Below are 144179 nucleotides of genomic sequence, written 5' to 3'. Positions count from 1 at the left end.
AAGATCTAACCCTTTTTTTTTCTGGTATCAAATCATGTATGTGTTTCTTTCTCCTTTATACCCTGCTGATCACTGTGGTATCTTCTATAAAGTTCTTGCCTCGTTATTGAAACGTAGGGAAAGTAGAGCTATTTCTGAGGCAATAATCCTTGCTTTTATGGTCTATTCTCCTTTACATTGATTGCTTGAATTGGAAATTCCATTGACATTTTGCAGGCAATGAAAAACAGAGGAAGAATGTGTTTCTTTTTGCTAGTGCATTCTTATTAAGCCAGACAGAGCCGCTTACAAATTTTGTGCAGTCACTGTCACCAAATTCAGGTAAATGAGGAAAAAGAGCAATTTCCATGAAGGATGGCACTGGAGCTTCCTTCAGCTGTTTTACAGGTATCCTTTGCTTGTTTAGATCAATTTGTCCTTAGTCTGTTTGAGCCTTCACTAAACTTGAATGGATTAAGCTCTCTGGGAAGGGAAAAATATCTTCATTCTCCTCTCTCAAACTAGACGCTAACCCAATATTCTAAAGTGCAGAGCAGTTTCCAAAGGGACAGGGATAACTAAAGAGAATCTACCCCTTCATGTACATTAGGATTTGTTACACTGTAATGGACATTTTGGGGGTCCTACTGGACCTGTGTGGCTTCTTCACATTAAGGTAGCCAAGTAAAGACTGCAAGATGATAGATATTGATACAGAGAAACAGAGCCAAACTTACGATTCAATTTTCAGACATATTTCCTCAACAAGGTTAAGATCTTTGTTGTGTGTGGAAGGCACCAAAAGATACGAAAGAATATTTATTCTGTTTCTTCTCGTAATTAATATATTTATTTTTTATGGGTAGCTTCAGGTAAGTGTAGCGACATGCAGAGAATCTTGTAGGTGAGTACCACTTTGACAACTTCTTTTTGTCAAACCTGAATTATTATTTTAGTTAGATTTAGGGGTTCCAGTTAGGGTTTCAATCCCTATACTTCTTGCATTGCGCAATCATATTTTAAATATACTGGGCAGCTTATAATTTAGTCTTTGATAACTGGGAAAGGGAAGATCTAAGTGAAAGCCAAGTGTTCAGGCTTATTACAGAGGAAGCAGGTGGTTTACGATGCTGTTATAGGACGGGAATGTGAGAAATTTTAGATCCCACATCCTCCGTGAACACTGAGCAATTTTGAGTAGATTGTTGTAACACTGAGAGATTTCCCATTAAAAACTCTTAGTTACTAGGGGACCTTTTTCCTCAAGACTGTATCCAGCTACCCAGAGCACACTCAGCCAAATTCAGACTTAGCATAAGAACATGCAACTTCTCAGAAGTATGAGGTCTAAATACAATAGGGAAGGCATCACAACATGGATGAAAGTGGCAGAGAAGTACAGTGTTATATTTTATAGATCCAGAGCACAAAATGAGTGAGATATAAATGTCTAAATAGACAGAAGACAAAACCAAGCAAAGTCAGTAAAAAGAAAATAAAGATCAAAAAACCAGGACCTGATTACTCTTTTATTAAGTCTGTGTCTATTCTTGGTGTTTCTCATTGCCAGCCACTTTGGAGACAAGCAGCACAAGAATGTCTCCTACCAAGGGTGACCCATAGTCCATATAGCCCTGTGTCTTGTATCTGATACCAGTCAGGAGCAGGTATTTGTGAAAAAAACATAAAAGCAGAGAAAGTACATGGTTACACTTCTTCCAGCATGTGGTGAGTTGACCCTGGCTGGATGTCAGGTGCCCACCAAAGCCGCTCTATCACTCCCCCTCCTCAGCTGGACAGGGGAGAGAAAATATAGCAACAGGCTTATGGGTCGAGATAAGGACAGAGAGATCACTCAGCAATTACCATAGGCAAAACAGACTCAACTTGGCGAAAAACTTAATTTATTACCAATCAGCTCAGACAGGAATAATGAGAATAAAACCAAATCTTAAAACACCTTCCCCCCACTCCTCCCTTCTTCCCGGGCTTAACCTTATTCCTAATTTCTCTACCCCCTCCCGCATGATGCAGGGGGACAGGGAGTGGGGGTTGGGGTCAGTTCATCACATGTTGTTTCTGCCACTCCTTCCTCCTCAGGGGGAGGACTCCTCACACACTTCCCCTGGGGTCCCTCTCAGAGGAGACAGTCCTCCATGACTTCTCCAGCATGAGTCCTTCCCGCAGGCTACAGTTCTTCACTAACTGCTCTAGCGTGGGTCTCCTCCATGGGGTGCAGTCCTTCAGGAACCGGCTGCTCCAGCATGGGTCCCCTGTGGAGTCACAAGTTCTGCCAGCAAACCTGCTCCAGCGTAGGCTCTTCTGTCTCCATGGCTGCACAGGTCCTGCCAGAAGCCTGTTTGAGTGCAGCTTTCCCACAGGGTCACATCCTCCTTTGGGCATCCACCTACTCCGGCATGGAGTGTAGGCAGATATCTGCTCTACCATTAACCTCCATGGGCTGTAGGGGGACAGCCTGCCTCACCATGGTCTTCACCACAGGTTGCAGGGCCATCCCTGCTCCAGTGCCTTGAGCATCTTCTCCCACTCCTTCTTCACCAACCTTGGTGTCTGCAGAGTTGTTTCTCTCACATGTTTTCACACCTCTCTCCTGCTGCAATTACTGCTGCACAATAACTTTTTCCCTTTTCTTAAACACATTGTCACAGAGGCACTACCACAATCGCTGATGGGCTTGCCCTTGGCCAGCAGCGGGTCTGTCTTGGAGCCAGCTGTCATTGGCTATATCGGATACAGGGGAAACTTCTAGCAGCTTCTCACAGCGGCCACCCCTGTAAAGCCCCCTCCACTACCAAAACTTTGCCATGCAAACCCACTACACAACACTTCTCCAACTTCTGGCGGTCTGTGGCTATTCACTTACAGGTCAAGCTTGCTGTTGTAGTCACATCTTTCTGGCAGTTATAGGTCATTCCTTCCATTAATTTGTCTGTTGTTTATTTGAGGATTTTTTCCAAGACCTGTTTATACAGCTGACACCCACAGTGTCCTTAGCAATGAGTTTTGACATTTTGGTTACAGCTTGTGGTCAAAAAGATAAACCTGTTTTGTTTTCTTCTCCTAGTTTTAAAACTACTGCCTCATAATACAGAAATTAAGAAGCATCAAAACAAACCGGCATAACGAATAACTTGTTCTCTAAACTCCTTTGCAATAACATTCCTTATTTTTGCATGATTCAGTCTTATCTTTCCTTGGTCATTGTTTTCCAAGTTTAGAAAGCCTTAATCTGTTATCATCTTTATTTGTGTGGATGCTGTATTGTTTCTTGGATCATTTGGTGTCTTTATCTGTTTCCTTCTGCTGATCTATCCTTTAAGAGGTGGGGTGCCTAGAAAGGCATGCAGTATTCAAGCTGTAGGAACACCATGGGTTTATAAAGTGGCATAATGATGTTTTTGCTGTTGTTTTTCATCCTTCTTTAATGATTCTTACCATTTTGTTTTCCTTGCTCACTGCCCCTGAGCCGTGAACTGATGTTTTCAAAAAACTCTCTATACTGACTCCAAGATCTTTCCTGAATGTTAAGAGATAGAGTACATTAATAAATCTATATATATTTAGGCAGTTTTTTCATCAAATGCTATGCTTTAAATTTCGTTTGATATTGATGGATTGTCTCGTCATTCAGTATTCTGCTACTTGTTGCCATCAGTTTTCATTTTTAGTGCCCCGAATAATTTTAAGTCATGAAGAAACTTTGTCAGCTCGCTGTTCATTCCTTTCCTGAGCTTTAAATACATTGAAGAGGATTCATATGGGTCCACTGTTTAGCTTCCTGTGTTATGAAAAATTACTATTTATTCTTATGCTTTACATTCTACCTTTTAATAAGTCATTTATCCTTGTAGTTCCATACAGTTTCATTTTTTTAAGAGCTTTTGGTGAGAAACCTTGTCAAAACCTTATTTGAAATCCAAGTATAGAACATCAATTGAAACAGCCTCATCCCCATTTATCATCTCTTTCAGAAAGCCTGAAAACCCTCATGAGATGTGACTTTGTGTCTTGGCTTTTCTGTGTTATATTTATTTGTCTGTATGCTGCCTACTTCTTTCTTTATTACAATTTTTATCAATTCACTTGGTATAAAAATGCACATTTACTAATCTGAACTTTCCCCAGTTTTCCATTAATCCCTTAAAGGAAAACTCAAAAATCCGTGTGTCTCTACTGAAGCCTGTTTAAGTCAGGAGTACTTCCATGTGCAATTTTAGGACTCTTACTGGATTATTACTACTTACTCTTTCCTGATCTTAAACCTTCCTTGCTAATATTTCAGTTTGAGGCAGTCTATCTGACTTTTCTCCTGTAAAGAAATTATGCGCCACCTCTCTTAATTATTTCCTGACAAATGCTGAAGAAATTTATTTCCGTTCTTGAATAAAGCTCAATCCTTTTGACCAATTGTTGCTTCTAGAAACTCTTCCTCAGACGCACTACTATTGATATACTCTTTTGAAGAAAAAACCCCAAACTTTGCTTTTTGTAAATTGATCCTTAAAATCTCTTCTGCTTGGCCATATTATGATTTTCAGATTTGACTTCCTAGCATGAGCATGCCCTTTCCCATTTGCTTCAGCTGAATATAGCTTCCAGTTCTTGATTCGTTACACTTGCTGGAAGCTTGAACATAGATTCCAATGTGATTTGTTATCCTCCTTCCTTTCCTTCACAAGAAAAAATGAAATGGTTAACAATATTGACATGTGAATTATCTCCGCAAGGTACTCGAATCAATCCTGTGCTGAGGGATTTCACCTCCTGCACCACACTCTGGCGATTTGAGGAAAAGTGAGAACAAATGAATACACAGCAGCGTGGGCTTCAGTAGGTTGTTAATGCATCGCTGGCTGAAGTCAGTGCTGCTGTATCTTCGGTGCTAGCCCTACTGGAGATGGGTAGCTTGAAGCACAGTAGCTTTGCTGCCTCCTTTCCTGCCTGTAGTTCAGGCATTACTTAAGCATTGCCTATAACAGAGGTTTTTCCCACCTCAGGTGTCTGAGATATGTCACCTTAGATGGACATTAATGTCAAACCCAAATGTAGTATTTGTAGTTCACTTTGTGTTCCTGTACATGGATTCTAGCAAATATCCGCGTATGTTCTGAAATCAGTATGCCATGAAAGCAACTCCGTGAAGGCACTTGTTATTAATGTGCCTCATTTGTTTTGTTGCTAATATGCCCAGTGCTGCTCCTGACATCAGTAAAACATCTTGCGATGAAAATGCCTCTTTAAAAGGAGATTCTGCATACTGGTTCACCATCTTAGAAACAATAAGAGGGAAAGCTGTAGGTACATGTTGTCTGACTGTACAGACAGCTTGTTCTTCAATTTTGAGAAGGAGAGCCTTTACGAATATCTTGGTCAGACTGTAGAAGGGTAATGACAATGACAGATGGTTTAAGGATGGAAAGGCAATGTTTCTAGAGCGGAAGGTTTTTTGACAGGAAGCAGATTTGAGTTTGGACCTATAGCCAGTTTATAGGAAAAAAAAAAAAAAAAGCCACAACAAAACAAAACAAACAACAAACAAAACCCCTCCTCCCCAAACCAGGTTTCATCAGGAAAACAGTTAAGGATAGACCAAATATTGAGCTTCTCTGAATGGGATGCTCTCTGTGCAGGTATTTAAGGATTGCTTTGGCTACTGTAAGAGCGAGCAACTTCTTTTTAAATCAGATATTCTGGTGAATGTCATGACATCTTTCTGATGAGATATTCTGCTGCCTGCCAAGTCTGTCCAAACCTGGACCTCACAGCATTTAAACTTCAGGTTTAAACTTCAGTTTCATATGCTAAATACAGGGACTATATCTACATAGCTAAATATGCCTCAGTTTTAGTATACACAGGAGTTGCTAAGTTTGTAAAGAAACATATAGGAAGTTATTTGTGCAAACTAAACTTTGTGAAAAAAGCCTTTCTGTGAAGACATCTAGTTTCAGACTCTTGAAAAAGGTATTTAGGCGACAATTTCGTAGAACTTGTAAGAATATAAGTTCTGACTGAATTAGAACTTTCTGCTAATGAAATCATACATAACTGCCATGATGATAATACATGTAGCATTTCAGTTTTTCAAGATCTTTTTCTATGAAAATACTCAACATTTAACGACCAAATTTGGAGTTTTCCAAAGCTTTTTAAGGGTTTAACTTGTACTTTCTGTCTGACACTAATATTGATTGCTTTTAAAATGTTAAACAATCCGTACAAAATTAAGTATGGTTTCTGTAGTCTTGGTTTTGCATTGGCATTCGTATCTTTCCATTTTATAGTAATGACATTTGTTAGACTAGGTATCAGCCTTTATTAGTTCTTTCTAGTCACTTCCTATTCCTTAGAAGCTACTGTATCCTACTTGGACCTTTAAAATTTGGTCCACCTATTCACAAAATGCATTTATTTCTTATAGTTTTAGGATTTGTAGGCTAAACATTGAGTATGGAATAAGGGAGGGGAGGTTATTTTTCTAATATTCTTTTCGAACATCTTTCTTTTAAACTCCATTTCTGCAGGTCTCTTACATATTTATATACAATAATCAAATGTGGTTTTGAAATGTAAAAGATTCTCACAAAACTTTGAAATTATTTCCTTTTACATGAAAGTATCCTGAACAGCCACCACTTGTGTTTTACTCAGCCAAGATCTTTCTCAGGTCTGAAAGGGAGAACTTTGATACTTTTCTTTCGGTACATCTGAAGTACCTCTCTGCCCGTGCACTAGTAGATCAGTAGAAGAATATCAATGTTGAGATCTGTGATGCAAATGTCAGAGAAAAATTTGCACTAAAAGCTAGTACAAAAGCTACTGCGTCTGTAGAAAGTTTCCATCAATTTGTTTCTAGTACTGTACCCTTTTCCATAAAGTTAACAGTCATTTTTATGAATCTGGAGTTTTCCACAATTAATTTCATCATAACACAAATAAGTGTAGTACTCACTCCCACTCAGAGAGAAAAAATCAGACAGGTCATGCTTACGCTTCCTCAATTGGGATTACAGAGCAGGTTGGTTACTTTTTTCTAAAGTAAGTCAAAATTTCTGTTTAACACAGAATTCAAGGGTTGCTCAAGCATTCACATACAACAGAACTAGCATTGTATATTTCAGAAAGCTGTAAATCCTAGTCCTGGACTAAGAAACAGCCCATGGGAATGTAGCTTTGGCTGGCAATGACTCTTGGGGCTGACAGTTCCTATTCTAGAGAAGGAGTAAGCAACTTCCAGCGTTTCTCCTCTGGTTGTAGACTGTGAGGTTAGTTAGTATGCTGCAGCTGTGCAGATTTTCATTTCTGATAAAACTTAGCCTGAGAGGTATTTGTTGATGATTGTCAACAATCAAATGAATTATAGATGTTGTTGGTAAACAAAATGCTGCCTTGACAAATGATGAGTTTGCTGTACTATGACATGACTGCTATGTCATTCAAAGCACTGATTAAACCCATTAAAGTAAAATAATCACCATCCATTACCTTTAATGTCGTGAACTGACAACCTAGTTAAGGCAGCTGATGGTGTCAGCAAAATGATTTGTTGGTGCTCATGTCCAATGACAATAAATCACTTCGATAAATCAATGAACAGTAGCAATAAAACAATATATTTTCATTTTTCTTGACATTCAATTACAGAGTGTGTATATGGACTTATTCTTAAACACTCAGTGATATGGCAGGATTCAGCATCCACCAGCAACTAATACATATAGTTGTTGAGATCTTGTTTTGTCCAATCATGTTTTTCCCTTAGTTTTGTTTTCTACTGCATCTGCTGTTGTGATACATCACTTGTCTTACAGAGACAGATTCATTCTCAGTATAGAAGGGAGAAAATTTATATTCTTTTTCACTACATCTGAAGTTTCTTCTTCTAAATAAGTTTCTATAGGTGTTGCATTTTTTTCAACACTTCCAGGATAATGGTAGCATTTGTGGGTTTTCTTGCTAGTAACATCTCTAGGCTAATAAAGTCTATATTTTGCCTTGCAGGATGAACAAAAAGTGAACTTAAGCATTTGATCAGCCAGAACTGAGTTCAGGCTTCTGTGCTGCTCCTGAATGAGCAGTCAATGACACTGCTAAAACTCAGACGGCAACCATCATGTTCTCTCTGTTCTGCTGTCATCAAGGCTGTGCTGAACTCCAGTCCTGGCAGGCAAAGAAAGAGTTTTGGGAGCATTGGATTTTATTTTAGAAGTATACATCTTTATCTATTTCTCTCTCTTGTCATAGATATATTTGTGTGTGTGAGTTGTTATCAAATTTGGGGCATGCATCAAAGTACCAGTCCCTGGAAGTCAATTATACAGTCCTTGAAAATCATGAAAAGAAAGACATCTCCCAAAGACTTGACATTATCATGTATTTTTATTAGGTAACACTGTTAATCTAAAGATTGACAAGGCCAGGACTCTTTCTTTTTTTTTTTTTTTTTCTTTTTGCATAAAGAAAAAGTTTAGAATACTAAAACATTTTTCTCTGGATTCCTTCCTCTGCACCATCCATGCACACGCACTGCACCAGACTCTTAAAATACCCTGAGATGTTCACAGGTCATAATTTTTTTAACATAATTCAGGTAGCATAATTCCTAGGTGGGTAATAAGAAGACAGAGATGCAAAACCAGATGGCTGTGGATCCTCTGTACTGAGCCCTTATATCATTCATATGCCCCGAGTCTCTATTTCGTTGATCTTGATTTGTTTATATCACACTTGTGTTGTAGAAAGTTTGCTACCAGCAGGAACAAGTCTTTTCCACATGTGTGCAAAGAGAAGAAGAAGGATCTGTGGTGAAGAGGTCGAAAGCAAGCAGGTGGCACATCACATCTGCATTGACCTGTGCTTGGAAGTACAGCTTAAGTTATTTCAACATACAGGGCCTTGCCTCTAATGGCTATATTAAGCAAAATACTAAGTTCTAAAGATATATGTCAACTGTCACATTGCTAATCTTTCTTTGACTCATGTAAGTTTAAGAATCATGGCCAGCGTGCTTTTCTGCACCACTAACCTGGCGAGGTCACCCAGCTGGGTACATGGGGTTGCACAGGTTCCCCATGTCAGCTCCTGTGCAGTACACCAAGCCTCCTCTGAAAATAAGATTCAGTTCTGATTAGCTTCTGGACCTATCTCAGTCTAAGGTAGCAATGTAATGTGGGATCCATTTCCTTGAGTACTTGCCTACTGAAGATAGAAAGATTGTCATGGAGACAAAACTTTTTGGATGTGGCTATATTGCAATGCATATGAAAGATTTTCTCATTTCTTTCTAAAACTGGATCTGTCAGTACAGAATGATTGGTCTCACTGGACATATGGGCAGTTAGAACTAGAAAAGCTGAATGTCACTAAAGGATGGTAAAATGAAGCATTTCACTGTAACTGTTTTTATTTCATATTTAGATTAGAATACAGAAAATGCAAGTGGTCAATATGAGTTACATAGTAGACACCAGAACGTGTCAAGAAATGCTCCATTTTTGATGGAGACTCTGCACTGACTTTGCAGGAGACAAAAGTTATTGATACTTATTCCAAAAGTAATATCTGCAGCAAACCCTTCTGAAATGATGACTTTCAGAACATTGTGGGGTATTTGCTGTGTAAGGGTTATTAAGAGATTATTTGAGATAACCATCTTTCCATGGTTCTGGAAAACCTCTGCAATAGCTCAAAAAACAGGCAGTAAAGCAGACTACTGTCCTGTATTGAATCATCTCCCTGGGAGAGCTTTACAAGCAGTTAAAGTTTGTAAAATGTAGAATTCACAGAGCTTTTGTGAAAAAGTTGAGTGTTCTCAGAGTTTGTATTAAATGCGAGAGACTATTTGTGTTATCATCAGTGAGAAACAGTTTCTTTCTTATAACAGTGGTTCTTTTAGCTGATTATAAACCACCCACTCTGCACATATCTGTATGTTCAACCTCATGGCCTTTTCCAGGAACTTCTTGGCACACTGGTGCCTTTCCTTGCAAAGCAGAGCATGTGCCTTTTGTCACCAGATGTGCTCTCACATAGAAATTTGCATCTTTGGGCCCTTTTTTGACTGGTTCATACTTCATCTTAGTTTATCAAGTCAGCTTCAAAATGGTCAGAATGGGACTGGAAGCACGACCTGGAGACTGAGCTTTCTTCCTTTCTGGCAGTGGGACACTTGAGCATCATGGATCAGTAGGTGCTCTCTCCCTGTGTCATGCTGCTGTCGCTTCTACTCTTGAAAGGAGAGGAGGGGAATAGGCTCTCCACCAGCCCTCTCTTCTGTTGCCTAAAGCTTGGATCAAAACCTGCGGGGAGAGCAGGCTCAGGTGTTCCCTTATCCTAGCTTCACCTGAAACATGATGCGAATGACCTCTGGCAAGTTAGTTCTTTTTTCAAGTCAGGGCTAAAATCAAACAATTCTTCACCTTTACTGTACCTTTGGAAAGCATTCATCACTGTGTACTGCATGTCTCTGAGAACATCTACTTAAAGGATTGCTTGAATGAGGTAAAGAGGCAATTCATTAGGAAATTTGCTTTCCTACTCTCCGTTTTAAAATTTCTAGAGATCACACTCCAATATTCCTGTTATCATTGCCTTAAGGCAGTGTGTTGTGTCTTACTCGGCACAACATACTTATTTAAAATGTGTAATTTTTTCCATACGTATTAACATTTTAAATAGTTTTAAAGTTGTCTATCAAAATTACTTGCATTCAGTATATACATGAGGACACCCTATTACATGGTAGTCTGTTGTCCTCTGTGACTCAGGAAAGGATGAATATATTAGTCTTTTTTAAAAAGTCATCTATAAAATCTGTGCAATGAAATAGTTAGGTATATAAGCTTCACCCCAATCAATATTTATTGGTAAAACTGGCTCTGCATCTTATCTTTGCCATCTCTATAAACATTTCTATAGCAACCTTTACAACTGTGTCTGTTTCTTTTCAAAGCTCCTGTAGAATATTTGAAGGTGTCCTAATTTGTTAATAGCACAAATATTGGCAATTGACCACAAAGTTTGCTTCCCAAAGCCCTTCTGGACTTGCTCAGGGCTGCAGGAAATGAAAAATGAAAGACTGAGACCACACAGTTCCTGTCATCCAGCTTGAAAGCTATAGCAAACCCTGGTGATTCCTGCAATGCATCATTCAGTATTGCTGCATGAGGCTCAGAGAAGACCGGCAGATTTGGCTCATTATGGCAAGCACAATTTGAAGACATATTCTAAAATGGGGAGGGGGGCGGCAGAGAAAAAAATGCAAGCACCATCATCAGACAAACAGAGGCTTAAAAGAAAAAAAAAAAAAAAAAGCAGTGGACGGCACCTGAAGTTTTGCTAGAATTAATTAGGTTTTTGGTCACATTTTATCTCCTCACAGGCTACTGCCACCCTCAGATCAGCAGCGCGTGGAGTGACTTGTGACACAGCTGGCAGTCAGCAGCGCCTCGGGGCTCTGGCCAGCAGGGATGCTGGTTACTGAAGCATTCTCTGCTCCTTAGAGAAAGTGCACCTCGACAGACTAGGACAAAGATCAGTATAAGGGTGGTGAGGGGAGAGGAAGGTGGGAGAGAAGTACAAGCACATCCAATTTCTGTAAGTCTCTCAAGTGCTTTTCCTTTGTCTTTGACACCTGCCCTAAAGTAAATGCAGCACACTGCTAAATAACATCTTGTCACAAATACCAAAGCAATGATTACATTCTGACTAGGTTGTTAAAGTAATTTTATTTCACACTTGTCTATTAAGGTACAGTAAGTAACTAGACGACAAAGATGATCTTCCAGGAAGAGAATGAGAGGTTCTTTCAATTGTCCTGTTTTTTAAATATCTTGCCATTGACGCCACCAGAGTGCTGTACTGCAGTCATATAATAAAACAGAACAAAGACCAAAATCAAAACCAAAAAAATTCCCCAAAATAACAAAAAATAAAGGCTTTCCCTTTGTTAGGAGTACATTCTGTGTCACTGCTCACCAACAGTTTATCAAACAGATCTTCCATTTTTTCAGCTCAGGATATGGTGTTCAAAACTTGGTTATTTTTTTTTGAGGGGGGGGGTGTAGGGTGTGGGGTAGAAGGACATATTAATACGAAGTTATTAAAAGCATACTTCCTGTGACTTACTGGGAAAAAAATAAGTAAAACTTACATTTCACCATAAAGTTTGCTGTTTTGATTAAAAGGTAAACGTTTTTGATTTTATTTCCTTATAAGGCTCCTCCACTTGCCAATAATCTCAATTTATACCTTCATCATACTTTCATTTCTCCCATAAGAAGAAAGCATTCAAGACTGGGAAACTGGTATATATTGAGAATATATTTGTATTTGAGTTTTGAATTTGTAAATTGCAAAGATTTACCAAAATATCAGCAAGATGCAGAGCAAATTAATTATCAAGTGAAAATACAGAGATAACCAAAGTTATATACACATATATATACATCCTATCTTGCAGAATGTCCTCCAGTATAGCTTTTATATTAGAGCTGTATTGAAATATCTCTGTTACTGGAGCTAAAGAGCACATTTACCTTTCTCACGGCTGTAGCCAAACGGTCACCCATAGACTCTGCGAAGTCTATCACATTCTCATTATTTGCACTAGTCCTGGCAGGTAGACGCCATTTACTGTAAAGGCAGAAGGAGGAAGGAGAAAGAGGATAGTTCCAGAGTATATGGCTCTCTGAAAAACTTCCTTCAGCAAATCTAGCCTTGTCTGTGTAAGATGCTCCTGACATCCTAGCTGTGGTGCTAGGGCAATGCAGCTTAGACATTTCAAAATTGCATTTCTTGCACCACTTGATCTTTGTTGTTGGGAATTTAAATTCATCAGAAAGTTAATAAACCAATGCTGCTGTGGCGTGGACACACGTCCCACCGAGTCATCCGTGCATCTGGTCAGTCACTTTTAGTAGGGGCACACTTCTGTGACATCTTCAGTGAGCGAGGTTCATTTATCAGAGCCTGGAGCCTGTCTTCACTCTGGCTCAGTCCTCAGGAAAATGATTTCTGTGATAGAGCCTGATGAACAGCTGTTACCAGTGTGGGTGTGCCACAAGGCACTGCTTACAACCTGTGGTTACAGAAAGCATTTTGCTGACGTTAAACAAATTGCCGAAAGAAACCAACAACTGTCTCGTTCTCCCCAGGAAAGGATATGATTTCTCTTGTCTGAAAAAAGTTGTGATTGGTAGAATGTTCTGTCAATATAAAGAACTGCATCAGTGTATTCTCTATCTTTGCATTAACCAGAAAAAAAAAGTATGTGTTTTTTTTTTCTGACCTTTGATTTTTCACTGTTTTTTTTTCCTAAATAATCAGCATGAGTTACAGTATTTGTGTTATTATCTCATTCCTTGCAGAGTCTTGTCCAGTTGAAACATTTACAAAATTTATAAAGCACAGGGGCTCTCGTGCCAAATGCTTATTTATAGAGGAAGCCACATTATCTGTCTCAATTCACACCAGGTTATGTTTTCTTTTCCCTGGTGGCTATTTTGTCATACCACTCCAAGAGCAGGGAGTAGCAAACAGTCAAAGCAAAAGGCTTACATATCAAGCCCAAATCCTCTTCTAATTTCTTCCAAGGTGCTTGGCAAGTGTTTGCAATCATGCTCAAGGACAATCAGACTTGATTAGGAAAACTAGTTGTGTCCAGACTCTGACATGCCGTGGTTGAGGGCTGGGGAATGCAATACAGATGTGGCCCAGATTTCCAGCAGGCTTTTCTGATGACCAAAACCTTTAGAACTTTTTTTTTAATTATCAGGAATTGCATTAGCACAAAGGAAAGTTGATTGTAACCCCTCCATCCAACCCTGTTCCTATTTCTGTAATAAGAGAAATTTTCAGAAAACAAATGTATTCATGGCATGAAAGAAGCATAATGGTTGAGGAAAGTCAGAGAGTCTGATTTTTTTTGTTGTTTTAATGGATAACATGGATTATTCTGTACCTGTTTTACTCTGATGGTTATCAAAACATATTGAGCTCCAAGGAACAGCATGACAGTAAATGGATTTGTCAATGACATCCTTAGTACTCTTGACTCAGGAGAAGTCCTTAGGTCTCCATGCAGAACACCACAGATAATAGAATATGATTTTGTTTCCACATATATTTGTTTCAAATATATTTGAATTCTGCATTGTGCTAAAGCTCAGTTATTGGGGGTTGCTATGCTCAGCTAGGAAGGACAGCTCTTGGAAACTGAATTTTAAATACGTTTCTGTTGTAACCACTAGAAACAACTTACTGCATCGTAATGAGAACTGGAACATTACACCATGAGGAGGCATTCAAAGTTGGTGCAGAGTGAAGCAGATTTCTGCAAGACCCTTGACTTCATAATTTCTCTGAAATCTCTCCTGTCACACAAGAGAGATACATGATACCCATCCAGCATTGTTTCATTGTGATGATGTAACAACTAAGTACAGGAGCCTGCAACTTGGTAAACTTGTTAAAACAAATCTGTGGTGTGCAAACATAAAATGTGATGTAAATCAAAAGTAAAAAGGATTTTAATTCAAACAATATTCACAAAGAAAACTCATGAGTATTCTGACTGAAGGTGCTTGTTTGGCTATCTTGAAAGGTATCTCTTAAGTTCATGAACTGTCCCGGTAGCGACACCAGAATGGGCTGAATCCTGCTTCAGAAATTGCAAAGATGCTGTAGCAAACTGGTATCATTATTCATGCTTGTACTTAGTAGATTATAGCTACACATACACTGTCTTTATCATTATGTTTAAGTTTTGCAGCCTCTTTAACCTAAGTAAATCAGTGAAATACTTTCACCATCCTCCTTCTATGCCTCCGTACTAGGTCCCACGTGCATTTGTGATTTAATTAATGGTTCCCTTAATTAATCATTCTGTGAAAAGCCTGAAGTTTATTTGTTTCTAATGTATGCAGTCCCTGTGGTTATTAATCAATGAAGAAATAAAAAAATAAATAAATAAAATGAAAAAGATAAAATGATTCTGCAATTATAATGTAGCAGTGAGGCAGTCAAAAAAAACCCCAATGAATGCTAGAAGGCACTTTATTATGAATTGGCAATAAATAAAACAGTAAAACTTTTAAATCTCTGGAATCCTTCTAAGATTACATCCTCTTACATTATAAAAGGGATTTAGTACCAGTGAAAAACACACTGCAAAATGATGCTGCCTTCATGCAAGATGGATGTGCGGTATCAGCAGTGAGCACTCCCACACTATTTAGGTGTCAAATGGTCTGTAGGCTTGTAAAACTAAACGGGTTGTTTGTGAAGAAAATCTGTTTGTAAGGGTGCCACAACTGTAGTAAGTCAGCCCAGGAATGGCTCTGATGCCTTTCCTGATGCCTCCAGGAATCTCTTCTGCAGCAAATGGTTGTAACACTCTCCTTACTGTGCTATACCTTTTTTTCCTCATAGAAATCTTTGCAAGTTTTTGGGGAGTTGTTCCCTGTCTTTTCCCAATTGCTGACATGAAGATTACTCATTCCTAGGCTGTGCTATGGACACAGATGTTCTCAGCACACCAGTGCATCCCACTGTCTCTTGAGCCTGCGATGACAGTAGGTACTTCTATACAGTAAATGGGTAGAGACACTGCCTAGTCCTTTGGCAGTGTCTCGTTGGTCCTCTGGATTGTTCACATCCATTTGTAGTAATTCCTGTAGTCAAGCTAAAGTTCTTCCATGTTTTCTTGCCACTGGTGACATTCATTTAAATATTTTGACTAAGGGAGACTAGAGTCCCAAAGCCTCCACTGCTGCGCAGAATCTATAGCTGCCTCATATACACCAGTCCCATTGTAATTTACCTTTTGCATTTTTTCAAGCACCACTTTAGACCAGACCCTACCTCTGCGCACAGTGTCTCCCAGTCATTGACAGCTCTGTAGCAAACGGTATGCTTTATACAGTATTCTGTAATCTGATGTAAACTCTAAACAAGATCATATTTTATTTTGTGCAGCTTTTAGCCACAGCCTGCTCCTGCCAGCTGGCCTCAGAAGACTTATTTTCCATCACCTGCAGTTGGTCACACTTGCCCAGTCTAAGATTGCTGCTTATCATTGTTCTTTTAATGATATTGCATCTGGCACCACAATCCAGCTGGAATCAAAACAGTCATTCATTTAATAGTATAGCTGCAAATATGGCAGCTGAATGATAGGTGACTGACTTTGGCTGTGCATACGCTTTGAGAGTCCTTGCTTTTACTGAAATTGCACTGCAGACATTGTCCTCTGAACTAAAGCCCTCTACATCCCTGGTCTGTGTGTGCACTGCTCACTCCTTTCTTCCTGAAATAGCTGCAGCATTGGGGATTACAGATGGCTCTATTTCACATTCTCCTTGCGCCTCTCCCTCTCTCGTTCTTCATGGTTGTGTTTAGCTTAAACCTATTTCTTTGCACGGGCTTTGTGGTTTTTGTTTTTGTTTTTCCCAAACTGTGGTTTTGCTGTCTTCTCTAATCACTTGGGTTTCCCAAGTGGGCTGGCAGTAATTGAAGGAAGGTGCCTCTCTGGAGGGAGAGCATTGCTCTCAGCAAAGTCTTCTGTAGCTGGTACCCTAGGTTGGTAGGGAATCATATCCAAAACTGCATGTAAATGAGAAAGTTTTTACTTCTGAAGTTTAAAAATCTTGCTACTTATTTTCATGTAAGTACATGGTAAGTCTCTTCTGCTTGTTTGGGATGACAATGCTTATTCAATGCTTCTATCGGCCATCTGGTGTTTCAGTTACTGTTCTCGGCAATAGCGTCTATCTTACTTCTCCTTTTTTTCTTAACAATGTGATGGTTTACTGCCACACCCCTCCCTTTCAGTCCTTTATATTTTAGCAGCCATCACTAGTTCTGTATACAGACCTTGTTTTCCTCGAACTTATGTTTGTGTCAGATTCTTTGTTAGAAATTCACCATGGCCAATGGTCTGAGTCATTATGTGCTAATCACCTTCTCTGCCTTGCTGTGTATTTCACTAGACTGCCTCCACTACATTTCACATAGCACATGTTGCCTCATAAAGCAAGAGGGTTTCATGCTGGTAAATCCAAGTTGCTCTTTATTTAGCGATTCATTTCAGAGGTGCTGCATATGCAGCAGAGACTTCACCCACAACATACAGGTTGATGTCATGGTTCTTCCCTCAAATTCTTCCTCCTTTTTTTCATTTTATGCAATTCAGGTGTTAACAGGGAGAATACCTCTAGGGCAGAGACAGTAGTTTAACCTTTGTTTTCTCTGAGTATTTAGTACTTTTGCAAACAGTATGCTTACTCTTGCTAGGAAAGGCTGTTCACTATGCACCTGGACAACAGCCTGAGCCTATGCCAGACAGGCAGCCATCCTGATGAATATCACATCAGTGCAAGTGTGCCTCTAGAGTTGTATGACTGTTATGTACTGGTTTTCTGTTCTGGGAAAATTTTCCTTCTCTTTTCCCACCTACTGAAAAAATCCACCTTTTTAACAGGAATAGGATTTTAAAATCTATTTGGTGGGAGGGAGTCTGGATGCTGGACTGGGATATAGGAAGCCTGGGTTCAGTCCCTAGAGCTGCTGAAGAACTTCAGTGACCTAGTCCAAGACATGTATACCCACTGCTTACTAGTTCTCCTCTGTAAGGTTGTTCCTAGTCATCACTGTCTGCTTTACCTTTTGTAAGTGGTTTGGATTAAGCGGTGGCATTCTTTGGGTACTAGAGAAGTGAAGTCTCAATACTGGCCCCTTCAGCTTTGTACAAACTGTGCCCAGACTGAAAAAAAAAAAAAAAAAATCAGCCCAGACTGAGGAGGGAACAAGTTTTTCAGGTGGGGTGGGAGCCTGACAGAGCTCAGGGGACTGAGCCAGCGCCACGGAGAAATTTTCTGTGTGCACACGTTGTGCAAAAAATGATGACTGCTCGTTTGACCTTGTTTCCTTTGTGCACGTCAGTACTGCCCTCCTCAGCCTCAAAAGTGAATGTTGAAAATCTAAAACAGTATTTTTAAAATGTACTTTAGATATAGCAGAGAATTTAACAAAGCTTGTGAGATCCACAAGCCCAAAAATGTTTGAAGAAATTTGACATATTGAAATTTTAAGCCACAAGTTTTAAGGAAGCATTTAATACAAAACTATAATATTTGTTACGTATGCAATGCAATGTTCACTGATCTCAGGGCCACAGTAAATGAATGCTATACAAATAAAAACATTTTTTTTTAGTGATACTGCAAATGAGAAGTACTTTTCACCCCATTTTAAGGCACGGAAGTTAAGATGCACATGAGTATAGAGATTATGCATAAGGTCTGTGATAAGTTTTATTATTCTGTGTCTTACTCAGAAATGTAAGCCAAACAGGAGGGAAAGGGAGGAACGAAAACACAATATGGTGGCTCGAGCAGTGTTAATAAAACCATATATCTAAGAATTTAAATCTTTTTTTTAAACTAAATGTTGAATTTGGTTATACTGACCATGCATTTCTTTTTTTAATTGCAGTTGTAGAGTTTATGTATATCTTGAAATGAGAAGTTTAAAAAAGGGTCAAAAAAATGGCAGAGTTCATGTCGACTTTTTTTAATATATGTATATACATTTTGTGTTCAGCTACATTGTCTATGTTTAGTTATTTGCAACTTTTCTTTGATCACCTGGAGAAGCCTCCAGTCTTATTCAACCCTTTACTATTTTTTTTTCATTTTGACTATTAAAAAAAAAAAAATGATACTGCTGTCACAGAAATAGATGCAATATAGCAACCTATAAAAATATAAGTTGTGCCAAAGTAGTGAAAACTGTCAGACCTGGGAAAAAACAGGGAGGTGGGTGTAGCCATATGTAGAGAGCTGCTTCGGTTTCATCACTTTCAACAATTCAGTTCATTATTCCTTATTGTGGATAATCAATGGGCAGAAAAAAATTAAATATGCAGTTTTATTTAACAGAAATGTTTTGAAGACATATGGAATTCTTTGTGAATAATTCATGCTCTTTAAGATCAGAAGTGTTGAAACAAAAAAAAAAAAGGTGGGGAATTCTGCTGGGATGTGCCAGTTTAGAAACAAAGAAGCACTCTTGCTACATGTAAATGCAGCTGAAATAGGATGGCTGTAACATCAGGGGAAAAAAATCTTTGCTAAAAAGTGTGTAGCAATATAGATGATCTCTTCTTCAGAAAGTAAATTATTCATTTTGTCCTTGATCAATTCCAGCTAACATGTATTTGTGGCTCACAACTGTTTCTCTAAAACATAAAAGTGACTCGCGGGGGAAAAGAAAAGTCACTCTTGGGGAAAAGAGCATCGAGAAAACCCTGCCACATTGTAGCCTTCTCCATCTTATGCCCCTACCAGGCATCTCTGATTAAATAACCCTTTCAATTACTTTGGCACTGACAAGTTATTTAAATTTTCCTTGCCTCTCTCAGTACGTTGCTCTACTTATTTTTCTTCCAGATTAGACACAAAATTGAAACGGAAAAAAAAAAAAAAAAAAAGAAATACTAGATGTGCTTTTGATTTGGGGCAGTTGAACAGCAGCGGGTATAATGTGGACTGTAGGGTGAAGGCTGGGAGGGGCGGGTGACAGCTGTCACCTCATGCAAACTTTGCCATGCTTGCTTCTGTGAGCCTGCACCAACAGAGTAATGTAGGTATTAATTTACATTTCTTTGCTACATCTGCAGAAAGAATCCCTCGTCTTGCAGTCCAAACTGAAGTCAGTAGGAATCTGCTGGTGTTTAAAAATCACTTCCCCTTGTTTGAAGAACTGTGACTTTGTGGCATACGCAAATTGTCCCCTGGCTGCTTACTGCAGGGTATGCTGAGCAGCTTGTCACTACTGAGGAGCCCCCATCAATGGACAGCCTTACAGCTTTTGTCGCATTCTAGCAATGCTTTCTGTCCTCCTCATAACAGGGAATGCACGAATCAAAGCATTCTTCAGAATTGATATTTCTGTCTGGTTTTCATGGTTCTTTGGTGACTTCTGGATCAACTTCAGATCCCTTTCATCTAACGTTTTTAACTTCTCTGAAAACTGGATGCAAACTCTTGATGTTCAGCATCCAAAAGCTGAAATACTTCTGTGAATGTTCCTATATGCAAAGGGAGCCCAACTTCCCATATGTGCACTGCCTATTAGTATATCTCCTCTTGTTCTCTGGGATGAACACCTTTGAACTCCCAGGACAAGGCACCTTTGGCTACATAGGCGTCCTGGGCTGTCTGGGACAGAATCCCAGCCCAGCCATGCTAGGCAGGCTCAAGCCAGCCAGGGCAGCTGACCTGAGATAGTTACAGGTGTAGCCCATCCCGTAAGGTCATGCTTGTTGTAAAGGGAGGAGGTTTACTGAGGAGAGGGAGCTCCTGTGGGGTTCCTCCTGCTCTTCCTCCTGCTGGGGACTACTCTGCAGTACATCACAACAGCATAGTCATTTGGGTAAGTACATTTCTGTTTGTATTGGTGGTGTTTTCATTAACTCCGTTGTACTTTCACCTACGGGTTTTCTTTCCTTTTTCCTGATTCCCCTCCCTGGCTGGTGAGGGTTCATTGGGTGACAGAACAACTGTTACAGGTTAGCCCTGGGCACAGGCTAAATACAGACGATAGGTGGCTCACAGATGTGGGGTAGAAGTACCATGTGTCCAGTTACACCCTCATGCAAGGTCATTTTTACTACTTAGGTTATAAAATGATACTTGGCTGAGAAGCCAAAGAGAACAGAAGCAAGTCAGTCTTTTAAGATACTGCTTTACCACCTGATTGTTGCTTTTTTCCAAACATATAAATAAAACTAGTTTGGTGGTGAGGTTAGTCCAAATCAAACTGTCTGAATGCTAAGTAATTTTTGGAACCACTGTAGTGTGCACTGGACCTCTTCTTTTGCATTTTACATGCATGCAGAGAAGGTCAAGCAGTGAATTAGCAGAAGCTTTGATGGTGCCAGAGACAACAACCTTCTTCAATAGGCTATAAGATAATAGGCTATAAATTATGTAAGCACTGAAATGCCAAGCAGCAAACAGCATTTCCACTGCTAAATAGGACCACCAAATTCATTAGGAACTGCTAACTCTGATGATGTATTTATTTTGAGTCTGAATGTTAACTCTTTTCCACCATCCTTCCTTTTCTTTCTGCCTCTCTATCAAATGCTGTCATTTTTTGATCATGTTCCCTTATTATATGATTGTCCATCAAACCCTGCCTCCAAAGCGCAGAAACTGTGTTTTGATTCCTGTTCAGACCAGCTCCATAAGCTGACAAATATCTAAGGCAGCTCTGGAGGAGCACCACACAGGAGTGAAATGAGTATGCAAATTTTGGTAGTAAAATGCCCCAAAGTGGAGCTGGCAACATGGCGTTCTGATCCTTTTTGTGCTGCTTAGCTCCAGACTTTCCATAAGCAGATGATGGAGAGGTGACAAAGCCAGAGACTGTTCATGCATCAGTGTATTACCTCCTGACACAGAGATACTGCAGCCTCTGGGAGATGGGAACCCCAGCTGGCCAGGGCTTTGAGCATCTGTGGTAGTGAGAAGGTCTCAACAGAGACAGAAACAAACAAACAAAAAATTAAAGATGTAAAAGGCAGATTTTATTAGACATTAAATTAGGATTTTTTTAATAGAGAAACATCAAAGTAAATAGTATAGACAGAAAAGCAACTTTAGAAGTTTTATACACAGTTCTTCCACAGCCTATGCCCTTACAAATTAATCTGTTTTTCTAGTCTTGGTTTCTGTTACTCTATAAATGGCAACAAACTCTGCCCAGCCTCTTCTGTTTCCCCAGTATCTTTCTGTTCCCTCTGGAGCTGGACTGGTTGCTTCCCATCTCCTGCTGCAGCCCCTGCCTGCGCCGCAGGCCTCCAGCTCTGGGTTGTGCTGCAGCTTCGCTGCTGCTGCCATACCTTGCGTGGTCTCAGCTTTCTGTCCTGGAGCGTACCTAGATCTTCCCCAGGGAAGACATCGTCTCCATCCTCCCTTCAAATGTCTCCAAGTCCTGTCTCCTTACAAGATCGTAAAACAACTGAAAACGAGACAGATGCTCACCAACCAATGTACTGCGTGGCCTGCACCAGCTTTTTTGCTGATATCTTCCACCAGCAGTGATATTGTTTGTGGTATCTGGCATGCTTTAATTGAGCCAGCTTGTGGCAGTGGGCATTACAGTCCTAGGAAAAATAAGTGTAATCCTATGCAAAATAATTTAATGCAGTACCCTTAGGAGGACATACAGCTGCACTCAACTGGAAAGTCTCATTCCCAATGGCAAGTTTTGAGCCGCTTGGTTTCAGGGAACAAAACCACCTCATTAGTACCCAAGTCTAGGGAGTCTTTTAGAAGTTGCAGCATCCTTAGAAAGGGTAGGATTTTATATGCAAACTTGTTTTTACAGTTTTGCAGAGGCTATGGCCGGATAGTGTTCTGCTAATACAGTTGTTAGACACGCAAAGGCAAGGAGTGCCAAATATGCAAAATACTATCATCCTTTATTGACAAAATGTCCATTGAGTCTATGAGACCAAGTAAAAACTGGGCTAAAACAAACCCCAAAAAAGCGTAAATATTAACAAACAAAACCCCATAGTCTAGTACAGTAGTTGGTCTCTGTTTAGGCCTGGCAAATGGCATGAACATTAGGTACATAGCAGGACTCAGGGGCAATTGCAGGGCTCTATAGGGAAATGTAGTAGTTCATATACTGTTTCTATACAGGCTGTTATCAGCACATTATTTTGCAAAACCACTAAAATTCAGTGAATCATTATCAAATGATAAAAAGCATGAAGTTAAAATACATCGGAAGTACCCCATCAAGTCATTTGCCTCTGAACACTTTACTTGCTAAGCCTTTTTCTTTCAGGGAATGCTGCGGTTCCTAAAAACATGTGTCTCCATTTCATGACCACACATAGTTTTTAGGACAAACTAGTTCTGCCAAACAAAAAAGCATCTTTTTTGCATTTTTCACTAAAAAGAGATATTTTGTTAAAGCCTCCAAAGCAAAAAAGAATTTGGAAGTTAATTTCTCTACCAGTCTGAAAAAAGAAACCATTAAAAGAGCATGCCATGTCCTATGCACTGTGTTTCTGTGAGAGAACCTAGAGCAGGCAATGTGTATAATGTGTTTCATAGCTGAAGTTTGCTCTGATGATTTCTATGCTTGTGATAATTTGCTAGTTATATTGCCTAAAGCACGGCTGTGGTTGTTCCATATCTTAGTTCAGGCGGTCTTGCTTCCTTTTTCTGCAAGTAAACTTGAAGTGAATGGCCAGGGAAAAAACTTTTTCCCTTGTTTACTCCATGCACCAAGAGATCAGAGATGGCCTTTCAGTTATAGGTGCTCAGAAGTAGATTAACTTAACAAAGGAGAAGGAAAGAGAAAATACTATGCATTTCTTCAAAACGAAGCAGTCCCTTGCCAGTGGAAGCCCCTAACCAAGGGACATTCTCAAGCAAGTATCCAAGTTTAAGCATGAGCTGTCATTTTGGTATGCATGAAACAATTCAAATGCATAAAATTAGACTTGTACTTGGCAAGCAATGACTTCAACTCTTAGTGATGAACCACTGTCCTTACGTGAATCTGGAGGCAGTAGAGATATATGACTCAAAAGCTAACTACTAGAAAGTTTCTCCCATTTCTAGAATTATCAGTACTGGTATATTTCAGTGCTGTAACTTCTATACAAGACATTAGGTACGTCAGAGAGAAAACTCAGGAGGTTAACATAAATAAAGTATTCCAATTAACGTAGTAGAAGGTCCTCAGCCATTGTAGAAAGCTTATTCTTTTTAAGTCAGGACTGGCCATTGTAGGGTCTCACATGCCTAAAACTGGTGACAGGTTCACACCAAGGATCTGCTATTCTATCTCAAGGAGTGGCCATAAATGGACATCTAAAGAAGAGGAAGAGCAGGCAAACTTATGTGACACCTTCCCCTAATATTCTCTCAGCCTCCAACATCATACAGCTCTGGGGATTTCCAAAGTCTCTCGTTGCTTGTTCATTTAACAACCCTAAATCATCTCTCTTTCAGGTAGTCATCCAATCTTCCCTTGAATCAGTGTCCACTCTTGCACCTACAATATACTTAAGAAGGAATTATACAGATCTGCTATCTGTTGTGTTAAAAACCAACTCTCCTGGCTTCATTTGATGCCCTTTAGTTCTTGGAATGAAAAAGAAGATAAAAAAGTTAATTCTCATCCATCACTTCCATGCCACTCCTTATTTTGTAGACTTGTACCAAATTCTTCTAAATCAGCTCTTTTTTTCTAGCCTCTTCACTTTGACCCTTGTGTCCTAGCTAGTTTTTTGTCCAGGTTGGAATTGTCCTATTTGTCCTACAGCTATTTGGCTTCCTTAGAAATCTTTGATGAAGGATTTTGTCAAAAGCCTTTTGGAAATACAAACAGACTATATCAACTAGATCCTCCTTTTCTGCAAGGATCTGTAAGGCAGGATTTCCCTTTGCAGTTCCTCACAACTCTGGCATTTCTCCATGCTCTGTAGCTGCATCGTTTATTGCAGTTTCTGCTAATTTGCCCAGTGTTGCCGTCATGATTACAGGCCTGTGATTCCCAAGGTCTCCTTAGGACCTTTTCTTAAGGATTGACATTACACTCATTCTTTAGATTGAAGACATTTTAAGTGGTTAATATGCTTACATACTGCTGTTAGTAACTCAACTACTTGACTCTTGAGTTCTCACACCTCCCAGGTGACTGCCATGTGTTTTTTTGTAATAGGCTACCACTCATCTGGAGCTGAGGTTAGTTAACCAGTGCCAATGTAATTGTATTATCCGCCCTCACTGCCTTTCTGATTCCTCTCAGTAGAGCAGTCACTATCACCAGCCTTGTAGGGCAGTCAGTATGAGATGCTTCCTAAGGGATATCCTTATTGCTAGAGGGTCCATGGGCGCAGACCAGTGTGATCGCTTCCCACTCTGCCTGTTCTAATTATATCTCTGGAGCTGATAATCGTCTACAAGAGTCTCCCCATCCTCTTCCTGGGAAAAAGCATTTAAAAATAAATGGAAGGAAAGTTGAGTGCTGGACTTTTCTTTGCATCAGGCCTGACCCTGCCCCACGCTGTGCCATAGTCAGTTCTTTTTGAAGGTGGTATCTGGCTTCAGAATTAGGTTGAGCTGAGAAGCTAAATGCAGTTGGGACTGTGGGATCTATTGTTTCAAGCTTTTTGCAGAATGAGGTGGATTCAGAGTTTTGTACCTGATAAATATTTGTTGGGTTTTTTTAATGAACCTGGCACTCTAATCTCATCATGGGATCTGAAGACTAAGCAGAAGCAAACAGTATTTACTCCTCTGCCTTGTCCTTCTGCCAGAAATGTGCCACACTGCCCTCTGACAGATCAGTTAGAGACAAGAAGAAAAGGGATGAAACAGAACCTATTTACAGATGCAAGGCTTAACTTTGTTGCCGTCACCTTCACACATGGCAGAAATGTCACCCTCTCCTACACACGTTGGAGAATATTCCCTTCAACAGCTGTGGTCTGTCAGTGACGAAAGCCAGAGTTAGTAGTAGGGTGTGAAAGTGTGAATATTGGCCATGATCAGCCTTGGGAACTTTTTTTCTGCTGGAGTTGGCATGCTTTCTGCCCAGAAGCTGGATGACTTTCTGGTAATCTGTGAGCTGATGCTAGCTTTAGATTTGGCCAAGTATCCTATCTTAAGGGTACATTTGGGCTGGGTTTCTATTTCCACAAAACCTTTATAGACCTTTATAGTGGTTCATGTACCTTGATTGTTACTGATCCTTTTTTTCTTTAGGCATATGTGTGCCTACTGTTATTCCAGTATGGCAGGGTTGCATAATAACTGTGCAGAGGCTAAAGTGTTTTGGGTTTGTTTTTTTTCCCCAGAGAGTCTCTTTCAGTCATTTTCTTCCACAGGCAAAATTCAGTCCTCTTCCCACAGTTCAGTGTCACTGCTAGCATTTGGTAAAATCACTCCTATAATGAATTTGAATTGAGATATATTAAAGTGACCAGTGGCTTAATGGCTCAACTGTAACTACTCCTTGAATTGGCTCCTGGGTAATAAGTGAGGTAAGAATAGCTCCTCATCTTGTGTGCCACACTACCTGAGGTTTCTGCAGGCAATCATTATTACATGCTACTTCATACACTGTTTGGCAAGATAATGCCTTGCAATTAGGCCTTAAAAGCAAGTGATGGAAAGCTCTCCATAAAAGCTGATTATATTAGAGCCCAGCAGCACATCTGTACCACCATTCTCTGAGATTTGTTGCCTTTTTGTTGTTTTACTGTTTCTGCTCCGATGCAGAGGCAAGCTGTTTATCCAGACTGCTGCAGGCCAAATCTTCAGCAGTGGTGCCCTGGCATAACTGCACTGAAGTCAAGGGAAACATAGTCTGGATCCTTCTCACTTATATCCCTTCGTGTTCCATGATGTTAGTTGTATCCTATTGGTACGCATTCATCTTCAGCTGGTACAAATAGCATGTCAACATTAATGCAATGGATCTGTTGTTGGAATCAGGTTTGCTTGCATAGATGATGAATAGCGGCTGTGGGAGATAGCACAAAAATAGAGAACTTTGAGAGTTTAGTGAATGTCAATACAGTTCAGGAATAAATCTTCACTGACCCTTATGGTTACGCTGCCATGCATGGAAGGCATTGACAGCTTAAACTGGTCCCAACAGTAGCCCCATATCCTGAGTAGACAGAAACTGTTTTGCTCATGCAGAGTAGCTAACAAGCATAACTGGCTCCTGAGGATAGTACTGCAAGCCCAGGTTTAACAGATTAGGCTGGGGTGGGGAATCTATAAGGAAATTTTCAGCCTTCCTGCATTCTGTAAGAGGGCATCCATATGTGGCCAGGAGCCTTCTTTCTAATTCCCAAAGCTGCTGTGGTTTGGGAGGGTGCAAAGCAATTTTCTTTTTCTTTGTATTTAGACAAGCAACAGTAATCTCCCTGAGGCTGGAAACTCTGTGCTCTCTTTCCAAGGGCATACCACATGTTATTTTGTAAGCAGAGGCAAGGTCGCTTTACTCACATGCAGGACAATCAGGAGTTATATGAGTAACATTGGTTAGCACTGAGCACGAACTGATGAGCCCTAATGAGCTTCCTGCTCAGCTTGGAGCATATGCAGTACAGGCTTGTGTAAAATACTGTGTAGATACTTTTCAAGAGATACAGTACGAAACCTCACCTGCGAGCTTTTTGGTCTCCAGGCATTTTGAGCTTCACCTGGGATAGCAATAATTAGGCAAGGTGTGGTCTTCACTTGATTTGGCAGTGTTCAATACATTGTGTTTTTGCCTTTGCAGTCCATCTTAAATACAGCAGGGAAAGGTGATCATGAAAGGTAAAATAGTCTTGCAGCCCTCCACAACCAGTTTGGGTTTGGGTGGTTGTGCCTAAATTGTTGTCAGCTTGGTCCAAAAGGTACTTGCTTTTTTTCATCTCGGATAGATGTAACACAACAGGATGTGTTAGTTGCTGATAAATCAGATCATGCTAAGCCATGTCATGTGAGTCAAAAGGATAAGGAAAACTGTAGTAGAGGTAAGAAAAGATTATAATGTGATGGAGTATGGCTTTTCTTTCTGCTTCAAGTTTACAGTGTTCAATAGATTTAAATCTTTTTGGTTATCTAACAGTTCTCCTCTAACCCATCAGTGAACCGTATTCCAGCTTTGTTGTAAGGGTGGCAGTAGCCAGAAGAGCCTTTTTCAGTGGAAGACGTGTAATCCATCAGAGTGTGCGGGTGGGCAGGCTGACAAAAGTCTGTTAGAAGGTGTTTTTTTTTTCCTAGGCAGGTCAGGATCTTCTGGTACGCTGGCTAGGCTTCAATTTGGGTAGCTATACATCTGTTGGGACGTTAAGTGTGGCTTGTAAATATTTGAATCTTTTGAATAGCAACTCCTATGTAAATGTCAGGTGCAATGGAGTTTGAGACGAGAGGAAGTGGAAGTGTCATCTGACATGTGAGGGGGAACCTCAGTGCTTCTCTGTCCTTCCGCAGGCTTCACCCAATAGATGCCAGTGGGTTGCCCAGGGCACAGGCAGCAGTGTTGCTTCTCCATTGCCAGGTCATAGCTGGATGTGTACAGAAGCACAGTGCAGATGTCAAAAGTGGCTGCAGGTGGGCCAGGGGGAGATCAGGAGTCCTATGTGTGTGTTTGCTGTGTGGGGCTCCAAAGCATAGCTTCCTGGCTTAGGCACATCACTGTGGGGATACACCTGTGCACAGACCTGTGCCTCCCTGGGCTCTGCTTCCAGGGATCCCTGCTCTGCACCCTGGTGGATACACCTGCCACCAGGCTGTGACTATGCCATTATTTCCCCTGACACTTAACCAGCATCATCTGTAAAATGATGCTAGAGGTCTTTCTGTGCTGTAGAAGTGGGGACAAAAATGGGCATTAGAACTGTGAGTCACTTTCATAACATTGTAATGAAGACTATAAAGCACAAGAGAGAGATGGAGAAGCTTCTTTTTCATCATCTGCAGAATCTCATTTGTCTACCTGCTGTTTCTTTCCTGTAAGAGCAATGGCAGGACCTCATTCTTCTCCTCCTTTTGCAGAGAGCTGTGACAGACCTGCTCCCTGTGCACTGAGAGCACTTGCAGGCAGATCAAGAATCAGAGGCTCCTCTCTGTCACCTTTTCATGCAATAACCTGCTTCCTGGCAAAAAAAAGTGTCAAAGGAAAACTATTCCAAGGAGGAATATATCACTGGACAGTCTTATAGCACCAACTCAAACTTGCTGAAGCAACTGGAAGCTGCTCCTTTTTTATTTTGCCAGGACTCCAGTTGCATAAAGATCTAGACATGCCAAGCTTTCCTTTGAATGCTCATTTGCTTACATTTAAGTGCATGTGTCACTTTTCACTATTTTATATGCTAAGGGGCAGATTCTGAATTTTTTAGTCACGTTTGGCAGACCTTTATTCCATAAATAATCTTATTAACTTCAGTGGATCTGATTGTGGAAAACAGTACTGTTCAGCAGCTGAGGAGTCCCAGCAGGAAGAGTGGAAGAAGAAAATGGCTGCCAGAGATCAGATCGATATTTAGGTTTTAATGTAGCTCCACATCAGTCACTGATCACGGTAAAATAATTTCTTTAATTTGCTGTAAAAACTTCAACAAGAGTAGGAAGAACCTTGGATGTCCTTCTAAGGAAGCTTTAAAACAAAGGTGTAGTATTCATTCTCTCTGTATAGTGTTAAAAAAAGATTTGGTGGGTGACTCTTTCACTCCTAATTATCACCTCAGGCGGCTTATTTAGCCTACATGTCATGAAGGTAAGAAGTATATAACACACTGTAACTCTTGCAAAGTAATTGATTCACTTTTTTAGACTTTCTTTATCAATATTAATAACCTACACTAATTGCACAATGCTCTCATTTTTTTTCCTCCTTTTTCTTCAATCTGCTACAGGGATTAGTTCATCATTTGCATCTTCTTTAGAGGCCTTAACAAATGTTAATTTGTCATTCTTACCTTTTTTTTTGTATTTTGTGTGAGAATGAAATTAATTTCCCGGAAGGATATTTAGTGTCTTTCATGTATCAATCAGGGCTGAGCTCTTCCTTTTCTCATGCAGAGATGGTTTCTCCCAAGCTATATGAAGTCAAGAAAAGAGAAGATACAGTTTTACATATCGCAGAGTACCTTGAAAATAAGGACGTGAGAAGTAGAAAGTTAAGTGACCTATGTTATGCTGTAAAGGTATTTTCTTTAATGTATTTCAATGCCTGAAATGCTCATCCAGTCTGAATGAATTTCAGCAAACTTAGTTGTTGGGGCCAAACAACAGATTGTTAGCACTGTCTATGGGCAGGTTGTAAGTACTAAAGGAGTTAAGCAAGTTTTATCTTTACAGATATCTCTGTACTTCAATCCTTGAAATTCCTCATGTATGCTCTGCCAGGCTGCTCTCTTTCTTTAACAGGAGATGCTAATTACATGACATGTTGTGGAGGCATCATTAGGGTAAAATTTCTTTAATTCATTTTATTTCATAATAAATTGTACTTGAAAGTATTAATGGCCTCTCAAATTTCAATGGCTAAGAAGTTTAAATTTGCTGCTAAACTGCATAGCTTCCTGGATGATAGACTCATGAACTTGGAAATAGTGGTCAGGAAGCATCGCCAGCCTATTTTTTTCATGCTGACAGACATTTCTCCTTTATTTATGGATTAAAAGCTAGTAGCTGAATAGTATATTGGTAGCCATGCTCAAAAGCGACTTACAGTGTAGGTTTCAGAAAAGTGTGAATAGTCAGTCCCTATTTTAAACATCCTAGGGAGATTTTTTTTTTTTTTTTTTCTGAACCATAAGTAGAATTACAAAAGAATTCAGGTGGAAAAGGGACCTTGGGAGGTTTTTGATCCCACCTCCTGCTCAAAGCGAGGTCAGCTGTGAGGTCAGTCTGGGTTGCTCAGTGGTTTATTCAGTCTGGTCTTTTAAACCTCCATGGAAGGAGACAGCACAACGTCTCTAGCAACCTGTGCCACTGCTTGACTGTCCTCAAGGTGAAAAATTATCTCTTTGTAGCCAGTCTGAATGTCTCTTGTTTCAATTAACGTCTGTTGCTTCTTGTTCTCCCACCCCACACCTCTGCAATGAGCCTGGGTCCACCTCTTGATCACCTCCTTGTAGGTGCTAGGGACTGCTGTTGGGTCCCTTCCCCAGGCGGAACAAGCCCTGATCTTGCAGCTTCTGCTAAGAGGACAAGAGCTCCTGCCCTGACCAGCTTGATGACCTTCCCTGAATAACCCCCAGTTAAATGACATCTTTCTTCTGCTGATCATCCCAGACTGGATGTCGTACTTGTCAACGTGATCTAACAAGTGCTGAGTAAAGTGGAATAATAACTTCCCTCAATCTACTGGCAGATCTGCTTTCCAGCCAAGCAGTTCTCAGCCTGTATCACTGCAGGGGGTTTGACCTCCTCAGTTTGGGTGCTTTGCATTTGTCCCAGTTGGATTTCATGAGATTCTACTGGTACTGTAGAATGTTCACAATGTGAACAATGTACGGTTATTGTTGTCCATAGGCAGGTCTACTTGACACTACAGTTAGGCAAGGTTTCTTTTGCCTCATATCTCTGGCCTTCAGATATGCTTCACTGGCTGGGAAAGACGTTGGGGAAGAATATACGATGCGGAGTGTGATTTAGGCAAGCTTCAGTGTCTCTTAGGCATTATTTTTGGTCTAGTCAAACCCACTCACGGACAGTGCAAAGAAAAAGTACTTCTATAACTGCGTCTACAGACATGTGATAGAAGCCTAGCAGATGGGCTGTGTCTTTTATTATCGACTGGGGATGAACAGACCTGAACCTGGGGAGCAGTACTAGATAGGGTGACAAAGATTATTCTCTGACTTCAGCGTTGTCTCTTGCATACGTCTCTTGTGGACTGAAAAAACATGAAGTGCTTATATCCTCAGATTGCCTCTGAAAAATGAGATGGAAAAGGGGCTGGGTGAGAGCTTGTTAGCCATCAAAGCCACAAAAGTGTTGGAGCAGAGGGAAATAGTCAGTCATAATTCCCCTGCTCCCCCAGATCATAACACAAACACATGCTCACCACTGAGAAGTGTCAGCAAAAACGCTGGGCAGTGTCCTTCCCGAGTCAAACAGATAGGCAGGTCCATTTACATCAGATACTAATTAGGTTTTAAGGACAGGGGGGTGTGGGGATGTGGATAACAAGAGGGAAGCAAGAGACAGTGCGGTCAGTTATGGCTGCATTAGACACAATGCTGTGTGGCATGCTGCTCTGCAGTCTGCAGAGGAGCTATTTACCAAGGGAACTAATCACAGCTAAGTTTTGAAGCAAAAAAACAGGCAGTCGTAAGAAATCTGCGTGAGCATAGCTCCATACAATCTCTAATCCTTTCCGTATACTATGCTTTTTCTTCTTGAGTGAAGGCACTCCCTCTGGTGGCTAACTTTCTATCTCCATTTCACGCTTTTTTTTTTTTTTAGAGTTAAGGTTGCATGTGAGCAACTGGCTAAAAGAATGGAGAGAGCTATAAGCTTCTGCATTTATTAGGTTTAATGTTTTATGTTCTCAACACTGAGGGCACAGATAAAGTCTGGCCATTCAAATGTATTTAAAAATAATCTCTACTCAATTAAGCTTAAAAAAAAAATCTGTTCAGAAAGATTATTTCGTTATATTTTTATCAGGTAAATGGTCTGTTGACCTCAGTGATCTGCTGTTTTAAACCCCAAGTTGGTAATTCAGAAAAGGTAAATCAGTGATGTGTCGAACTCCCTCCTATTCATTTCCTCTTAGGGGTCTATCTGTTATGTGTGTGTCACATCGCAAGCTTTTCTGGATAGAAAACACCTTTTTTGATCATAGCATGTAGTCAGAACCATAGATGCTACTGCTTCCTGTAAACCCATAAGGAGAATCTATGCACTGGACATCATCAAAAGAACAAGAAACCTCCACTCTTTGAAGGACAAACTTCTTTTGGATGTGGTTTCTCTGTTATCTGTTTGCATAGGCGTATTATTTGCCTACACGTTTTTATAGAACACTTATGGTTAAGCAAAGCTAGTGCTACAGTGGCACTTGGTAATTAAACACTCTTCTGAGGCTGTGAAATGTCAGCAGAAAGAGTATTATATACTCTTATATACTTAATTAGCTGTCATGTTGTGTTTTCAAAAGATAAACACAAGCAGAAACTGCTGCAAACTTGCTTGCAGATAGGTTGATACACTCCAACACCTGGTGAGCTTCCTGCCTTTTGAAAAAGATCTGTTCCCACGTCTCCAACAGCTGGATTTAGGTGCTGAGCTGATCACGTCTCCACTGCAGTGGAAGGACTTAGTCATTTCAGTATATTTGGAGCAAGTTTAGTGAGGGCAAGAGGGAGAGAGCTGGAGTGGTCCATTTTACTTCCTACTGCATCTTCATCAATCCAGGTGACAGTGTCACCTGGGACAGGCACTGCTGCTTGGTCAGAGGATGGGATCTGCAAAACCCCTTAGTTCCTCTGGCTCAGTGCTTGCTGAACTAGACCAATGCTAATGTTAGAAGACAGTCCTATCAACCAGACTCCTTTACTACTGTCTTACGTCAATTTGTGACCATATAACCTTGAATTGTCTATCCCAGAAGCCATCTAATTTCATAATCTGTAATGTCATCACTGAGCTTCTGTCATAATTCACTTAATTGCATGTCTGTTGCTACAGTGCTACAATTTGGGGAAATTTCTGTTTCCCTAGTCAGGAAAACAGTTTACACTCTCAAGACCAATTTGCCAGCTGGAGTTCTTCTGCAAATGGATGCAAAGATAAGGCTCTTATAAATATCTGAAAGCACCATCATCTCTGCATTTGTTCTTTCAACAGTATGTATCTCAACAATGGTGCATCAGTCACTCATCTCCAGGAGATAGGTCTTTGCTCCGAGCACATGATGCTCTGAAGGTGGCAGAGTATGTAGCTGGAGCAAGTCTATGGAGGCATGAGTTGCCCCCTCCATTGCTTTGAACAAGCTATTGAGGAAGAAGTATGAAACCCTGTGGTGTCCAAAGATGTGGGGCATATTTATGACTAGCTTTAAGTAGTTGTCACAGATCCCATGTAACAGGTCTGTTGGGTTGTAGCTCCAACCTGGTGCTCAAGAAGGACTTGTGAGTACAACCTCCCCAGAAAGAGACAAGAGGATATCTGGGTAGTTTTTCTCCCCTCTTTTACATGGGTTTTCTTCCTGAGAGGAGACAATTGTGCTCCTGAACCGATAGAGAGAGGATCATTAGCTGATTAATCCGTGCAGGGGACTGTAGTGTTGTGAATGTGTGTTATTTGACAGTCGTGAACAGAAATCAGGAGAGAGATTCCCAGTGTCAAAAAATTACTAGACACCAGAGTCTATTCTTCAAGATCTTGGATCATATGTATAAAACAACTTGGAAATCTTTCTGAATCTTCATTTATCCTCTGATAGTTTTATTGTGGTACTGAATTAGTGTTTGCTGTAATACGAATGAAATGACAGTTCCATTTTGCATGCTGGTCTGATTTTATTGAATTTAATAACTGGATATTTCCACCAAAGTATTATCTCCACAGTATTTCAAGAGAATCTTAGAGTTTGGTGGGGTTTTTTTTTTATTATTTAATAATTATAATCTCACTCTTAACTCATGTAAATGAAAGTGGAGCAATGTGTACTGTACTGATAAAATGACTTCACCAAACAAAGATAGGAAGGAGTCAGCCTCCCTCATGATTTGCTGCTGAGCCTGATCTGATGTTTTAAAGTGTCTGTGTCTTACTAATTGTGTTAAAATAAAGCACACTTAGTATAGTTTCAAAAGTCACCTTGTAGCCCAAGTGCCTTTGCATATAGAATTATTACTACAATCTGAAACAAATTTTGTATTTCATATATGAAACCCAAAGTTAATCAAATTGCATTATCTTCATATAAGTGTAAATTATTTTGACACTCAGAAAATGTTACCACTTTTTAAATTCTTGTAAATATTACTATCCATTTCATCAGTATAACATAACCATTTATGTTTATATATTTCTAGACGAAGAGGTATGGCTTACATTCATTTTTAACAAAATATGCTTGTGCCCTATAGCTTCCTCAAGCTTCACCTTTTGGTTTTTTTGAGGGCCTCTTTCGGCCTACTTTCAGTTTACAGCTGCAGAAACTAGAGACTTGCTATTGAAGAGACAAAACCAGAAAAGCCAGAAATGTCTTCCTGGCATTTGTTTAAATCCTGAAGTGTCTGGTTAGTCCAACTTGCAATGGGCTATAGCAATTTTTTAGTAAATGGGAATTTATTTGACCATAGGATGGACTTCTGCAGTTTTCATCCAATTGAGTATGAAGGAAACTAAAGATGGTACTCATTTCATGTCTTGTAGGTCTAAGAACTTTCAAAGGAAAGGAGATAGACAGATAGAAAGATAGATATAGATAGATAGATAGATATACACACACATATATATGAGAGAAAAGTCAGTAAAATTTTAGAATTTTTTTTTTTCTGGCAGTCGCTGTCATTCTCCTGAAACTGATCCACACACTTTTAGCAAAATGGACTCCCTTCTATACATACAGCTAAAAGAGCATTCTCACAATTCATTACAAGCCTACCATTGTTAGAAAGAGATCGTCATGATTTTTACCTTTTTTGTGTAAATATCACTGCGTCTCGAGTAGGCTTAAATGGCGGGAGGGAATATTTGGTATAATTAGGGTAACTCTTAGGGTAACTTACAGAATTAGTTGAAATAGTTTTAAAAATTGTAATTAGCTCCTTTCAGAAACATCTACATTTTGAGGTTTATTTTAAAGATGAGAATGATGAAATCTTTTGGTCAGCAGACTTCAGAGAAAGGATGCTGTCTTGTGTCTCATTACACTTGCTTGTGCTTTTTGATTATGGGAGAAGAAAAAAAAAGGTTAAAAACCCCAGAAAAACAACCTAACAACTGCTTTTAACAAGATTAAAATCCTTCTGAGCAATGTAAAGGATTGAATGGGAGTTAAGTTCAGCAGAATTACCCACGACAATCCAGCTCCAACACTCACTTAAAATGCACGATTTAAAAACTCTAAGCATCTGAGACAGCTATTTAATTTAAGAGAAAAACAAACAAATGAAACATACAACAACAAAACAAAATGAAAAAAAAACCAAACACCCATGCATATCCCCGAACTCCCACCTTTGTATCTCAAACTTCTTATTTTGGGTGCGTTGTAAGCAAACCCTGGTTCCAGATGATAGTCTGATACAGCACGACTCGGTGACAGGAAAGTGTTCGCAGGGTCCCTTCTTCAAGGATTAGTATTTGTAACAAGAAAGATATTTTATCTCTGTCAAAAAGTTTTTTTTTTTAAAAAAAAAAAGACTCAAAGACAGGATTCAGCATCCAGGCCTTATAATGATATTCTTGATTTCCTTCTGCTTTTTTACAAATAGACATTCTATATATTTCTAGGGTTTTTTTTCCAGATGATGAAATTAGTTTACCAGTTCACAGGGACTACTTGGATCATGACATTTTCTCCTGTTCGGGTTCCTAGAAATGTGCCAAGAAAAAGAGCAGATGAATCGGCAAAAGCATGAAGAATAATTACAGTTGAAAATAAAGGCTTGTGATTTAGCTCTGGCTTTTGGACTGTATAGATTTTAACCTACCAAATGGATTATATATCCTATTAAAAAAAAAAAAAAACACACAAATAAAAAAACCCACCCACATTTCTTTTGCTTAGGAGCAACACAAAAGCAGGGGCTCTTGGATCCATGAAGGGGAGCATAAATAGTGCCTCTCCTTCAGGAAGAAAAGTGCTTGGGTCTTACCAAACAAGACATGCGAAATAGCATAGCTGAGAAGCCAGGACCTTTTCTGAGTGCAGACACCCAGTGCGTCAAAAGACCACTGCTTAGTTCAGCTGGGGCCTGTGATTTCAACGTCACTTTAAATAAAACACTTTTGTTATGGAAAAATCATCATTTCTCGTCTCTGTCCACACTCTAAGGTCATAAAGGATCTGGGGCCATGAACTGAAACTTGCTGAGATGTCATGCCCCAAGAACCACGTGGTTCATTCCAGCTTTTGGGGCGGATCTTCCATGCAGGGAGTTGGGCTGGGAGGTCCCTGCATTCCTCCCTTTGAGATGGAGACAGGCACAGATGTGAAGACAGAGATGTCTCCAGTCCTCACCTGTTTGCTGTTTTTCCTGGCAGGCTGCTCGGGATGCCAGCACCACAACTGCCGCTGCGTGGGCAGGGTTTTCATTTGTCAGGAGAGCAAGGTGGTCCAGGTTCCCCGGGACATCCCTGCCAACACCACCGAACTGTAAGTAGGGAGAGGGATCAGTTGCAAGCAGCAGCCTTATTGCTGGCTTTCGAAACAAACTGCTGTTTGGCAAGCCAAGGGTCAGGTTTGTAGGGAGTCACTTGGGAGACTTATGCCAGCTTTTTGTAAGCGCAGACCTTCCTCTGATGCTCACTTAATTACATCTTCAAGCTCCTCTCTGCTTCTCTGTTTGTGTTCATTTTAAGATCTCTGTTAAGAAAATATATGGTACGTTATAATGTAAAGTGCAGACCAAATCTTAAATAAGTTTCCTTGGTGCTGTGACAGTAATTTGATGCATAAAGTCTAAGCTTTCTTTATAGCTTGCTTTAGCGTTGTTGAAATGTGTAGTGCAACTTGTCTGCCCCAAACAACTTGATGATGAGTGGTTGTGTTTGTACTGCGGGAGTCTTCCAAAGGTTTGTGCTTATTTGCCAGGAAGAAACTTATGTTTTCTTTTTGAAATCACAAAGGCATTACAGAAAGGACTCTGATAAACATTCAGACTGCTATCCTCCTCTATCATAGGGAGCAGCACAGCTGCGCTTGGAGAGAGTGAACAACGTAAAGATACGGTACTGCGTTACTCAAGGAAGGGGTTTATCTATCTTAAAGTTTCTCTTTGTTTTCCATAAAGTAACACAAGCAAATACTGTATGACCGGTGTTTGCTGTATCAGTAGCACAGGCAAACAAAACAGCTTATGCAATAGCAAGTATGTAACTGTGCAAGGAATTGTTTTCATTAAATTTTTTTTAAAGCCTACACCCACAGCTACCTGACATCGTTATGACCTAAAGCAAAACCAAAAGAAGTAGTCCTGGTTAAACCTTTTGATTAATAAGTGGAGTGGCAAGTTTGGAGGGAGGATACAACAAAGAATGATATGTCACTAGTTGGACAAATATACCCTATCCCAATTTTACACGCCACAATATATCCATGGTTACTATCCCACAGTTTTACTAGGGCAGAACTTTTGTTTCATTCAGAAGGAGGAGTTGTTATGCTCACTCAATAAGTAGACTGGGGTGAAAACTTGAGGAAAAATGTCTGAATTAACCACAGAAGGTCAGTAAATGTTTAAATCTTCTCACAACTAGAGGGAAAAATAATCCATCAGTGATTTAGGTCATCTAAATCCTGAGTGAACTGTGCTCCAGGCATATACTCCTAATTTTGTTTAATTTTGCTTTGATTGTTTCTTTAGATTACACAGTTAAGGTCTGCCTTCTAGGGATGAAGCAAGAATGTTTTATAATTATTTCTGCAATGAAATAGAGTTTTATATTGACAAAAATCACCTGTTAGTAAAATGGGATTTGTTCATAGCAGATCCTTGTTAACTTCTCAAGGGTTTTTTAAGGGTGCTAATTTGTGGGTTCCTCTGCATGATAGTGTATTCCTTGAAACAGACAGACTACAATGTTAGTGCAACCGGAAACAGCAAAAGAACACTTTCTTCTGGCAGCACTATGCAAATATTGGAGTTAGAATCTCTCAACTTGAGTCTCTTCTTACTTACACCAACTTTTGGTTCCTTGGAGGTAATTCTGATCCCATTAAATCAGTATAGCCCTCTGACAGATTTCAGCATGGCTTAAAAATTTGTTCATGAAAACTATGTAGATTTGCTTTGAATACACCAAATGTTAGTGTTACTAAAGCCAGATACAGTAACTGAAGAACTATTAAGTGACAGATAAATCTTAAATTTTTCCTTCAAGGTCAAAGGGCGACTCTAGAAAGGTGCCTTCCTATGCATCTTTCCGCTAAGTGCCCAGTGGGATAATTCAGATGACTAAAATAGACTTTACCGCTCCAGGTGCTGTTGCAAATACTCCCTTGGTAGCAGAAAAAAACTTGCTTTAGGTTTCTTCCAAAAGCCTCAATGAGTCAAAAGCATTTTAAAATCAGTGTAGCAACTTGAGCATAGAGGGCCACAGTGTCTAAGGACCCTGTACAGGACACAAGCACAGACAACTTCTTGCTAAGTACAGCTCCTGCAAGGTACTTTTTTTCACTCGAGCTCATTCTGGGAGTGCTGGATGCAGTCTGTTTTCGTTTGATGTAAATGAGAGGGCTTTCTTCAGTAGAGTTAGAGCTCTTCACCTTCTAATACGTGGTCTTGATAGCTTTCCTAAGCTATCCTAGTGTCTGTTCCTAGTGCCTTTTAGATGTTGAATAACACGCTGGTGAAAACTTTGGAGAGAGAACAGAAGTCTAATAAGCCTCAAGCACTTCTCCTGTTGCTGTGTGTTTCTGTGCCACTACAGCTATCTCTTAAGCTGGGATGCTGGTATGTGGCAGCCAGCTCTTTTACTTGGTAAGAAAACTCAGGATAAACATAAAAATATTGCCCTCAACAACCATTACCTCTGCTCTTTGCCATGGCTGGTGGTTATGATGACGGTGATGATGGTTTTTAGGGTTGCCCACTGACACATGTTGCTGTGATGGGTTTCTTTGTCATTGGCTTCCCAACAGTGAGAACTTATGCTCCACAGTGAATGAGAGTTCTGTGGCATGGTATGAGCCAGGTTTTGCTCCTGGTTGAATTAAGCATCTGCTTTAGCAAGGGTGTTGTGAAGGGGAGGGCTGGCAGCCTCTTACAGTGAGAGATTTTGGGTTGTACTTACTATATGGAAATAGAGCAGGGATCAGAAACCACGGGTTTTCATTACTTCTCTTGCTGCCACATCTAATTTTTCATTTACAGGCCAAAATCTCATGAGAGGATAGTTACAGCTTGGTTTGTATATTGCTTCTTGAAGACTTGCAAGCACTCTGCAGCTGGCATGCTCTGAGTGTTTGCAGGGGAGACCTGTGGTTATTAGCTATTTTGCTTTATAATCTTTGTCTGGAAGAGTAGTTGGATAGAAGAATTTTTGGCATTTTCTTTATAGACACTGAAATGTCTATGAGAAATGTAGATGGCTCTGATTTACAGCTGTGAAAGTAATCCATGAGAAACCCAACGCCAAAAGTTCAGATACGAAACGTAGGTTTGTCTGTATCAAAGTATTAACTACTAGTTGCCTCACAGAGTGAGAGAGGGGGAGCAACTCACTAGTTACCTAAGGCAGTTTACTCCTTGAAGATTTAAAACAGCTCTAAAATCCAGTGTCAAGCTTTGTAATCCATCCTTAGTATTCACTAAGATTTCATTTAGTCATTAGAGGTCTTGCTTTGAGAAAGTAATGCAAACAAAAATAACTTGTTCTCAGAATAGAAAGGATCCTTCTTAAGATTTAGCAAACTGTTTTAAGAAAAAACATGTGAATATCAACTGGGAATAAAGCTTGAAATGCCAGGAAAAGCCTGCTCATTCTCTTACAGCACCCTTCCTGGTTTTTGGGTTTCTCATGTCAGCAGTGCTTGAAATCACTTTTACAGTATCCCGGGAAAATAGAGAGCAGCTACCCAAGGAGATAAGTGCAACCACTTGGGAAGCAAAGTAAAGCAATGGTACAAAGCAGCTTAAGAAGGAAGGTGAAAAAGGCTGCTTGGTCCAATTCTGATTGCAATCCTGCAGGGTTACGTGAAAGAAATATTAATATCAGCATTTTACTTGCATCCTGTAACTAATGCTCTGAAAAAAAAAATCAGGAAATCAAATTTGGTCATGTTGTATTTGTTATAAAGAGAACCTGCCTCCAACTTGGTTGCTTGCCTAATTTTCTCCTGCTCCAAAACTTTATTCCCTTGATGTTTAGCACTCTTTAGCTGGCATACAAGTGCAGAAGCCAACAGAAGCATGTACATATCGAACAGTTGGTTCCTTCTGCCTGACTGTTTCTACACCATGGAGACAACACAAGAAACATCTCTTGAAAATGGAATTTCCTCAAAGAAAGCTTGCAAACTTGTATACATGGCTCAGATAATTATAAGGAATTGTTTAACATGTTAGCACGCCAGAGGCTTCAGTGGGAGAGTGGTACCAATTTTAGAAAGGAGCGACCAAGACAACTGAAAAAATTGATGGCAGAGACGGTCCATCATTTGGCACCCATCTGTCAAAGCACTATCTGAGAGGATACTGCAGGTAAAATAAATAAGGCTTAGGCTTGATCATGTGGCATTTTGTAATTTAAAAACCATTGTCTGGCTTCACTAGCCAGTTTAGCTATTGTCGGAGTGGTTTAGAGGTATGTTATATAGAGTGTTTTCTCCCAAACTGCAAACTATAAACAGTGGGATTTTTTACTTGCGCTTTGCATAGGTGTTTTTGTACAACTACTCAAGGATATTTATTTTAGACTATCAAGTCAAGGCTGAGTAGATGTCTGACCACTAAAACAATGGCTGCCTTGAAATAGCAAGTTCTGTGTTGTGTGCTAAGTGAGTCAGATGTTCTTCCCTGCAACAGAAGCTGTAAATGATGTGAACAGTAGCTGCAACAGTTATTGAATTAGGATTTTTTTTTTTTTATGCTTTTGCACTTAAAGTTGAAAGTACATTGAAACCTGCAAACAATTCCAGTTCTTGCTCAAGTGTTTATACTGGTGGACTGACCTTAGCCTAAGAAAGACAGGGTTTGGAGATGATAAAGTAAGCTAGAAAAATTGAGACCCATGAAGATTTCAAGTCCCTGTGTTATGGTGGTTAATCATATAGTTAATAAACCCACATTATCAGAAGAGGATGAGAATATTTGCACAACAAAGCATGTTGAGAATGTACTATGTGATATCTAAAGCTTTTTTCTTTTTCTTTTTCTTTATTTAAACCAGCTTTGTTTCTTTACAGCAGAAAAAAGTCTGCAGTTAGTGCTACATTCATCTCTTCCTGAATTTATGGTCAGTTCATACTTTGAAGCAGAAAGCTATAGAGGTTGTTGTATGATTACTGGCTGTATATCAGCAGAGTGGTCCAACACTTATGCTGGATTCTGTATTTGACATTTTCATTGGGAGGATAAAAAGAAGCAGACAGAGCATAAGAAAGAAAAAAGGAAGTGACAATAAAGAATAATCAACTCTGCAGGGCAGATTCTCAGCTAGTATAAATTACCAAGTATATATCTCTATAGAAACGTTCAGTTTCCAAAGCTTCAGGAGCTTTTCAACACAAGGAGGTATGCTGCACAAAATAGTAGTTGCTTTGCAGTGCAGTACTCTCTGCTGGCTTATTTGTGATACTAAGGCAATAAATACATACACATGACTTTCACCTGACTTATAATGACTGCAGCTTGATGCATCTGTGAGATATGTATGATCAAGTTTGAAGATGTATAGAAGTGTGCATATTTATCTCGTGTATCTTTGAAACAAAAGTGCATTCATTTAAAATTTAATGGCAAGTACATGACTTGTTAAATCACTACGCTTTTTGCAGGGAAACACAGTGAAAGCCAAGACTTGATTTTGCTTTGAGAAGGTAGCAAGGCCTATGCCAGGTGATGCCCTTTGGGGTCAGCTACAGAGAGATTCTCCTGATGTAGAAGTTCTGGCTTTTCCAGCAGCCTCTGTCTTGCACACATACATGAAGAACCAAGGGCACATGTTGCGTCCCCACATGTCTGACACCATGGAAAATGGGTTCCTGGGGCTGGTCAGCTACATGTCCCAAAATAAAGCCTCTCTGTTAGACACTTTAGGTATATTCTGCTTCAGTTTCTGCAAAGAATCAAAACTTGTCTATTGAATGCGATTCTCATCAATGTTTTTCTAAAGTGTTTGGAGGATTAAGCTAATCATTTGTAGGTGTTTACATATTCTTGTCCTGAATATGGTGTCTTCATCTTGGGTGTCTTTAATTCGAATCTTGTTTCATATAATTATAACCTAGGAGAGTTTGACAGTAATGTTGTTCATGGATGTGAACTGGTAAATTCAAGGTTTAGTGTAGAGACACAGCAAGAAAGAAAATCCCTTAGTAAGATCAGAAATAAGTAGTTTTAAACTAAAATTTTAAATGGAAAAGCTGTTAACTCTAGGGGACATTACAAAGTAGGATGGAGGTCTATCTTTTACTTCAACAAGAACATGAATCACAAAATGGATTTGAATAATCATGAATTCACTGGTGTCATGCAGCAGTTAATTTCTTTTGCTCTGAATGGTACGCCACACTAAACTTCAACAGTATAGATGATTTCCTAGCTTCATGTGCTCCCCTTGCTACAGCTTCTCACAACTCATGAGTTTTCACTGCACAGAATTAAATCACTGTAATTTAGACTTTGTTGCCTTGTCTTTTCTAATATTAAAATGTATTAACTTCGTCCCTCATCCCAACCTGGGAGGCTGAATCACTTTGACACAGGGAATCCTACTGATACTCAAAGGTGACTGTTGCTAGGTAGGAAAGAAGAGCATAGAGCTCTAGGGAAATGTTTTGAAGGGTGCTTTTATGATTTTGAAAGACGTTAAAGTGGTAATGTGTTTCTGTCTTAGCTTTGCTGAGTTGCCCTCTGATCTCTTACATAGGTTGCTCAGGGTATTTATACGGAGGGGATTACAGAAAGGTGTATGTATGTACCCCTCATGCTCCAACCCAGCAGGGTACAAGCTTCTGTACTGTAAGAGCCATGAAGCCAGGGCAAGTCGTCTATTATCCCTGTATCTGCATTTGTCCATGCAATATTCTTCCAGCTCCTCACTCAGGTTTATAAATGACAGCTTGGGAATTTGAGTTAATTGTTTGCTGGATCTTAGCAAAGTCATATCAGCACTGCAGTCCTGAAAAATACATTTTATTATCTCCCTCAAAACCCAGGCCATGACTCTTAAATTAAAAAAAAAGAAAATAATAATAAAATTAAATTAAAAATCATCTCAAATACTTGCTCTTTTCTGTTACACCTCAGAAATGCTGCCGGGAAGAGACCTCCAATAGAAGGTGTCTCTAAAAGCTTCAAATTGAATTCCTCTGGAAAAGTATCACACACAAAAAGTTTTACCTGCTAAACCAGCAGGAGAAAGTCTGCTGTGCAGCTCAAGGGTTTCCTTTGCAGATGCCAAGTGGGTCTCATCAAGCTGGCATGTCACTGAAAATATTGAGTATGTGGAGAGCTTAACAAGAGTGAAAGAAGGGAGTGGATGAGGCATACCACAAGAACAGAGGGAACAGTTGCACAGAAGAGAGATGCCAAGTGAATATATATCCCAAAGAGGATAGGTGCTCTACTTGCCAGCAGTTTGTATCCAGGAGGAGGTCCTGCAAAGCGAAACCAAATTATCTACAAAAGAAAAATAAACAAACCTGTTAGACATCTGAGTAGCAAAAGAAATCCATGCAAAGTTCAAGATGCCTCACTTTTCTAACTTGATGGCATTTTAGTTATTTCTGCCTAACTTTCCTGAGTGTCCTTGTGCAGGCAAGGTAAAAGGTAATTGGGGTAGGTTCACAGCTAATTTAAATTGTCATAGCCTCATTAACTTCAGTGGAAAGAACTAAGTTCATTTTCACTATCTGGTGATGGGGACCCCTGTCAGACATGTGTTATTCATTTTGGAAACAGCTGATTCGTAATTAACATATGTGTGTTTGGTAAACAAGCTGACTTTGATACTTTGGGCACAAAAGACAGGTATTATTTTTCATAGCAGTCTGTTAGTTTTACACAGCAAGGGGCAAGCACTTCCATAGGAAAAGTCACTTTTCTTTAAGACCTTGACCTTTTCAGACAAAACCTGTAAATTATTTCACACTTTTTGCCTGTAGTTTCATTGGATTGCTCTTATTAGCAGTGAAATTTAAGTCATTAAAATAAGCTTATTTCAAATTATAGGTCAGAGTCAAGCCTCAATTTTGTATAAGTGTATAGAACATGTTTTCTTCTAATTGTCTTGCATACACTGTAATAAGGAGGCCAATTTCCACCTCTACTCAGGTGCAGCTTCCTTGATTTTGGGGGTCTAGGGACAGGAAACTTTGACTTGTTTGCTTTTGCTTAATGTTTTCCTCCAAATATACTTAGGTGTTTCAGGAGCTCAGCCTGGAACATGTGGATGCTGCTTATCTCCCATTACCTTATCAAACCACTCAGATGCAGTTACTCCTTGTTAGCTAGAGGAGAATTTACAGACTGCTATTATATGCAGAGGGAGATACGTTTCTGAGTGAAATGAAAACAGCCTTCAACCTAACTCATGAACCAGCCATGTTTATCATAAGTATATTGAGCTTTCTGAGCCTCTGCCTTTGCCTGGACTAGCTAAATAATGTTATATCCTTGACTGTAACATATTCAGAACTTGTAATAGACAGGGCAGCCTTAATTTTAAACAGGTACCCACTGAGTGAGCTGCAGACTGGAACTTTCACCTCTGTCCGTTCTCTTATCTACTCAGGAATGTGGTTACTAGTCAGCGTTTTTAGCATATTTGTCTGGAAATCTTGTTTTGTGAATGCTTATGGAGCATCACTCTGGTAATGGTCCTACTGACATAAAGTTTCACCATAGCACACAAGAGGATATACTTGTCCATATACTACAGTCAGTTAATTGGTATTAATTTGTAAATATTTGTTTGCAAGAAATCTGTGAATCTTCAGTGGTTTTCCAAAAACACTATGTACATAAACATGCAGTAGGGAAAAATTCCAGGTTTTCAGTGTTTGATTCATCTTTTGTTTGAGAGTGGAGCGAGGAGGGAATATAATTTCAAATGGTGGTCAGCAGACTTATTATTTTTTTTTTAATTTGAAATAACAGTGTGCAATGAAGAACTGGATTGACTGTGTGAAGACTGGAAAAGAAAGTGGTGTTTGTTTTATCAGGAGAGTTTCTGGCCTCCTGTATTTGCGTTCTGAACATAAAACTGTGGATGCAGTGGGATATTCATAAAGCAATCTCCCCTCATCTTTACACCAAAACCAGATCCTACGCAAAGAAGTGAAGGGAATGTCATGCATGCACACACCTGCGTGTGTGAACAGGATGTCTCTGTGTTCAACCTCTTCCTCCACTGGTTTGACTCTGGGCAAAGAAGATGAGAATGGAAAACAGTAGTATGTATGTGTAGCTGTAACTTTTAAAATAGCCAAGGCTCATGTGGGAGAGAGTAGCAACAAGAGGAGGGACTGTCTGCCGGTCCCTTTTTCCCAAAACCAGGAGCACGGGATGGGGAGAAGTATGTAGTTGTTTGGGGTTGGTTTTCTTCACTGAAGAGAATTGTCACATGGGCAAGCTAAGGATTATAATGGTTTCCTTTTCATACCTTCTGAAAGTCTTTTAATGGTTTTATATTCTGTGCTCTGCCTCATGCTTAGAAATGATCCCTAGTGTAACACTCTTGCCTACCCTTGATTTTGAGAGATTTGGATTTCAGTGCTAACTTCAGGGTATGCTTTGCTTTCTTTTTTCACTTGTGCCATCACATGATGTAAACATATTAGGCTATTGTCTTTAGTAGCCCAATGAGCATTTTTGAGGAAACAGCCTTTGTCAAAGGACATCCTAACCAATGGGAAGCACTCATGTCTGTGAGAGCCATGGACACTGACTGATGCAAGAAAGCAAATCTGTTTCCAGCAGTGGAAGCACTGCCCATGCTGGCTTCTCTGACATCTCCACTCTCTCCACAGCTGCAAAAAAAGGAACACAGATCAGCCAAATCCGTTTTTTCATTCTTGTTAACTACTGGGAAGCAATCAATTCTGAAGAGACATTCCTTGGAGTCCAGTCTCCCAGCAGGAATATTTATAGACATACAGAAATTTCTGAACAATCAAGGTATATGAAGAGGGGTTATAAACTCCACTATGGGAAGACAGTAAGCTGATGCTAAAAACCTGCCTTGTCCCCAAAGTTTTCTTAGGCCAGCAGAGCTGCTATGGAAATCTTTGCTTTTCTTTTTTTGGCAAGCAAAAAGTCTCAGAAGAAGTACAGACTGTGTCAGAAAATAACGGCAAAACAAGAAATGCCCTGGCAGAATAACAACTCTCTCTAGGTGGAATTACTGGTTTGGGGAAATACTCACTGTATCTGAATCCCAGGAGCTGTAATTTCCTGTCTGCAGTATATTGTTGCTATGGCAGATGAAGCCCAGACCTCATTCTGCAGTCCTTTGAAATCAGCATTAGTGGCTCCTGTGAGGGAATACCCTACAAGAAAATCTAGGATTTGATTCCACAGGCATTTGTACACATCCTAATTGCTTGTCCAAGCAGCTCTGCTGACTTCCAGTGGGACAAATCGCAGGTGTGAAACTACCCATCTGTACGTATTTGCAGATTCAGAACTTTGTGCTATTGCAGTAGACAGGAAACCACTCTAGGGAAAAATAAAACGGGTTTGGAGAGCATGAATGAAATAAGTAACCAAATGTTTAAATTTATTTTAAATTATTAGAGGAGATTTTAATTGTTTTAATTGGCCATATGGAAACAATAAGATTTTCTTACGGCTCACAAAGTTTTCTATAAATACTAACAGATTTCACAACATTCCTGGTAAATATGCAAACGTAATATTATCCATTACAGAAACAGCAAAGCTATACGTTGTAAAGGACAAGCAATTTCCCAAGAGTACTGGGTAACAAATCAGTGGTTTAGCTGGGACTATAGCCCCTTCAGGACCTTATTCACCAGACTACTCCTATGGCAATATATTTTCTTGTTCAAAAAAAAAAAAAATTTAAAATTGCCTTTTGCACATTCATATTGCTTTCTAATAACTATTTCTCATCGCAGGAAGGCTTTATGCTCAGTGGCATGAAATTCAGGCCTGCTGCTATGAGTCTCCTATATAAGGCAATACAAAGCCATAGCTTTTTTTTTTTTTAAATGTTTGAGTGATGCGTATACAGTTTCAGGGTTTTTCTCCCAAGTATATTTGTACTGACATGATACCTCTGCGCCATTACCTTTCCCACTTTCTTTATTTCTGTACTTTTCTTGTATCGGTTTCTGTCGCAGTATTACAAGAGCAGCATTTCATAGTAGTGCTACAGTCAGTAATTTAAAGACGGCTGAGGTGGAATTTTTTGTGGGCATTTCAATTGTGGCTAACAGTTGGCTCTGTTATGGTCAGTAGGGCTGCCTATGGAGCACTAATTGGAAGGTTTTCACCTCTTTATGAGTTTAGCTACTATCTGTATATGTGCCCTTACATAGAGTCCTTCATAAATACATGAATGATGCATCTACAGTATTATTTTTTTTTATATACAGTACTTATGTAGCAAACAATATTACTTTGGCTTCCTTCATTTCCATACATGTTATTGTCATGTTGTATTGGTGTGGCTGAACGTACTGCATGGGCCTACACCACAGAAACTGAGTTGGTTTTTGAGCACTTTACCCTAGAATATGGAGCACGTCAATCCAGAGCTTTACAGGAGCACCGCAGGGGCTGGACAGGGAGGCGTGAGTCTCCACAAAGTGCCTGTCAAGGAGTGCTTGCCCTTGGGCATACTGGTCTGGTCAGGACAGCCTTGTAGCTTCAGGTCTGTGAACCAGCACCACCCAGGGCTTTGCCATTTTGTCTGTCAGAGGCAGGAACGTTGTCTGGAAGAAACACTCCAGTGGCACTAAAAAAGAGGGAGACTGGCTCTTTGTTCAAGGCTTTGAAAGACTTTTTTTTTTTTCTCCATGTCAGGCTGCCAAGAGGCGGCCTTGGTTCTAGGTGTAGATTCATCTGTTTAGTGTCCTCCAGGCTGAATGCACATAGTGGTCATTATCAGCTAAAATAGGGAATGAGGCAAGGGGTGCTTCAGAAGCTCCTTCCTGCTCTCCTTGAAGATTTTCTGCATTCCACGGAAAGCTTGTTAACCTCTGCATTGAAAGGATGGGAGGATGCTATTTTTATTAGCAGTGACTGACATGCCAGCCAGAGTTCAACTTTACAATGTTCATCGTATAAAGGGGACTATGCATTTCCGTAAAGCACCTTATGCTAATATCCTGCTTTCATGAACAACAGCCTTGGGTTTCAGCTTATGTTGTGTAGAAACACTCAAAGTTTAGTTAGTCTGAATGCAACTGATTCAGGTTGGCTTTAAATCCTAGAAGCCCACAAGTCCAAGAAGCATTAATCTTCAAATGATGTCATCTGCTTTTTTTAAAAGGTTCCAAAGAAGAAAAAAGTTATACCTAGACAATATGGAGATCTAAATTTCACCTTCACCATCAAGTGTAGCATCAGCATAGGAGTTTCCACGGCATTGAGTTCCCCTTGTTGGAAAGTCATTTTCTAAAATCAGTATCTGTATTTCAGCAGCTGTAACAGAACCCAATGAACACATTTCCTCTGCTATCCTGCCCATCCACTATATGCTTGGCTTGCATGGTGGTCTGAATATTCTTCCTTCTTGTTGATCTTATTGAAGAGGTGACAATGGAAAATACTTTCTGAAAAAAAAGTCAAACCAATCACTAACCATTCACTGCTATCTCAATGCTGAAATAGCAATAGAGGTTACTTCTGCCAGATAAAGAGCTAATCAGCTGAAACATCTGTGTGTTTCAGAGGCTTACCCTTGAGTGAAGGAGGTAGGAAAATCAAAAAGCATATACGAAGGCAGACAGTTGGTTATGGCTTTCTATGCTTTCACTGCTTGTTTTTTGCTCTTCTGTAACTCAATATATGGGCCTTAAATATTGTTTTGGTGAATGATAATAACGTTAGCACTCATACAAACTTCAACTTTTGCCAAAAGCAGCAAAAAATGATCTCTTATACACTGCAGTTTTACAAACAAAGCCCTAGGAAATAAACATCCTTTACAACTAACAGACTCAGAGCAATCATTTTCTTATCGCCAAAAATGCACCTTAATCTGAGAAAGTGAGAAAGAATGACCGCTATCATGCCTATGCTTTGAACAATCTATTTGCAAGAATAGATATTGATGTTACATTAAAAAAAAAAAAGAGGAAAAAAAAAAAAAAAGGTTGCATAGTGAGATAAAATAATCAAAAGGCCTGAAATAACAAGCACTACATCTAACCCAACAGGTCAAGGGGTATAAATTAGTGGCACATTTTCTCCACAAAGTAATCAACTACAAAACTCATGCTTTCTTTCATTTTTTGCAAGGCAAACTCATCTTTAAAACACCTTTTACCATGTAAAACAGAGCAAAAAAATAGGAGATCCTGCAAGGAAACTGCAATTAGAGTAATGTAAAGTAATGATGCAGACCTTTGAAAGAGATCTGAGGGAAAACTTAAGGATTCTAGAAGGGTGTGTGTGAAACTTTGCAATGACATTTCAGGGTTGGTGATGATGCTGACTGTCATTTTTGCTGGCCCTAAAGCAAAACCAAACAAGGTTAACCAAGCCTCTTGCAGCGAATTCTATCAGCCAGATAAGACATGCAGCACTTGATGTGCAGTACATTGGCTGATTGTGGATGTCTCTGGAGAAGAATGTGAGGCCAACTCATTTTTTTGTTACAAACTCTGATTGGGAAGATTCCATCTCCACTTAAAGAGATTATCATTGCGTTGCTTATTGGTTAACCTCTTGTCCCATTGTTCAGGCTTATGTATGCAATAAAAGGTCTATCCAATATGTGTTGAAAAATCAGTAGAAGAATTCCTACTGATTTCCATTAGATTGTGCCATAATATTGGGCCGTCTTTCACTGCGTTGCTTTAGCACTTGGTCATCAGTACCGAAGCGTCAGCTAACAAAAGCCAAGGAGCTGTGGAAGCGTTTTCCTCACATGACTCATGAATAGATGTGTATACCAAATGAGAGCGTTAGACAAAGCCAAGTTCTTACATGATTTATACCCCTTTAATTATCTTCTATCACAGCAAATTATCATTGTTTTAATTAAGCAAATGTTTTTAGACTGGCAAGATGTGCTGCTTCATGCTTTATCCCTGCTGGAAATGTTTATTTCTGTTTTGAAATTTTAATATGAAATATCAGGGAGGTGGAAGGAGAGCAGAGATTTCAAGCACCCTGACATCTAGCATTGTATATTATATTTTTCTAACTCGCTCTTCAAGGTGAGCAGTCAAGATAAACCAATGATCTGCAGTCCATCTAATTTGTTTTTCCACATTTTCTTAAGTTGTCTTATGTGCAATAATCATTACAGTGTAAGTGACACTGCTGGGAAAATCGATTCTTCCTCACTGAATAGAAAATAACCTACACTACACTTCAATCATAATTGGTATTTTGGTTATTTTGTCGAACTTGCAGTTAACTGCTGACTACTTTGGCAAAGAAAGTTCTGTGTCTTCTGGCAAAGGCACTGCTTGCTCTAAAGCATGACGAAATCTACTTCCAATTGAAATGTAATAAAAACCGCTTATGGATCTAGACTGACTTTTCTGTCAGATATTCAATATTATGTCCTTGAAGATTAAAAGGTCTCTAAATATTTATTAGTAGGATGGAAGGTTATTCCAGATAGGCTTTGAACCGTGCTCATCACTGGAGCATGTGAATGACTTTCAGTAGTACATCTGTCATATATTCTATTATTATAAGGTTATTATTCCCCTTTTGCTGTTTATCTATAATTCAGCCACAACAATGAAAAATACTCTTTTGTGCTATATGTGGGCACAAAGCCCATGTAACTGATGCCAGCTTTTCAACCTAGGGATGAATGGGAGTTAGCAGAGTTTATCAGCACTGTGCATTGTTCTCATACCTCTAGGATATCGTGTGGTGTGCCAAAAACCTCTTCAGCTATACTGTATTTGATGAAATAAATTCAGGGCTGGTGGTTTGTACTTGGCTTCATTTTAATAAGCTTTTTTTAAGTGATCATTTTCCTGTGCAGTACTTGTGCTCCAGAGCTGATGCTTGGAGCATTTGGGATAAAACCCCTCTGATGAAAGGTGAGCTCATGGTGATGTCCCAGGGATGAACAGTACAAGCTCTCTGCATGCAGACCCAGGGCTGAGGTCCAACTGAGACTTGGAAAGTTGTTTGGAGCCACAATGTGCTTTTCCTGGGCTTCATTATTGGGAGGAGGTCGCTATTAATCAAAACAACTTCTGTGAAGTAGGGTCATCCACCTATTACCCTGAGTAAGGAAGCAGCTGGGATTCTCCTTTTTTCCCTATCCTTGTAGGTGATGTGTTGTGTAGCAGGAGTGTCTATGGGCTGTATCCTTACATTGCCATGACAGATCTGGAGAACACCTCTTGCTGTGAGCATCCGTGGAGCTGTGTGCTCAGGCAAAGATGCTGTGTGCAGAGCAGGGACCCCACTGCTGACATGTTTCTCTTCAGTGACTCAGCCCCTTGTTAGCAGAGCTGGCCCTGGAGTGAGACACTGCAGCTTCCCCAGAGCAAAGTCCCTTTGGCGGTGAAAAAACAAACAAACAAACAAACCAATAAAACCAACAAACTTTAAACACAAAGAGGAAAACAAGGTGCCTGTGTGTAAATGCCCCCTCCCATTGCCAAAAACCTGATCGCAGTTAATGACATCCCCCTTGCTCCCCTCCAGTGGATAGTGGTTGGCTGACTATTAGGAGAAGAGAGAACTGAACTCTTTCCAACATCTCTTCCTAACCTAGTATGTGGAAAGACACTGTTCCAGTGATTTGACCGAGTTTCTCTTCACTTGAGCATTAAAACCCATGTATGTTGCGGGATACTTTGTGCTTGTTTGTCTATTTAGTTCTGTCCTCCCTGTAAATTCCTGCATTTGTCTTCAGGACAAAGGATTCATTTCCTCATTTATTTATTTATTTATTTTTCCTTCTGGGGAAAGGACAAAAGAAAAGGAGGTTGTGTTTGTGTTCGGATAACCACGAGCACTTTCAGGGTCTGTGTCCAGCTATTCTGGGAGAGATACTGAAAAGCTGCAAGTGGTTTCTTGTGCCACCTTATCTCGTTCAGACAAAAGAAGACACCCCTTGGTTTATAACGATAAGCTACAACCTTGATCAATTTGATCTGTGCTTTTGTCCTTCTTCATAATTTGAGCTATTGATTCTATTTATTAAAACTAATTTAAAAAACACAAGCCATGAGTGCTCTGCTTCGGGCAGCCTGATCTGAAGCTAATCCATTCACTGCTGATTTATTGTCTCTCTGATTTCAAGCAGAGTTCAGCTCTTTGTTTATTTTTTTTTGTCCTCTGTTTCTCTCTGAGAAAAAAAGACATTTAATTTCAGACCTCTAGGGAGAGCAGGGGGGTCTAGTTTCATTTTTCTGATATATGACGTGAGCTCAGGAAAGTTTGCCTGGCTCATATCCATGCAGGTTTTGCTCAGATGGTGGCCCTCTGCATATTGCTCTCTATTGTCTTAAATCAAAGCACCGCCTTTATGCTAGAAAAGAAATCTGAGTGTTTGCTTAAATGCACTCATCTTGTCATACTGGAGTTAACAGGACTCACCATGTTCCTGAATTAAGAACCAACAGAGGAAAGCCTTTTCCTACTTCTTCATGGGAAGCACAGGTTTGTCTAAGGGCTAGGGAATACTTCTCTAAAAATAAATACCTTTATACAGACTTAGAGAAAACAAATAAAGCCCTTACTATTAAAAACAGATAAAAAATAAATTTAAGGCACCTTTTAGCACCAAGCTGGATTTGAGACTCTGGACAAGGACCAGCATTTAGTGACTTAGTGGTATTTATTTACTGTTGGTGCATTTGGCTGGTGATCATAGCCTTCTTTCCCTTAGGTTAACACAATTGTTTAAATCTTCAACCTTCAAATTCTTTAGCTGAGTAAAAGCTCTCTGGGTGTCCTGCTTGCACAGGGACTGCATATCATGTCTACTTCATCTCTCTGTGTTTGCTGCTGCAACATATTCTTTCCATAGTAAAAAACCTCATAGTCTGTTCCTAATTTATCCTGAGGTCTGCTTGGTCATCCTCACAGTCTAAAGCCTGTGATTTCTTCTGCAATATGTCATAACTATCAGCTGGAATCAATCAGACAAAACATAAGCCTAGATATCATCATGAAGAAGACAGACATAGGGTAATAGCCTCCAAAGCCTTTGTCTGCTTTAAAAAACGTTACGCTTTACTTCGGAATCAATATGAACACAGAAAGATGGAGTCAGTATTACTGAATACTTCTTTGTAGGTTAGAAATGCCATATGTAGCACAGTAGGAAGATATCTTTGTTTTGACTTGAGAACCACAGGTACTGTATTGATTGGATACTTGCTACAACCAACATTTAAGCAAAACCACTGCTGTAAGGAAGCAAAACCCCTCAGCTTGTTTACAATACAGTCTTGCCCCAAAGCTTCACAGAGATGTTGTATATCCCAGCGAGGTTCTCCTGCAAGTGGTCAGCAGCTCAAATTTGGCCCATCAGCACCAACCAAGGGCTAGATCCTCTTTCCACATCCCTCTGCCTTGTCCCTAGGCCTCCAGGCAGGAGTATAGCCCAGCAAAGTCAGATAACAATTAGTTTTTTCTCTGTAGGAAATGAGTTCCTCCTTTGTCTGCTCTTTCCCTGCAATACATGCCATGGCCTACGATAAGGCAGATCAAGTATCCTGCATACAACTGGGATTCTTAAGAGCTGCTAAGAGTAGAGTAAGAATAGGGAAAGCATTTAAGATATATTTCCACAATACTCCTCCAGCCTCCAACTAATTCTAGCCCAAGGGATTACCTGAAATTCTTGTTGTTTGTTTAGTAACTCTAATTTATCTCTCCTCAAATTGTACATTCTACCTGTGAGCCCGCATCAGCTTCTTGCATCCAGGCAAGCTGCATGAAGGAGTTCTGACAGTCCACGTGCACTGCGTGAAGAGCCAGGTCCTCTTGTTCACTTTGAATCTAGCTGCTTCTGGCCTGGCCTCTAAATTTTTATCAAGGAAGAGCTTATAAAGTATCAATCCTCGCCCACCCTCTCCAAGATGTTTTGTAGACCTTTAGTACCCCTTTATGCTTTCTACACAGAAAAGTTCCAGCCAAATTGGTTATTCCTCTTACAGAAGCCATATCGTGTCTTTGATCAGCCTTGTCGCCCTCCTTTTTACTTTTCCCAATACTTATATACCCTTTTTGAGACGAAAGGGATCAGAACTGCATGCTCTATTCAAAGGCCATGTGAACTACAGTTTTCTACCATAGGGAAGAGGGAGGAATAATTTAGAAAAAGAGTGCAGAAAACAAATGACAAAAAATCCTTAAGCATTTAGAGTATTATAATCCTGAGTCTGATTTATAGTCCACCCACTGAAGTGGGAGTGGGGAGGACGGTAAGAGAAAACTTGAGATTCTGCAGTGGCAGTGCATTTCCCCTGATTTTACAAAGATTACCAAAATGACCTAGTAAAAGAATTTGTGGAGAGCCGAAACATTCTTTTAATATTTTTATTATTAAAGAATGCTGAAGCGTTCGTATCACATTTATTTTTTGGAAATGTCTGGTAGAGCCAATTCTATGAAATGAAATAGAAGTCTGAATGTGGTGCTGAAAACTTTACCCTTGATTCAATTTTAACTTTTAATCTTCCGGCAAAGTGAGGGGTCTGTTTTAACCTGATGAGCAACCCCTTCCTCTGCAACATACAAAACCTTGCGCTAGCTGTAAATATTGAAGAACATTTCAGTGCTTCTAGACAGAGATTGCCTGTGTCAGAGAGTGCCGAAATAGGTGGTGTTTGATTGTGCTGATTTGGGTATATCTCCTCATTTTGTCAGAGCTGTCCCAGGCTAGCTATAGTGCAGGTTCTTTGCTGCTCTGATGTGTATCTCAGCAGAGAGGTGCGTACCTCTTCAGCTCTTCCTGGCTCAGGGCCATCTTGAGTAGTGTGATGTCTTGGTAGTCAACCCTCTTCACGTATTTTGCTTTGATATATTTATCCATTTCTTCTTGAATGTCTACTGTCCACAGTGTCCTGTGGCAAGGAGTTGCATCATTGAACTACATGCTGTGTGAAGACTGAACTCCTTCTACTTTGCAAATCTTCTCACCCAGCTCTTGTCTTACTACCCTGGTCATCATACATGTTTGTCACCTTGCTCCTCACTCCCCTTCAAGACCGCTTATGACTACGCTGTGCAGGCCCCGTGTAGATCTCTGTGGGATGCCATTCATGACTGTCCTTCACTCAGATGACTGTTACTTCTACCCTTGTTTCTTCCTGCCAGGTTTTATCCATTTTTACGCAAGCAGATACCTATCACAGTATCTGCTTGTGATGTGTGTGATGGCACACATCTGGTGTGATGACACAGTCAGTTCAAGGCAGCTGATGGAAGGGTGTGTAGGAAGGGGGCAGAAGTCTAGGTTTCATCTGCTGGTGTGCAAAGGATACACTTTCCCAGGCATAACTGCTAGAGGTCTTTCATAACCTGCAGCTGTGCCACGAGCAGGTCAGGTTTCTCCTGTGTCTATTTCATTGTTCTTTCACTCTTCTGAAGAGGACCACCCATGTTCATTATTTTTAAGTGCTCCATAGAGGGTTCATGTTCAAGAAGCACTCTGAAGGTGAAAGCACTAAGCACATCTTTATTCTCAATGTAAGCCAGTGTTTCAGTTGCCAGTGTGGTCAAGCTGGCATCTTTCTGAAACAGCAATACTCGCTTTCAAATGCATTAAAGATCCATGCTTGACACCAGCGCAAGCTTTTCCCTGTGTGTTACTGGCAAATAGTACAGTTAGTAATTTTAAGGATACTGGTATATTAGCTGCTATGCTATTTTTATTCCGGAACATCACTTTAACATGTGAAAGTAAATCCCTAGCTAGGGGAAGGTAGATAGATAAAGTCAGGATTTGCAGCGGCAAGCAAATTCTTGCTAAAATAATAGGAAAACATAAGTATTTCTCTCTTCTATCCTAACAAGGATTCATTGCTTTGTCATTCCCTTTCTATCAAATTGATGATGTCTATGAAGAAGAGATCTCAATAACTGAGAAAGCCTATGAGGGAGAAGAGATGCTCTCAGAATAAGGCAGGATGAAATTGAAAGAGTCCATCCACCTGCAATTCGTATTGCTGGGAATGTTTACAGGACTTTAGTAAAATGTGCAAAGTACATTACACTGCAAGGACTATGAACTCTCTTAAACACGTAGGAGCCTGTTCCTCACATGAATCTCATAGGTTCTCCCATTCTCAGTGTTCTATGTGGTTCATCCTCTTGTACATGCAGCAGCAATTCCAGAAGCCAGCTTCTGCCCCCTCTGGAAATAGTCAGCAGAGACATTCAGATTAGAGGAAGGCATGACCAGAGGGGATGAACAGAAGGTTTTGCTTCTTTGCATAGTGCTAGAGTAACAAAAGGTGGGGATTTTTCACCTTTGTCACTTTCAGTGTTATTACAAAACACAAGTATTTAAAATTTAAATGTGCACTTCAGCATGTAAAAAGAAGGAAAATCTCCACTCTCCACAGTGGGAGAGAAGTGGGAGCATATGGCATAGGCTCAGCATATTTGTGTATTTCAGTATAGTTGTGTCAGCACAAGTCTAGCTGATGCCTTGAGAACAGAGGAGTGCACGCTGTTTGCATCCAGAACCCCTCCTTCAGGAGATACTGTTTTCCCAAGACCGTCGGTTGGGTTAACTGTGTTTGGCACACACGCTGCCTTTTGGAAAACACAGCGCATATTAGATAGCAGAGCAAATATTTACTTCGACAAATCTCATACTTGGATCCAGAGGAAAAAAGAGTATGATCAAGTCTCCCAATGTTATTCCTTAAATGGTTTCTGACTGCTTTGGCGTTAAGAGTATCAGATATCTCATTACAACTTCAAACAAGCCTTTGTATGTATCAAATTAATTCAAATATTTGGTGTGAACCCTGTTAATTATTAGGCTGTGTGTGCTAATTAGGGAAAGTAACAGTGAGTATCTTTCTTTCTTTTTATTTTATTAATATTCTGTGATATTTCAGCTGTGTCCCATTAAGCAACATAGGTATAGCGCCTATGAGGATATGGATGAGAAAGGACATAAAAAGCACAATAGCTCTTTCTAATTAATTTGTCAAGCAAGATAAAGTGACAGAGATAAGTTATTTGGTGTTTTGCTGAACAGAGAAGTTTCAGCAAAACATTTTGCAGAAAAGTTTTCTCTTTCTCTTTTACCTTCACTAAGGCATCCAACCCAGAACTTAAGGAATTTTGTCCATGGACAATTTGTCTCAGTCAATAAAAATAGCATCATGTATGGAGAGCCTGCCAACATAGAAAGTCCTGAGGTCTTAAAGGTAGAAACACTACACACAAAGAACACTTGTCACCTTTCTAGTATGACCACAGCTGATGAACAAACCATTATTCTCTCTCTGATGCAGAATAAGATCTTTTTTGACACACTCTTCAGACAGGAAAAAAGTTGAAGTGATCAACTATGTGTGAGTAGGATGGCTACTCTTGCACTGAATCAAACAAGGGGAAGAAAGTTTTGAAGATAATACCTAAAAAGCCTCCCATCTGGTTGGATTGTGGACATTTTCTGTAACTCTATTTGCCTTGACAAGTTGCACACGGGAAAGAACACAAAGTAAAATGCTTTTTGCACAGCAACAAAATACCCAGTTCTTGTACAATGCTCCTTTTTTTTAGGAAAGTATGCACAGATATTAATATAAATAGATGCAACACCGAGAGTGTGCTCTGAGTGAATGAATTTTTAATAGCTCCTCACCATAAAGATGGTTGCAGATATCAAGGTCAGATTTTAAGGAAGTTTCACATTTATCACATGCTGCACGTTTCTCAAAGGCCCATGTGAGTAAGCTGTGAGGAATGAGGATGTGGTCTTCTGAAAGCAGCGTAGTGTCTTACAGGATAATCGATACTAATAAAAGTATAGCTATTTGTAAAAATAAAGCAATCACTATTTTCTGGCTGTCTGTAACCAAGAAGAGATAACTTCATTCACTTGTGTTATTTATCTTACATGAAACACTTTTCACAGCATGCCTCTGACATTAATAGAAGCAATTTTAACTGTGCTTTCAAGCTTACTGCTGGCCTCTTTTGTGACTCATTCCTTGCAGTTAAACTCTTCCTGGATGTGAACATGATAACTGTGATTCTGCTCATAGGCCTAAAGAGGACTTTGTTGTTGCAATTTGTGCTTGGTGGAAAACCTTTTTTCTCTGTGCATACGTACTGGAGAGGAATCCAGAGCTCCAGCTTCGTTTTGTTTTGCTCGAGCACTGGACAAGCTTAAAGAAATGAGATTCTTCCTGCCAAGACAGCATTACTTCGCTGTCTGTTTTATCTGCTGCAAGGGTGCAGGACACAAAGTTTGTGCTTTGACTTGCAGTCACCCAGATGCACTTGAAGGCACCAGCGTCCTTATGTCAGAGGGTGCTCCAGAGTAAGTCCACTCAGAGCAGATGTCATCTGCATTCGTTACTTACCTTATGCATTACTGCAACTTGCACATAAATCTTCAGCAAAACTCTTTGTAAGACACTTTGCAAAATGAGTTAACACACGCAGGCAACTGGCCTGAATAGCCACAATTCCGTTCCTCTCCAGCTTTATCTCAGCATAAAGTAACCCATCCTAAGTACAGTGAAATAAGTGCACTAAGTGTAGACCATTAAATGTCTCAGATCAAGTAAAAGTCCTTGTGTTGCATCTCTTTTTTTGACTGGGAATTTTGCAGTCTTCTCTGTTTGGGTTTTTTTTTCTTCATTTTGTTTTCTTTTCTTTTAATTCCCTATTCAAGCAGAGCAATTTAAAAGCATCTTGGAGCTTTATTTTTAACTGCCTGCATGTGTGACCTCAGAAAGAAACTATCTGCAGCATCGTGGGGGGGATGTACAGTGTTACTGAGGACAGTGTATGCTTTGTTCCAGAAATGAATAGGCTATCAGTGCTGAGACTAAACATACCATGGTTTTGGAAAACTAAGGCAGGGGAGAGGGAGAGTAAGCTTTATAAGTGTGTTGCTTGACCACTTTTGCAGTCTTTAGATGCCTTTTTTTTTTTCTTACCACAATTTTCTGTTCTTGCTTATCACTCGTTATCAGCTGTTAGCTGCTGAGGGGCACTGTGCGCAACTTATTAGCTGACCTAAGCAAGGTCCTGGTGGAAAAAAAAATCCCACAGCAACTTTGCTATGTGCCTGCGTGAGCAGCATCAGCTCTGCTAGGGAAATGGGCATTTTGTTATCCATGTTCTTGTGTTGTGGGCACTTCACAAGTGAAATGCCGATGGGACATCAGCTGTGTGGTCTTAAAATGCTTCCCTTCAGCTTTTTGTGGCTGGGTGGCATTATTACACCGTGCAAGTATTCACTAAATTTAGAATAGGAATGTCATCAGTACTATGCATTATCCTTTTAATCTAATTCAAAAAAAAAAAAAAAAAAAGGAAATTTATTTTTAAGGGAGGCCACTGTAGAGATTAAGGAGTGACTTTTCACGAGCTACTGCACACGTTGCCTTTTAGATTCAGACCTGCAAAGCAGACAGGCATCACTAATAACTTTATCGTCACAATTCTAATTGTATTTACTTTGTCTGTACGTTGCTTTGTTTAATAGCACACAAACCAAAATATTTTCTTTCTCAGAGATGCCCCTTACATCGCTCTCAGACCTGAAGATTCCCGAGTAGCATACCTGAATGGAGGACATGTGCCTTCTCAGATTTATCCTGCATTTTTCAGTCAGATAGAAGAACGGGTTTCCTTCGTATCGCCGAGCATGACATTATATGGTATGGAATATCTCCCTGGACAGCTCAGGTGACCCACCCAGATGTGTCCCTGCCAGCCTGTAGCCCACACCCCAGGCTCTCCACTGTGGAGAGCAAAGTAAGAAACAGATGGCCTTGATGCTGAGCAAACACTGTTCAGCGGAAGCTAGGAGATTAGTGTGTTATCAGTATGGTTTTGGTCAAAAATCTAAATCACAGCACTGTATGAGCTGCCATGAAGAAAATTAACTCTTCCCTATCTAGGCCCAGTACAGCCTGAAACTCGTGAGGGGATCTTTGGTTTCTGTCTGCTTCATAAAATGTATATTGCCTAATTTTTCCTTGGAATGCTCACCTTTGCCTGCTTTAATCATCCCACAAAAGGAATAAACCAGCTGCACAGTCTAGATAGCTTGTCCTTTCACAAGCATTTGAAGGCGATAAGCAGCTGATCTAAGCATACTAGGTGAATGCAGTGATTAGATGCTTTAAGCCAGATTGTGCATATCAGCAAGGGATTAGAGTCTCTTGTAAATCAATTTACATGTGTGCAAAGTAGGGGGCCTCAGACTCTCAAATGCATTGATCATGTCACAGTTGAAAAAATTAATTGCAAAGCTCTTCCTCCGTTATTGAAGCATGCCTGTGCCATCAGGTCCCCTTTTTGAAATGAATCTGTAGTTACATGAATAGTCATTGTTGGAAAAACATTCTGCTTGGCTTTGGTTTTCCCTTAAGGTGATGGCGTATCTCCCTGAAAAGACAAACCAGTAGACTGGTGGGAGTGATGTTTTGTCACTGCCGGTGCCATTCCTCGTGATCCTGTCAGCCTTATGAAATCCCAGCACCTCCTGGAATTAAGGCAACTAATATAAATCTTTCGCTGTTTTTAAATTAAAGCCTCATGAGTGTTGAAAACAGCTTTGCAGCATGATGTGAATGCACTCGAAAAGACTTTAAAACCAGAAACCAAATAAACCAAATCTCTTTGCATTTAGCTTGATGGTTTTTGAAGCCTGATGTTTTAGCATCTGATTTATGAGTCTGGGACTCCTCTCCACCTGCTGATAGGAAGGGGGAACCATAGCTCTGTCTGAAAGCAGCTACGAACTGCCTAATAGATTACAGAGATCTTCCACCTAGGCAGATGATCAGGAAATATGCTTTCATGTTTATGTATATCTGCATATGCTCCTTCCTAGTGAGATGTTTACTAGAACCAGATCCTAGTCGTAATGAAGTCATATGGCAATGAGAACCCATTTCAGTGAGCTAGGGGCTTACAAATGTTCTTCATAAATTTAAGTTATATCGCATTTAGCTCAATGGAATCTCACGATTCATTCCAGCGAGAATTAGGACAAAAGTTTAGGGCCAAAATGACACAGATCGATTTATTTACACCATCTGGGATACAGTCTGCAATATCTATTTGTCTCCTATTATGGCATGAAAAGCAAAATAGTCCTTCACTGTTGCATTGACTAATCAAACGAAAACAAGAAAAAAAGGGGCAGGATTTTGTTGATTTTTACATTTAATCAAGAGCACACTAAATAGGTCATGGTATCATTTTGTCTTCTTCTGTTCCAAAGCAGAGACTCATCTGTTGCTTGTGCAGCACATGTCCAAAGCAAAAAGAAAAAAACAAAGAAACAACCAAAAAAAAATTACAAAAAGTAAATTAAATCTCACTGTAAACCTTTGACAAAATACACATTGCTGCAGAGGATTAGAAGGTGATAATATCAGTCTATTAGCTCAGAGATAAAGTAAAACATCCTTCAAAATCCTATCACATTTATTTCTATAGAAACGAATTTGGTGATTTAGCATTATGGTCACTGAATCTTTTTGGCTTTTTATTTTATTTTCCTTTGGTTCTTAAGTTATAAAGTTTATAATACCTGCTTGATATAGTTCATTTTAACGTCATGAATTTGCAATTTACATGAGCCAGGGCAGATAATTCTACAATGCACACACTTTCTGATTAACTGTGTGTGACTTAAGTAGATCTGAGAAATGAGATTTAAAGAGTGTTTTGAAAGACCTAAATTCAGCCATGCTTTACAAAGCAGAAGTTAGGTAGTTTTTTTTAACTAGTCTAATTTCTGACAATCAGTGCAGTCCTTTGTTGTGCAAGGTTATTGCTGGTAGTGGAAGACATTTGCCAAGGAAAGGGGCTGGGAAGAAGGGGCACCAGCACAGTGCAGGAGCAAGATCTGGTGGAGAATTTATGCCAAACACCTTCATAATTGTCCAAGAAAAAGCTTATGGGACCTGAGGACTCATTTGATGAATGTGTAAAATACACAATTTTGTACAGAAATGGCTAACCTCACAAACACAGTGTATTTACATTGATTTGCTTAATGTGCACACATCACACGTTTCCTATGCACTCTTTTTAAGAGACATTTAGCAGAGATGACCTGTATGGGTTCACTTTTTCTATCTTGTCATTTACCAAGTCTTTTTAAACTCTCATACCTTGGGCACCAGATACCTGGATATTGGCATCCGGCCCTCCATCCCTTCGTGATGAGGTCAGTCTGATTTCTGTCACTGTAGTCATGTGGGGCCGGATGAAGAACATTAGTTTTCTGGAGGTTTTTCTTCCCTTTGTGTCTTATGTTCTATCTGTCTGAACCACTTCAGCTGCAGAAGACTCTATTTTAGGAAAAGTTCAATAAATCTCTTTGTAACTGGAAATGTTAAAGGGTTATTCAGGAACATTTTACTAGTATCTGCTAAATTCTGTCATTTACATCATGTCCTCTGTAGGCTTTGAGATTAATTTGGCACTATGATATTTCTCTTATACTAGACGCAGACATACAGAAACAAGATGTATTTGGGTTGTTTGCTCTTCATAGTGATATAAAGTGGTATAAGTCACCTGTGTCAGTGGCTTCATATTAACTGGGACCCCACTGTTCTAAATAGCCAGGTTTAGATGTCTCTGTACAAATCAGCAAATCAGTAAGAGATAGTTCTGCCCTCGTCATAAAAGGTTTAGCCTTAATTAGCAACAGTTTTTTAGTAGTTTTGTAATAGAAGAATTTGCTCACACACATTCATGAGACAAACTAAAATGATATAATAAAGAGGTATATAAAAACATTTAAGAATGAAAAATGGAAAAACCTGTGGGAATTGTGCATGTTCAGTCCAGAGAAATATAGTCTGATTGTAAACTTACCTGTCCTTCCAGATGTAAAAGGATATTACCGCTCAACAGAAAACAATTACTCTCACTGTTTAGGAAAACAGAAGTAGGTAAAAAACAGTTACATATTAAGAAATATTATACATTTAAGTAAATATTTATATCATAATTCATAACACACATATATAAAAATATATAAAGTATAAGTGTGATTGTAAAAGTGCAGCAGACAGCTTCAGGTCCTAGCAATAAAATCCCCAAGAATCACTTTCAACCAATATGTTTAACTGAGGATTTAGAAACCTCTCAGGGCTTACATAGGAGCAATGGGCCAGACTTAGATCTAGTTTATACTTCTGTACATAGGGAATAACAACAGTTAATACTGCCATTCTTCTATTTCCAGCCACATATATTGCCTTCTTATGAAGAAGTTAACCATGTCACCATTTGGGCTTGTTTCTTTTCCTGTGCTTGCTTCTGCTCTCTCATTTGTTAAGCTTTTGGTGGCTTCAACGCTGGAGTCCTTTCTAGGACTTCTGGGACCTACTGTAGCCTGAACAGCATTAACATCACGGAACTTTGGACTTTAAAAAGTGTTATTATTTTTTTTAAATTTGTCCAGGGAAATCAGCTCTAACTGTAATGCCTCTAGGGAGAATGGTAGGGTAAGGTTCCCCCTTGTCCTCTTCAGTGGCACAAGGAGTCTAGTCCTGGCTGCACAATCTTGAGCCTAGGGAGGGAGAGGTCCTCCTGGGGCATGAAATACGGTAGTTTGCACCACTCAGGGTGAGATGGGACTTGAAGCCAAGACTCCCATTCTCTGTGTCTGTGCTTCAGCTGCCGGGGCTATGCTGAGAGACCACAGTGCCTTCTTCCCTCTTGGCAAAGCCTGCTGCAAGCGCGGGCTCACTGTGTAGAGGCTCATGCAACACCTGTAGCTCTGATGCAGAGATGAAAGCTCTGGGAGATGAGATTTAGTCTTTCCTGGGGGCTAGCTCTGCGTACAGGTTTTTGGATCACCTAACCTTCAGTCTTTCTTGCACTTTACATTGGGCACCTGGCTCTGGGTTATCAATTCCACGCCAGGCACTGAGTGTTTAGGCTTTTCAGTGCTTTTGTTGCTGGTGCCTAAGTGCTAACATAATTTTTTGGGACCGTATCTCTCTTAAGCACATGTTTTTTAAAGGATGCTTTTGTTAACTTTTTTGTCTTGACATGAAACGTGTTTGATCAAAGGTGGTCTATATTCATTTCTTTGACCGTAAAATAATGACAGCAACAAAACCAAGGAAATGCTTTTCAATTATTTTCTCCATGTACCTCAGAAAGAATTGGTACTGAGCAGCCAGAATCTCAAGTTAAGTACAGATTGATTCTTGGAGCCTAGTTGGTGAGATTTATTGACAACAGAGCATTTGGCTAGCTATAATAGACTCCTATTCATTATACAGTTGATAATTCAACAAGTAGCTGATTCTAATTTTCGGTGTTCGTTATACCATTAAGGCTGACTTTATTAGCCTACTCAGGGATGTTTAAAAACAATTAACCTTAATTTTTTAAAGTGGAATGTGAGAGTTCAGCTATTAAACTTCAATTCTACTTTAACTGCTCCAGGGCATTAGGCATGTGGCTCCTGAATTCCGACACCTTATTAAAGCAGGGATAGCAGGGTATTCAACAAAGAAATTCAAGGTTTGATTTTTACTTCTACACATTAGTGGATTTCCTCGTGTAGGTAACCTCATCTGTGAATGAGGTTCCCTTCTTTTAATTAGTTTCGGGATCAGGCTGTAAATTCTTGTTGAGGTGAAGCATGGTGTAGGACAGATTAATTAAAAAATTGCAAATGTCTTGGTGATCTGCACCTGCAGAAGGAGGATTCACTTTAGAATACTTCTATAAAAAAATTACAGATGTCTTTTCAGACAGAGCCCACTTCTAGAGCTCCAAAACTGGGTGTCCGTTTCTACGAAGGAGAGTTTAGGAAAGGTTTCAAAGCAGATCAAAGTTAAAGAGTCTCCAGATAGTTTAGCTTTGTAGCACTAAGCCTGCTGGGTGTTCTGCAAGGATCCATTGTACTTAGCTGCACTCTGAAAGCACAGCCGTAGCTTTGCCTGCATTACACCGGCTGTGTTTTCAGTAGGGCTTTACAAATTGCCTAATCCAGGTTAGGCCTTTTCTGGAAGCTCTTTAATCCTTCTAACATTTGCATAACGATCTCAATACTGTAGTTCTTGTGTAACAGTATGTTGAAGCTCTTTCTGACTTACATTAGCGATAGTACAAGAATAATGAAATACCAAATTGACTTCATCATCTTTCAGGACTGAGAACACCATAAATTTCAATGTTTAAAAAAGTGAGGGGCCAAGTTAACTCCTGTTGTAATCACAGTGACATCTCTAGAGCTAGGTGAGGCATGCATTGACTTCGTCCCGCTTAAGTAAATATTAACTCATATTTGGGAATCTGAATGAGAGGGTAGATTCTACTAAAGACATACAATTAAAAAATAGGAACCTTCCACAGTAGTATTCTGTGAGAATAATACTTTTTTTCCCTAAGACTTTGATTAAAACATAATAATCTCCCATGAAAATTCTAAACTAATCAGATGAAATAAAAAATAGATGAGGATTGCATGAATACTCTATGCGAACTGTAAGAAAGGAAGTCTCAATTTTGAGGTATTGTGTTAAAATTTGCAGGACTACACAGCAGGTAACAGCAGGCTGAATTCCCTTTTCTGTCCTCCTGCAGATGTTACAATAAGGCAGAACAGACATGAGCCGAAAGGAGATCCCAAGCACCCATGCAAAACCAGTTCTGAGATGATAAAAATGAGGGCTAGTCTGGTAGGCATGCTCACTGAAAAGAAGGCTTCCATAGTAATTCAGAAAACAATTAATTTCCTTTTCCGTGGGAAAACAGGCTAAGAAACTGAATCACAGGGTGATATTCATGTAAGTAACACAGCTGATATTTTTTTTTAAAAAAAAGGAAATACCATTTTTTAACAACTATCACTCAATGCAACCAGTATTATCTGATGTATTGCTTACTTATCTGCTTGGTGTTTGATGCCTGGGAGTTTGAATATTACTTTTGTTCTCAGCAGAAAATAGAAAAATACGATATTTGTCCCTACAGAATCTCTGTGGGCTTACTCATGTCTCAGCTGTGCTTTCTTGACCTGGCATCTAGTCATAAGCGTATAATGTGAAACATGTACCTTGATGAGTGGGCCACGTTAATATATGCAATAATTTGCACTCGCTACCTATGAATGATTAAATGCGCAAAAGAAAAGAATTATCACAGTAACACCTTAGTTCTCCAAGGCTTAGTAGAAACCCTACTTTTCATTTGCTGAGTGTCATCAGAAGTTTTGTAGTCCTCTTTGTTTATTGTGATAAAAGGAGATGAGTCCAGGTTAACAAAAAGGTTTGGTTTATATGAAATTGTGTTTTTTCTTCATAAAGCATATTCTGTGACCTTTAAAAAATGATTTAAATGGTGTCTTGGTGCATGTGTGATAGTGTTGTGTATTCCAAAGTCACAATTTTGTGGCACATTATAAACTAATTAGAAGAGAGACTGTGAGAAACAATAAAAGGTATTAAAGTTGCACTGACAGGAGATAGTAGCTGACTCCTTAAATTACCTGTCCTGCAGGTTAAGGCTCATCTTGCACAAGCATGCATGTATCGTCTTACAACCTTGTGTCAGCAATTCACCCCAGTCTGGCTTCACAGGGCTGCTTGTGCATCTTTCGAAAGAGAGGTCAAGATGAGAAAGACACTGTTCCCTCCCAGCATGCAGCAAAGCTGCGGTGACTGAGTCTGGATTTCTTACTCAAGCAAACAGGGAAATTGCAACTACTGACGGATGTTTTTTCCCTTGAGGAGCTCCAAATGTAGGCCAAAGCTGTGCTGCAATTTTGGTCCAGGCAGACAGTTGGAGTCCCATGAATGCTTTGAACATCACAGCTATATTTAGACATCAAAGTCTTCAGCCTGGAGGCTACCCTTGTGCCTGAGATAAAGGCCTGTCCTGTGCTGACAAGGCCACCATGCAGCGTTATGTTGTGAATAGTGAATAATCACCCCCTTTTCTCTATTTTCAGGAGATTTGTCCTCACCAAGATGAGAGTCATTCCAAAAGGAGCTTTTGCAGGACTTGGTGACCTAGAGAAAATGTATGTATTGTGTCAATATTTACTAGGAAACAACTATTTTACTTGAAACAGCAATTTCTGGTTGCAGCTCCTTTTACTGCCTGTAAGCAAGCCCCTGTCTCTGGGCTTTATTCAGTTTCATCTTTCTGTTTAAAAAAAATAGAATCTTTATTTTTACGACCATGTTCAAAAACGTTGCTTTTGTAAATACATTTTATATCAGCAAGTGGGCAGCCCTCAGTCAAAGTTTTGGTTCATCATGGAATGTCATTGCAAATAATAAATACAGTGCCATAGCGGAAGATCATGGGTAATTAATTGTTTTGAGAATTTTGTAATAGATTGGAGTAATGAGTAGAAGATTAGGGAGAAAAGAACTGTTCATAACAGGGCAGACAATTTTCTTTTCACTGATGGATAAATAGATTGTTTTGTGCGTGTTCAGAGTCAGCTGGCAAGATACATGAGAGAAGTTTATTGTGGGGGATAGATCCAAAAAATCTTAGCACATAAAGCGTGTAAGCATTTAATTTTTGTGAATTTTAGTGATAAGCCTGGAAATATAAATATGAGCACCTTTGAACTGATGTGTCACAACTTCATTAGTATACTATTGTGGATATATTGCAGCCCTCCACGACTAGAAGGAAAAATCCTTAGTAATATGTTTCCTACTATTCTTCAGTGACAGAAAATCTATGGTTAATTGGTGCTAGCACCAGAAATGATAACTGCTGCTGTCCAACCTGAACTATTCTGGGGCATGTACAATTTTTCTGAATTATTTCATATGAGCAAATCACAACATTATTTTAGAAACACACCCAGTGTTTGCACTCTGACAGAGGGGAGTCACAAACAGGCTGTTCACCCAAGAGGAGTCTGAGTGGTGAGTGGGGAAATGCACTTTAAAGTCAATGACTTTTTCAGTTGTGTGTGTGTAACAGCAAAACTAAAAAGGAAGAGATTACCAATGTTTTTCTGCATCTTTTCTACCCTTTTCCCTCATACTGTTGCATAAGTAAGGGATTTAGCAAGAAGGTGAACACACCAGAAGGTATCGCGAGGAAAGGGGAAGGATTTTAAGCCTACAGAAGGGTGGATGAATGAAGAACAAGCAGTGAACATGCAAGAAGGATTGAAGAGCTGCTGGTCAGTAGCAAGTGATAAAGCTCACATGGCACTTGGCCTTTTCTGAAGTGTGAAATTGAAGGCAACACTGTAGGTTCAGGAGTCTTCTATTAGCACATGGTACACACTAAAAAACCTCCAGCTGCTGCATGCAACTCGTGGATTCGGATCCTCGTAAGCCCATAAGGCACTGTTGTGAATGGTCAATTTTCTTGAGAAAAGAAAAAAAAGTCTTATTTTTTATGGCCAAGTGTTACCAGCTAGGAGTAAGATCAGTCCTAGATGATCTCCAGAGGTTCCTTCCAACCCCTACGGTTCTGTGATTCTGTGACTGTTTTGTTGGCACTTGTTTCTCCCCGGTCCTGCAGGGTTCCTTTTATCCAAGTCTTATTGAGCTCTCTGGACTGTGAAGTGGGTTGCAAAGTGCATTGTAAACTGCTTCTGTTACCTTTAATTACTCAGAAACCATATGTCAGATATGTGTGAAGGTAGCGATTGCATTGAATAGAATGTCTCTAAGTGGTGATTTATTTTTAACGAAAAAATTGTATATGGAAATGAGCTCAATTTGAAAATACATCTGTGTACTAATGGTACATGGAGGAGAAATGGGGACAGACAGTTTATAGCAAAACATCCTTGAAAATAAAAGTGTGATAAATATGTAAATGAGACCTATCAACATCAACAAAGATACAGTATTTGCAGATGATATGTCAAACAGATAAAATTTGAAATAGCTCACAAATCCTGAACCTAACCCATAAAACATTCATCAGAAATATTCATGATAATGTAGGGACAAAAAAAGTGTGTAATCAAATGATAGATTTGCATATAAAAACACAGCCTTTGTATGAAAGCCTTTTTACTCTTGCAGGATCATGCACAGAAAGGAAGATTAAAGCAAACTCTGGTCTATATAAAGAAAACAGCTATTAATAATGTGGTACCTCCATATGGTAAAATGTGGATAGCCTGGTGTATACAAGTGAGATACTTCAATGTAGCATACGTATATGGTCACCTAGAACTAAATAGACTAAGAATTCAGAGTGACAATATTTCCTGAGTGTGTTACTGAAGAAAACCAGTATCTCATACAGTCCAACATACCTGTACATTTTTATCATTACTAAACCATTCTAACCGTATTTCTAAGAATGGGGTAAGTTTTAAAGCCCAGAAGTTGCAGGGAATAGTGGTCTTTGGAAGCATCCATTGGGGATGAGGTAGTTGAATACAAGTTAATTCAGAAATGAATCCTCCATGAGAATCTTAACTCTGTTGTATTTACATTCAAAGTGAAAGCAGGCTTTTGAATACAATGACCAAAAATTTCTGGTTTTCAAAGAAAAACCATTCATTAACATTTTTCAGTGTTCCTGATTTCTATATACATTTTTTGAAAGAATGAGAGCCCATTTGATCTCTTCTTTTCTTCTCACCCATCTAAATTCCTGCAGCTACTGAAAAACCATGAAATGTCCGTTCTGCAGACTGTCATACAGAGAAACAACTTTTCCCAAGTATGTTCTAGGAGAAAAAAAAAATGTTTAAAGTTATTACATAAATCAACAGGCTCTAATTATCTACGATTTTTTTTATTAAAGATGCAACTTGAATTTTCTTATAGAAAACTACTTCAGAAGCCCAGAGATCGGAAGAATTGCATAACCATCTTGTTACTAGCAGCTCTTCAACTTCTGCACAGCTCTGGCTTCCTGTTAATTTAGCAAATAGGTGTTCAGGGAAGCAGTTTAGTTATTCTCAATACACGTTTAGTCTGCTCCTAAGTCTTAGTCAACTGGAACGTGGCAGCTCATCTGGACTCCTGCTTAACCAACCTGTTTACACTCACAGAACTAATTAACCCTCCAGTTAGTAAATTAAAAAGCAGCCCCATGCAGGCACATACCTGGCAAAATCAATTCAACATGCTCTGCAGCTGCTACGTCATCTTCAACTTGTACCGAGAGCACTTAATTTGGAGGAAAGACTTTCTGAAGCAATATCGAAGTATCTCTTTTTCTCTTGCTAAGTTTCCTCCTGCTACTGCAAGGTAGCAAAGTAGATTTGTTCATGTTGGTCTAACAAGGTCTGATTCAGGCGTGATATTTATAGGAAGTTTGGTCTGATTGCCTTACCCTATGCAAGCCAAATAAGCTTCAGATTTGTATCCTGAGGCACAATCCTCTTGAAAATTCATCATCAGTTATTTATTCTTTTGAAGGTTTTAAGCCAAAACATAATGCTTTGTTTCAACATTCACTCTCAAATCTTATCTGTGTGTGGCCAAGGAAAACCAGCCATGTAGATGAAGTGTTTCTTGAACTAGAAGGTGTCACAGAGAAAAAACGTCTTTATTGGCCCTGCTTTGTATTTTGGAGTAATGGGAGAAAGGGCTTTCTTCAATGGGTTTTGGCAGAGGAATATTTTAAGGACATGAACTATGCAATGGTTAACAAAGCTTGAAGAGCTAAATCCTTGATGAGCTGTGAAAACACTTGAAAGTGTTAAAACTTCTAGAGTTGATGGAAACTGCCAGAGTTGACACTCCTGAAAACTGATGTCTTCTGTCTGTGGAAGACAGCAGGAATATATGCACCAGCTATCTACAGCTTCCTCATGAAGTTGTAGAGAAAATGGCTCTGAATCATGTCTTTATTTAGTCACTCAATGCATTCAAGCTTTTATGAGGTTTTTGGGGGGGGACTGTTGGTGCAGTGATGGTTCATATGAACAAAAGCTGCTGGTCTGCGACCTAGATACATGGGCACCAGCTATTTCACATACAACAACTAACCTGACATATGATGCTAAAATCTCTCCTGTTTGCCCCATAGGTTAAAAGGCAGGTCATGCTTTCCTTTTACTTGATTACATCAGCCTGAGTTACATTTAATGTTTTGTTTAAACCGAGGTGAGATACTTGAGGACAGTGGAGACCATGCAATAGGGTATTTAAAGGTACATGCTAAAGTATGTTGCTGAATCAAGACATATCTCTCTTCCTGTGAGTGGAGAAGGAGCAAAGTCCTTGGCTTGATTGTAAAAGTCTCGTCAGGAGAATTTGACATAGTGGGAAGTCTCCACTTTATTTAACAAGTTTTAACAATTTGGAAAATTGGTGGATTCACCATCCAGACTCTTCAGCAGTAACCATCAAAGCTGCCTGGGCTAGCAAATGGATAAGTGGTGTCCATCATCCCATGTGCTCCCGAAATCAATTTCATTCAGCTCCACCGTGTGATTCTCTAACACTTGGCAGCATATAGCCCAAAAATAGGAATTAAGGAGTAGAGGCAGCAATCGCCTGATTATCTAAGGATGAGCAGTCTGTGTCTTCTGCTACCAAAAAAGCTGGTCAGTATTCTGCAGCTTCTCCAAATTTTCTTGCACAGTATATCATGTCCTGCCTCATTTGGTGTGTGAAAGGCTGCAACTAAATAAGATCATTAAAGCTATTTTGAGAAAATAAAGATTTAATGTAACCAAGACATTTGGAAATTTGTTCTAGGCAGGAGTTCCTTTCTATCTTTTGTTGCATCATTTGGATAAATTTGCTATTTATGTTTTTGCAAGAACCCAAATGTGGATTTGCAGGATCTGCTGTGATGTATATAATCAAATAGTGCATGTTTACAAAAGTATTTATTTACACCCGTACGGTGAAAGGGGGACACAGTGCATTCCGTGCACCAAAATATATACTGAATCACATGATCATACTTTGGTAATAAATACTCCAGGGTATATTCTCAAGGTGCAACTCCATGGATATTAAATTCTAATTTACATTATAGGAAGTTATGTGTAACATTATGAATCTTAAGGGCAGGGCATGAAAATAAGTATCCTACTTAATGCATTTAAATTAGTCTAAATATGCATTTTCTCTCAGGGAACAGAGGATTAGAGTTCAAAAACATTAAGGTGAGTAACCAGCAAAAGCAAAGAAATTCAGAGTTCAGGCTAACATCCCAAAGAATAAACGTTTTCATGGGGCCACGGGTATGACACGGGGCCTTCCCCTCTGTCTGGCTGGTTTAATCCTGCACAAGTCAGCAGATACTGAAGGCTGCCCAGCCGTAGCAGGCTGGTGGTCAAGCAGTGCGCAATCACAGGAGGCTTCCTCGTTCCTGCGGGTGGACTTGCAAATCCCAGATGCCCCCATCCCAGCTGACTGACTTCATTTTATTGTGATCAGTGGTTCTGAACTGGCTTTTTTCTATACCGGAGGGGTTGCTTGCACTTCAGGCCTCTGGTTCAGCAGCTTTTTCATGTAAGAAAGCTTATCCTCTGCTATAAGCGCTGTATGCATTTCTTAGCCCAACAGCATCCAGGATGTCAGTCTTCATTTGCCCATTGCTGCACTCTGCCCTTTGAAATGGGTTCCTACAAACAGGATTTGAAAGGCGAACAGCTGTGCGAGCTTCTCCCAGGGGTTCTGCAACACATTGTCAGCGGAGGAGCCAGGCAAAGCAGTGCCTAGTGCGGCTGTCTTGCAGTATGGCCATGAGTGGCTTGGGTGCATTTTCTTCTCAAAGGAGTCCCGTGACTTCAGATGACCATTCTGCAGGCTTTGCACATATCACCCCTTGGATAACAAACTTAAGTGTTCGGTAGGAATATATAGGAAGCCTGATGTGTTCTTAATTCAAATTATTTCCTGAAAGTAGAAGCTATGCCTTGTGTTCTAAACATAATAAGTAATGAATGAAGGCTAGATGGTTTTATTATAATCTATAAACAGTTTGCTGCATCATCGCCTGGCATTCTGCTTTTCTCTGACAAAGCTTATCTGTGGAAGAGACCTTACACTTGCAGTTATTGTTGTCATCCCTTGCACAATTACAAAAAAGTGAAGTAGAATTTTATTATCCCTCTCAGTAACTCACTGCTGATGTCAAAGAGCAGAGATTTTAATTACAACTTTGTTATATTTCAGTAAATGCATAACTTGATCTCAATCTTTTGCTAATGCTTGGGCGGAACATAATTACAAATAAAGTAAAAACCCTTAAAAGAAGCAGTTAGGAAATGTAAAATCAATTCATAGTGTTCATATCAACATTTGCTAATTTTTCTGTTTAAAAAGTCCCAGAAAATCATGCTAATATTTGCATATTTTAATTGAAACATGTTAGAATACAAGGAAGGAATTATTCCATAATTCTTTCTGGGTGGTTTGATATATTGATACTTGCTTTCTTTGATAAAATAGATTTAGAAAGGAAAAAAAGACACATTTTGTCATTGCTTCCTTCCTTGAGCAAGAATGAGTATCGTGTAATGAACTGTTAGTAGAATCTTTATTTGTTAACTGCATTGGTACGAAGCCAGCACTACAGACTAAAGTATTTAATGGAAGAATCATCTTGGACAGCATTTCTGGTCCCTGCTTTACAGCTGTCTAGACATAGAGATAGGTGAAGCAAAAAAAGGGAAATCCACTTGCCTGGATGTATGCTAAATGCTTCCCAGTTACTCACTGTTCGGATTACCTGAATTCGTGAAAGATGAAACATTGGCAAATGCTTGAGTGAGTTGCCACTCTTCTTTAGGAGGAAACTTCAATCCAATGTTCTTGTGCTTTACTCTAAGCAAACTGATCAGATAAAATTAAGTGCAGTCTAAATTAAGATAGCTCTTTCACGTATCTACATGTGACCTTTGAAGTAGCCTCATTCATTCAAAATGAGATTTGAGGGTGAAATGCATAGTTCTTAAAAAAAGGTCTCAGCCCACTGGTCAAAGAAACCTCTCCAAATGAAAATGTTAGGATTTATTAAGATTTTTTCTCAGTTATTAAGATTCATTCTCAATAAGCTTGTCCTGCTCTTACACTGTTTTCTGGGCCTCCTCTACAACTGCTAGAGCAAGATACTGGGCCAGATGGACTGCAGGTTTGGCATGCTGCGGTTGTTCATACAGAGATATTTGCTTTCTCTGAATCATTCAGTTTTGCAAGGCAGCCTCACTCTAGGTCCTTGCATCAGAGGCATGAAGCTGATTATTGCAACTGATAAACATAGCAAGGAGCCTCAGAACTGATAGTCGTCCTGTGGTGCAGAATTAATACTATAATCCTTCTTTTCTCCTGTGGGATATGCTTTATGCATACTGAAGAGGCTGGCGCGTCTGCTTGCTGGCCAACTTACTGAGATTCATCTCAGGTGCTTTTGGGTGGGTTTTTTTGTTCCAAGAGAGGCCAGAACCGGTGTTGTAAAGTATAAGATGGCTGTGGCAGAGTCAAAATTTTCTCCCCAAAACTTGACACTTCTTCAGTTTGTCTCTCTTCTTTCCAGGAACTTCACTCTATTTTGAAGTAAAGGAAGTTTCAGGTTGTATTTTATTATGACATTCTTGTACTTTCAAAGTAGAATCAGTGGCCACCTAAATGACTTTTTAAATATAAAAATACATGTTTGCTAAGAAACATAAATTATTTCTTAAGATGAGTGATACAGTTATTAAACTTATGTATGCATATCAGAAAATTAAATGAGAACGCAGAATTGCAGGTTCTAATTACATTTTACATTTTCAAAAGTAATTCATAGCTCATACACAGCAAAAGGTTGTTCTTCTGTGATTTCAGAATATTGCTCTGATTTAAATAATTACGTTTTTCTTTATAAAATAAGTGTATTTAGTTCTAATATCCTTAAAGAATTTGTAAAAAAAAAAAATTCATTTGTATATTAACTACATATTAACTCCAAAATGTCTGGATAGAATTCAGAGTAAAATGTATTGACTTGAAAACAGAGAGAACTCTAAGTACAAAATTAAGATTAAAACAAAATTAATAAAAGTAAGCAGCATTAAAGTCAACAAATTTTTTTAAAGTGTAAGAGGATTATTATAAGAGTGCTTCTTTCTATCAAAAAAACCCCATACAATCTTGTGTGAAGTAGAATAACAAAGCAATTCTGAGAGAAAACAAATGCATTCAGAATTACAGCAGTTGCACCTCACTTGGTTGTACAGCTTAAGCACATCACACCCCCACCTCCTCGACCTGACAGACAGGCTGATGAAGATCCATGGCTCCTGGCACACCATGGTGCTGTGGGAGTCTGTGGGAATTTGGGAGATGGCATATCCCAAGAGGCATCACAGTGCCATTTCCTTCCAGATTTATCCAGTTTTAAAATGTGGAGTTTGTTTTCGAAAGTGCTGCTATCAAAAAAAAAAAAAAAAAAAAAAAAAAAAAAATTGTGAATTAGAAAGAGAAGTTTTGTTTTCATGAGAAAACAGGTTTTTATAGGATTTCTTTCTATTAATCTTCTGTGTGTATTTAACTGTACCAGTGAGTGAGTGCAAAAGTTGTGACCTACTTGAAATTGTGCCTGATTTGCTCTAAATGGGATTTTCTTCAATATTTATTGTTGCTGTTACTAAATACTGTTTGTTAGAAAGAGGAAGGCTGGTGCCAGATCAGAAATGGTAATTCCATTTCAGGAGGATTTCAGAAACACCTTCTCATATTAATTTTAGCTAGCTTTTCTGTTTGTTCTAGGAATGATGTTAGTGGAATTGGCATGTTGCAATGAAGGATTGTTTCCTGTTGCTATACAAATGCTGATACAAACCTCAGCATTTATGGAAAACTAATGTTGAGTTGAAGTCAAGACATTTATTTTCTAAGCAGGAGATGTTGATTCTCTGACAACATTATATTGCACAGCCTTTATTTCTATTATGCCAAATGATTGATGTGGATTTAATCATTAGTTTGATGGCTGCTTTGCTCAGTGGAGAGACAGCTGAGCATTTTATCATTATTAGTGAGCTGCATTTTGATTTTTCTATCAAAGACACTGCTGGCCCCAATTCATCCCAGGTGTAAAACCAGAGATTCATTGTGCCCATTATTTGTTTTGTGACCAAGCCAAGAACAATTTCCTCTGCTCGCAAAATACTGTGAATATTTGTTTTGATTTCTCAAGCAGGAACCTGTTTTTCATGAAGACTTCCACATATGTCTTGATTCTTTAAAAATAAGTAAGAATGGTATGCCTTCTGTGAGTAAACTACTTACTGCATGGTAGAGTACATAAGTACATATATAGTTGTGTACATGCATATGTGTATATATATACAGAATAGAGTAGTCTGGAAAAGATTTAAATTGCTAAGATTTAGAATGGTAGGCAGATACTAAGCCAGAAATTATTTTGAATGCTTGAGAAGCCAACACCACAGGTGCAAATTACAAATGGTTGTGAAAGAAATGCAGAATGCTGAACAGCTATGGGTGTCTGTGCATTTTCTAATGCAGTCAGCAGAGCTTTAGGAGCTGGGAACAGGGACAGGCTGGTGACTTTCCCAGTTCCTCATCCCTGAGAGCTGCTGAAGCTGATTGCTGAAGGAGGACATTCAAGAAGATTATTCTGGAACAATTATAGAATAGCTCATCAGATGGAGAATATATTTTTTCTCTCTCATAGGGTAGTTTCTCCTCCTCCGAGGGCTGCTCAGCACAAGCTCCTGTAATGGTCTCTCTGTGTTGTCCTTGTGCTGTAAAGTTTCTCCAGTAAAACAATGAATAACGCAAAATTTCACATGGGGACTGAATTAAGCTAGTCTTTGCTATTTGGAAGACTCTGTCTTGCTTTTCTGCTCAAGAGCACAAAGATTTACATGTTTATCTGGAAATGTTTATACTTTCTAGCGTAATTTTGAAGTGAAGGTCCTCATTAGACATGTTTAATTCTTCTGTCAACATTATCTTATATTTTGAATAAGATTTTATGATGATATATTTTTCAGCTTTATTTTCCACATTTTTAAGACTTCTTGTGCTGGATTTTTAAGATCTTGACTTTTCCCATCTGTGCTGTGAGAAGGGGTGAACACCATTCAGTCAAAAACATTTGCTTATTTATTATTTCAGTTCCCAATTATGTAATGCTCTTTAGGAAAACTGGCAGCAGCAGAACTCCCTGGAGGAAGAGGGACTGGGTATTCCTTCTGCAGGGTCATGAGCACATTTGGAGCAGAGCAGCTTTGAGGTACTACAAGTGGCAAGAGGTTTACAGGCCAGAGATGGATGTGTGCCACCCAAAGATTGCACTGGGGAGCAGGGAGCAGCCCCAGGGGTGATGAACAGGGTTTTGCAGGAGGTCTGGGCAGAGCTTACTGCCACTCAGAATAAGCCGTTGAGGAACTCCAAACCTTCTCCAAAGGCACTGGATGTCAGCGTAGAAGTAGAACCTTTCATTCTTTTTTGGAGCATTTTGGGCAGAGGAAGGACTCGTACTGACTCAAAGCTCATGGCTTGAAGTGCCATCATACAGCACTATCCAGACTGTCTTGTCATTACGTTTTCACCACATGACACATCTTGGCTCCTCTGTTCCCCAAGCCTGACCCCTTGGGGACCTGGCGCTGTGAGTCAGGATGAGCTGAAGCTGAAGGCACAGGTCACAGTGGAGAGTTAACCTCCGGAGAGGAACAGAGAAGAGAACCAAGTGTTGACACATTTTTACAAAGGCAAGTAAATGGATCACAGTTCATCTGCAACAGCCATGTGCCTAGGCATAATTGACAACACACACTGTTTAGTTAAAAATAAGCTTGGTTTTGCCTGTATCTCTTGGTAGCAGATTTAAACATACTAAGAAGTAAAGTGGCTTTTCACAAGCCTTCATCTGTCAGTACCAAGGAGCCTGTTCTGTATTCCCAGGACCCAGAATACCTCTGAATAGCACATTATGTTTTCATCCTACTGTGCTGCCAGGCACTGAGCTTTCAGGATAAGTAATAACATGTTAAAGACTGAAACAGGCTGTAAAAATGAGAGGGAAATTGTATCAGTGATGGGCAATCACTCAGGTCACTAAACGGAGGACTTCCTAATGGGATCCCAGCTAAGCACTGCACAGGCTTAAAACCTGGGGAGCATCTTCCTGTGAACTGGCCAGTCTCATGTTATTCCAAGTTTCAGGGATACTTCCCATACACGGAGATTGATTTCAGATGTAGCTACATTGATAAAAATCCATGATGTATTTATTCTTGATTTTGGTGGAGTGCAGTCAACATCAGTCCCAGCATTGTGACAGTAAGGAATCTTTTTATCTGCAGATCTAAGGATGCTTCTGTTCTCCATATCTTGTGAATTTGTTGGCAGGTTAAAAGCTTTCTGCAGACGGGTAAGTAGCAATGCTCTCGTTTGTCACGAATCCTTTTGTTCATAGGAGAGTGAGTAATAGCAGAACAGTGACCATCCTTTGGGGAAGATCGTTCAGGAGACTGCTCCTCCTCTTCTTGCTGTTATTGACTCTCAGTAGCCTTTTTAAAAATCTATAGAGCTTACTCCAGCACTGACCTTGTCTAATTACATTGATTGTTAGTAACTGAAGGCTAATTAGGAAGCAAGTTGCTATGGTAATTCTTGAGTCATACGTATAAAGAGAAAATACTGCTAAAACCACTAGTGCATGGTGACTATTAGCATAGCTAAACAAATTAAAAAATGTAATTCATTCAGATTTATTCTGCAATTCAAATGAAGATACAATACGCAACAAAGAAGTTTTTCCAGTGCTACCACATTTTCCTCTTTCATAGTCATTTTGTTCTTTTATTTGTCTGTTGAGTGAGTTATGCACAATTTTAGGACTATATGACAAAGTAGATTTTGGGTTGTTCTCTAACCCCTGCCACCCCACAGTCTACACAAAATATGTCACAACAAGCTTCACGTGACAGCAGAACGTCTCAGGCAGAGGGTAATAGGACTTGGAACCCCCCAGATTTCTAGGTCACTTGTTCATATCCAGTCTGCTTGTGTGTGATGAATGGTTTATTTTCACATGGGTAGGTTGACGGCTGCATACCATGAGATGGTGATCTCAGCCTGTGCCCTCAGGAGACAGTGACTCATTGCAAGCTAAGGCTGCTGCAGCTGGCTTTCAGCATCAGCCTCTGTTGGCCAGACTTCGAAAAGGCTCTGCAGCAGAGCCTGTGTCTCAGTGGGAGACCATGCTCCATTGTGGGGGGCTGTGTGAAGGTTGGATTGCTTTGGCTGTGCCGTGTCTCATTTGTGGATAAATGGAAGATTTTGCCAGTCACATCTAATAGAGTCTTTTCACCTTATTTTTAACTAAATGTGATGCAAATTAAAACCAAGGGCATTCTTCCCTGTTTAAGAGGGTCTTCCTTCTCCTTTGGCACCTTACTAACTAGTCATGTCATGCACAAATCTTAGCTCTCCTAACGTGTCTCCATCTGCACATCTTTGAGGAGGAGGATATAAAAGCATGCATCCTGTTGCTACCCTTCTGGACAGTTTGAATGATGAGGCAAAATGTATCTAGAAGAGTCACAGAACTGGATGGGAGATAGAAGTGTTGTATGGAGTTCAGGTCATATCTAAATGAACATGAATTTCTCGGCCCCTCTCATTCTTCAGTGGATCAATGTCCTTAAATAGGCTTTAGGAGTACATAAAGAAAAAAGTGAGTAGAAATGCAGCCACTGTGTAGCATGAATCTCTTTTAATAGGCCTCATAAACAAATGGAGTATTCTCTCCATGGCTTTTTGGGGCTTGTATGCTCACAGAGTAGCATTCGTTTAACTGAAAATAAGATATAAAACTGTTTACAAAGAAGTGTGTGCCACTTAAAAGCAAAAAAAAGAAACCCCACCAAACACCCCCAACTAAAAGATAAAAGTATGTTTAAATTGATTAGGATCAACTAAATCAGAGTAAAATTACTCTAACAATGAAAATGGAACATCTGGTTTGGGACTTTGCGTGGTCCTCAAGTTAAATATGTGCCTCTCTAGAGACAAGTCCTGAGCCTGCCATTTTGAAGTACCCACTTCATGTTACCACTAATTTAGTCCCCAGGGAAAACACAGACAAAAAGCCCTTGTATTTAGCTGCTGCCTAATCTGTCCACACCAAGGCCTTCCAGCTGGGCATGGGGCACAAGGGATTCACCTGGGGTATCTCTTAACCAGAGCCATCCTGCAAAGCCATCTTCAAAGTAATAGAAAGAATATAATGAAATCCTATTACATTTGTGTAGAAGAATGAGGTGTGTACCGGTACTGTTGATTGCTTTCTGTTTGCTGTACCTTTCTGCACATAAGGAAAATGCAGGAATCCAGTCTAAATCCTTAGGGATCCTTCTTTCATAGAAAGCTCTGATCATGTTCCGTAATATGTGTTATAGTTTTTTCTTCCTTTTCCTGTTAAAATAATCCAAAAATACATGTTTTGTTTTCAGTCTGACGGAAGAAAGAATATAGCAGTTGCCTTTTAGTTTTTAATTTGGTATTTAACATACACAAATTAATCCTTTAAATCTGAAAATCAAATTCTCTCACAGGATTGCCTTCAAGTTTGTGGCCTTCTATGTCCTTTTTTGTATTGAGCTCTGTGCTTTCTGGAGTCAATACTTATTTAAAATTACAGGAAAATATGCACTCCTCTAAAATGTAAAATGTTAATGTAAATACAGGTCCAATATATTAAAATTCTGCTGCACAGACTGAAACCTCCTTTAGTGTCAGCTAAAGCAATGATAGTAATCAGAAATGAAGGATTTCATTTTCTTCTTTTATTTTTAAGTAAGTGTATTTCATCAACGTGACTTTTCCAAATGGTAATTTTTGTGGGTTAAGGTCTCTTCAGGACGGTTTTCCTCCCCTCATCAGCAGTATTTTTTCAAAGTGTTTTACTGGAAACAAAAAAATTTTTGCCAGACTTGGCAAAACACTGTGAGTTCTAGTTTGTTTACACCAATACAGGAAGCCAGACAGAAAAATATTGTAAGTATATGCAATGCAATACAGCAAAGAAATAGACAAAGCAACCCCTAAGGAAAACAATTTTTTTATTCAAACCACATTTCTTGTTCAGCCTCCTTCTTTAAGCACTGTGGCTGTGGAGGAAGATTCCTCTTACTTTTTCCCTTGGTGAAGAAGGAAGAACTTCTTCAGATAGAGTTTTTTGCATCATCTCTAGCTTCAACTTCTTTCTATGTCCCCAGTTAGGTATGACCCAGGGTAGTGTGGAAGAGAAGGGCTCCAGGGAGATCGAAGTGCTCTTACATAGGAGAAACAAGTCATTCACAAGTGGCCAGGAATTGCCCTTGGGTTCTCAAGGGTTTTGCCTCATTCTTATGGAGACTCCTCTGGGGGAATCGGTACTGAGCTCTCCCCATCAAAAGGCTTTCTTGTTAGAGCACTACAACAGCAGACTATAGTGGAAAGCTTTTGTTTGTCTGGCATTTCTACAAACCTGATTTACACAGCATTGTTGTGGCAAAGACCCTTCATGGTGTACATGAGCAACTTCCTTGTAAATGGGGTTAGATGTGCAGAAAGGCTGCTGCTGGCTGATTTTAGTGAGTAAGCACCATCGTGTGTCCATGGATCTATTATTTTTATTGCTTTTATTGGAATATTGTGTGTCGACACACACAAGCATAGAAACATATTAATGTATTGAATTTTGGCCCAAGTTTTATGACATGTTCCCTTTCCCCTATTAAGACTCTTTTTTATCTATGTGCAGTCTTGCAGTGTTTGCTGACGAAGAGGGTTATTGTGTCAGGGAAACTCAGGAGGAAGTATGTGATTTTCCAAGGTTTCGTAGTGGAGAGCTGTTCAGTTATTTGTCAAATAAGTCTCTAGATATATTGAATCAGATTCCTCTTTGCTGCCACCAGCCACTGGGCAAAAGGTTTAGGGATTGTATGTAATTCCCATGTTCGTATAGTATAACATCTCTGCTTACTCCAACACAGAAGCTGCAGATTTGGCCTAAATGGTATTATTCTGCTTATGATAGCACAGTAAATAACAGATAAATAACCCTCATTGCACACTTGTTTTGTAAAGCTTTTGACTTAGCATCTTCTTGCTGGTGCTTGTATTTTCTCTGGCAGTCTGTTACAAGGCAGAGGTTTGGATTTAACTTTGGAAGCATAAAAGACTATCCTTTTCCCAGGCGGGTTATATCTGAGGGTCCCAATCATGCAAATATTTATGCAGTAGGATCTTGGCTGAGCCTGGAGTCAAAGCTCAGGGATAAGAGTTGCAGGGTCAAGGCCTTAGTTGGACACAAACCACAAAAATAGTAAGCAGTTTTTATGGAAGGGAAGAATTAATGCAAATAGAAAAGAAGACAGAAGGAAATCTCTGTGCTGAAAAAAGGTATTTCACAAGGAGACTCTAACATTGAATAAGAGAAAACTAAATCCCTTCAGGAGGACATTTGAAAGATGTAGTGGATGGTGTTAGCAACTGTAAGATAATGTCTGTATTCGTAGTTGTGTTTAACATTAGGCAATGCTAATATTTTTCTCATGATGGGGCAAATCATGGAGAACTGTTTTCACTGAAATGGGTGTAACGTAATGCATTATTTGCTCTGGTGAATAACCAGAGCCCTGTCATAAGCCTAGGAAGATTTTTAATGTCAGAACTGAGGAGTAAGAGGGATTTTTTTACAATTTTCCATCTTGGATAAAAAGTTTAATTGTTCATATCTGAGGCACTAACTACTCTTCCCATTTCTGTAATGCATTAGAGTTAGTAATGAACTCTCCTCCAGAGGCCTCTTGTGCGTGTGTGCTTCCTTAAAACATTTCAAGACTGTTGGTTGAAGTGTCTGGGAACATCTTCGAGACGGTCTGTTTGGAAAGGCTGTCACTAGACTTTGGGTCCTGGAAGTCACATGTTCTCCCAATCCAAGACAGTCTGCCTATTGATTATCCCCAGAAATTATTTTCCTCATTTCCTTGTTCAATCGCTTTCCTGAGGGATTATCTCAAATGTAATCTCCTCATTTGCCCAGGTCATCTTAGTAAAACTATTCATCATTAGCTGGATATCAAAGCCAAGAGAGAAGTAATAAAAGATAAGTGGCAATAAATGTTGCTGGCCCATTTCTGTGGAAGGAGTTAAGATGTGGGCACGAAGCTTATGTCAGCATCTCTGAGTGAGGAGGTCCGTTCCTCAGCTGAACAACCACCTTTGTCTGCCAGCATGATTGCAAGATCCTCTGGATCTCATTGTGTCTGAGAAAAAAGTGCCATTGCCAGGGTGGTGTTTTTATCTTAGAGACATTTTTCTGCCTTCCCTACAAGCTTTCATAGTCAAAGATAAAATTTAGTGATTGCCAAATGCAGGGGTCGGCAGGTACATCTGTCCCAGCAGCTGGAGGGCACCAGCTTACAAACCACATCTCTCTGGGTTGCCTGCATGGAGCCAGCATTTCTGCAGAAAGCTGCCGTTTCCTCCAAAGATGCAGTCCTTGCTTGTTTGCCTCTACAAAGCTTCACCCATTTTCAACTTTTATGGTAGTAAACTAAAACTAGTATAGTACTTTTCCTTAGTGCTAGAGTATGAGGAGATATCTATCCTCCCAAACTGTACTGATTATAAAATCAATTCTTATAATGATGTGGCTTCTGCTGTTGGATCTGGTCTTTATCAGTTCCAATTCTGCAGACTAATCGTGTGCTTTTTAGATTAGAGAGACCAATGTAAAACTGTTACATGGACAATTAATTTGATGCATCCAAACTCTCTACAGACTTTCATCTGGATTGCTGGCATGGTGCTAAAGTACTGATAGAAATAAAATCTCCTTTGGTTCCGTCTGCTGTGTGGAAATTTGCATTTTATTTTCCTGATGCTTGCATTGATTTATTTGAGAATATGGTGTCATGCCCTTTTGGAGAAGGCAGGAAGACACAGTGTTAGTGCCTCCTGATACTGTCCTTCAAAGACTTATGTATGCACTATTTTTCTATAAGTGTGAAATCATTATTAATACTCGGTTAAATGGTTATCTCACTTCTTTACTCAGGTCAGTACAACATGTGTGTATATCTTCAACAAAGGAAAGAGATGATGAGAAGAGTCAGTTTTTCAATTCATTTTTGAAATGTCAATAACTGCTAAGATATATTAGTCTGTAACTCCCTGGTATTCCATAAATCATGGTAGGGAGACAAGTGTTTCATGTTCACAAGGGAAGTGGCAGGAGAAAGTGTCAACTATCTATTTTTAAAAGGTCACAGGTCTCTAATATTTTTAAGAAAAATAGCTTTTCTTTTGTAACCTGTTTAAATCCATGTAGTAGCTTTTTGCTGTCACTTTGGAGGGAAGTTTTCAAAAGGAGATTTCAGACTGGCTTGTTTCTGATCGGAATGAAAGAAATAAGAGCTCCTCTATCTCTGACATGGAGACAGAGGTAGCCAGGTGTTTAATTTTTCAGTTCAGACACATTGCAGGATGTTCCTGCAGGTGCCCACCCAGTGAATTGCTGAGCAGGATTGCCAGTGTGACACCACACCACTGCTAATTCCTTCTTAAGCCTGACATAAATTGTGGCATCAGTCAAACCACTAAGTAAAAATGACCTGGCAAACTGCTCTCAAGAGTATTTATGTTTAAAGAAAGGGGGGAAAAGATAAAAATTGTTGGCCTTTTTTTTACTTCCCTTTTCCCTTAAATCAATATAAAGTTATCGATTGATTGCAGCGCAGAGACCCCAGTGAGGCCACCTGCTCTGGGAATCAGTACCCGATAGCTCTAGTATTGCTGCTAATTGCAGGTACCTCTAGAGTGAAAGAAAACCTGTTCACATGAATCCACAGGATATTTACACCACAAAAAACTGCCTCAAAGGCTGAGGATAAAAGGCCAAAAGGCCCAATGATGATGTACCACAGGAAATATAAGGTGAACAGATCAAGGGTATAGCCCATGTATGTACCTGCCTTGGAGGGGAATTTAAGGAAAGCTGTAGGAGTTTGCAGGGAGAGGGTCTCACCCAGCACTACAGAGGAAGACAGTGTGGCTGGAGAGCAGGGAAATCCCCCCTTCACACCATGTGTCATGTCTGTAGGCAAGACGAACACAACAAAGAAGTGCCTGAGAAACCTCGGCGCACAGGGAAACCCCCTCTACTAGTCTGCAACAGGGAAATGAAACACAGAAATCCACAGATCCCACATTTACTACAGTCATCATACAGCCAAACTCACCAGTTGGGCATCAGTTGCTCTGTGTCACTCCTGCTGCTGGTATTACAAGGTCTTCGAGCTCAAGACCATACATCCCTGGGCACCATGTAAGGGACTGATGCTGTGATCTGCCTCTAAGCTGGCCTTCTGCCATGTGTACACTTTGCTCTTCTTTTGACACAAGTTTCCACTTACTCATCTATGTTAAATTTCTGTATCTGTATATTTATATACACACGTACATATACACAAGTTTGTTTTAAATAGGCGTATTTCCTAGCAGGGGAAAAATGACTCTATCCCTGTCTGCATGCTCTGCTCTGATCCTGAAAGGAATTCTTATCATAAAAAAAAACCCATATAAATGTCCAGTCTTTTATTCTTTCATTATTTTGAAATATGACACCACTTGGCTGCAAGACCATTAGTTTGTGAGTTTAATACAGTCTTGCTTTTGCTGCAGGACTTTAATTAGTCTAAGAGACTTTTTCTTTAGAGGACTACAAAGAAACCACCATGAACTATAAATTCCTTGCTGATACATTTATTTAAAAGGCCATTTTAATGTATTTTGATTTCTATGGCTCGCTTTTTGCAGGCAGCTGTCTTGAAGAGAAATGCTTCCTATGCTTCATACTAGGCTCTGACACAGAAGATGTACACTCAGCCCTGCCTAAGGATAGATTTGCAGGCAGGTTAAACCAAGCTAAGACTGTACTGCCACTAGGCAGCACCTTCCTCCTCCTCTTCATTTTCCATCCCTCTCCCTACCATCACTGGCTCTGGCTACTGCACATGGAAATGCTACACTGCGGTCAGTTGCTTGTGAATAGGTAGTAACAATTACAGTTTGCTGTTAGTGGCAAATTAGAGGAAATTCCTTGCTTGTGTGATGTTATCACACCTTAAAGTCTTACATTCTATTTGAAGAAAAATAAAAACAATTATCCTTTATGCCTTTGTAAAACATTTTTACTGAATAGTTTTTCCTCTTTTAGGCTGTGTTTGAGTAAAGAGTTTATGCTTTTGAGGACTGCTGTGGATTTCAATAGAGCTGTGCATGCAGTGGAAACTAAGCTTAGGCAGATGCCTAAGCACTTTGCAGCCACTGGGTGGTTTGGGGTTTTGGAGGTTTGGGGGTTTTTTAAGAAATTGCCCCTGGTCGTTTTGCATACTATGTATTCAAAGGTTTGCACGCATCAGAAATTATGCTCAAATTGCCATCTGGATTTGCTATGATAGCTAGCAGTAGAGATAATAGTATGATTCATTACAAACAAACAACGTAATAACAGTTCCATCTTCTCTCTTGATGACATATAATAAGATATGCATTATGAGCAATCATCTGTTTGTGTGTATTTACACTGTAAGACAAATCACTTGTACATATACTAGCCAGCAATCCCCTTTTTTTCTTTGTAGCTGCTGCTTCAGGTATTATTTGCTCTGCTCTGTAGAGCATCTGAGTCTGCTGAGTTGACTGTTTGATGTGAGCAGCAGTGGTTTGCACTTTTAATGGCAGAGATACCCGTATCCAGGGTACAGTTCTTTCAGTTGCAGGGCGAGCATTTTTTGCCAGGTACAAATAAATCATTCACAGAAATTATGCAACAAAAACCCAGACTTGTGCTGCCCGTTGTTCACAGTGTGTGACTGATCTCCTAAACTGAACAGGTTTTATTAATTTATCCTTCTTACCTGAATGACAGCCTGTAACAGGTATATGGACAACACCCCAAAGGACAAGAATAGCAATGGCCGCCTGTTAGAAAACGGCACTTTAGTGCTGTAACTGGGATTCATCTGCAAAGAACAATGCTGAGTAAGGTCATCACCAACACGACTTCCTGAAGAGAGTGTAACAGAGGATGCACAATTCATTGCGGGGGACAGAGGGTCTTGTCCTTTTCCCTCACCACCCCACAATACCCTGAAGACAGATGGCAAAGACCAGCACCAGAAGGGTTAATGACTTCTGCAATTGACAAGTTTCCCTTTCGTTAGCTTTACTTGTCTTGAGCTGCTCATATCTACAATGGCTGCAGTAGTTGTTTGCTTAAGCTGGAAGACAGTAAAAATATTTTTCAATGAACATATTTTCATTATCTGTTAAAAAAAAGAAAAAAACTGTTGCCTTTGTACCTGTGAGTGGCAGTATTAGAACGAAAGCCAAGTCATCCCCCAAATCTCTGGAACACCCCCCTCATATAAGTGTTATTTAATTCCTTTAAAAACTTAATCTTTTAAAAATTTAATCTTGTATAAGGAGTTTAGAGATTCCTGTCTTTCTGCCTGTCTTTCACTCCTTCCTTAATGAAGTCTTCCAAAGTGTCATGGCCTGCTCTTGCACTACTTTGACCAGATCTGTATCTTCCATTTCTCAAACTGAAACAAAGCCCATAGCCCATCCTACCCTTAGGAAGCCAAAACGCCCTCCCGATACAGAAACATTTGGTTTTAAGCATTCCATTAAAAGAGGTATATTGTCCAAGTTGTTCCAAAGTCAGATAGCAGATTGGATCATAAAAAATTATTACCCTCGACTGCCCTATTTGTCAGGTGATGTCACTACGGTATTGTGGTTCCTTAATAAACTTTTTTTTTGCCCGTATAAGCCAACAAATCTGCAACATTTTTCCCTGAGCTCTTTAGTGGCATGAAATCTCTTCTGGCTAAATGGATACGTTGGTATTAAATGTTCTGCTTTTTCTGTGGATTATTTTTTTTCTAGACAACTGATTTTTAGATTGTGGGGAATGGTAAATATGCTGCTGACTGCCCAAAAAGAGCACAAGCAAAACCAAACCAAATCTATAAAGTCTGAGACGCCACCCATGTTGTTAAACCTTCTAGTCGTTAAATCTTCTGTAGTTAAGCAAGTGAATTGTACTGTCATATAAATACAGCATAGAGGGTGATTGCTGCTGCTGTATATCTTATAATGCACTATTTTTAAAGAAAACAGGAAGATAACAAAAAGGCTTTGAAACATCCCTTGCAAAAGCTGTGTAGCTTGCACGGCAGGAAGGAATCACAGTCTCAGCTGAAGAATTTTGTTGCTGCTGAAACCTAAACAATAAAGAGGAACATGTTCACGTGGGAGCTGGTGGTTCAGCACTGCTGAACAAATTCTCATCGCACACTACCAAACACTTATTGTCAGTCCTCGTGTACTTTTGTTTTCTTGTTCTCTGGTCAGTATAGAGCTCCCAGAGCAGAGGAGAGCTGGCTTTCTTCTTTGAGGAAACAGGAGGGAGAACTTATTAAAATAAAAAAATGTCAAACCACTGAGGCGGTTTTTTAAAGTAGAAAAGGTCTGATGAGTAACATACCTTCTTTTGCAAGGCTTTTGTTTGTCTTAAATGGGCAGGTAATTTGTCAGAAACAGTTCAGTTCTCAGTCAGAAGGAAGTGGAATATTTTTTATATTACTTGTAATAATTTTTGTGATTGTTTTTGTGACTCTGCAGATATCGTTATGACCTAGTGTTTTACCTCAGGCCTGTTCATATCTATTTGCAACCAATATAATTTCAAAAGAACAAAATATCTAGGAACAAGCTCCAGCCAGTTCACAATCTGACTATTTATCCAAAGTTTCATTCCAAAGATGTGCACAGTTACCTTGCCATGAAAATCCAATAAACCATCACACTATCACTGAGTTATAGCTGTATTACAAATTTTACTCCCTACAGCTGACCTCAGCCTGGGAAACAACATTTTGCACCATTTCCAAAAATGGCAGCAGGAGCTCTTTTGGCATACCTGTCTTTACCTCAGCTTTCCTGGTTACTGCCAGCATAAGGCATGTAATCAGGACAGGTTGCACTGCAGTTATTACCCCTTGATTTACCAGGAGAACTCCTGAGCTCTAAATTACACCAGAGGCTGAGCCCTCTCTTTGACATCCCACAAATTAAGGGAGAAAAAAAATGTGTATTCTGGACCAGCAGGAGACACATTCTGGTGTGCTGATAACAGAAAATTGGCCGATTTTATTCTGCAGTTCTGTGTCTGGAAGTGGACGCTAATTGTATACAGAAGAGAAATAGGGTTTTCTCCAAGATATGGAAGACTTCTTCACGTCTGTGATCTCCAGCTCCTGCTAATAAGGATGTGTCTGCTAGCAGCTTAATTTTAATCTCTGTAATTTACGTCAGGTCAAGACAGCTCCATGTCCTACAGCTGAACTTGTGTCATATTTCCTGGGAACTTTTTAGCTATCTTCTCTATTTCAGTCACCTTCCACCACCTCTTTTCTTCACAGAGTTAAAAGCTTTCATTAAATCTCTATCAGTAATTAGTGCTGTTAGAGATCCAATAGCCAATGATGGATGGGTCCTGCTTTCTAATACACAGGGAACGGTGACAGCAGGAGGTGCAGGACTGTCACTACAGATACAAACTCCAGCCTCAGAAGATGTCTGTTCCTGACCATTGTTTTTTGGCTTGGTGGCAGCTCATTGGTGTTCTTGGGGTCTGTTTTCTGATCTGATATCCACCTTATTTCTAAAACCCATCAGTTGTCTAGGAAGAAGTTCCTTGTGAATTTTTCACTTGTCCGTTCTCTGATTCACCATGGCTTGAAATATCATGGCTTTTAAATTATTTTTCAGAGAGATCTCACAGAACGATGCCTTGGAGGTCATAGAAGCAAATGTGTTTTCCAGCCTTCCCAAACTACATGAAATGTAAGTAATGAGCAATCTAAATTCAAAGGAGGCAATTATAAAGATTCATTATAGGCAAGTAGCAAAAGTTTTGCGTTTTGGTTCAGGTAAGGTCTGAAGAATTCATAGAAATAAAGGAACATTTGAAGTCTCTCTTTGTCTTTTCCGTCTTCTTACCTAACTGTCCCTTTCTTTCCCTGGTCAGCCTGAAACTTATCCTCAAACCACTATTGATATCAAAAGGTGGTGGGGACTGCTGGTCTGTGGTAGGCTGCTCTGAAATTGTGCAGATCTGCTGCTGTTAAAATCTCAGCATATAGTAGCACTACTTCATGGGGCAACCACAGATATTTTAAAATCAATATATTGATATATTTCCTCTGATGTTTCATTTTCTCTTTGCAGAAGAATTGAGAAGGCCAACAACCTCGTGTACATTGATAAAGATGCCTTCCAACACCTTCCGAGCCTCAGATATTTGTAAGATCTTTTGCTCTTTGCAATTAGTGTAGTAATTTTGAATGAAACAGATGTGGTTTTGTCCAACCTGTGCTGAGCACTTTTGGTAATAAGGCAAGATGATGCCCTCTGTCCGCCTACTAGTTGCACATTGTCAATCCACATTTTCATCCCCAGGCCTGCACACAGACTCAGAAAAGCTATATTCACACATATAAAATCCTTGAGCCTTTCTAAGCAACAGGTTGAAACTGAGTGATGAGAAAAGCAGCTGGGCCTTTTTTCTGTCTATAAAAACAACTTTAGGTTGAAATTCTTCATGAGAGCTTTGGGATAAAATCTCTCTCATCTGTCTTTGCTATGGCTCTACCTTCTGTTATACTTAAACACATGGTATTAAGCATTCAAATTATCTTTTCTTTAGCAATGGTAGTGCTATACAATGGTTTTCGTTAATGCTTGATGTGAGATGATTTAAAACCTTGGAATATAAACATATTGGTGTATGGTATAAATTTATTTCATTAGCCAGCATCATCAAGAATGCTGCTTGCACAACTGTGGTTGCTACATCTGCTCCCATGGGATTGTCTTCAAAATTCAGTGATAATTGAACACATCCTTAAATTAAATTTACCCAAAAATATTTTCACAGCTTTTAGCGCATGATCTTAACATGACTAATAATCTCTCCTCTGCATAAAAATCCAATGAAGTTCAGTGGTTTTGTTTTTAATGGCCGTAGCTTAAATAAGCTCCCACAGTGTTCTTCACTGAACAATGGCATATACACCCAGCAGGATATTAGCTTTTGTATGTCCATCCACATGAGCATATACACCTAACCTTGTTTCCTTGTTTACACAAGAAGCTTTACTCATCCAAGAAGCCTGATCATGACTTCTACATTTGAGTACATAACAGCAAGTGCTTAATTGTCTAGTTAGGTATTTCTTAAAGATGGGATGAAATCAGGTCAGTGGTCTAATAAGCATAGTTCCCAGTAAGCTAATGAGTGTTTAAGGTCTCTGAAAATCACTAGCATCTGGCAGGTTCTGAGCTCAAAAATGCCGAGAGGCATGGGTTTGAATTTGAACTTTAAGATTTGAGATTTAAGGTTTGGACTTTAAGAGATAAGGTGTATTTAGCACTAAAAAAATCATTATATCTCGTTGAACTGGAATATGTGGTTAGAATTGCAATAGGATTGTCATTCTCGCTAGTTTTTTTACCAATATCTACTTTAGCAAATTCGCCAGACATCTTGATAAACTTTAACTTTTGTATGTCCATAACTGAAACACAGATTCTTCTCTTGGCAGTAGGGAAATAAAGCTTTAAATTTGCATTGCATGAGGCAAAATCATAGGCCTTTTTCCTTTGGTTTCAAGCCTGAGTCATTCAGGTGTGACTGCTGTCTTTGAGTAATTCTGTCTACCTATGAATGAAAACACAGCATTTGTTTATCCCGTGTAAAATCCCCAGAACAAGCTCCTGTGGGTAGTGCATCTGTCAGGTGTACAGGTGGTTAGACAGAATGGGAGCCTATTTATCTCATACAAAATTGAAGAATAATAAGAATTGTGAACACAGTAATGAACACGCTAATTTCAGCGATTTTTTAGATGTGGGACACACAAACTGCAGATTGTGGAAAGAAAGGTAAATCCTCACTTTAAATATCAGAAGTAGTGGAAGTTTTTGTCCTGATTTTAGTGGATGCTCCCTCTTTCGAACATTTGTCTTTCTACGCTCCCATACATGTTGGCTTAAACATTCAGACCTGCTACCTGTATACAGATTCAGCTGCAGCATCTACTATGGCCTATAGAAGCAACAGATCAAAAATAGAGAGGATTGCTTGTCTCACTAACCATTCCCCACTCCTCATTAGCTAGTTCTACCCACCAGCTGAAATCAGAGGAAAGTATATTTTGGATACTTTTTAAGATATTCTCTCTTGCAGACACACAGAACTGGATTTCTTACTGGCTCCACTCCATCTATCCCATTAACTAAGTGCTTTATTGACAGTTTTGATGCTCTCCACTGTTCCCTGCTTTCTCTCTTTTTTCCAGGGGAGGTTTTTCCAGAAACTCAATGATTTGGTGACTAGAAAAAATTCTCTAATTTTATTCATGGCCACTTTAATCATACTCATTATTGTGCCAAAACTTTTCTTTAATTTAAATAGATAAAATTCATCTTTGGTGCTTATTCCACTAATGGATTTATGCTGCATCTTCTCTGTGTCTTCATTTTTGGAGGAAAAAAAACCCAACCACCTCTTTTATGACTATAAATAGTACAAAAGGTGCAGGCTTCATGGCTTTGAGAGTCTGAACATATGAACATGTCTTTTGTGCTAATGACAAGGTTTGAGATAGCTGCACTGGGGGTATAAATCAGCACAACACCTTTGGCTTCAGTGAAGCTACACCAATTTACATGATAGGGATCAGAAGCAGGATCCAAATTCCCTGTAGGAGCCTTTCATGTAGCAGTGAGCTGGGTGTGATGCCAGGTTGCATTATGCTTAAGTTGCTCTATGTACAGTCATACCTTCGTGGTCTCTCTCGGCACGTTTCTGTAGGAAAGACTGCCATTTTCTCCATCCCTTTGTTTCACTCACTGGTGCTTGCCATTTTAGAAACCTGCCATTGAAAAGGCAGAGAGTTTCACTGTTTGAAAGAATAGGACTGTTAATTTAATGAGAAAGCAGAAACCTTGGTGCAAAATGGCAGCTGGTAAAGGTAACCCAATCCTAGTATTCACCTTCTTGTGACATACAAGGAAAGGTCAATTAGTGAAAATATAAGGCAAGATGCAGAGGGGAGTTAGTGGATTGGTGGCTTTTGTGTTAAATTTTTGGGTTTTTTGTTGTGTTGTGCTTTTGGTTTTTACACAATAGAGAAGTAAAGGGTTGTAAACATGTGGGACTAGAGTTTAAAATAATTCAGAAAGGGTTAAGCATCTGTGTGGACAGAAATGCTGTCAATAGCTATTTGAGAAATGATAAAAATTTTAAGGCCATGAAGGGAAAGTAACAAACCTTTATACATTACAGCCTAATTCTCCCATTAACTGCTGGAAGTTAGGAAGGAATTGCAAGTGATTTCATAAATATCTTGTCACAAAATTAATTGGGAGATTCTGTCTGACCATATGTGAGGTTGTGTGTGTGGAAAAACAAACCTGACTCTGATCCCACTGGGATGTACTCCTGTTGCCCATGTGGTGTATCTTCTCCCCAGTTGGGGTCCATGCCACCTTCCCAAATAGTCCATATCGAGGCAGCAGACCTGAAGAGGGAGACCTGTGCTTAGAGAGGTCCTTGGCCAACCTTCTGCTGCAGACCCTGACGTAGACTTCTGTAGCCCTTACTGGTCTGACCCATCAGTCAGAACAGCTGGCACAGGCACCCCCGTGTCTCGGTGTAAAGAGGTATAGCGAGACCCAGCTGCAACCAGCACGCAAAAGCAAGGGAACTTGGGTACCTGCCCATTGCTCAGCTCGTTGTGATTCTTATGAAGTTTCCAGCCATGGTGGCAGCCTGGCAGGGTACGAGAGTGTGGTTTGATTCCTCATGACAGTGCTATAGATGTGACAGAACTGTTAAAACACAGTTCAGAAAGTCTCGGAGAAAAAAAATATATTTACTGGCAGTTTTCATTTAAAAAAAAGAGAAAAATTAATCAGTGTTAAAATGTGATACTGAGCCTAGGAACCATAGCCCATCAGTTTAATGACCTTTCCAGCTCATTGCTTGCAAGGCTTTGTGCTTCTTCAAAAATAGTTGTATAGCCGCTAGGTTTTATTAATGGGCAGGCAAGAAGCTCTGGCTAGTGCTGTCAGTCCTCTCATCAGCTTCATGGGCTCATTACAGCCACTAGCTGTTGAACATTAATAAGCTTTTATCTCTGTCAACTTGGCTACAAATACATTTCCCCCTCACCCCACCCCCTTTGTCTCCTGCATCATCATTACTACCACGGCAAAAACACTAAGGAGAGAAAAATGCTAAAAAAAATGCAATGTTGAAATACTCTAAACCTTCTAGTAAAACGTGACCTTAACTTTCCCACCAGTATTTTAGAAGCAGTGAAGAGAATTGTTAATTGGTCGTCTTGGAGGTATGCCAAAGAGACAGACCACTTCAAAATGGTAACTTACTGACCTTTTCATGGGTACAAGATTATTTATCTGGCTCTCATTAGGGAGAGCTGTGGCATTGTCTGTTTAATAATGTAGTGATGGCTTTTCAAACCTATTTTCTTTTCAAAATTAGTTCTCAGGTGTAATCTGTGTCCTTTGGTTCTTTTTTACAGTGGATGTGTCAACATCCTGTATTAAGCAATCTCAGCTTAAAATAGAAAGATTTAAATGTACCAATCCTTTCAGAAAAATTTGAGGGCATACAGATGGATTGTTGGAGGTGAGGGGAAAAGTACATCGCAAAAGTATGTGTTTTATCTGCAAAACAGTTCACATTACAGAAAACAGAGCCCAACTCTGAAGTCTTGCAGCTGCTTGTACCTGCCTGGTCTTACTTCATGGAGGACCTGACACACGTGTACCTGACATGCTTCCTAAACCCAAGACTGTACTTTCTCCATATGCAGCAAAGTCCACAGAATCACTGACTATTTGCTTGGATTTGGCTATTCAATAAAAAGAAGTGATGCTCCAATCCTGCCATTTGCATGTCAGTCTCACTGCTAAAGGTCTTGCCCCAGAAGTGGGTATTGTGGACTATAGGCTCAGCTTAGCCTGCAAGGCAGGGACACGTGAGTCAGAGGAATCTCTTGCTGAAATCAGGCTTATGTGCAATATAAAGTAAACCAGCACGATTAAGGGAAACAAAAATAACACTTCCTGAGTGATGTTGTATTTCTCTCTTCCTACCTTGGATTTGCAATTCAGCAAATACCCACAATAAGTTGATTAGGTAAACTGTGTTCCCAGTTTTGTCAGAGTAGCTCCTACCAATTTGGCATAAAAAAGAGCAGGCGTGTTGCTATATCTGGAGATAAGCAGCCAGAATCTTCCAGGAATTAGGTTCTGAAAGAGGTGGGTTGTTTTTTTTTCCTGCTGATCATGGTGCTATGTTTTCTTAAGTGCTGACTCCAGTAAGCCTTTTCAGAAAGACAATTAATGCTTTGGAAAGCAGCCATCAGCCATGCGAAAACCAGGTTCTTACCAAGCTGTTTATGCAATGCAAGGGGGGACTCAGTTATAACACAGATTAAAGAGGACACTTGTTTAAAGTGAGGCTACTAAGGATGTATATGTTATATGGTAAATATATTGACAAAATTGTCCTACAGGAAAGATATTCAGTAAATTGGATTATCTACATTCTAACAAGATCATCCACTTAAAGGCCTCTGGAGATTTGCTGGTTGAATAAAAAGAGAGGGAAGAACTAGGCTGCAGCCTAGCTAAATATTTTTTTAATTCTTTTTCTACAATTAATTAAAAGAACATCCTCTCCTATTCCTAATCACTGTTCTGTGCCTCTGTGTAATCAGTGTTCTGTGCTACTTGGAGATTTCCTTCGATATATAATGATTTGTCAAAGATGCTTTCCTCTTCATCTGATGCTGTTCAGTTGACACCAGTACAAATTGAGCCCTGAACACTTTGGGATTACTGGAAAGATCAGGACTATGGCATCACCCAAGGCTTCAAACATGTTTTTTCACACACGTATGGTGAAAGCTCTGCTAACCAGTGTGACATTTTGGTATGTTGGGTGTAAGTTGCCATTGGGAGCAGTGTTTGAATAGCTTATGTTAGAGTACCATTGCTGCAACAAGGTGGACTGAGATTTTCTCAGGAAAGTACTGTAGAAAGGAAAGCTTCTCATGTATTTTCCTCTGTCCTGCAATAGCCACACACTACTTGGCAGCAGTTTTCTGCTTCTTTTACCTACTAAAGGAAATGCATGCTATAATTCATATTTAACAAGAGGCTCATAAAAAGAATTGCATTAATTTTTAGCATATGACTCATTTAAAATTAAAGACAGCTTTCAAGTAAAACCCTGTACATTTCCAGTAATTTAAAGAGTGTACTTTAAAATACTGTAAGGGGAGAGTTACAGGTTCTTCTTCTATTGCTTCTAATTTTTTCGGCTAACTCCTTTTACAAAGCGCAGAAGTACTTCAAATAATAAGGACCTTGTGAAATCTGTCTGCTTCATTAATCTTGCTTTCTATTTAACTATATGTAATAGTTTTTTCAAAGGCATTTTTGTAGAGCTTTCTTGGTTCACATGTGACAGCTGTTATTTTTAAGTTAATGCAATGTCAGACCACTCTGACTCCTGAGACGAAGCAGTCATGACATTTCAGCAACTTTCCGAAATGGGCTTCTTGAACATTCACTATACTTCTTCACTTTTTTCCTGCATATAATGCATTGCTTTTTGTTATAAGACAAGACAGATAACAAGTTGGCTTTTCAACATCTGAGGATATCCAGATACCACCTCAGGGAGCTCAGTGCAGTACTTACGCAAGTGAATGACTATTTTATCGACCTTTGTGTCACTGTGAGTGCCCAAATGTAGGATTTGGTTGTCATATGGAGGTGTTCAGTTTCAGTTCAGATTATGAAACCTGAAAGGTTGCAACTCTCCTGAAATAATCTAGGTTCATAATAAACATCAGATGAATGCTTATACTTTGTTCCAGTCTCAACCAGTGTTTTTCATCATCGTTCAGCTATTCAGGAATAAATCTGCAAAACAAAAATCACATCCAATAACGGAAGAATATTGTTCTGTTTAAGTGCCAGGATAAAAAATACCTTCCATATACTAGTAATACATTTCTTAAGGAACCAATATTCTCAGTGAAAGTATCTTCTCTACTATCTCACATATTAAAAATAAAAAGATATAACTAAACTTTCAAGAATCCAAATTTTCTTTTTGTTTGGTAGAGAAATTTTGGTGGCTAGGAAAAACTCTTGGCCAGTCAGAGCCCAGCCTGGTCCAGCTCCTCCTCCCTCCTGTGCTCAGGCCTCTTTCCAGCCGTCAGCAGCCACCAGCCACCTCCTGCTGCATGGCAATATTATGTTTGTCCTATCCTTGATACTGCTCTAGATTTAAAAAAAATTGCTTAAATTGGATGTGGTACAGCTCTGCGGATACCTGTGTTTCTTCGCTGGCTGTGGGCACAGGGTTGTCCTTCAGAGTCAGTATTTCTGGGGTGGTGTTTCATGGACAGAAACAGCAATGCAGAGGCCAGTGATGCCCAATGTGGTTGGAGGGTGTATGTACTTGAATACAGAGACTCAGGCCCATTTCCAGTCACACCAACTGCTGAAATACTCCCACATGTTTGGTTCCTTGCTATTGGACTTGATGAGGAATAAAACATCCTAATTGTCTCTTACTGTCATGAAATAATGTTGTTTCTAGTGGAATTAATGTATCCTCTACTGAGTAGAAGGTTAAAATTGTGGTGAGTTGTCTTAAAAGAGCTACTGTGAAAATAATTATCCTGTCTCAGTGCAGCTGATTTCTTAGAATATGATTGGGAAATTAATACTGACAATTTCCTGAGATCATCAGGACAGATTGTGTAATTACCCAAGGTAGGACTTCAGTAGGGCAGAATTCAGCTCGTGCTTTGGAGAAAAACCTTTTCATGTCACAATGTCAAATTTCATATGAGCAAACCTCTCCGTTTGTGGCTAAACCCTGCCTTTTGGGGCTGCCATTGTCCAATGTTCTTTCCTCTTTGTTAATTATTGTTTCGTTCCTAGGGCAGAGCAAATAATCTTCATCTGTTCTTTCCTGCTTAGGTTAATATCAAACACTGGCCTTCGGTTCTTACCTGCTGTCCATAAGGTGCACTCTTTCCAGAAAGTTTTGCTGTAAGTTTTAATGTCTGCTTTTCATTTTAGAAGCTCCCTTTGAATGTTCTCCTACTCCAACAGAACCTTTCAAGACATGGTTTCCCTTGTGTTAGCTTATTAGGTTCACAGTAGCATTTTGGGCTGTGATTTTGTAGGCATTGACGATAATGTGGCCCAAAAGGTTTCGTTTCTCTTTAGGTCTCTTTTCTACAAAGCGTTATAACTTGCACTTTACAGACCACTCTTCTTTTAACCGCACTATGAGTGTCTGCCTGGATGGCCCAGAGGACAGATAACAGCCTTTTACTCCTCTTTCACCCATCGAAATCCAAACTAGGCTGGTGGAAGTGGAAATTTATTGCCATCTGGTGACAGTTCTCTGGCCTGCGTGGGAAGTGTTGCTGAACTTGGAGCTATTTTCTGTGGAGAGGTGGTCACATCACAGAGGAAAAAAAAAAAAAGAAAAAAAAAAAAGGAAATATGTTTACCATGCTCATTTTTTCAACTGGCAGTAAAACTGTCCAGAGAATAAAATATTTTTTTCTATGGAAAATTCCAGTGCCAACAGGGAAAAAAAATATTAGTGTAAAATTTTTTTCTGTAAAAAATACAGATCAGAAAAAGCTTGATATTCTTTCATTGAAAAAAGATCTTGACATAAATTTCTCAATCAGTTCTTAGTATAACTGAAATCAGAAAACCCTGGAATTAAACAACTATTTCTTCTCTGCCTTTGGACAAAATATATTGTTAATGCACAGGCAAAGTTCTGTGAATTAAAGTCTTTGATTAGAAGATTTCAAGCTGCAGAAATACTAATCCTGCAGTTGTCTTAGTAATCACCGTTAATATAAATAAAAATGCATGGAAAACATAGCGGTGAATACCTGAATATAGTACACACACATATAAGATAAGAAATAGATTTCTGTAATACACTTGACATGTAATTCTGAGAACTGCACTTCAGGGCTCCCCAAAACCATCAAGCAAACGCAACAGATACAGAGCTACAGAGCCTTCTTCTTGTAGACTTTATGTTGATGATCAGTCTTAACTAGATGTGAATGATTGTGTCCTGCTGAGCAAAAGTTTGGGTTTTTTTCTGAAAACCCTAACTTCCCTGTAAGAACAAGTAGGCCTTGATCCTGCTTGAGTCCCAAACTAGACATTGATTCAAACCCTGGCCCCTCTGAGGTCAAAAAGAAAATTCCTGTTGGCTTCAGTTGTGTCAATATTGAAGACCCAAAGGTAGGTCTTGATGGGTCGTTGATGTTCATAAAGAGGTGGTGCAGATCCTTAGCAGAGTGATATAGTTCACTTGTATGGGTGCCGCATTCCCTCCCTATTCCTACCTCTGCTGACCTCAGTTTGCAGAATGAGGCCTCTGTGTAAGTGTCACTTAATGCAAAGTTGTGGCTGTATTCAGCTGTTGGCATGAGATAATTTTGGAACTGTGCTTAATTTCAAGTTTTGCACATAATTAATTTTGTTCCATGCTTTCCAACAGAAACAGCATGAAAACAACCATATCCCCAGTCTAAATTATGAGTAATACTATTTAACTTCTTTGAGGTCTATTTTGAGCAAGCAACAGGACATATATCTGCCATTCCTTTTTTTTGTATCAGTCAAAACTGCTGAAAGACTGAAATGCCTGCTTGTCATTTTGACAAACTCCATTGACAGGGGTCCCACGTCTTAAGATTTTAAGCAGATACAAAGCTTCTAAGCAACCCTGCTGACATCAGCAGGAGAATGATTCGTGAGCTGGTAGGTACCCTGCTAAATCAGTTCAAAAAGGCTAATGGCTTTTCCTTCTTCTTGTTGGGAGGCTGCAGGAAGGGGTGGCCTCACAGCCCCTCAGCCTTCATTTTCTGGATAGTATGTTTGCTGGAGGGACTACTTTGTCTGCCTCAGGGTTATGGGACCTGAGTTTTTATGCATTTTAATGACTTCAGCCTATTTGGGAGGAAAGTGTGGGGATGTTGGAAAGCTTTTGCTCCAGCCTTTTTTCCAGGAAGGTTCATGCTCTGAAGATAAAATGTCTTAAAAACTTAAGTCGTTACCCTCTGCCTATAATACTCAGATTGAATATAAGGAAAAAGACTGTGTTTGAAATCATGTATCGTATTAAAAGGCTCACAGAGGTACAAAAAGGTATAGTTTCTATTGTACTTTATTTTTCAGAGATATTCAAGACAATATCAATATACGTACAATTGAAAGAAATTCCTTCACAGGCCTGAGTTCTGAAAGTGTGATTCTGTGAGTAAGACATAGCAAATTCATTATTCTCCTTGTTAGCTCATTTCTTTTCCAGAGCAGGGTCAAGGAAACCAGGGGATGGACGCTATTTCATATGCTTCCAAATTCAATTTGAGATTTTAGACTTCTTCTCTATCCTCAAAATATCTGTATTCTGTTTCCTTGCCACAAAAAAATGAATGCTTTTGTGGTTTTTTATTGTATTCTAGTCCTGGTCTTTATCCTAGAAGCACAGCATAAAGCAAATTTAGTAATTACTGGTGCCAAGGTTAAACATTTTCCACCTACAACAACAGTTCTATGTGATACAAATTGTGTTCAAAAGGATGACATGACTCATAAATATTTACAGTCAGAGACATTATTCAAAGACATTTAATACTTGGGCAAAATATATATAGATGTTGTGGAAATGTGGTATATTTGTACACAATGTTAATGCATTGATACAAGCCAGCTCACAATGCAGTTTCAAGCTGCAAGGTTAGATGAGTCTGCATTTGACTTAAACAGTCATGTATTTTAATGAACTATCTGGCTTCTTTGATCCTTTCTGGTTTTATATCAAAACATACTGTTTGCCTGCTAACAAGTTGCCCTCATTTCACCTGGCCAGTGACCAGAGTGGAAAAATTTCCCGCTGTGTGTGTATAGAGTTTACCTCACATACTGAAGTAGACAAGCAAGATCTGATTGACTGATTTGGCTCACGTTGATTTTGGTGGGAGCAAGGTCAGACCATCAATATCTGAAGAAAGGCCAGTAACAAGTCACTTAGCTGTTATCTCTCCTTTTTTTCCATCAGTTATGGACAGTCCCTGTTTATGTCAAGTTCCCTGAAGTTTTAAACACAAAAACTGTTTTCTCAAATATATATTCAAGTAATGATACCCCAAAATCACTGGTTTATCTTTTCTCCTGTGATGATGATATTTGCTACTCAGGTGGGAAGTTGCATATTCAGAGCACAGCACAACAAGTACTATATTTGTTTCCATAATACCACTAAAGGGTGAGATAAATATCCCAGGTTTTTACTGTGATTTGACTTCTCTGTGCCACTTGAGCAGCATGAAATTGACTTCCCCTCTCTCCCCAGGACGTCCCATTGCTTATATGATTACTGCCTGGATACTGAAGAATAGCGCTCTCTGAGGACTTAAGAATGCTGGTTTGCTAGCAAAATTGGCCTGGAGGGGGATCACATCCTCTTCCAGCTGCTTTGCCTTGCCTCCTGCAGCAGCCCTGTTGCCACAGGCTCCCTGTGCCCACCAGTGTGCGCAGGAGCAGCAAGAGCTGTGCAAGCAGGTCTGGCCACCACACTCCTGGTCAGATGATGTCCTGACTCTGCTGTAGTTCTGCCTTGGGACAGAGGCCCTGCATGTGCACTTTGAGAGTCCCTGATTAGGCTTTCCTTGTGCTGTGATGAACTTATCTCATTTTAGACCCCAGTTTGCTGGGTTCCTATACAAAACTGAAGTCACTATGCAATGCAATAGAAAGTTACTGTTACAGCAACATCATTTTGTGAAACCAGGTATGTCAAGATGGCATTAAAAACACCCAGAACCCATTGAACACCCACATTCTAAGGAGATAAAATTTTAGCAGGTTTAGCTGTGGCAAGCTCCAAGCATATTTGACCCTGTAATTTGGATTATACTATTCGTGGGGTAGCACAGACTGGAACTGTGAATACATTTTGTAAAAAATTGCTAGAAATTTATGGAAGAAATTCACCTTGCTTCCAGGTCTGTATGCCACTTAAAGCCTAAGACAGAGCTTTCCTGACCTGAAATAGGGTGTAAATAGTACCTTAAGGGCAGTGACCTCCTGCGCCTGGTGAATTCTAAAGTATGTATTAAAAATACTGCTATAGCCATGAAATGATGAGTAAAAGCCCATATGTCCAAGCTCTGGATCTCTGCCTCCATTGTTACTTGTTGCTAATATAAGAGTTAGTGGAGTCAGGAAGGATGCTGGTTGAAGTGTTAGGGGAGAATTTGTCTCAACAGAAACTTGTCTATATGCAGAAACTTGACTATATGTAGGATAATGAGGTCTTGGGATTTAGGTAAAGTTTTTTTTGCCTTTTTTACTACTTGAGTGCAATTAGCCAGGTGACAGGAGTATATAGTCCACACTGTATAGCAACAGTGACTCTGATTTTACGACCTTAGTATCTCATTGTCTTAGCATCATGTTCAGCGAGAGAATGCAGTAAGTGCTAATACTGTGATTAAAAGTACATATATCAGCCTGGCAGCTACAAATGGATAAGATCAATGTAATATAATAAATGTTTTAAATGCTATAAGCGGGGACATGTCTCTCCTCTGTGCCTGCTCACTCATGTCTAATAGTTCTTGCAAGTGAAGGGGACGGTGACAGTTCTCCTGATTGGACCTGACGGACATTATAGACATAGAGCTATGTACATCTGCCTGTCATGGTCAAAAGGATAATCCTTTCAGCCAGACCCATAACTGATTTTCGTGCTGACCTCAGCTCACCACCTCAGACCGTAGATAAGTGGGTCACTTGCATGTTCAGCTTTCAGTGTGAATTAGAAACAAAATGTCCAGGTTTGCTGACAATTTCATTAAATCAGGCCATTTTTGCCATCAATCAGACCTGTCATTGCCTGTTGGAGAGGGCGTGAGCTGCAAAGTGACGTTTAAAGCAAGATGAAAGATTGCACCATAAAGATGACAAATATAACTGGCCCAAATGTAAATTTTTAGGACCGTGAAGGGAAGAGAAGGAAGGACGTTAAATGTTAATTAGTTAATGCACTACAGTAAAAAACTTGGCAGAAAGCCCCAGGAGCTTCAATTTCCAGGTTCACTACCTCTGCTTCCTCTTGGTGGAGGAAGCCTGGGGAGGTGGGACTGGGGCAGCAGAACAGACAGGGAGCGTAATTTGTAGAAGCAGCAGATGCAGGAGGAATCAGCCACTTCCTGGGCAGTCTGGCACCACCGCCACCCCCCCTCCTCTTCCTGCCCACCTGAGGATATGGGACCACTGCAGACGGTGGTCTTTTTTTCTAATAACTGGCAAAGGTTAAACCATAGTCCAGTGTTCCAAAAGCATCTTGAAAAATGTAAAACTAAGTGGCATCAACAACACCAGCAGGAAAGATCCTGGTCTCACCCTTCTGGGGAATAACCTGGAACAGCCTCACTGACTCTGCTGCAGCCTTCCCAGGGGAGCCATGAGCAGTGCCAATGTCTTCATCAGCTCCGCCCTTGCTTCAGAAACTTACTCTACCCATCATCTCTGATGGTAGCATTCATCTGCCCTATTCATGTCTGTACTCTGCAAAGCTTTCCTCCAACTATTGGGATCTTACCAGCTAGTATTCACAGAAATTTCACTCTTTGAATATCCATTTAATAGTTTCATTTGTTTGAGATCCCTTTCACTGATTTTAATTATATACATTTTAGTTATGAAGCATTAATAAGGATGCAACCCTCTTTTTTTTCTCTATTGCAGGTGGCTCAATAAAAATGGGATTCGGGAAATTGAGAATCATGCATTTAATGGAACCTACCTGGACGAGCTGTAACTATTTCCGTTGTTTACTATTCTGAAAAGCAATCGTTAGAACGTAATAACTGCTGCAAGCTATTTTTTTAATCTCAGATTGTTTTAGCATAAATATTGTTGTGTTTTTCAGAAATCTAAGTGATAATCACAACCTAGAAAAATTACCAAATGAGGTCTTCCAAGGAGCCAATGGGCCGGTTGTTTTGTAAGTAATATTCAGATATTTTTCTTATTATTAACTCCATAGAAAAGAACAGAGAAAGACATATGAATGCCAGTCTGGATTTCAACATCTCACAAACCTTGGAGTTCAAACTGGAGGTGTCGTTCTGAATATAAAAAATAGCTGGAGGTCATAACAGAAATTTTATTCTAGATCCATGTTTTTACTTTGTCCTCAAGTTTCTGGGAGTATTTGGATCCAGGGATTTAGATCCAGATTTCTCTCCACAGTTGATTAAGCTCTGTAACAGAGTAGTTCTGCTTTATTTTTTCCAGAGAAAAATGCTGTTAGATTTTTGTTTGAGCAAAATCAAGAGTAGGTAAGTGGGTCCTCAGTGCTTAGATCTGAATTGCTCACCACTGAAGATCTGCCCCTGAGTCTCTGAAGCTCAATTCTGAAGATAAAATCCTTGCCATACAGGGATAGTGATGTTCTATCCTGTATAGAGATAGGTATGATATATATCTCATGCAGTTGCAGCAGGATGTCTTTGGTGGGTGATAAGCTGGAAAGTGAGATCTCAGCAGTAGATTATTCAGCTGTAGAATGCTCATAGATCTCAGTCACCACTACCTCAAGCCACGATTTGCCATGGGGTCTGAAAATGGCTGTGAGTGTGCACAACTGCTTGTGTTTCTGAGCACAAGCCACAACACATAAAAGCTGCAATAGAGACATGGAAGTCTTTTTTTCTGTCTCACCAATTCATCAGAGTCTTTCTTTCTTCCCAGCTACCCTGGATGTCCAGAGAGGTCTAGGAGTCACCCAGAAAGGGTGAAAAGGGGTCGTTGGAGCTGTTGGAAGATTATACACAGAGGTTAGAGTGGTTAGAAATCTAAAAAAGAGGGAGGAAAACGTCTGGTTAACCTTGAGTTCAGATCAGAGCTCTTCTGAAGGCCTTTTTTCCACATTGTGGTGGTCAGTGCACCTATGATATAAAGAGCTACGGTATGGGTTACTGTATTCTGCCTCACTTCCATTGCTCCCTCAAAGTGTCTTTCTTCTTTGGAAAAGACTGCCAGTGGAGCACCTTTTCAGCAGTAACGTCATTGATATTTCTTTGGAAAAGCATTGTTTCCTGTAGCAAAAAGTAAATGCATTTTCTTTGCAAGCTGTAGCTGATAAAATCGCATTCTGGAGGTTTATCAAATTGATTTGGCTGTAGTTCAGATTCATTTGATAGTTCAATTTCTAACACAGAATTATTTGTGTAAGAATATTTCTGTTCCATTACCAATACATCCACTATTCTATGGATGGGAAATTACCTTTTTATCCTGACTGAGATCATGAAAGAAGAACATTCTTACTCATCCATCACTGTAGTGTATACCAGGAATGTGCTTTCACTTGTGGAAATGATTGACGCATAATCATATCTTTGCTGGGACAAATAGTGTTGTTGCAATCAAATCTGTGTTGCAGACTGCAATATTTTATTAGAATAAACATCAGGATGTTTTAACTCTTGATCTTCCTGAATCAGCATTCTACAGTCAATTAATACCCACTTCTATTTTATAATTCAACATATTAAAATGATGTGAAAGAAACACAAACATGAATAGCAATGTAGAAAGCACCAATCTTAGCCCTTACACAGGCTACAGAGTTTCATGAATCGGTTCCTCTCTCGGGCTTACAGATCTTGACTGAATTAGAATGTCCCTTTTGGAAAGGCATCAAGTTTGAGTTAAAGGATTTCAGCGCTGACAGTAGGCAAGTAAATCAAATAGCTAATTACTCTCACACCTATACATATTCATTCTATACAGAAATACACTGTATTTCCAATGTAGAGTTTCATAACTTCAATTTTCAGCCATATTGTTTCATTTAATCATCTTCTGGTGCTCCCAGAGCTGTAGTGGCTTACACCAGCTTTTACTGAAGTCCTTAGGAGTTCTCTGGCTGCTTCCAGACTCAGATGCAGGGCAAGGTATGGCTGTGGTCCATCCTATCCTTGCAATTTGTCTTGAGTGATAAAGCCACATATGGGGGCCACAGCAGAGCTCAGGTAGATCCCCAGCTCAACAGCTGAGCCGCTGAAGCACAGCCAGGATCAGTTTAGATATGAGCATGGAGAAAATTATTCTCACTGATCAGCCTAATCCTCTCTGATTTCTGCTCTGCCAACCATTTCTTGCTATTTCTGTATGTGCCTTTCAAACCTCATCAGCTGGTCAGTACTTTTGCTAATCCAATAGAGACTCCCAGTGGGAAAGGGAAGTGATTGGAAGAGAAGTCAGATTCATTTTGGTGTTCCTGCGCTGGCTGCTGTCAAGGCTGACGACTAGCAGCCAAGCAGTAATAATACAAGAACATGTATTCCAGTCACCGATGCTTTCTGGTTTGATTTCCTTCCGCCACTTTATCACCTTGTTCATCACGCTTATTTAATTTATCAAGCCTCTAACTAGAGAGCAACATCCCAGAGAATCTCTGCACTGAGATCTGCATGTGGCAACTCAGCGGAGTAAGTTACTAAACTACCTGCACAATGTCTGTTCTTGCTGTTCAGGGGCTTGTCAGTGGTGTATCAATAACTATCCCTTACAGATATACCAACAAATCCTGCAGAAGTTTGCAACATATTTTCCCTAATTCTCTTCTGTTTATGTGCAATAATAAGCATAAAAATAAAAATTTTTAAAAGAAGAAGAAAATATTTTCATGGAACAATATTTAATATTTATGAAATTATTTAGAGATACCCAGAGATCCAGTAACGTTTTAGCTATTTTTAAGCCTAGGTGACATTGCTATTCATATTTACTTGTTATTTCCGCCCAGTATAGTAACAGTTTAGACTCGGTAAAGATTTTTAGCTAACAAGCCAAAGAAAATATTTTCCATGTCTTGTTCAGAATTATGAGCCCTTGTGAAGTTTCACAGGCTCTTAATGATTCCATGAGTGATGCTGTCTGTGGATTTAGGCAGAAAGCTGCTGTTTAGTTGTTGAGTCACGAGCATATACTCTAGGTGACAGTTTTCATTAGGCAGCATACTGAGGGCAATAGTCAGTCCATGAAATAATTGAGGTTGCTAGTTGCAACCTAATTACCTCTTCAAGTGTCTAAGTCAGAAATCGATAGCCTAAAAATTCTCATCAGCTTTGCTTTTAGCTTCTGCAAGAAACAGGTCAGGCCCAGAACAACCTCAGGACCACAGCATGGCTTCTTTCAGCCTGACTTGCGGAAGTCCAAAGCATTTCTGACTTCATCAGTCTGTCTTGCTCTTCCAGTAGAAGTCATGGCCTCAGGTCAGGGTATCAGAGTGGGGTCTGTGTTTTCTTCTCTGCTGCCACAGTTCATGGTCCAGTTGTTGAAGCTGGTTCGTTCCTTCAGAGCCTGGATGCAAAGCCTCAGCTGTGGGTACAGCATGGACAAAGATCATCTTTACCTACTACCAATTTTATAACTGCTTTATTAGCTGCCTATGAATTTGTTAGACTTGGCCACCCTAAGCTAAAGACCATGAGTTCAAACAGAGCCATTTCCTGACATTAATGTTGTTTCTCAGAAAGGAGAACAGAGGAGCAAATGTGCATATGGTATGTAGCAACTCTCTAAATCTTATTACACGCTGCTAAAACCTGGTCTCCTTCTCACATGACATCACTCTATCACATTAATACAATAATAAAAACAATTGCACGTTGGGTAATAGAGATCAAATCACGTTGTCCTGCATCATACTGTTAGGGATGAATAGGAAGCTGTACCTTGGAGGGGGCATGGAGAAAATTACATATATTGTCAGTCCAATTCCTTGATTAGGGAAAATTCCTTTCTTTTGTCAGAGAATAAAGAGCAGAGCAGTCTCAGCAAACACTGCATCCTGGATCAGTCTCAGACCATAAGAGCACAGGGCCTAAGGGAGGATCAGGTCTTTTTGTACAGTTCATTTTTGCTGTTGCTCTTAAGAGAAAGGACTGTGTTCTGCTGCTGCCACAAACTGAGGGACACAGTTTGTGCCCTAGCAAGGGAAATGTGGGAAAGTTTTGTCCCAACTGTTACACCCTGGAGCCATGGGCATGAGTTCCCAAGTATCTCTTAGCCTGGAGATGAGACACCTGTGGTACTTCTTCCCTTTCCCCACCTGCATGGCACAAGTCAAGATTTAGAGTTTGAACAATGTGTTTCCTTTTAAAAGCCACGCTAATGCTCTCTTTAATACATTCGTAGCTGCTGCTTCTATCACTGCCTTTGATAGCCTGTCCCACACAGTAATTGTCTTACACATAAATACATCTCTCCTAACCTCCTGTAATCTTGCCCTTTTCTTCAGTCTGTGCTCTCTTTTTTTAAAAAAAAAAAACCTCTGGAAATGTTTTGTTATTTTTGTTCCTCACAGTTTGAACCTTATCACCCCTGTCTGTCTTTAATCTCTTTTCCTTCCTAATGAGTACAAAACCTGATCTCCCCAATCTCTCCTCACATCTGTACCCCCATGTGAGCTTCTTTCTTTGTGTTTATTGCCTTTCCACAAAGCCTTGCCATGATGTGATGTTCATGTAGCTAACTTCTGTTGTGATTTCATCAGTCTTTTTTTATCCTGTAACAGTATTCTGGGATGGTTGTTGCATTTGCTGGTTGTTTACTAAACCAGGTTTATATGGCACTAACGGTCTATATCACTGCTAATTCTTATCCAGACGGTTATGGGATTTTTTTCTCAGAGCAGACTAACATCACTTGATTGTGGTTTGCAATGGATATTAGTTCAGGTTTCCAGGAGGAACATCTAATTTATCCCTGGATCCTCTTTTCAGTGTAGAATTCCAGATGATCTCTTTTCAATCACTACTCTGAGAATGAGTAGGACAGCCTAAAACACATATCCACTGTTGAGCAGAAGTAAATTTGCTTTTTACCAAGATTTTCATATGTTTTCTTAAAGGGATATTTCAAGGACAAGAATCAGTTTCCTGCCAAGTCATGGATTAGAACTCATTAAGAAGCTAAGAGCAAGGTCTACATACAATTTAAAAAAGCTTCCTGATTTAAGCAAATTTAGGTCTTTGATTGAGGCAAATTTCACCTATCCTAGCCATTGCTGTGCATTTACAAACTGGAAAAGACAAAAGTAAGTGATTTCATTTGTTTATATTTTTGGTGCTTCTCAGCAGTTGATAGTGAATTAAATAAACATCCACAAAATCTGGATAGAAAAGGTCTCTTCAGTGCAGGTAAGTAAATGGATAGAAATAAATAAATGTACAATACATGCAGGTTTATGCATGTTACGCAGCAGACTGCCTCTCCATTTCAGGGGAGTAATAGCTGTGTTAGCATCAGCCAGCTGTGGCTCTAGCCCCGAGCTGTCATAGGTCCATCTTTTGCTGAGACCTGCCATCCTGGATCACCTGGAGCCACGCTGAAGACATTCAACAGGGAAAGTTTTTCAGTGGGTAGCTGGAGGGAAAGCTGTATTTGTAAAGAAGTTGGTCAATACTTGACCATCAATTCGGAAAGGGTAACAGGACTGCTGCATTATCTTAAACTCCTCTCTCAGAAAGCCACTGATAGTGGAACACTGTCCAACCAAGCACCACAGATACATTATCTGTCAAGTCTACATACACAATATTTTTGGACATAATTTCTGAAATGGTTAACCTACAGCAGACCCCTTTTACCCAAATTAATGGGGGGGGGGGGGGGTGCGTGTATTTTTAGACTCCCAAAATAATTTTCCATGCTTGTTTTAATTTTCCGTTAGCAAGCTGCAGTGAGACTTCAGGTGTCAATGATTCTCATTGAGTATTTTCAGCTGCTCAGATAGACTTTAAATTTATACCTCCTGAATTTGTGCCACTGGAAAACATGAGGAACTGGTACCTGCGGAAACCCCTGTTATTGTTTGAATTTATTCCTTTACTAGATGTCCTCAAAGACTTGAAATTTGCCATGGCAGGAAAAAAAATGTGGATTATTGTTATCATTCAAGACACTTCCTCAGAAGTTGCCTAAAACTTCAAAGAAAAGCAAAACCATGCAGAGAAAACATAAACTACATATGTTTGCAAAACTATCTGTGTAAAGAATGCAAGTCTGATGTTGGAGACTGCAGTGATAAGGGAAGTATGTGACAGAATCCATCCCTCATTGCCCATTTTTGATCCAAAACTAGCCAAACTTTTCACTAGGGTAGTTTATCAGCAGGAGATGTTTCCACATACCTCTGCAGGCTTATGTGGGCACAGTGCTTCATAGCTGGCTAAGTAGAAATGGATCCAGTCCTTCCAGCACTGGTCAATGAGTCCAATGGAAGCATGTTTAGTCCTGAATCTCCAAAAGGACCTTGATATCACTATGATTCATATTTTTGAAGGTACTTGGCTTCTGGGCTTCTTCAGCCAAATCAGGACACAAATCCCAGAATCTACACCTTAGGTAACTGGACTTTTCAAAAACAAAGTAAGAGTTACTATTGAAGGAAAACTACAGGAGCAAATGGCCCCGACCTTGTGGTAAGCTCTCAGTATCTAGCCCCCTCACTTGGCCTTTAAATAACTCCCATGTCACACTCGCCCCAGGGAACTGAAGCCTACAGCGCTCACTTTCCCCTTAGTACAGCACCACTTTTGGAAGCCTCTGCCCTGGCAGCTAAGAAGCCAAGGAGGACATAGACAGCCCTTCCCACAGCCTGGACAAGTGTAATTTGGCAAAGAAATGCCAATGAACTGTGCAGAGCTCACATAACCCAAACTGATGGCCAGCAAGCTGCACTGGAGCACCATGTGATGGTGGGGCTGCTTCTGGAGTGAGTCTGGTCACAACTTCAAGTCCCCTGTAGTATCAGGTGCGATACAACGCTAAGAAATAATATGCAAGTTGCAGGTGCTCTTCTTTATGATATATGATTACATAAATGAATGTGCATGTGAACTGTATCATCCTGGTCAACAGAACAAAGTTAAATATATTAATATATGTCTTTAATAGTTACCAGTTTTACCTTTTGCAAAATACTAAGCATAAATGTGAAATTATTAGAACAAGTTATGTAGATCCACCTTCCTGTTAACTGCTTTAAAAAAAAATTAAAAATGGTAATTTCTTTCATACAGTCATGTGTCTTGTACTGAAATGGGTGGGAGACTGATATCCTCTCTCCAACTTAAAGAAAGAAAATGGATGCATTTTAGTTCAGTTTGAATACCGAAGGTATTGCCATACACTTCAGCAGATTAGTCACATGTACAGTAGCTACACCTTTTTCATTTCAAAGTTTTCTTGACAGCTGGCACAAGCTACCTGTGCATTGAAGACTGCTCAGATTGTTTAACAGTTATTAATAGTTTGCAGCGCTTGATCATGCAACGTGTATTATTTCTTTGGCAAGAGGTGCGCTTGGTTCAGTGCAGTGGGCATTACTTGTGGTGGTGAGAACCGTGATGTGACCTGGCTTGTCATGCACCTTCACAGGAGACAGTCATTCTCCCACGGCCGTTTGGGTCTCAGAATACTTCCAGGTAGTCCAGGGAGGATAAAAAGGTTGCCTCATCACCCCTCGAAGTGCATTTCTAAGGATCACGGCAGCAGTTGGTGTTCACACGGGAAATCTGGGAAAAAATTAAGACAGGGATGTGTGACCCATTTATGCTAGATTTCCCCTCTTTGAGACTTTTGCAGCACTCAAGAACCTTAGATAAAATAAGTTGCCATAGCAGATCACGCTTGATCACCTCTCCCAAATCACTGGCAAACAGGCGCTATCGTTATAATGGAAAGCTTAAGCCTGTTACAGCAGCAGTGCTTTCTAAATTTTGGAGGATGTCACATCAAGCACAGCTCCAACAGACTGAGACACAAATTAAAGCATAGACAATGTTTATTATGCTTTTGTTTTTCCTATTCCAATGATAAATACCAATTTGTAGATTCACCACACAGGAATATTGTGATGCTGGCCTAACAGAAGGTAAACTGCTTTCTTAGGACAAGCCCAGTGCCGTATGTTGAACTCCACTCAGGTTTTTCTGCGATTGGAAAATAATATCCTTGAAGTACAGACAGGGCAGAGGCTGGATGTTAAAACCCTCAACTTGACATAGACCATTATGAACTTCAGCAAGCTTTTGGCTTTCTTGGACATAAAGATCAGCTTCTGCCTGAAAGAATGACATTGATATGACTCTGTCCTTACACTTGATCACTACTTTTTGGAGAAGCTGTCACTTGAAATCCTACTTTTTTAAAAAATGTGGCAGCATCAGGAGTCGTGTTTGGGCCTCATCTCAAGAGAACATAATATCAGTTGCTCACAACTCACTTGATGTCACTTTTCAGTGAGGATGATTGGTTTGAGATAGGGCTTAATACAGAACCCAGGTCAGGACTATTTATTCTGCTGAGCATGTTTCTCAGCACCCAATATCCTGCTATCACCAGATGAAGCGTGTAAAATAACCACTGGTACAAAGGTAGTAATTTTTGTTCATTTCTGTCAGAGCACTCTGCCGATTTTAATGTTATTCTTTAAGTTGTCCCTTTTCCAGTTTGTTTTTCAGAAGGTTTACTTGTGCAAAGCAACATTAAACAGTAACAGGTTACCAAAAGACTGAATAAATGAACTGTGTTACAATACCTACCATCTCAAAAGGAAGCAAGGACCCATCCCTTGCCAAAACATGTTTTAACTTGTTGCTCAGAATGCACTGCACAGCCCAAAGGGCAAACATCCCAGGGCAAAGAATCGGTATCAGTCAGTACCAGAGAATGGCTCTTCTTTCCCTTAGGAGTTTATAACTGCCCATCTTGTTCGCTCACGGTACCAGTAACCAGCTGGGAGGCTCCTTGCCACCCATCCTCGGGGCAAACAGAGCAGCTAACTCTGTGGGACCCTGGTTTTATTTGGGACCACTGGCTGTATAATAATTCAAGAATTAACAAATTGTAATAATCAGAAATGTTTAATTTGCCTTAAATAGCAGTCTTATCAGGGGATAGATTTAGCTCCAGGCAGTGCCTCCATAATTCGGGAGAAGGTTTATTTTTAACTCATGGATGAGTAATAATTGGATAACAACATTTCCCTGAGTTCATTTATGAAGAACCACCAACTGCAGTAGCTTTCGGTGCCCTCAAGTGCTTGTTGCACTCAAAACAGAGAGACTTTCTATCCTGTTATTGCTCTTTGGAAGCTCTCCCTTTCAGCTAGAGAACTCTTGATATATTGATCAATACACTGGACCCCTCACTCATCCTTATGCGAGCAGAACATAGGGGAGCAAAATGTAAGACCTTGTTATTGCTATTGTGACCTTCACAGTGCATATTTGACCTCACAGAAAATCAGTTTTCTGCCTCTGTTGACAGGCAAGATAAAAAAATGTTGATAATAGTAAAGGATGTTCAGAACCTCACAGGAAATGTCCCTCACCTTCTGGTGCTGGGCCTTCATTAGTTTTCCTTTCTTGCAGACCTTTTAAACTCAATTTTTGGAAGAAGTAGTGAGTGCACAAAGTCAAGGGGTAAAACTAGGTTACAAAAAAGAATTCTCCCTTTTAAGTTGTTACCAATTGTTTAAAAATTTCAACCTAAAATTTCAACCTTTCAAAGTTGCCTAGAAAGCTCTTCTCTCACCTGTACTGCAGGTCAGGGTGGAAGATAAGCTGAGGTCCTGTCCTAGAAATTATGCGCCTAAATTGATGTCTGGGCTCTAGATGAAAGAAGGCAGAGCTGAACTGACTTGGCTTTGCAAAACATTGTCAGCTATTTTATTCCCTAACTCAGATTAGGTCTGGATCCATTTTATGCAAAGCTATGGATGCAAGTTCCTGGGACAGCAAACTTCAAAGTTGGCCTAGGAAAAGCAGTTGTTAAAGTCTGACCCTTTATTTCCTGTTGATATGCCTTAATATTTCTTACCTTGATGGAGCTGATCATCCTTCTGCCATCTCAGCCAAAATATTTGTTTCTTCTGTTGATCTAGGTATGGAGAAGGACATAGAGTTGTTATTCTGGAAAATAAAGCCAAACACAAAACTATGAAAAAATACTAGTTTTACCTTCAAAGGCATTTTTTTCTTGAAACTCTTTTTCTTTATTTACCTTCGCTCCTGAAAATGCTCAAAAAGTTTAAAAAAGACCATCTGTCAGAAAGAAAAACAACTACTGTTTCCATAGAAATCTTGGTTTGATTTGGTGTGTGGTTTGGTTTGGTTTGGTGTGGCTTGGCTTGACTTAAGTTATTTTCTAATCCATTTTCTTTGAAAAGCAGCTTTTAGGCAAAATGTTCTACCGTGTCTTGTGTTTGTATCTGTGTTGGCATCTGGCTTCTAGAGATTATCTGGAAGCCTGCATGAACTTATTTATGCTATTTGTTTGTGTTACTGGCCAGTTACCAATATGATATGAGATACTTAAAATGAATAGCACAAACTGGAGATGTTCTGGGCCCTGATGGAGTTACAAGATTGAATACAGCACACTGACTGTTGCAAACTTTAGGAAAAAAGGGAATCTGAGAGGGATACTAAAGGATAGTAACATTATTGTGATTATACAGACTCCTTATGGGCACAGTTGAATTGACCCATTCTTCAAAGTTCAGTCTCACCTCGCAATTCATCATCATGTATTTCCCCCATGCAAGAATCAACTTATCAATGACAGGTTATGTGAGAAATTCAGTTGAAACAAGAGAGGTTTCTTACAGAATGCATTTTCCAGGCAGATAATTGTATTGTGAGTATTAGTAAGGCAAACATTAGGCTTTCTTTTCCCTTACATTTTATGATGTTTCCAAATAATTTACAATTTCATGTAACATTTTATAAATAGGGACCAGACAAACTATTAATTTCAAGCTCCAGGGTATCCTGTATAATCAGCTAACCAGAAAAACTGAGCTGTTAACGGTAATTGGATGATTTTGTGTTTGTTGTTCTGCCTTGTGTGGTGTTTCTTAGTTTCCAACTTTTTACAATTTCAGCACGGAATTACATCCAATATGTAGCATATCTCAGGCCAAGCAAGACCTTGATGAACAGCCTGGTGATAAGATGCACAGACGATCTGCAGCTGAAGATTATATTTCCAACTACGGCATAGGATTTGACCCAGCAGAAAATGAATTTGACTATGGTTTGTGCAATGAAGTAGTTAATGTAGCTTGCTCACCTAAACCTGATGCTTTCAATCCATGTGAAGATATCATGGGATACAACATTCTAAGAGTCCTGATATGGTTTATTGGCATTTTAGCTATCACTGGGAATGTTGTTGTCCTCATTATTTTAATAACCAGTCAATACAAACTCACCGTACCTCGCTTTCTAATGTGCAATCTTGCATTTGCAGATCTCTGCATAGGTATCTATCTGTTATTTATTGCATCTGTAGATATCCAGACCAAAAGCCAGTATTACAACTATGCTATAGACTGGCAAACTGGGGCAGGATGCAATGCTGCAGGATTTTTTACAGTGTTTGCAAGTGAACTCTCAGTCTACACATTGACTGTGATAACTCTGGAAAGGTGGCACACGATCACCTACGCCATGCAACTGGACCGCAAGGTTCGATTTCGTCATGCTGTGATTCTGATGATTTTTGGCTGGATGTTTGCTTTCGCAGTGGCACTTCTTCCCATATTTGGAGTCAGCAGCTACATGAAGGTCAGCATCTGTTTGCCCATGGATATAGAAACACCATTTTCTCAGGCTTATGTTATATTTCTTCTAGTGTTGAACGTACTCGCATTTGTGATTATATGTGCCTGCTACATCTGCATCTACTTTACTGTGAGAAATCCAAATGTTATCTCTTCAAACAGTGACACCAAGATTGCCAAGCGCATGGCCATACTCATCTTCACAGACTTCCTCTGCATGGCACCAATATCTTTTTTTGCAATATCAGCCTCACTCAAGCTTCCTCTCATCACAGTGTCCAAATCCAAGATCCTTCTGGTTTTGTTTTACCCCATCAATTCCTGTGCTAACCCTTTCCTCTATGCCATTTTCACAAAGACTTTCCGCAGGGATTTCTTCATTCTGTTGAGCAAGTTCGGTTGTTGTGAAATGCAAGCCCAGATTTACAGAACAGAGACCTCCTCATCTGCTCATAATTTCCACACAAGAAATGGCCATTGCCTTCCTGCATCAAAAAACAGTGATGGGACTATTTATTCATCGGTTCCTTTGAATCACTTAAACTGAAGTGTTTGCAGGAATTTGTGTCTGAGGCAGTGTGATAATCACTTTCAACTGTGGACTTGAATAATAACTTCAGCATAGCATGTAAACTTATTTTTTATGAGAAAAAAATCTTATTTCCACTTTGCTATTTTTATTCAATGAACAGCCATCAGAGATGACACATCATTGTCACTAGTTCTTGAAGAACAAAGAACAAAACTTCAGAATGTGCCAAAGTGTTCTTGTAGAGTTGTCTCAGGAAATAAATGAGATTATAAACTGGTGTCTTCCACCATACAGGCAGACATTCCCTTCATTCTAGGAAGATGTTAGCTGCTTATTGATAATTATGTATTGGTTATACATGGTTGAAAGAAAACAAATACGTAGAATTATTTTTTTTGCCTGTGAAGCATGTTATAACAATGATAGATAATTAGCTCTCTTCATTAGTCATGTCTCCCGGGGTTACAGGAGACAGAAGGCCAACTTAAAGGCCTCCTTCAGCACAGGTTTACTAGGAATGATAATCTTATGTTGTTTCCATTTCTGTTGATCACAGCAGAGGGTCAGGAAGCACCTCCAGCTATGCTGTTTGCTGTTCCAAATTGCATGGACCTGCCTTACTCTGCACAGAAGTGTTGCTTTGGATAGGAATTGTGTTGATCTAGATTGGCAGACTCAGAGAACCAGATTTCATCTGAGTTTGGAAAAAGCAGTTTAGTTTGGTTTAGGGTTTGTTTTCAAGGTGAGAAAGAGCAAGAACAAGAGCAGAATAAACCCTTTATAATAAGGGGGGGGGGGTGTTTTCTCAAGCTGGTCTCACAAATTTGGGTTGAAATCACTTTTGTGTGTCTGGGCCCCTTGGGTATGGCAAGATGGGCCAACGGGCTGCTCTAACATGATATCTGAGGCAGGTTTGCCATACAGCAGTATCAATGCATTACATTATCTGGGCTATATAAAGGACAACAGATCCAGAATTGATTCAGGCTTTTGAAAACCTGAACAAAAGTTTTTGTGAAATCTGGAGTTTTCATGGTTAAATGTGATGTGTTTTGAATATTTCCCACCTACAACTCCCAAAATTTTAGTAGCAATTCTTGGTGCTTCTATCCATAATTTCCCCTGTCATCAGCTTCACATTTCATCATCTGAAACTGATATGAATAACTACAGGAGACAATTATTCATTCAGTCCTAGGCAGGGAAGGAAGTAACAGCTCCCTAGAGCATAAAACAGGGGAGATAAAAGATAGTGTGTTGTGGGGGTGAATTTCATTACTCAACACGAGTAACACTCCCTCCAAGATCCAGGATAAGGAAGAATGAAAGAGCAAAACAGGAAAGACAGTTCATCTCTGGGAAGCTCTTCTGACTACCCAGAGGAATCATTTCTTCACGACTGCCTTATGTCATATACAGTGTACTGGTGTGCAGCCATTAAAACCCATCCCAGTGGAAGTGTGTGAATGATGATTTTTCAAAATGACAAATATTCCAGTTGCATTAAAAAAAAGGCTCCTGAATCTATTCTTGGGCCCAAAATGAGGTGTGTTCTTTGGCAAATATTAGCCCATTTTTGTCAATAAATAGGGCAAACTCCTGTAGTGCATCACACTTTTTTGCCTGGATCTCGACCATTTGCAAAGGCAATAGGATGAAATCTGGCAGTTCAGGAAAACACAGGCATAGTCTAGAAGTCAGTCTTGTAAATCCTCTCACAGTCATATCAGGCACATGAGCTTGGTACAGCTCATCTGCTTCATGCAAAACCATTGCCCAGACTTTCACAGAATCACGACCCAGTTAAATATGCTTTACAAATAAACATCCCTGAAAAGAGACCTCATATGGTTGTGTTTTGTAGCCAGACTCAGACCAAGGCCCAAAGAATTAAACCATCTAGCCGACAGCTCTTCCTCCACAGGAGACAAAGAGTGATACTTGAAGAGCAAGTAGAGCCTGCATAACTGGACACCTTGCCTCGTCCCTAGCAGGAGGACAGCACAGAAATGCTTGAGGCACATTTCACCCTGCCCACACATGCTGCGCAGGAGGTTCGGTAGCAGCTCAGGTTGTGGCAGCAGCTCCAAATCTGGGAGGCTGACCACGTGGTTGCCAAGATAAAAACCTCCTTCTTGTAGTCCTCAGATCTCCTTGGCTTTCACTATTCTTTGGATTTGAATTTTAAGCATCTTCCAAATTGTGAGGGGCATTGTAGGACCTGTATATTTCCCTATGTGGGACATTGGTTTGTTTATAACAATTTTTTAAAGCAGTATTTTTTCTTTGAAGAAAGCAGTATAAGAAAAAAATGGAAGATTTTATTCATTTTATTCATGCTTGTAATGTAAAAACCTGCTAGTGTCTGGTGTGGATTTTCTTAGCACTGAACAACATGTTTATGTGTCTAATCTTTAAACTGTTTTACATTTCCCTTTCTGAAATCTATTTTAATAAAACCAATCTCAAAATAAAGTGCCTTGAGAACAAGTGTACGGCCAGAGATATGCTGACAAAGTATGCAATAAATGTTACTGCTTATCTGGAAAGCTCCATTTATGCGGCACAGCCTCCACAGTCAGGTCACTGTGACCTACAGATGAAACTCAGCTGATGAGAGAGTCTGCAAAGAAAACCCTCCTGTAGCCTCCTGGAGAGTTGACAAAGCACAGAAAGGTAAGTCTGAAACCTCTTAAAAAGATAACTTAGTAGCACTGAACTGTCTGCTTTAACCAATCTCTTTTATTAATTCACATTTCTTATGAAACAAGATATAAACCATTGACAGAACTTTGACAGGGTTTTTTCTCCTTTTTAATACAGATAAATGGCTTTTCTTATGTAACGCACTCTGATTTTCTTTCCTTCTTTTTCATAGCCAGGGCTTGAAGCTCTGTTTCGTTGAGTCTTCTGCTCAGACAAATAAGTGTGGGTCTGTGTGTGCGCATGGGTGTAGGAGAGATGGGCCACAGGTAACAAAGACACCAAGTCAAAGCCTAGGTCTGACTCCCAGGAAAAAGCTTGGAGCTGTTCTAACTTGGAGCCCATTGCTAGCTTGCTCCAAAGACCATCTGACAGTCAACAATATCGTAATACCTTCTGATTTTACGCCCTAACTTTACATGGCCCTTGCATTTCAGTCTCCACCAAGCCCCAGAAAATGCCCAGTTAAAGACTTATGACTGTCTTTGCCCTTATGGTGCCATCATCAGAGTGACATAAAGAGACTGTGCTGGCAGTGAGGACATGATAAACAACTTCTTCATCTGCTTGATAGAAGCATCGTTCCTTCAGACATGTACCTTATGGGGAACCTCCCTGACAAACACATATCTGCTGTTGTGATGGGAAGCAAGAAATGGGGCTACTTCAATTTGGTGAACTAAGGGCCACATCACAAAAATTGCCACCTCAGGTAAAAGTAATGTGAGCAGCTGCTCAAAAGCATCAATAAATGCAAAAACCTGACTGAGTAGAGAAAATGAACCATGAGCTATTTTCTTTACAACATTGCTCTGGGGCTTGCACAAATATGCCAAGCAGGGTTTGCTCATTAGAAGGCAGGTCTGTTTGAGCTTGTTAAAAATGCAAGATGAGGCTTTGCATCCCATTTAGCAAATCTTCAAATCATTTGACCACATTTCTTCCCTGTAGATTCCCTCCTAATCATTCTACTGAGGACACAGCAGATAATTTTACATTTAATTTATGCAGTGTTGTTGTTAAGAAGAGTTGATAACACAAAATTATTTATCCTTGAGGAATAATTTAACCCCTCCCCCTCCTTGAACAAAAGAACAGAAAAGAAAGGTGGGTCTGGTTCAAACAGTCAAGTAAGTGAGTACAAACCTCCTCACAGATTTGCATCTGTGATATGGCATGTGTAATCTCCCATTGTGTATGCAACTGTAAATTGCACATACACACTCTCCTTCACAGTGAGTTTTTGATCTAAGTACCTGGTTGCAAGCACATATTTGAAAATCTAGGCCTTATTGCTTTAAAATATTCAAGCACAGGAGTAGGATTTTATAGCTGTCATCTGGATAATTAAACTCTTCATTAACAGTTGTTTTCGAACCAGTAGGTGACCTTTAATTAGGAATGAAAGTACTCAGAAATGGATTCCAAGTATTAAGAAACTACAGAGGAACCTTTGCTCTCGACCCCCCCAAGTCCATTGAAAAACTTTTCTAAAGCATTGGTTTTCTAAGAGAAATGACACTGAGTGAGACAAAAAAATGTTTCCAGGTCCAACATATCAGATGAATGCCTCACTTAACCTTGGTGTAACTAAAGTTCTGTATTTTTTTTTTTCTGTCTCATGAAGACTTTGCCATATGTTACCTGGATCTTTGTACGCCAACATGGACACCTGCACCAAGTTGTACCCACACCAAAAAAAAGAACAGGAAAACTTATCAAGATCACAATGAGAGCAGTGCACAGATAGGAACGTGATGTATTTATGAGTGGGTGGAAGATTGCAGGGCAGGATTGAGCAATATGGGGTTTTCTGTTGAGTCATCTGAATATCCAGTGCTAAAATTCTGTTTTAAAGGCACTGTTTCGACTGAAGTATAGTTTCCAGGGAACAAGCAATAGAAATTTGCATGGGAAAATCCTATGGAGAGATAAATTTAAAAGGAAGTTCAAGTCACAAGGTTTTATTTCATTGCTAAAGAACTGTATTAAAGAAAAAAAACAAAATGTTGCTATAAACAGCATGTATATGCTGTCTCCAGAAAAAGGGATAGCAGCTCCTTTAGTGGCCATCCAGGCTCCACACTGCACCATCACCAATAACCTTTGCATTGCAATTCTGTGTGTTGCTTGTGAGCTACAAATGCCCAATCAACTTTAAATGTTCCCAGTTTCTTCTTCTTTTTTTCTTCTTTTCTTGCCTATGCTGTACGGACTGGCACGCAGCCGTTGGACATCTTTACTTTTGTATCTTCATTGCCTCAGCTTTACCTGATCTTAGTCCTTTCCATGATGATGGTTGATGCTGCCTGTACTTAGAAGTGCTCTACTTTTACCTGCATTCATGTATGAATAGAACCTGTGTCCCTTAGAAATATTTCTTCAGGAATCAGCAGTTGGAAGACCAGAAGTCTCCCTATTGCTCTCTGTGTACTGGGGTGCATGTGTCTTCTTATGCTGCCTTCCAGTTTCTATCGCTCATTTTGGTTATTTGTTTGAGTAACTGTTGTGAGGATAACTGGCCCTTTCCCAAGCTCAAAACATTCTGCTTTGAAACAGTCACTGTTAGAGCCAGCTGACTTCAATAAATCAGGGTGAAATGCAAAGATCCCTCAGCCTGCCTCTGCACATTCCCTGGACTTCCTTGGGGAAAAAAATCTTGTTTTTACATAGGTGATTCAGAGTTTTCCTTCCCCACATTGCCAGCTACATCTTTACCTTGTCCCACAGATGTCATGGTGGCGTAAGGCATCCCTAAGCACCTTGGGGGAAGGCTGGGGAAGGAGGAGGGAGGAAACACAGTCTGGATAAAGTGGGTCCATCAAAAGTTAGAAAAGCACAGCCAAATTAGGGCAACTTTTAAATGATCCCCACATGCCCCAAGGACTGCCTGAACCCATATCAAGGAAAAGCCCAAAGCCTTTCTCTTTTTTTTCATTCCTGCAACAAGGTCTGCACTAAGACAGGATTCACTCTACCATGGGATCTCTGCATATGACTATATGGCATGAGACCATGCCAAAATATCAAGTTAGCAAGGGCACCAGAAACAGTGGTTTTGCTCGGTGCTATACCAGCGCTAATATACTCTGTTTCTCAGCATAGCTGACTTGCCTAGACTGGGTGAAAACTGAGTCAAACTAGGCTTTTGTCTAGAGATGGCATACCCATGGCAGTGCATTTTTGACTATGTTAAATTAACCAAGGTTTGGGGGTTTTTCCAGCAACTTCAGCTTCTCCGGCTGCCCAACATCACCTTTCTCCTGGACTACTTGTTCTCTTTCCCTTCAACAACCACCACTTCCCACACCACTGCTTTTAGTATCAGTTTTCCTTCCTCCCGAGGATGGTGGCATCTTTTCACGTGGTTCTGCCAGAGTCACAACTGAAACACTCATTAGTCACTGGAAAAGCTTTCAAGGTATTGGTATTCTATTTTTTCACATGAAGGTGTTGTTTACCTCATGGTATCACTCTGCCTACAAGATATTTTTCAGCACATTTAACACCATCATAACGATCGCTCAGCTCTAGCACCTGTCCTACAGTATACCGTTAATAAAGGCACCAGCTCAGCCTTTGGTCTTGGTTTTGATGTCTCTCATGTGCCTGTGTTAACCAGGGAAATGTTATCATTCTCAGATCCTCAAAAGAGACCTCCCATTTTGACTGCCCTGATCGCAGGTGCTAGTCCTGTTTTGATGTCCATCAGTGTCAGCTGAAGAGATCTGCTTTTGTCCATGAGGAGCGCCACCTGTGAAGCCATGTGAAATTGGGAAGTCACAACATACGTAGTTATACCTTGCTACTTTAGGTAAACCTCCTTGTATCACATAGCATTGCAGGGCAGCATCACCATTGCTAAGCTGTGTCCCAGAACTCATGGTGTCGGAGCTGCAGTCTGTAAAGCACAGTTGGACCTCTCCTGTGAAACATGCATGCATTCATTTGTCACCACAAGTTAAAAAAGATCACAAACAGTTAACTAGTTAGGTAATCAGGCATCTAATTATGCAACTAATTAGGTCTGGCCTAATTTTTGGAACATAACCATCCAGGAATCCTTTAGTTTGTTTCCTTTTAAGGAATAATTCATTAACAAATATAGTTATTTTCTTTCTGCAAAAGGTCCCATGTGAGTCATAGCCCAAGTAGCTTCTGGTTGCTTCTTTCATAATTAAAGATCCTGTGTCATTTTTTTATAAGGTGAGAGGCAACACCAGCACTCTGTCTGGCATCCTCTTGCCTAGCAGACACAGATGGCGATGCCTAAGGCTGTGAGTGAGCTGAGGCTGTTTGCATAATGCACGCTTCCTTTGCTCATCGAGGTACTGCAATCTCCACACTCTCCTCACTCTTGCAAAGCTCCGGTTAACAGTTGCCTGTAGAAAATAGCAAAGAATGTTAGGCACAGATCTTCATAGGGACCTAAGGAATTGGGTAGCCAGGGTTCATGGACATTCACGAGGACATCTCCTTTGAAGACTTGAGTTTTTAGCATCACTTTGGTCTTGGAAAACTATATGGGGGAAGTGGTTACGGTTTTTCACAAGGCAAGATGATCATCTGCGCTATTTTAATTAACACTTACTTCTGCAAAGGCTAGTCCATAGCAGTGCCCTTCTTATCCTCATGGTTTTCTCCCCCTCCCAAAAGATGACAAGAATAAAAAGGCATTTGAGGGGTAAGCCTGGAGAAGCATTTGCTGCTAGCAGAATAAGAAGAATCACAAATAAGAGAGGGAGGCATGGATAGCATCCAGGAAAACACAATGCACTTAACAGGAGCTTTTGCCGTATGTCAGAAGCAGAACGATTTTCTTAAGGCTGCACCCAGAAACCAGACGGTACTGGGGCAAAATCTTCCATGTCCTGTGCTCTTCTGCCAGCAAAGAGAAGTTGGCTGTCTGAGGAGAAAGTCCTAGTGAGGCTTTCAAAGGCTTTACCCCTTTTTAATGCTGGAAAACTCTGAAGCAAGTGTTGAGGAAGGAGGTAGAGCAGGGAGAATGAAATTTTTCTTACTTAAAATAAGACTGTACAAATAATTCTTGTAAGGGGAGTTGAAAAGTTTTGCGCTGAGGAGGATCATAAAAAAAAACAATGTTTAATTTTTCTAAGCTGGGCCTCCTGTAAGCGAGGCTCTGCACCAAGACTGATATTCATCCCTGTTCAGAGAACCAGTACAAGGACTATTTCCACAATAAATGGTCTTTAAAGTGGGGCTGACATGACATGTAAGCTTTGTGCTGGCCCTCTGCACTGCAGTGAATTGCATATTGAGAAGGGAACACTTGTCTTTTGTCTATGAAAAATTGCCTATGACTGCCTCTTTGCCCCAGCCACTCCTATACATATTTGTTTATGTGCCCTTTTGGATCCAAGGCTCTGCATCACAAAATAGCACCAGAGCGACATGCTATTTTAAAAGAAAAAGTGTGCTATAATTCTTCCGCAAAAGATAGGCCACTCCTGCCTGTTACCTGCGATCAGGACAGTCTTTTTTGAATTGAAAGTCCCGGAAAGGAGGCAAACAAGCTACAGGAGCACCTGAGCTTGGAAAAAAACAGAGGGAAGAAAGCCTGGGCAAAGGGAAGGTATATTGGAGTTGGGTGTCTCAGCTCCCAGACTCTCCAAGCAAACACCCTCCCCTCTGCAGAAGGTGATTGAAGGGCTGGAAAGCAACAAGAGGGCAGGAGAAAGCCCACAAAATCTTCTGTCCTCTCAACAGCTAAGCAGCTGGGATGGCCATTGCTACTGGCAGGGATTTATATGTATTCTGATGTAGAAGCAAACCAAATGATCTCCTCTGCTGAGTTACAGCCAAATTTACACACATACACAAAAAAAACCCTTCTTTCATCACCAAGCACCAGTTACCACTGCTGAATGCAAGTCTCTCACTGCCTCATCACCTCCAGGCTTTATCTCCATCTTTTCCGTCAGTTTTCATGAAACCAATCCATTTCTAACAAAGTCCTTCCTACCACCAGAAAGCTTGTCTGCAGTGAGCATCCTGTTTGCCACTCACACTCTCCCCTTGCCTGCATGGGGTATTAATGTCTCCACTAGCAATAGAGTAAACACTCTTCCCACCTTGTACCTGTGCAGTGACAGGCATGCTGGGACCCCATCCATTGCTGGTCCCTGGGCAATCATGTCAAAATCAACAATCACAGCAGTGTCTGCAGACTAACTCGAGCCTCTTCTTCACTCCTCGGAGGTCATCAGAGCTGCATAGCCTGACAAACTTACACATGTGTCATTAGCAGAAATTTTTTCACTGAAAGTGTTGTCAGACATTGAAATAGGCTGCCCAGGGAGGTGGTGGAGTCACCATTCCTTAATGTGCTTAAAGATCATTTAGATGTGGTGCTTGGCAATATGGTTTAGGGGTGTACTTGGTAGAGTAGGGTTGATGGTTGGACTCGATGATCTCAAAGGTCTTCTCCAACCTGAATGATTCTATGATTGGTTCTATGATTCTATGATTCTATGATTCTATGATTCTATGATTCTATGTATATGCAAGGCGTGCTTTCCCCAGGCAGCATGTTAGGTGCTGCAAAAGAAGAGCAAGCCCTGAGTGCCTTAGCAGAATTGCTTTTGATCACACGCCCCATCAGAGTAACTTGCAGAGAAATGCAAGGGAAATAATTAGGCATATATTGTCCCACATACTGTGCAGGCATTAAAGCAAGACAGATAGTGGGGGCTGAATGGAGGAAAGTAGACAGCAGGCTAGGGAGTCCCTGCCCTCCCCTCCATTTCATACAGATCCTTTGTTCTAGTGCAAAAATTTTTATGCAAGTGTGTATGATAAGCAAGTGAGCAAGAACGGAGGGGAAATAAGCATGTTGTACTTTGCTACCGCATTGTTCTTACTATTTGTTAAGAGCCAGGACACAAAAATAAGATGGTGCTTGAACACCATTAACTACTCAACAGTGTGATCTGCGGGCTCTGCAGGAGCAAGTTGAGCATGACAGCTACTCAAGGGTTGGCCTTGGCTTTCTGGGGAGTGGGAGAGCTAGACCCTCATCTTTCCCCCCAAGCCTACATTTTGTCTACCTGTAGCATTTTAAAATGTAAAGCATCCACTTGTTCAGAGGGAGAAAGCACCCAGTCCAACTGGTTACGAGGATCAGGCAGCACTTGCAGTGCCTACAGCTCTGCCATCATTACAACTCCTTCTTGTCATGCCTCCTTCCTTATTCACCAAGCTGCACCACATTTCTCTTCTGTAATCCACTTCCACGTTTTTCCTCCATCATCTCTCAAGACATGTGTGTTCCCTTTCTCTCCTATTGCTTAAGTTCTTTTTCTGTTTCTGCCCTTTCCCTCAGTGTTAAGTATCTTTGAGCCAAGCTAGATATTTAACTTCTGGTGGGAATATCCTGCACTCCTCAAGCACACAAACAGCTTAGAGGGGAAATTCGAGGGGCTAAATACAGGAAGCCTGAGCTTGGCCAAGCCGCTGACAAGTGGGAAAATTTTTTGAGAGATTTAGAAGAAATAGAAGGAGAAGCCTTGGCCCAGCCCAAAGGATCCCTGAAGGCATTTTTGTCCTGATTTGGGGGTGGACTTTTGCAACCCAAGACTAAACCCTTCAGAAGAGCTAAGTTTAGATAGATTGAGATGGGGGGGTAGAGAGGCTAGCAATTATGAGAAGTGATTGTCACGGTATTTACAGGACATTGGCTGGCATTTAACAACTAATAAGAGTAATGGCAGAGCAAAGAAAGCTGCTGTGTTTTGAAAGCCCTGTCAGAAAAAAAAAAAAAAAAAAAAAAGCACTGCCGAGTAGCCTCTGGCCACAAAATCAGGCTGGCTGGATGCATGCACCCCATGCTCTGCGGAAGGCCTGGCCAAGCTCCTAGCACTGAGCTGCACTCCAGAAAGCAGAAATGCTAAATGCTGGGCAATCGTGAACATGCATTTTTTCCCCTCTTCATGTTCCCTAGCTCTTTGCACATTTTCTCTCTGCCTGGTAAGCCCTGCAGGCAGAGACAAAGACCGAAGCATCTGCAGATGGGGATCTGGTGGCGGTCTGTCCCCGCTGCTCTGGCTCTTGCCAGCTGGGCTTGATGTGGCCAGAGGACAGGGCAAGCTTGTGCAATGCACTCGCGCTTTCCAAGCACCAGGGCTTTGTGACCACCTGCTATTTTTGTACTTGTGATGCTTCATAATGGCTTCCTAGCCATTTCCTTTAATGGGATTAACTCGCAGTTGCATAAAATATCCAGTATCAACGCATCCATATTAATAATTCAAAAACCTCCCTTTCCTCTTAAAGTATAAAGCAGATGTTCTGGATTTCTACCGCATCCACTGCTTAGCATATGAATGGGACAGCATTAGCTGCCACTGCTTCTCAATAGCTGTTTCTGTCATACCTTTCAGCATTATTTATAAACTCATTGCTCAGCTTTCTAGACTCAAACCGTGCATCTGCCAGGAACGGACTCCAGGCTTTCTTCTCAGAGTAGTGAGTATTGCTTTCTTCTTTCTCACACCTGCAGCCTCACCAGGTTTTTCTGGACAGCTTGGTTAACCCTTTCTCTTGCCATGACTGAGGGTGAAGAAACCACTATCCTCTTCCTCCAAATTTCTTCCCTTAGACCAAAATTATTCCTCCCATAGCTTTTTCTGGTTTATCTAGCAGAAGAGTGTGAGATTTCAGTGTAGCATAACAAAAATATGCACATGGTACTAGAAAAATTACCAACCAGGACTGACTTGTGGCTTTCAGTTTAGAGAGCAATAGTCTTCATATTGCACCATATGCTCTGTAAGTTCAGTCAAGATTCTCTTGACCTCTGAGCTGCTTTGGACAAACAAATGAATTTTCCTGCAGAGGCTTAAGGTCCTGACACGTTAGAGATTGTTGTGAAGTAAAATCTAATGGGTTATGCAGCTACTCAGGCCAGAGATGGTTTTTGATCTCTGATTTATTTTTCCTTCTTGGAAAGTAAGGTACCATGAACCTGCAGGGAGTTTTTTGTTTACTAACCAGTTCAACTGGAAAAAATAATATGGATTAGCAAATCCCATGCTTTCACACCTCAGGAAAATGTGTTCATTATGCCAGAGAACTTCCAACCTTGCAAAGGTTTTAGGTACAGCATTGTAAAAAAAAAAAAAAAAAAAAAAATGACACAATCCCTTCTCCATAGTAACGCCCATGTGCTGGCTGCTGTCAGGACACTGCTGGATGTCTCTTGTTCTCCTCTACACCGGTGGGTGCCTCTTGTTCTCCTCCACATTGGTCCTCAGGGATGTCAGCATTCCTGGCACATGTGCACCAGCCGGAAAAACTTGCTCACCGCTCTGCTTCCTTAATATCTTTTATCAGGTTCAGGCCATCGCATCCCATAGGAATTTATTGTGATGGGCTTTCACAGAAGTCGCTTTGTGCTAGAGAAATAATAAAAATACTAATAAATTCTGGTCTTGCTTTGTGGCAATACAATAGGCTTTTGTGCTGGAGGCTCAGGCTTGGAGAAGGACATGAAAACCAAGGCTGAGCAGCGGGAGCTGACAGAAGCTTCTGAGTGACTGAAAACTTTTGAATGGTCTCAAAATCAGATGTTTTGCTTGTGGGAATACAGTAAAGATTGCAGCCAGGATAGCTGACATACAAATGATGGGCATGCCTCATAGCAACGTCAGACTCTTGGGGCAATCCGTGCATAAAGAGCAGAGGTGCACAGTCTCAAAAAGGTGGGTTAGCAGCATCCCAAAAGGCATGTCCAAGGTGCTGGGAAACATCAGGGTGCACAGGCAACTCACTCGTGCCCTGGTCTATGGAAAATGTGCCACTGTTGCTAATGAGAATGTTTCAAGCTGCTGAACATCAAGAGAAATTTTGCCTTATACGTGACACCTGTTGCCCAGAGAGATGCTGATGTTTCCTGCCCATGTCTTGTGCACCTCAGACTTGCAAGGTGGTAGAAAGGGGCACCCTCCATCATCATGCAACCCACTTCATTATTGGAAAATGTCCGAAATGCCCCACAGAGGGCAAAAACTGCAAGGTACAGCAGCTCCCTCCTCCTGCAGTTTCTGGCTCAGGAGAGAGTAGGGGAGCCAAAGGTGAGAGCAAGGAGCCGTGTGAAACAGGGCCATCGCCGGGAGCCAGGACGAGAATGTTCGGCTCTACCTCAGTTCACAGTACGCTTTGAGGGGAGGTTTTGGCTGAATCGGCCGTCACTCCCAGATGGCAAACAGTGGGCAAAGCAGCTCCAGCACAGCATTGTCTCTTGGCTGCTTCCCCCATCCAAGGTCAGTCCTGTGCCAGAGAGTCTCCTCAGCACTGCTGCACCTGAAAAATGAGATACTCCAAGACTGACATTGCAACATGCTCCCACACACAGCTGCAGAATGAGTTATTTAACTGCGCAGATATTATTGAAGTACAGACTGTAATGCCTGTTTTCTTTCCGAAGTGAAAAAAAGAAGCATTACATCATGCCTATACTGAGAAATACTCCTTCCTGAAGGACAACAGCAGAAAGCTTAAGAAAGGATGATGGCAGGTGGGGACAGGAGAGGCTGGCTCCTTCCACCCCAGTGCCTGTGACTTTGTCCATGTTGTTCCTCTGCTCCCTACCCATGGGACATAACTCATTAGCGAGAGGATGGGGTGTGTGAGGGAAGTTTTGTGGTGCCTCCACCTCCTCTGCTGCCAGTGCAGCAATCACACCTTGTACCACAGAAATTTGCAGACTGGAGCACGATGGAGACCTTCTGTCCAGCCTGCATAAAAGCACCGTGGTGCCCAGCATCTCCTAGTGGTTTGAGGAAAGCAAAGGACTATGAGGGTCCCCACAGTGCACATGCAAGTTTGCCAGGGAAGGGTAAGAGGGGACCTCAGGGAGAGCTCACATGGCTGGCCCTGACCCATGGCCAGCCTTGCTATCCCATCAGATGGACCTCAGCACAGGCAGGTGATGCTGCGTTTATCCCATCTGCAAGCACAGCGATCAGCGTTTGCTGCTTTCTGCATGTCAATGGCATCTGAAAGGTGCATAGCAAAAAAAAAAAAAAAGCAAAACTATAACCGGGCTGAGTCAGATCACTGACCAAGACTGGGGCTGTAGTTTCTCCTATGCTATGTAAAAGATCCTCAGATTTCATTTCTACTGTCCATGCCGTTGAAGCTGAAGGAATTAGCATGCTTTTAATACCAGGTGAGAAGTTGGAGACAGCGCTGCGCACGAGTGAACCGTTATAGGAGTCTGACAGAAGAGATTCGCTCACAGCGAAAAGGCAGACATTTGTCTTGATATAACTTCTGTCACCTACTGCTGCAAATATGTCATTTTGTTGCTCTTTCTCCTCCCTTTCAAATAAGCATTTCACCTAGAAGGAAACTGAGAAAAACAAATTAGTTTATATCCAGGCCTATAATAGATGTAGATTCACTTCTCTTTCTGCGCATCGGTAACGATTTAAGGTATGCTTTCAGGGTTTTTTTTTATGCATTCCCTGATTTTTCCATTTATGAGACAAAAAAGAATAATTATATCAATAAAAATACAATGATGTGCTTTGGAAAGTCAAGTCTGTTATACTGGGGCAATGACTCCTGTATAGGGGCCAGCTCTCTGAGTTTCTCTTACAAAATGCTCCACAGCTTAACTTCCTCCTCAGGAGGAAGATCTGAGAGTTGCATTGGAAAGACCATGGAAATAAATATTTTCCACATGTCCTTGGGCAAAGGTTGCTGCCCAGGTTACAAGTTTTGCATACAGAGAGTTTAAAAGGACAACAGTGCTGGTGCTCACTGAAGATTTACCCTTGACTGATTTAATGATACCAGATACCTTATGGTGATTACACTGAAAAATTGGTATTAAATCTTCTTTAATAAGAAAACAAGCTTACAGTTCAAAAAAGTAATAATCAAAGGAAGAGTATTTCTGAATTGCTAGCTGTACCACTGTTACCTAGTAAAATACCAAGAATTTAAGTGTCATATATTGGCCTAGCATGTTCACACTTTATTTATGAATGATAATGATATAGAGAGATGCTTTCTTTGAAAGAATTGAGAAAAGTCTGAAAATTAAGCCAGCAGAAACACATACCCCAACCCTCACCCCCCCACCCCACCAAAATGAAACTTTAAACACCACCATGTTCCTGGAGCTATTCTTGGAAAGGTTGTCATATTTGTGTGAAATCTCAGGGAGGGAATGTATACAAGCATTCTGCTCAGCATGAACCCCAAACACCCACCACACTGCTAGATTAAATGTAATAATATGTTCAAAATGGGAGATACACTGCAAAGCAAATTACACAACCCATCAGTGCGTTTTGACACCCAGAAAGGAAAGGTGCCAGGGGAATGGGGTTTTTCCACCAAACACACCAGATCCACAACAATGAACCTCAAGATGCCAAGAAAAACATGCAGCCAGGTTGCCAGCAGCAGCAAAATATGACCACAGAAGGGAGAAGTCAGTCTCTGAGGAAGACGGGTTGCTCCCGTCAGAGCTGTAGCTATTGTCTCCAGGACTGTGAGCAGAGGCTCTGCCCTGTGAAATATTTATTTCTTCTTATAAGCAATGTTACCGAGCATATATGTTTGTTGAGGAATGAACTTATTTGTTTGTGTAATAGAAAAATCTGGATGCAAAATGGAATTACTGCAGTTTGCTGCCTTTCCTACAGTAGACTGGAGAGACATTCCAATGGGAGTGCCTGAATTTCATTACATAATGAGAAAAGAAATATCTGCAACATAAAGTGTGCTTTGGTCATGTGCTTTTAGCATATGTGATTTTATTTCTTAATATTTCCTTCCTGTCATTGATCTTGTAAGAGTAATGGAGTCTCGAAAATAAAGGACATCCTACCTCACATCCTCTCTTGTTGAAGATTTTGTGATATATATGATTTATCACACAAACACACAGAGTATCATACCAGCAATATGATCAGAATAAGGGGTTAATCTTAACCCCGCAAAGGAACAAAACTATGTGACTCATTGCCTAAATCACAGTTTAAATTGGGACAAAACAATCCAGTTCTCCATTAGGTATGCATATGGTACTTTCCAGGTTGCTAGAAGGCTATATTGTTCTCGGGGCTACCTCAAGGCTCCTCAGTTGTTTTGTTGTCTCAAGGATGAGGGCAAAAATAACTAATGCAGGCACAAAGCAGTATTGCAGTGAAAGCTGTCCAGCTCCACATAGCACTGTTCTCCCTGGGTAAACCAAGCCTGACTAATTTTGGAATAAACATTCTTTATCATCTGCTTGATTGGAGGGTCACAGGAAAAATTAGCCTTTTTTGGAAATATTGCTACACATTACATTATTGTTTTTTCTTCAAGAATCTGAAGTGACTGGCCTGTCTTTATTGGAAGAGATGCTCTATGGCATCGAATCTTGCATTAGTTAATTGTCTCACTGCAATTAATCAGTGTGTCCATTCCTGTAGGCAGGTTGGGGAGCTGTGGTCTCCAGACCTGGGCAGCCTCCTGCATTCAACTCACTGGGGGTCTAAAAACCATAGGGAAATAAAGAATCTGGTACATAATAAATATCTAACAGGGACTGACACCAAGACTATTTCTACCAACTCCTGCATGTGAGCTCAGACAAATGAAGTCCCAGAATACTTGCCATGTGGCTTTTATTAACGATCTTGAAACAAATCAATGACATTTTGACACCAGAAGTTTGTGTTGCTCTGGAGGCAGATAAATTATTCCATTTGCAATTTCTGCTGAAGATTTGCAGTCTCTAACAGATCTCAGAAAAATCCTCCTTAAGCTGGTCAGGAACCAGAAACCAGTTGAGTTTCATATGACTTTTGAGTTTGATGGAGAGTCTTTCTCACTGGTGGGTAGAAAGGAGTTACTGGATTTAATTATTTCAAGCTGCAATCATAAAAAGAACAAAATTTCAGATATATTTGCTTCACAACACAGGGAGAAAGAAAAGAAGCAAGCAAGATGCTTAATTTGGAACTATTGTCAAACTGTGCTAAAAGGGTTCATTAATGTTGTTAACTGAGTTTAAGTCAGTGTAAAGAGGAATACTTGAAATGTGTGAATACATTCAGCACATCTGCATATGACACCCGGTTATTTACGGTGACTGTCCTGTAAGGACATATACTCACCTGAGCCAGGGTTGCATTATGCTGCAAACCCTTCTTTCCCAGAGCATGCATGCCTCATCGTCTCAAGCAGAGATGCTCTGCCAGCTCAGAGGCAAAGGCAGACACATTAATGATGTATTAGTGCACCAAAGACTGTTGTTCTAGGATTCAAAGCCACACTCCAGTGATGTAGTGTAACCACAGGGGGCTTGCGCTGAATGTTGAGGTTATGCGACAATTTTTCTTTTAAAAGTAATCTCACTCCCAGTTTATTGTGCTTGTTTTCAGTGTTTTGTTGGATAGTTTAGGGAATAATGGATTTTTTTTTTTCCTTTTCAATTTCATGATTCATCTGAAAACTCATAAGAAATTTGTTTCAAGTCAGATCAGAATATTTACACTTTTACCTGAAAAATGAGAAAAAAAAATCTAGAAAACATATATTCTGAATGAAGTAAAAAAATATCATGTTTTACCTAAAAATGAATTTCTTTGGATATATTTTTCTGTTATATAATCAAGTCTTATATTTTAAAACAGAATTTGTATTAATTTTAAATGAAAAATAACGTCTTGTGGAAATTTTAAAAAGTAATGTAAAATACTAAAACAAAACCATTCACTTCGCAAATAGTTAAATGAAAACCAAAGATTTAACTGGTTTTAGTTCTTCAAAACCATGGGTTTTCCAATAAATTCATTGTCATCTTCTTGGTTTTTTCCTTCCTTTGCTCAGCTGGGTACTAATTAACAGCAACAGGAAATTTCTGGTGCCATAAAAAGGAAGAGGTTATAAAAATTGTTGCTTTCACCGTTGTAAGCACACAGCACAAGTCACCAATAATTTTAGCAATCTCAAGAAAAAAACACGTTAGTCCTGTCTTACAGACAGCAAACATGGGGCACAGATCCTTGAAATCACTTGCTGTGGTCATGCAGGACATTTAAAGCTTATTGGGTAGGCCAGCCCAGGAGGAGCAGAGCTGTAGGGAGTCGTATCTGAAGACCAGAGGTCCATGATATTTTTCTGCGTTTCACAACACCCACATGGACAGTCCTTGCTATTTATTTATTTCTAGTCCGGTCCCATAGAGCTCAACCCACATTCACAGACAGAGCATCAGGTGCATGTCTCTAGTTTGCTCTGAAAAGGCCGTGTGGTCCAAGACTACTCCACCAAAAGTAGAGTGAGAAGGAATAGTCAGGAAATTAATTTCAAACCACCCTCCGGTTCTGCTTGAAAATGCTAATGCAGGTACTGCATTGCGTGTACTAAGAAACCTCAGGTCTCTGAAATGCTGATCTTGGCCCCATTTATATCATATTCTCACTTCTAACTTGAAAGAGGACTACTGCAAGATGGTCTGAGTGTTTCAGCAGTACTAGCCAAAAAATGTAAGTTCCAGTAGCAGTCGCAGTCACAGTCAGTCAACAGTTACTACCCATTGCCAGAAGATGTGGGCTGTCCCAATTCCATTTTTCAAATGACCAGTTTTCTTGGTGACATCACCATTATCTATTTATAAATGGATTTGAAACTACATACCAAGAAAAGAATAACTGCTCAAGTTAAGAATAATACTGATGAAAAATCAAGTAGATACAAGTGAATCAAGAACAAATTTAGCCTGGAAATTGGAAAACTGATTCTGATTAAACAAAAATGAAACTGTGAAGCAGTCTACATACAAGACATTGGGAGCTTGGACTTCCCATTGTTTTAAAACAAGGATGATAAATTTATGGAAGGGATTGTATAAAGAAGGGATTAAAACAGGATTGCTGCATCAGTCCTGAGACCTCAAATTTCTCAGTATCTTCAGCACAGGGAGCTGTTCGGATATTGCTTGCTAATAGTGCTTGTTCACATTTTATTTATTGTGCATTTAGGCATGCCTCAAATCTCTGAGAGTACTAGGACAGGGGATGTGGGGGGTTCTTTTGCTTTTTTAGTCCTGCTTATACACATGTAACATGGCTTCTGAAATGCTATGCTTTTTTCACCTTCGGAAGCACAAGATCTTGTCCACAGGAGACAGTATAGTGTGTGCTCAGTGATATTAAAACCCCCAGGTGCCCAGCTGGTGTGTTTCCCTCATCTGTTCAGGGTTAAACTAATCATCTGGTTTGGAGTCAAAACCATTTTTCTGCAGCTCAGTTTGCGCCCGGCTGACTGGTTCTAGTTTCTTTGCTTTCCTTCTTTTTCTGTTGCTTGGTACGGCCTACTTCATGACAGTTTGGCAGTTTTCTCCAACTAAAACCTCACTTTTGCAAGTCTTGGGACTCTGGAAATGTCTTCAGCTGTCCTGTGGCATGCTGTATTTGGACATTGTCTTTTACCATATTTCTTCAGTTTTGTAGCTGATGAAGAAAGGAACAGTGCATGCAAGAGGTGTTCAGTGGTTCGTTATGATAAAGTGCCTAAAACATGGTTGTTTCCTTGCAGTACCCCTTTCCTGTATGGCAGCATTGACTCACTACATGTTATTTCGGGCTAAGTAAGCAATAAATATAAGTAAGTGCCGAAGGAGATGGAAGAGTAGAAAGTGAAGCTAGGACAACCACTCATAGTTTCAACCTTGACTTTATGTCTGTAGTGAGTGGAGATGAAACCCAACATCCAAACAGTACTGAACTCTGGCCAATACCAGAGTTTGACAGCAGATTTGTGATAAACTGCAGGTTTGTAAATTTCTAGTTACACCTATAGTTTGTTCTTCATGCATCACTGCATGACATGTTTCTCCTGAAAGATACTTGTAGAATTTGAAGCAAAGCCAATGAGGAGTACTGGCTATGACTAACATTATGGGGTTACGCTACTCGAGCGGAAGTGACCTTCTCTTCTTCACATTCCTCACAGATTCTGCCAGTGGCAAATAATTTCAAAGTATTACTGAGCACTTTGTGGCCACGCTTTATTCAAGACATGCACTTTTTTGTAATAACTTTCACATGGAGGAAGCAGGGACCAGTAAGATGTAATATATAAACAATATGCAGAGAAATTATCAGTGCATACACAGTGATATTAGGCAATAAAGGTGCTACCAAAGTTGATGGATATGCCTTAATAATGCCTTTCCACTTTCCTAAGGGAGGAAGAACAAAATGGAACTGAGACTTTCCTGTGTTGGAGATGATATTTTTAAGTTGGTATTTCTTTTCAATAACGTTCTAGGAAAGGATTTTGCACCGAGAGTGTAGTCTTCTCTCAAAGAACTCTCCCAGCGTGCTTCCCTTTATGAACTGACATTAAGTGTTATTAAAATACATATTTATTTACAAGGAATTGAAAACACTCTTGTTTCATTTGGCTTCTACATGTATATGGTAATAGTAAATGTATCGGGTCACTGCACACTTTGCATGATATTATTTTCTTTTAGATTCTGCTTGCAAACATAGAAGTAGATTAGAGCAAAATATATTTTAATACATAGCAAAATGCAAAGTATTTCAAAATAAAACAATTCTTTTCCAACCATTTTTTTTTTATGAGTTTTGCCTAAGGGTTTGATTTCATAAAACCTAGATGGGTGTTCTGCAGTTTTTGCCATCCAGAGAATTTTATTGCGGGGATGAAGATTGTAAAGGTTGTCTGAGATTTCCAAGCTGAGCACTTCTGTTCACAAGAACAAACCACTTTCCCATAATGGCAAAGTTAAATCTGTAGAGGATCATTAAAATTCCGGAGGAGGAAAAAACAACTAATATGATTCTGTCAGTGCAAACAGCAGTACAAATGAACTGCTTTGTCAGAAGAGCCCAACCCTTCACTGTACAGACACTCTCAACTGCCCTTAAATGTAAGCCTTCCAAAAGATTCCCACTATTTTGCTGGCTGAGCTTACCCCTTCAGGCTGAAACCCCTGCTCATTTAAACCAAGGAGACATTCCTCACTTCTAAGATTTTAAGGCCAGGAAGGCAATTCTGACAGTGGTGTCTGCATGACACAGACAACATCACCCAGCATCATCTGCAGCAAACTTACAGCTTTGTCGGACTTTGCTTAGTCCCCTGGAAAGGTAAATGAGCATGGTTAGATGTGTAAGTGGCTTAGTGACCCCAATATAAGATGCCTGCATGGTTGATTATTTCTCTGTGTTTTTTTTTCAAAAAAAAGAAACAAAGAAAGAAAAGCATGCGTTTATGTATTTATGTCTACCCTGCATATCTCTCCCATCTCTGTTCTTACTCTTTTTTCCTGCTGCATTATGGAGCTGGTTTCATCAGCATCTTCTCCTCCAGGTAAACATATACAATGAACGGCTTGTCTCTTTACCTTGGATAAACTGGACACACCTTAGTAAAAAACATAACTTCAAACTCCCTTTTTTAAAAAAAAAATTTAATGGCAGTAGAAGCTGTCTGCACAGTGAATGATTGGTATCTTCTGATTAGAAGTGCACTTGCACTGCAGGTTTAATATCTTCAGGGCATGTTTTCAGATTTGCACCTAACCTAGGCACTCTTTTCTGAAGCATCTCTGATTTCTCAGTGCTTCACAACCAGGATTCCAGGACAGGTCGCAGCGCAGTGTTAACCACATCGCTGCTGCTCCACAGAGAGCCTCTGCCACACCCCTGTCCGCTCTTGACAGCCTCTCCCCTGTACACCTGAGAACTGCATCCACCTGCTCTGCTGCAACAGCCCAGCTGGCGCATATGTTCAATGCACCTTCCACTACAAACCCTGAGCAGATCTTGGAGTTATTGCATTGGAAGATACAATGACGTTAATGAGATGCCCACCATTCTTCCTCCCTAGACACATCATCTGGCATGCCTGCTGGTCTTCCCTCCAATGTTATTGACTGCTCCACCAGTTTCACCACTATTGCAAGCTCTACAGATGATGATTATTCCAAATTATTCATAAAATTCCTAAATAATAAATAATAATTGCTGAATAGTACTAGATAGGTAGTTACTGAAGTGTTAAACTGATTCTGGAATAAGTTCTTGTGGAGAGCCAAAAGACATACCCTCCTTTGGATAACTATTTTCTATTCACAGTTACATTTTGCAATTTAGCAGATTAATTGATATATGATCCACCAAGTAAGGGCCCACCATGGTATTTGCGGACTGTCAATATTTTCATCAAGGTGGCAGATTTCAATTGTTTTGCAGAAATCAAAATATATTGTGTTGACATCATTAAGCTGAGCAAACTGATGTTTCATAAACCTACAGCAATACTTCTGCTATTATTTTTAATTCATTATTTAGGGATCCTCTTCTGGTTTTGCATGATGTCTCCTCCAGAGAGTTGCTAGATTAATTGGTCTATAATTTGCTGGGTCATTCAATTTACCCTTTTTAAATTGTGGCATAATATTAGCTCTGGCATCCCTCAGCCCTCATACTCCAAGAATAGCTAGAAACCAGTGCAAGCAGTTCATAAATCTCCTCAGGCAATCCTTTCAATGCTTCTGGATACAAGCACTATAGTCCTGAGATTTCAAAATGTTTAACATCAATAGTTGCTGTTTAACATCCTCCCTAATTAAAAACAGAAGAGAAAGTGTTTGTTATCATGCTGAGACACAAAACCATCATTCTGCTTCTTTCTGACCACAAAACAAACAATTATTGAATAATTCTGAGGCAAAGCTTTTGGAGAGAGGTAATATCTTTATTAGGCTAATGGCTAATTTTGATCATTCTGATAGCAAGTCTGATAAAAGATTTTAGCACTTCCTGCAAAATTTGCTTTACCTAAATCTTTAAACTACCACAGCTCCAGCAGCACCATTATGAGAAAAAATCTAGGTTTTTTAGTATCAAGACTGATAATTTTATCATACTTGTCCATGTCTCTCCATGTATCAATGCTAAGGTTTCATCTGTTCCTCATACGTTTAAGGAATCCCTTTAAAGTAAAGAGGTTTAGGCTGTTCAGCACAGTCTTTAACCTCTTCTATCAATTTTCTGAATTTTCTGTTAAATTTAAGAGCCTCATCTTCCAATTTGCTATATCAGAATGTGCATGAACGTGTATAGATGTATTTGGTTTCACATACAATAACTGCTTTTCCTTCTAATCTGCGGCAGGTTGTAACCTGTTTTTTCCCCTATTGCTGAATTGCAGGGGCTTGAAATGTAATAAACCTTTCTTGAAGAGTTTTCTATTATAGTTTGTATCTGGTGTTTCAATTTTTCTCATTATGATTTTGTCTTTTGAGAATTATCCCTTTTTAGAGCAGAGAAGAAGTGAGGGAGAGAGATTGCTGGATATATCTGTCTTCCAGTTAGGATCAGCAAATGCAATTGGGTTTGATCACTCACATTTCAACAATGCTTTTTACTTTCTTCTGAAGTAACCAAGTCACCTTATCCAGCAGAATAATACCTAATACAGGTTTTTCCTAATGATATGTAAAATGGAGTTTTCTTTTGTTCTTAGAATACTACCTGCCATTTTTAGAAACTCTAAGGTTATGGTGTGAGTGGAAGAATGTACATGTGCTCCAAAATTTTACCTCCTCTGCTTATTCCTTCTGCTTACCTCACTTAGATTATAAGGGGATGCTCTTGGTGACCTACAAAGGTCTTTTGCCTTCACTCTTCCTCCTCCATTCAACCACCACCTCCCAGCCTTTCTGGGAGCCCTGTGACCATCAACATATAAGAGCTCTTAGCCTTTTAGAAAATAAATCACTCTGGGGTACAAATGGCATCTTTGATACAGAGAGCTCCACCCAGCCTACCACAAGCACTCAAAATATCCACACACCCCTGCTGCCCAATTTAATATTCCCGCAGAAGCTATGGCCAGTATTTGGGCACTCCAGGTATTTTGGTCTTCCAACCAGTTCTCACTACTCCTGACGATATCCAATTTCTTTTCACAAATGGGAATGTGTAATTTCTCTTGTTTATTGCCCTAGCTTCTTGTGTTGGTAGAAAGGCTGTTAAAGAACTGCTTTTCTTTAAACACCTCAGTTCTTTGGTTCTTCGCATTGCTGTAACTTTGAATTCAAGTAATATGACTAGAGCAAATGTGTGTGTCTGAATTCACTTTCATTTTTACACTAGTTTAAAATCTTTGAGGTCACTTTAGTCAGGCAGCTCTCCAGAAGATAGGCAGCTGTCTTAGACTCAAACAATGCCCATACCTTCCAGCCCTCCCTCTGGGTGCACTCCCCTGTCACTCCCTCCAGTGTGCTGTCACTCACAGCTCTACAGTGCCAACACACGCAGGTATAAAATGCTCCCCTTCTCACTTAAGATGCACTTAAAAGTAATGATGTGGAGAATCATGCCCAAAACCCTTCTTAAATGTGCTTCGTCCTGTATCTTCATGTCTCCAGTCTACATTCTATGATGCTTAAGCCCAGACATCCCCTCCTCCTCCCAAGCACAGTCGCTGCAGAAAGCTCTTCTGTATACCCGTATAGAATGGTGACATATACCTACTACGCTGAAATTATTAATCATTCTGGTTTTGCTAACTACTATCTGTGCAATTCATTGCTGTAGCACATAAGTGCCTCCAGTCCCATTAATCACTTCATTTCACCAGGATGTTAGACATTATGACCACCAGGATGCAACCTGCTGCTCCTCTAATACCTGCAGGTTGCGGGCATACAACCTTATCACGATGCAACCTTGTAGCTAAAACAGAGGCCTGAAATGCTAAATATTCATTCTCTAACATATGAACCCACACAGAGAGCTCTATCCTCCCCCAAGCACTGTTCCTTCAGGTCTTGCTGCTGTTACAAATAAACTGCATGCTGGCAGTTTTGTTTTCACAAACTGGTATTCCTCAGGCAGATCTGCACAGCCTTGGGATGAACCGTAGAGATTAGCTCTGGGTGTGCAGCCCTCAGAGATGTGTTGTCAACTTTTCTAATTTTTTTCTGCAAGGGAGAGGAAATTTGACAAGTGCATCTAGTCCTGATAACAAAGCCATTGTGGGAAATCGAGAGCAGTGCCAGTTGCTGTGTTGTGTCTCCCTCTGTTCCCTTGGCATTTATGAGTTCAAACACTTTCTTGTGCCCATAGACCAAGTGTGGGACATGTCATACTTGCACAAATCATCCTCCTTGTCTTCAAATGGTAAAATATGAGCAAGTCACAGCAGAATATTAGCTGGGCTAGAAATTCCGGCTCTCTGACTGAGGGGAATGGCATCTTGCATGTTTTAGCAGAGCCACCTAGGAAAAGTACTTGTCTTTTAAGGCAGCAGCAGGATAAATCTTCCCCTGGCTCTCTACGGTAAGCAAACATTATCTTCAGCAGGACAGATTTGCCGATAATCAGTTCAGTGTGAGTCCTTAGTACAGCATTGTGGCCCTGGACAAATGTAGTCATTCGGTGCGTAATTAAAGAGCATAGAAGTAGGGAGCTTAGATTTTCTCTGCATATGAGACTTACCCATCTGTGATTGAAATTCTGCATCTGTCAAAAAAACTCTGAAAATAGAAAAGATTCCAAGAAATTTCTTGAGAATGATTGGGGATTTGAAAGCACATTTAAGAATAATCAAATTCAGGGGCTCAAGCTATTTATCCCACAGGTCTGAGGGGTTCCTTGGACAGGTTCTAAAAATTCCTACCTGGAGAAAAAATATTTCAGCAGATCTCATTCTGTTACCTAGCAGTCAAATGCATCAAAGATTAAATGGCTGGAACCTGAAGCTAGAAAAAAATGAGACTCGAAACCCAGTGCAGTTTTTAAACAATGTTTGTAATTAATCACTGGACCAATTTACCAAGGGTAAATTGAATTCTCCATCACAGGGAAACGTTGCATTAAAAGGGGAGGGTTTGGTTTGGTTTCACTAATAATTCAAATAAGAATTAACACAGTGCAGTCTTGTGGACTTGATGGTTTCTTTTAGCTTTTCAGCCTGTTGCTTTTCTGTTCCTGACACACAGCAGAGGTGAAGAGTTGCCCTGCCTCCTGTCACTCAGGCCTCCTGCCATGGCCAGTGCAGGTCCCGCCACGGGAAAACTCAGCAGGCACAGAAAGGGGCTGCAGCCACAGCATCTCCTTCTCCTGCCACTGCAGGCAGTGAAGCCACTCAAGATCACATACAAGTCTATTCACACCCTCATTCCCTTTTATTTCATTTCCTTTGATACACAATGCTCAGTCGCTTCTGAACTTATATCCCTATGGCATTCAGTTCCTTCTACACCTACCTCATGCTGGCATATTTTTTATTGAAGTAAGTAATACAGACCTTTGTCACTCAGCATCCCTGCCTATAGCAACAGTCTCAAGCTTATGGCTTCAGTAAGAAAACTAGGCAATGTAAGGAGGCGAACAGCAGAAGTGCCTTTTAATTCCCACGTGATTCTTCCTGGGGTAACCCTAGGTGTCAGGAACACTCAGCTATCCTCCTTCTCCTGTTTGCCTCAGTAGGGCAGAACTGTGTTTACACACGGTCATACTCAGGAAGGTCAAGGCAAACCTGCTGCAGGCGGGCGGAAATGCACATTATTCAAAGCACATTCAGTTTGCGAGAAGATGCTAAGATGGCTTCAGGGTCCTAACACATAGGCTCTGCAAGATTTAGCTGGCATGACAGAGGACACTGCATTTTCCACCTACCTGTCCTCCCCACTTATTCCTACCACCAAAGCAAGAGTGCAGGAGACAGGGAAGGTCTAATTCCTGGTGCCACAGTTCACTGACTCAAGTTAATCTAAACTGCAATTGATTGTGCAAGCAATTAATAAGACAGAGTGATAACTGCAGCACTGCAGAGAGGCTGAAGGCAGGCCAAGTTATGACCCTGCCAGAAGAAGTCTTCAGTTAGAGGAGGGAACAGACTGCTAATCGGTTAAATCTTCCCAACATGAATCACTGGAGTCTGTGCAGCAGAGTCTTTAATTCACTATAATTTAATTCTCAGAGGCATAAACTACAGAGATCTACAGCCACTTAAAACTCCTGAGTGAGAGCATCCAGGCATGCTATGAATTTTCCTCTGTCTTCACACCTTTAGTTCAATTTCTACTTCTCATGCAGACGTGGACCTAGAGCCATATAACTGCTTTTCAGGCTCAGTCTTGTGCAGACTCCCAAGGAGAGATCTGACTGCACAATGTCTCAATGCTTTGACTAGAAATGGAGTTTTTGAAAAGCTGTGTATGTGGCTCCTGCCCTGCTTTGCTGATTACATCTTTTACCAGTCCTGTTGTGAGAGGGGCATTTTCCACTAAGCACAGCTTTGTGGTTAGGTATGAAGTGCTTACTGGTCTCATTTGGACTTGATATTGTC

General features: G+C 40.0%; 1 protein-coding gene across 1 annotated transcript; it reads left to right on the top strand.

Annotated features, from left to right (window-relative positions):
* Window positions 1–36733: 36733 nt before the first annotated feature.
* Window positions 36734–117128, top strand: FSHR (follicle stimulating hormone receptor). Its single transcript, XM_009956390.2, has 10 exons — window positions 36734–36885; window positions 67722–67793; window positions 90532–90606; window positions 90991–91065; window positions 98860–98931; window positions 101104–101181; window positions 104680–104748; window positions 104864–104938; window positions 109859–110044; window positions 115901–117128. Exons 1-10 carry the CDS (start codon window positions 36734–36736, stop codon window positions 117126–117128), a joined length of 2082 nt encoding a protein of 693 aa, XP_009954692.2.
* Window positions 117129–144179: the final 27051 nt, after the last annotated feature.

The sequence above is a fragment of the Leptosomus discolor genome, chromosome 2 (assembly GCF_034619465.1).
Source record: "Leptosomus discolor isolate bLepDis1 chromosome 2, bLepDis1.hap2, whole genome shotgun sequence".
Taxonomy (NCBI): Eukaryota; Metazoa; Chordata; class Aves; order Leptosomiformes; family Leptosomidae; genus Leptosomus; species Leptosomus discolor.
The sequence above is the reverse complement of the archived record's forward strand: the minus strand, read 5'-3'. Positions and strand labels throughout refer to the sequence as shown.

Bases quoted from the DNA above. Each gene is read 5' to 3' on its own strand.
- FSHR (XM_009956390.2), top strand. From the start codon at position 36,734: ATGTCTCCAGTCCTCACCTGTTTGCTGTTTTTCCTGGCAGGCTGCTCG. The intron at 104,749-104,863 runs GTAACTATTTCC...TGTGTTTTTCAG, and splicing joins GGAACCTACCTGGACGAGCT to AAATCTAAGTGATAATCACA. The intron at 104,939-109,858 runs GTAAGTAATATT...GTTTTCTTAAAG, and splicing joins GCCAATGGGCCGGTTGTTTT to GGATATTTCAAGGACAAGAA.